The sequence below is a fragment of the Manihot esculenta genome, chromosome 15 (genome assembly GCF_001659605.2).
Source record: "Manihot esculenta cultivar AM560-2 chromosome 15, M.esculenta_v8, whole genome shotgun sequence".
Lineage (NCBI taxonomy): Eukaryota > Viridiplantae > Streptophyta > Magnoliopsida > Malpighiales > Euphorbiaceae > Manihot > Manihot esculenta.
In genome coordinates, this window is record NC_035175.2 from 17,495,529 (window position 1) to 17,639,707 (window position 144,179).

General features: G+C 40.5%; 4 protein-coding genes across 5 annotated transcripts; 3 read left to right on the top strand and 1 right to left on the bottom strand.

The window, feature by feature from the left end:
* Window positions 1-1,189: 1,189 nt before the first annotated feature.
* LOC122721862 lies at window positions 1,190-19,189 on the bottom strand. 2 transcript variants are annotated; one of them, XM_043950802.1, is made up of 3 exons: window positions 18,384-19,189; window positions 2,932-4,071; window positions 1,190-2,861 (listed from the first exon to the last, which is right to left on the bottom strand). In XM_043950802.1, the coding sequence occupies exons 2-3, from the start codon at window positions 3,808-3,810 to the stop codon at window positions 1,605-1,607; spliced, it is 2,136 nt and encodes a 711-aa protein (XP_043806737.1). In that variant the 5' UTR covers window positions 3,811-4,071; window positions 18,384-19,189; the 3' UTR covers window positions 1,190-1,604. The 2 variants fall into 2 exon arrangements, with proteins under 2 accessions (XP_043806737.1, XP_043806736.1); XM_043950801.1 differs by lacking the exon at window positions 18,384-19,189 and having other exon boundaries at window positions 2,932-4,877.
* Window positions 19,190-35,614: 16,425 nt separating this feature from the next.
* On the top strand, window positions 35,615-38,312 carry LOC122721860. The gene is made up of 2 exons (XM_043950800.1): window positions 35,615-36,567; window positions 36,638-38,312. The coding sequence occupies exons 1-2, from the start codon at window positions 35,689-35,691 to the stop codon at window positions 37,892-37,894; spliced, it is 2,136 nt and encodes a 711-aa protein (XP_043806735.1). The 5' UTR covers window positions 35,615-35,688; the 3' UTR covers window positions 37,895-38,312.
* Window positions 38,313-47,950: 9,638 nt separating this feature from the next.
* On the top strand, window positions 47,951-97,455 carry LOC122721960. Its single transcript, XM_043951379.1, has 5 exons — window positions 47,951-48,680; window positions 68,262-68,350; window positions 93,844-93,939; window positions 94,876-96,439; window positions 96,944-97,455. Exons 1-5 carry the CDS (start codon window positions 47,951-47,953, stop codon window positions 97,453-97,455), a joined length of 2,991 nt encoding a protein of 996 aa, XP_043807314.1.
* A 624-nt stretch (window positions 97,456-98,079) lies between these two features.
* On the top strand, window positions 98,080-114,197 carry LOC122721961 (putative uncharacterized protein DDB_G0290521). Its single transcript, XM_043951380.1, has 2 exons — window positions 98,080-98,794; window positions 114,154-114,197. The coding sequence occupies exons 1-2, from the start codon at window positions 98,080-98,082 to the stop codon at window positions 114,195-114,197; spliced, it is 759 nt and encodes a 252-aa protein (XP_043807315.1).
* The last annotated feature ends 29,982 nt before the right edge of the window (window positions 114,198-144,179 follow it).

The window sequence follows — 144,179 nt, forward strand, 5'->3', positions numbered from 1 at the left end:
AAAGAAACGGCTAGATGGAGCAAAGGAGAATTGGGCAGAAGAACTCAATAGCATCCTATGGGCACTTCGAACCACTCCCAGAGCACCCACCAAGGAAACTCCGTTTGCACTTGCCTACGGCACAGAGGCTGTAGTCCCAGTCGAATTGCAGGTGCCCACTCATCGGGTCCAATTCGTCAGTAAAGACACTAATGGAGACAAATTGAGAAGCAACCTGGATGCTCTGGAAGAAGTTAGAGAAGAAGCTCAAGTCCGGACTGCTGCTTATCAACAACGAGCAGCGAGATATTATAATCAAAAGGTCAGAGAAAGAAGCTTGAAGGTAGGCGACCTGACCTTAAGAAACCTAGAAGCTACGGGGAAAAGAGCAGCTGCAGGGAAATTAGCACCGACCTGGGAGGGACCTTTCAGAGTGACGAAAGTGGTCAAGCCAGGGGTATACCGAATAGAAGATATGCAAGGAAATCCTGAACCTCACGCTTGGAATATCCAGCATCTAAAGAGGTATTTTCCCTGAAATATTTTGTAAAGAAAAAACGTTGTATTCTTTAAATAGTACATTTGTTTACAACGTGTGACTGTCCTTGTGAATAATATTCCAAAAGAAGACCGGGATCCCCAAGATCTCCCGGGTAACCAAACAAAGACCGGGATCCCCAAGATCTCCCGGATAAAATAACAAAGACCGGGATCCCCTAGATCTCCCGGATAAAATAAAGAAGACCGGGATCCCCAAGATCTCCCGGGTAACCAAACAAAGACCGGGATCCCCAAGATCTCCCGGATAAAATAACAAAGACCGGGATCCCCTAGATCTCCCGGATAAAATAAAGAAGACCGGGATCCCCAAGATCTCCCGGGTAACCAAACAAAGACCGGGATCCCCAAGATCTCCCGGATAAAATAACAAAGACCGGGATCCCCAAGATCTCCCGGATAACAAAGACCGGGATCCCCAAGATCTCCCGGATAAAAAAGACCGGGATCCCCTAGAACTCCCGGAAAAAAGCGAGAGGCCGCCGGTGGGGCCCCAAGATCACCCCGGAGCAAAAAACAGACAGGATCTCGTAAGATCTCCTGCAAACAAAAATGGTCGGTGAAGGACTTAAGAGCCTCCCAAAAAAAAAAAAAAAAAAAAAAAAAAAAACTCAGGTTCCGACCTCGAGGAAAAGCTCGGGACACCTCAGCAAGTAAACGACGACCTCAAAATAGAGGCTAAGTAGAAATAAGGAACCAAGAGTTACCAGTAAAAAACATGTTCCGACCTCATAAAGAGGCAGGGGACACGACGGCAAAAGGGTGCCGAACTCAAAATGCATGCTAATGATTAAAGGTTTAGCCGAGGCAGAAGGACGGGCTTCCAGCTCGGATAAACATATATCCTTAAAACCCAAAGGCATGAAGGCCAACGAAAAAACCAATATTCTCTTCATATCGAGACTAAACTCGTCTAAGGCATAAATAAAGAAGAAAAAAGCTACATCCAAAGCCCAAGTCAGTTTACCAATGAACTTGATCACACTGTTAGCTAAAAGCTAAAAGTCAATACAGCACTTATAAAAATACATTACAAGGCATATGAAAAATTAACAAAACATTACAATTCACCTCTCAGGCGAAGTAGGAGGATAGATACTCCTTAAAGGACTTACATCAGTTAAAACTCCCTCGCCCACATTATCCCTATTTGCAGTGACATCTGCAGGAAGCTCAGTATCCCTTGGATCAGAGCTCTCAACATTAGCAGCAGGAGCAATCTCTGACCCAAGGTTGGGGTTCTCCTCCTCAGCAACAGGGTCATCATCCTCCGACCCAAGGACTTCCACGTCCTCTTCTTCCAGCTCGGCTTCATCCGAGGAAGACACAGTTGACCGGCCACCAACACGGCAATCTCCCCGGGGCATAGGGAAATCATCCTCTCCATACATTACCGGCTCGCCATCTGAATCTACCTCCCGCTTGCGAAGCTCTGACAACGGGATATCAGGAGCCTGCCTAGCTTCTCTTAAACCACGATTATAGCCGGATGAGTAAAAATGAAGGGCTTTATTAACAATAGCCCTCTTCATTTCAGCAGAAGCTAAATATTTATCAAGATGCGCTTCACAGGCCTCAGCTACAAACTCCTTAAACTCAGAAGAGTCCTTGTAGCTCTGAACAGCCAACTCACCGGCCTGAATGATCTTCTCCTTCAGCTCATCAGACTCCTGATACTCCGCTATGCATTGCTCACGTACCAGCTGAGCTTTGCATTCCAAAGCCCTGACTTCCTGGTTAAGTTGATCATGACGAAGTTTGAATTCTTCAGCCGAAGAAGCCAGATCTCTGATACGGTCAGAACTTGCACTCAACTCCTGCTCGAGGACCTGCACCCGAGCTAGGGCTGCCTCTTTCTGAGTTTTCTCCTCCTTCATATGAGCTTGAAGTCCATCAAAATCTGCCTTTAAGGCATCATACAGGCGCTGGACCTCCGCTTTTTGGCCCAAAGCCTCATTCCTCTCCTGAAGGGCATTCGCCATAGAGGACAATTGCTCCGAAACTCCTTTGCAGCGAGCCTCCAAGGCAGTTGCCCTCTCATCCGACTCTTGGAGAACTTTGCAAGTCCGAGACAGCTCATTTTCTAAAGACAAGGTATGCTTCGCTGTACCAGCTATTTCCTCCTCAGCCTTTTTAAGGGCCTCCAATGCAGAGTTCAACTCCGCCTGGAGGGTCTGGATTTGTTCTCGAGCAGCAGCCAGATTCCCTCTTGCATCATTAGTTGCAGATATGTTCTCCTCCTGACGCGCCTCCTCAATCCGGCGGACTACAGACTCCCGGAAGGAACGATCACGGATATCCACCTCCGTGACAAGACCCGTCATCTAGCACAGGAGAACAACAGTCAAGAAAACAAAACAGAACAAACTGAAAAGACAGGAAAAAATGACTTACCATCAGTAACATCTCCCTGATTGTGTTCCCGAGCTCTTCGCGAGACCGAGATCGGAAAGACACCTGTTCCTCAGTAGAACTGGCTAAGAGACCAGTCAGGGCGAGAAGACGGGGATCCGAAGCTTGTGTAACCCCGCCGAACATCTGCACTCTGAGAAGGTCAGCAACAGCACTGGCTGGAGACTCAGAGGTAATGTCCGACGCTTTCAAAGCGTTGCCAGAGGAAGGTAACGGAAGCTCGGCAGCAGCATTTTTTCCTTTCCCAATGGAAAGAAGAGCCGGGGCAGACCCTGTAGTAGCCCTGGATTTCTTCCTAGCTGGAGATGGGACAGACGTTCTATGAGAAGCTGGGCGCTTTTCCCCGGTCTTTGCTGAAACGCCCTCAGAACCCCCAGGTTCAGTCCTCACAGGGGCAGGGGCATCTTGGGTAAGATCCTCTGGAGTTCGGTCCTCTATAAGGACAATCTCCAACCCCGTCCCGGAGGCCTCCTTGTCTTTACCCCCAGATACCTTCTCAGGAGAGTGGGCAGTACCCTGCTCCACCTGCTCGACAGCAGAAGTCTGCTCCGTAATAACCAAGGAAGCCTCTCTCACGGCCTCTGAGGAGGCTGGAGCAGACCTAGACCCTTCAGCAGACTCCAAAGTTGAGCTCGGTCCGCCACGGCCAGATGGCCTGGATGACTTGGAGCTGCGAGAGCTCGGCTTTGCAACTTGAGAGGGCACTCTGGCTGGAGATCGGCTAACCTTCTTGGAGGAAGTCGCTTGAACCACTTCCATAGCAGCTTCCGATACCGAACGACCAGCTGAAAAGGCGTCATAGATTGCATGAATATTGTCCCGAGATAGGACAAAGTTCTTGGGAAACTTGATCTCGTCCATTTTTACTTCCGAAGCTGCAAAAATGCGAAATCATGAAAGTTAGCATACATCCCAATATTACAAGCAAAGTAGAAACCACATAACTAGACAAAGCGCTATACCCATAGACCGGACGTCCCTACGGTTGGACACGTACGAACACTTCTCGACATCATACTTCCTATCAACGGAAGTCAGTCGAAGCAACCCTACTTGTTCAACAATACTCAAGTTGGGCAGGTCGTTGGAGCCCGGATAAATCTCTCCCCAACGTAGGTCTACCTCCCACGACCGGTCAGTCCCTAATTTTAGCTCGGCTACGAGGAAATTCTCTACCCACCCCTTTATGGAATCCTTGTAGCCCGTAAGAAGAGATAATCCCCTACGAGGGGAAAAATAGTAGAAGTTCTGGACCGCCTTTACAAGGCGGAAAAAGGTCACGAACAGACAGGCCGTAGGTGCAAAACCCCAACCCAGGCAAACAGACTCGAAACAAGACATGAACAAAATGGAGTTTGGGGATAACATTCGAGGAGTTACCCCAAAATAATCAAAAACCTCAACAAAGAAAGGAGTAAAAGGCAAGGGTAGGCCAAACTCTTTCTGCTTCAAGAAAAATACTATGCTACGGTACTCTTGAGGATCCACCAAACCCGGAGGAGGAGGATAAGGCAGGACTATCCTCTCATTTGGGTAAGGTGCTCGAATCAGATACAGAGGAGTATCCAGAAACCTCCGAGAAAGGTATTTAGTTATGTTGGCAGGCGTAATGTGGGACTCAAGGTTAACAACATCAGGGAGTTCCGAAATCGCCATAAAAGAACAAGGAAGCGTACCTGAGAATGAAATAAGGTAAAAACGCAGAAGGAATGGCAGAAAGACAGAGAGCAGAAAGGAGTTGTTTTCCTCAGCAGCCAGAAGGAATTCGAAATGACAGCCAAATAATGAAACAGCACTTTAATCTGTATAGTTTTGTCTTGGAGCGGCGCGATCATTGATTACCCTCGAAATTTACCCTCCCGACGGTTGGCTAACCGGTGGGAAGGTAAAGGGGGCAAAAAGAGGGGCAAAAGGATGACCGCTGGGCTTCTCTGCACATAACAGGGGCCAAGCCCATCATAATGGCCCAGCGCTCAAGGGCCCACGCGCCGCATAAGAAGCCCAACTCGTCAGTCAAAGTAACTTAGCCCACAAAGATTTACCTCTTTATCAATAAAGGGGATAAAAGGGGCAAGTTGTGAAGAGACCCAACAGTACAAGCAAACAGGAGCACAATCCAGGTCAGACTTGCTTATTATTAGTTCTGACGCGATTGTTATAAATACTGAGAAACCGGGGCGTTAAGGACACCTCGGAGTCATACAGAGCTAAAGGCTCAGAGTTCAACTTAAAAGCAGAGCTCACAGCTCGGTATTCTAGCTCGAAAAAAGAAAAATCGAAAGCAGAAGCTCACGACCAAGTATTTTGGCTCGGAAAAATAGGGCTCGTAGACCGGATAATACAGCTCGGAGGAGCTAACCGACCTCCCAGTCAGTTATATCTTAAGGTCGAGCTCGTAGGTCGGACAGCATATCTCGGGGAGCAAGTCGACCTCCCAATAAGTTGGGTCGGTCCGGAGGACGGTTTGTCGACTAAAAGCGGGAGTTCCTAAGTATTATTTTAGCTCGGAAGAAATAAAGTTCAGTTAGTTAGAACTACAAAGAAGACAGTACCAGTACTTCATCCAAAACAAAGAAAGAAACAAGCTCAAGTATGAACGAAACATAGGAATTTCATTAAAAGAAAAGTACATTACAGAATGGAAGACTATCCTTTAAGAATTTACATATCCGAACCTACATTACAGAATGGAAGACTATTCTTAATGGATTTACATGTCCGGGTACTTCGTCATCTACGATTACATCATCTTAACCGATCTCAGCACTCAAGTCTTCAGTCCGGAGGATACTCCAGCTCGATATGTGAGTTCGGCAGAAAAGCCAGGATCTGTCTCGACACTATAGGGAAACTCCTGACGTTGATTCACGGAAAACATTTCATCCATAGGTCGGCATTCGGTTGCCCAAATGCGATGCAGAAGGCGCGGTGGACCTTGGTTCCGCATAATACTGGTACTTCCCACCAAGGCCACGCAGGATATAGGTATTGAACATTTTTCACTGTTCCATCATAGATAGACATTCTGAAGGACAATGGAACAAGTGGATGTTGCAAACCTACACCCGAATGTGAGGCTTGATACAACCATGCACATTCAGGGAAATCAGCGAAACATTCTGAAGAGCAATGGAACAAGTTAGAACCCTCAACGTCTTGAAACATATATGGAGCCAGCACCCTCTCAGGAGCCCAAACAAAAAGAGGAGGAGGCCGGCCAGACGACCTGGGTGAAACCGTTTCAGCAACTTGCCGAACAGCCTCACCCAGCGACTGTCCTAGCAGCAGAACCTCCAAAGCCTCGTTCAGACCCCCTGAAGGTAACCTTAAATCTTTAAAATTTTTGAGCTGACCCATTTTTTATCTCAGGCACTGCAAAAAGTTCAAAAACAGGTACAAGTCAGAACAAATCCTTATCAGAGAAAAACAAAATAACACGAAGACTCAGGATTACCTCCAGCCACTTAAAGAAAGCGTCAGATGGATCCTCAACAGATGAAACAGGATGATCTCGCCGAAAGAAGGGAGCAGACAGAAAATTGCAACGAGGGCAACCCTTATACCAACAAAGAGTTTGAAAACGAAGAAAAACTGGCGTTGATATATACTCGAAGTCTGAGGCCTAAGCACAAAATAGAGTTATACTAGACTCTAAGCTAGCCAGGCCAGACGTTCCTCGGAAAGGAAAGAAAGGACAAGCCCAGATAATGATGACAGAAAAGCAGAAACCACGAAGAACAGAAAGAGTAGAGAAAAGCCAGAAATGGAAAAGGCAGATGAGACGCAAAGACTGCGCAACGCTAGAAAGATGAAAGGATTTTATGGAGGCATCTGAACACGAACAGACACGGTATTAATGGTTTTTGATATTCACCCCCTCGACAGTCGGAGCAATAACTGCCGAGAAGGTGAAGGGGCAATTGATAACCGCTGGATTTCTTAACCCCGAACCAGGGCCTCGACCATAGCCAAAAGCCCATCAAGCAGAGGCCCACATACACACGTGAGACAAGCCTGACCCGTATGCCTTCAAAGGCCGGGCTCACCCATCTCCTTCATTCAAGCCGGCCCAACCCGCGCCAAGCAAGCCCTCTCCTCTTGGGCTCAGCATCTGGTCCGACTCTCAGCCCAGCCCAGTGTCAGACCCAACTCAGACAGCCTGGCAGATCCATACGGATGTACGCATGGGGAGAATCAGAAGCCGTTACGCATGGAGCAGGCGGCTGATACCCTCGTACACCCAAATCCGCATGCCAGAGACGCGTGTCCCAATCACAGAGAGGCCTTTACACGTCACCATGAGCCAAGCAGAAAAGATAAAAGGGGAGCACCGTCCCCAGGCAAAGGGGGGGTGGGAAGAGGAGTCTGAGAAAGTTGTATCAACCATTGTCTTGTAATACAAAACCCTTGTAAAACCCTATTCCATTTGTATTACAAGACAATGGTTGATACAACTTTCTCAGACTCCTCTTCCCACCCCCCTTTTGCCTGGGGACGGTGCTCTCCTTTTATCTTTTCTGCTTGGCTCATGGTGACGTGTAAAGGCCTCTCTGTGATTGGGACACGCGTCTCTGGCATGCGGATTTGGGTGTACGAGGGTATCAGCCGCCTGCTCCATGCGTAACGGCTTCTGATTCTCCCCATGCGTACATCCGTATGGATCTGCCAGGCTGTCTGAGTTGGGTCTGACACTGGGCTGGGCTGAGAGTCGGACCAGATGCTGAGCCCAAGAGGAGAGGGCTTGCTTGGCGCGGGTTGGGCCGGCTTGAATGAAGGAGATGGGTGAGCCCGGCCTTTGAAGGCATACGGGTCAGGCTTGTCTCACGTGTGTATGTGGGCCTCTGCTTGATGGGCTTTTGGCTATGGTCGAGGCCCTGGTTCGGGGTTAAGAAATCCAGCGGTTATCAATTGCCCCTTCACCTTCTCGGCAGTTATTGCTCCGACTGTCGAGGGGGTGAATATCAAAAACCATTAATACCGTGTCTGTTCGTGTTCAGATGCCTCCATAAAATCCTTTCATCTTTCTGGCGTTGCGCAGTCTTTGCGTCTCATCTGCCTTTTCCATTTCTGGCTTTTCTCTACTCTTTCTGTTCTTCGTGGTTTCTGCTTTTCTGTCATCATTATCTGGGCTTGTCCTTTCTTTCCTTTCCGAGGAACGTCTGGCCTGGCTAGCTTAGAGTCTAGTATAACTCTATTTTGTGCTTAGGCCTCAGACTTCGAGTATATATCAACGCCAGTTTTCTTCGTTTTCAAACTCTTTGTTGGTATAAGGGTTGCCCTCGTTGCAATTTTCTGTCTGCTCCCTTCTTTCGGCGAGATCATCCTGTTTCATCTGTTGAGGATCCATCTGACGCTTTCTTTAAGTGGCTGGAGGTAATCCTGAGTCTTCGTGTTATTTTGTTTTTCTCTGATAAGGATTTGTTCTGACTTGTACCTGTTTTTGAACTTTTTGCAGTGCCTGAGATAAAAAATGGGTCAGCTCAAAAATTTTAAAGATTTAAGGTTACCTTCAGGGGGTCTGAACGAGGCTTTGGAGGTTCTGCTGCTAGGACAGTCGCTGGGTGAGGCTGTTCGGCAAGTTGCTGAAACGGTTTCACCCAGGTCGTCTGGCCGGCCTCCTCCTCTTTTTGTTTGGGCTCCTGAGAGGGTACTGGCTCCATATATGTTTCAAGACGTTGAGGGTTCTAACTTGTTCCATTGCTCTTCAGAATGTTTCGCTGATTTCCCTGAATGTGCATGGTTGTATCAAGCCTCACATTCGGGTGTAGGTTTGCAACATCCACTTGTTCCATTGTCCTTCAGAATGTCTATCTATGATGGAACAGTGAAAAATGTTCAATACCTATATCCTGCGTGGCCTTGGTGGGAAGTACCAGTATTATGCGGAACCAAGGTCCACCGCGCCTTCTGCATCGCATTTGGGCAACCGAATGCCGACCTATGGATGAAATGTTTTCCGTGAATCAACGTCAGGAGTTTCCCTATAGTGTCGAGACAGATCCTGGCTTTTCTGCCGAACTCACATATCGAGCTGGAGTATCCTCCGGACTGAAGACTTGAGTGCTGAGATCGGTTAAGATGATGTAATCGTAGATGACGAAGTACCCGGACATGTAAATCCATTAAGAATAGTCTTCCATTCTGTAATGTAGGTTCGGATATGTAAATTCTTAAAGGATAGTCTTCCATTCTGTAATGTACTTTTCTTTTAATGAAATTCCTATGTTTCGTTCATACTTGAGCTTGTTTCTTTCTTTGTTTTGGATGAAGTACTGGTACTGTCTTCTTTGTAGTTCTAACTAACTGAACTTTATTTCTTCCGAGCTAAAATAATACTTAGGAACTCCCGCTTTTAGTCGACAAACCGTCCTCCGGACCGACCCAACTTATTGGGAGGTCGACTTGCTCCCCGAGATATGCTGTCCGACCTACGAGCTCGACCTTAAGATATAACTGACTGGGAGGTCGGTTAGCTCCTCCGAGCTGTATTATCCGGTCTACGAGCCCTATTTTTCCGAGCCAAAATACTTGGTCGTGAGCTTCTGCTTTCGATTTTTCTTTTTTCGAGCTAGAATACCGAGCTGTGAGCTCTGCTTTTAAGTTGAACTCTGAGCCTTTAGCTCTGTATGACTCCGAGGTGTCCTTAACGCCCCGGTTTCTCAGTATTTATAACAATCGCGTCAGAACTAATAATAAGCAAGTCTGACCTGGATTGTGCTCCTGTTTGCTTGTACTGTTGGGTCTCTTCACAACTTGCCCCTTTTATCCCCTTTATTGATAAAGAGGTAAATCTTTGTGGGCTAAGTTACTTTGACTGACGAGTTGGGCTTCTTATGCGGCGCGTGGGCCCTTGAGCGCTGGGCCATTATGATGGGCTTGGCCCCTGTTATGTGCAGAGAAGCCCAGCGGTCATCCTTTTGCCCCTCTTTTTGCCCCCTTTACCTTCCCACCGGTTAGCCAACCGTCGGGAGGGTAAATTTCGAGGGTAATCAATGATCGCGCCGCTCCAAGACAAAACTATACAGATTAAAGTGCTGTTTCATTATTTGGCTGTCATTTCGAATTCCTTCTGGCTGCTGAGGAAAACAACTCCTTTCTGCTCTCTATCTTTCTGCCATTCCTTCTGCGTTTTTACCTTATTTCATTCTCAGGTACGCTTCCTTGTTCTTTTATGGCGATTTCGGAACTCCCTGATGTTGTTAACCTTGAGTCCCACATTACGCCTGCCAACATAACTAAATACCTTTCTCGGAGGTTTCTGGATACTCCTCTGTATCTGATTCGAGCACCTTACCCAAATGAGAGGATAGTCCTGCCTTATCCTCCTCCTCCGGGTTTGGTGGATCCTCAAGAGTACCGTAGCATAGTATTTTTCTTGAAGCAGAAAGAGTTTGGCCTACCCTTGCCTTTTACTCCTTTCTTTGTTGAGGTTTTTGATTATTTTGGGGTAACTCCTCGAATGTTATCCCCAAACTCCATTTTGTTCATGTCTTGTTTCGAGTCTGTTTGCCTGGGTTGGGGTTTTGCACCTACGGCCTGTCTGTTCGTGACCTTTTTCCGCCTTGTAAAGGCGGTCCAGAACTTCTACTATTTTTCCCCTCGTAGGGGATTATCTCTTCTTACGGGCTACAAGGATTCCATAAAGGGGTGGGTAGAGAATTTCCTCGTAGCCGAGCTAAAATTAGGGACTGACCGGTCGTGGGAGGTAGATTCAGATGGCGAGCCGGTAATGTATGGAGAGGATGATTTCCCTATGCCCCGGGGAGATTGCCGTGTTGGTGGCCGGTCAACTGTGTCTTCCTCGGATGAAGCCGAGCTGGAAGAAGAGGACGTGGAAGTCCTTGGGTCGGAGGATGATGACCCTGTTGCTGAGGAGGAGAACCCCAACCTTGGGTCAGAGATTGCTCCTGCTGCTAATGTTGAGAGCTCTGATCCAAGGGATACTGAGCTTCCTGCAGATGTCACTGCAAATAGGGATAATGTGGGCGAGGGAGTTTTAACTGATGTAAGTCCTTTAAGGAGTATCTATCCTCCTACTTCGCCTGAGAGGTGAATTGTAATGTTTTGTTAATTTTTCATATGCCTTGTAATGTATTTTTATAAGTGCTGTATTGACTTTTAGCTTTTAGCTAACAGTGTGATCAAGTTCATTGGTAAACTGACTTGGGCTTTGGATGTAGCTTTTTTCTTCTTTATTTATGCCTTAGACGAGTTTAGTCTCGATATGAAGAGAATATTGGTTTTTTCGTTGGCCTTCATGCCTTTGGGTTTTAAGGATATATGTTTATCCGAGCTGGAAGCCCGTCCTTCTGCCTCGGCTAAACCTTTAATCATTAGCATGCATTTTGAGTTCGGCACCCTTTTGCCGTCGTGTCCCCTGCCTCTTTATGAGGTCGGAACATGTTTTTTACTGGTAACTCTTGGTTCCTTATTTCTACTTAGCCTCTATTTTGAGGTCGTCGTTTACTTGCTGAGGTGTCCCGAGCTTTTCCTCGAGGTCGGAACCTGAGTTTTTTTTTTTTTTTTTTTTTTTTTTTTTTTTGGGAGGCTCTTAAGTCCTTCACCGACCATTTTTGTTTGCAGGAGATCTTACGAGATCCTGTCTGTTTTTGCTCCGGGGTGATCTTGGGGCCCCATCGGCGGCCTCTCGCTTTTTTCCGGGAGTTCTAGGGGATCCCGGTCTTTTTTATCCGGGAGATCTTGGGGATCCCGGTCTTTGTTATTTTATCCGGGAGATCTTGGGGATCCCGGTCTTTGTTTGGTTACCCGGGAGATCTTGGGGATCCCGGTCTTCTTTATTTTATCCGGGAGATCTAGGGGATCCCGGTCTTTGTTATTTTATCCGGGAGATCTTGGGGATCCCGGTCTTTGTTTGGTTACCCGGGAGATCTTGGGGATCCCGGTCTTCTTTATTTTATCCGGGAGATCTAGGGGATCCCGGTCTTTGTTATTTTATCCGGGAGATCTTGGGGATCCCGGTCTTTGTTTGGTTACCCGGGAGATCTTGGGGATCCCGGTCTTCTTTATTTTATCCGGGAGATCTAGGGGATCCCGGTCTTTGTTATTTTATCCGGGAGATCTTGGGGATCCCGGTCTTTGTTTGGTTACCCGGGAGATCTTGGGGATCCCGGTCTTCTTTATTTTATCCGGGAGATCTAGGGGATCCCGGTCTTTGTTATTTTATCCGGGAGATCTTGGGGATCCCGGTCTTTGTTTGGTTACCCGGGAGATCTTGGGGATCCCGGTCTTCTTTATTTTATCCGGGAGATCTAGGGGATCCCGGTCTTTGTTATTTTATCCGGGAGATCTTGGGGATCCCGGTCTTTGTTTGGTTACCCGGGAGATCTTGGGGATCCCGGTCTTCTTTTGGAATATTATTCACAAGGACAGTCACACGTTGTAAACAAATGTACTATTTAAAGAATACAACGTTTTTTCTTTACAAAATATTTCAGGGAAAATACCTCTTTAGATGCTGGATATTCCAAGCGTGAGGTTCAGGATTTCCTTGCATATCTTCTATTCGGTATACCCCTGGCTTGACCACTTTCGTCACTCTGAAAGGTCCCTCCCAGGTCGGTGCTAATTTCCCTGCAGCTGCTCTTTTCCCCGTAGCTTCTAGGTTTCTTAAGGTCAGGTCGCCTACCTTCAAGCTTCTTTCTCTAACCTTTTGATTATAATATCTCGCTGCTCGTTGTTGATAAGCAGCAGTCCGGACTTGAGCTTCTTCTCTAACTTCTTCCAGAGCATCCAGGTTGCTTCTCAATTTGTCCCCATTAGTGTCTTTACTGACGAATTGGACCCGATGAGTGGGCACCTGCAATTCGACTGGGACTACAGCCTCTGTGCCGTAGGCAAGTGCAAACGGAGTTTCCTTGGTGGGTGCTCTGGGAGTGGTTCGAAGTGCCCATAGGATGCTATTGAGTTCTTCTGCCCAATTCTCCTTTGCTCCATCTAGCCGTTTCTTTAATCCTTGGAGGATAGCTCTGTTGGTAACTTCTGTCTGACCATTGGTCTGGGGATGAGCTACGGAGGAAAACTTATGCCATATTCCTATGTTCGTCGTGAAGGCTTTGAAAGTGCTGCAGTCAAATTGTCTACCGTTGTCTGAGATAAGCACTCTGGGTATGCCAAATCTGCAGATGATATGCCCCCACACGAAATCTATCATTTTGCGAGCAGTGATGGTGGCGATTGCTTCTGCCTCTGGCCATTTGGAGAAGTATTCCACAGCCACCACTACAAATTTTCTCTGCCCCGTAGTCTTGGGGAAGGGTCCCAGGATGTCGATCCCCCATTGTGAGAAAGGCCATGGGCTGGATATGCTTGCCTGAGGAGTGGCAGGGGTCCTAATGGCGTTAGCAAATCTTTGGCACACGTCACATCTCCGGACAAACTCTTCTGCTTCTTTTTTGACCGTGGGCCAGTAGTATCCCTGTCTGAATATCTTGCTGGCTAATGTCCCTGCTCCCTCGTGGGCTCCACACAGACCTTTGTGAATCTCTTCCATTACCTTTGTGGCTTCTTCCGGACTCACACATCGGAGCCACGGGCTGGATTTCCCTTTTCTATACAGGGTTCCCCTTATTACCTGATAGTTGGCGGCTCGAGCTACTGTTTTTCTGGCTTCGTCTTTATCCTCGGGGAGCTCGCCCTTCTCCAGGTACCTTAGATATGGGGTCATCCAGTTCGAGCTCAGTTCTACCTGCAGTACCGTGCTAGCCTTTTCGAAAGCAGGGGTATGAACGTGCTGTATGTACACGTCATCGGGGAGCTGCTCTAGCTCTACTTTGGACAACCGACTCAGCAGGTCTGCCTCCTCGTTTTCTTCTCGAGGTATTCTTTGAAACTTGATGTTGATTCCTCGACTTGTGAACTCGGCTTCTAAAGCTTTTACTTTATCAAGGTAGCTTTGCATGATGGGGTCCCTGGCCTGATACACTCCCATCACTTGATTGATCACTAGCTGAGAATCGCTATTTACCTCGAGATTGGTTACCCCTATCTCTGAAGCTACTAACATCCCATTCACCAGGGCTTCGTACTCAGCCACGTTATTAGAAGCTTTGAATTCTAGTCGCAAGGCATAACACACTTTGAAGTCCTCCGGCCCCTTAAGCATTATCCCAGCGCCGCTGCCCTCAGCGCCTGATGCTCCATCCACATATAACTTCCAGCTAAACTCTTGAGAAAGTTCTCTCTCTTCCCCTTTCTTCGGCATGCTTGAGGCTGATTCTCCTTTCTCCTTGTTAAATGTGCACTCCGCTATAAAGTCAGCCAGCGCTTGAGATTTTATCGTTGTCCGAGGTCGATACTCCAGACAATAAGGGCTGATTTCCACGGACCATGCCAACATCCGTCCTGAAGTTTCCGGTCTGTGTAGTATCTTCTTTAAGGGTTGATCTGTCATTACAACTCCTTGATGACCCTCCAGGTAAACTTTAAATTTCCGGACTGCTAGCAACAGGGCGTAGGCTATCTTTTCGACATTCGAGTATCTGATTTCAGCATCTCTGAGCACCTTGCTGACATAAAAAACAGGTTTCTGTTCCCCCTCTTCCACTCTTACCAAAACCGCGCTGATCGCTTGCTCTGAGGCCGCCAAGTATATCAGGAGTTCTTCTCCTTTTAAGGGACTACTGAGCACGTGGGGCGAGCTAAGATATTTCTTCAACTCTGTGAAGGCTCTTTGGCAGTCTTCTGTCCATTCAAAGTTCGGCACCTTTCTTAACTTCTTGAAGAATGGCAAGCACTTCTCTGCCGACCTCGACATGAATCGGTTGAGCGCCACTACTCTCCCGGTTAATCTTTGTACGTCCCTTACACAGGTCGGCTCCGACATACTTAGTATAGCTTCCACCTTCTCCGGATTAGGCTCAATGCCCTTTCCACTCACCATATACCCCAGGAACTTTCCTCCCCTGATAAAGAAAGCGCATTTCGCTGGATTCAACTTCATTCTATATTGATCCAGTACCCCAAATACCTCCCTTAAATCGGCAACGTGTTGCTGGAAAGTTGAACTCTTGACCACCCTGTCATCCACATACACCTCCACGTTTCTGCCAATCTGGTTTTTAAAGATCTTATTCATCAATCTTTGATAAGTTGCCCCGGCGTTTCTCAACCCGAAGGGCATAGCTCTGTAGCAGTAAGTCCCATCTTCGGTTATAAATGAGGTTTTTTCCTCATCCGAGCTTTCCATCGGGATTTGATGATAACCAGACATAGCATCCAAAGAAGACATGTAATCAAAGCCGGCCGTTGAGTCGACCATTTTATTAATATCGGGAAGGGGATAACAATCTTTAGGACAGGCCTTATTTAGGTCGGTAAAATCTATGCACATCCTGTATTTGCCATTGGCTTTTTTGACCAACACAGGATTTGCCAGCCATTGCGGATACATTACCTCCCTAACAAAACCTGCTTCCTCTAGTTTTTGTACTTCCTCCCGGGTAGCCTGTTGTTTTTCCCTTCCCACTACTCTCTTCTTTTGCTTCACTGGTTTAGCTTCAGGGAGGACATTCAGCCGGTGCGTCATTACCTTAGGGTCAATTCCTGGCATGTCTGAGGGCTTCCATGCGAAGGTCGGTGCGTGACTCCGGATTAAAGCCATTACTTCATTTTTCTGTCCTTGGGTGAGGTTGGCGTTGAGGCTGAAGATTTTGCTCGCTTCTGCTTCTGACAAGGAGAAAGTCTCCAGTTCTCCAACTGGCTCTGTCCGAGCTTCCTTGTTCTCATCCCTGACCTCCAGGACTTCCGAGTCAAGTTCTTCTTCAGTTGAGCTCGGCTCTGCCACTGTGGCCAAGTATACAGCCCTTGCTTCTTCTTGGCAGCCCTTAACTATTCCCACTCCTTTCTCTGTTGGGAATTTGAGTGCCAGATACCGGATGCTAGTGACAGCCTCGAAATCGAACAACGCCAGCCTCCCCAGAATCACGTTGTAGCACAATGGGAGTTTAACCACCACAAATATCTCGTAGTGAGTGCGAGTTCTAGGTGCTTCTCCCAAGGTGACAGCCAGTTTCACCTTGCCCTCAACGAGCACCGGCGCTCCTCCAATCCCTTTGATTGGGGATCGGTCTCGGACCAGCTGTTCTTCGGGAATTCCCATCTGCTGGAAAACCCGATATGGCAACAGGTTAACTTTACTCCCATCATCTATCAGGACTTTCTTCACCCGAAAGCTATTGATGACAGCCTCAATGACTAACGCATCATCATGGGGCATCTGAATACCCTGTGCATCCTCTGGAGAGAAAGTGATGGTCGTGGGAGAATGCTCCATGATCTGCATGACTTCGCCGCTGTTGGTCTCCCCTTCTCGGTTTCTTTTCTTTCCTCGACGGTTCATCCGCCCTCCTGTTCCTCCAACAATCATATTGATGGTCCCACTGGATCCATCATTCACTGGCCCGGCTCCTGTTCTCCTCGGCATCTGGGTTGCCGGTCCGGCCTGAGGCCTCTGCCCTTCCGGTTTTTTCACAAAGTTTTTGAGATGCCCCCTTTTTATCAGCCTCTCAATTTCCGCAATCAACTGAAAACAGTTATTTGTATCATGACCATGCGTCCGGTGATACTGGCAATACTTGTCAGGGTTTCTTTGATCCGCCTCCGACCTCATGGGCTTTGGCCACTGGAGGAATTCCTTATCCTGAACTGCCATGAGCACTTCGGCTCTGGAGGCGTTGAGAGGGGTCGGCTTTTCAGGGACCCAAGGCGGGAGCGTTCTTGGCTCAGGAACCCGCGGATGGGGAGGAGGCCTTTGGTCCCTTCTCTCCCAGGCCTGCTTATACGGCTCATGCCTCTTCCCATGCTTCTTCTCATGTCTCTCCGGCCTTTTCTCCTCCGGGGCTTTGTCTTTTGCTGCCGTCCCTTTGGCAAATCTGCTCGTCACTAAGGCATCATCATGCCTTATGTATTTCTCCGCTCTCTTCATTAACTCGGCCAGTGAGGTCGGAGGTTTCCTGCTTAAAGAGCCGAAGAACTCGGCAGAGATTGTCCCCTTCTGCATGGCCTCTACTGCCCTCCCTTCGTCTAGCTCGGGAATCTGTAGGGCCTCCGTGTTGAAACGGGCAACGTATTCTCTAAGTGATTCCCCTGCCTTCTGCCTCACGGTTTCCAGGTAGCTCGTCTTTCTATCTGCTGGTACCCCAGCTATAAACCGGCTAATGAAGCGAGTAGCGAGGTCTCCAAAACTTTTGATGCTTCCGGCCTCCAGACTATTGAACCATGCTCGTGCTGGTCCCGAGAGTGTTGTAGGGAATACCTTACACATTAAGGCATCTGATAAAGTCTGCAACTCCATGAACGTCTTATAGTTCATGACGTGCTCCCTCGGGTTGCCAGCTCCGTCATAGGCTGCTGTTGATGGCATCATGAACTTCTTGGGGACAGTCTCTTGCTGTACCATCTTGGAGAAAGGAGAAGAAGTAGGTAAGGAGGTTAGGCTTTGATCTTTCTTACCTAGCTCGGCTAAGAGCTGTTCTTTCAACTTTTCTAACTTTTTGTTCATCTTCTCGTCTTCCGAACTGCATTCCTCTTCCTCCTCCGCTTCCGTTCCGGTCTCGGCGGTTGTTTCAGCAACACAGTTATCCACCTCCTCGTTGTCTATCATTTCTTTGACTCTCCTCGCATAGGTTCGGGCCTGTGGTTCTTCGTCTTCCCCGGTATCATGACTGTTAGTTCGAAGATGGTCGGAGATGGGTCGGGGCTCATTGGTTCTGGGTTCCTCCACTACTGGGAGTGCATTCACTGGGGTGCTAAGACCCCTCTGTTGCATTATCTGCCCCAACCAGTGAGCAGTGGTTTGTAACTGGAGAGCCATGGTTTGAATGTCCTGGTTGGACAGGGTCATAGGGGGAGCATTCCCTGCCAAGCTTGGCGAGGGATTAGGGGGAACAAGTGTTTGGTTATTCATCGTTGTTGGGCCAGAAAAAGAGAACTGCTGCCCTTCTTGAGCAGAGCTCATGTCATTAGGAAGGTTAAGATTACTTTCTTGATAACCGCTGGATTTCTTAACCCCGAACCAGGGCCTCGACCATAGCCAAAAGCCCATCAAGCAGAGGCCCACATACACACGTGAGACAAGCCTCGACCGTAGGAGGATAGATACTCCTTAAAGGACTTACATCAGTTAAAACTCCCTCGCCCACATTATCCCTATTTGCAGTGACATCTGCAGGAAGCTCAGTATCCCTTGGATCAGAGCTCTCAACATTAGCAGCAGGAGCAATCTCTGACCCAAGGTTGGGGTTCTCCTCCTCAGCAACAGGGTCATCATCCTCCGACCCAAGGACTTCCACGTCCTCTTCTTCCAGCTCGGCTTCATCCGAGGAAGACACAGTTGACCGGCCACCAACACGGCAATCTCCCCGGGGCATAGGGAAATCATCCTCTCCATACATTACCGGCTCGCCATCTGAATCTACCTCCCACGACCGGTCAGTCCCTAATTTTAGCTCGGCTACGAGGAAATTCTCTACCCACCCCTTTATGGAATCCTTGTAGCCCGTAAGAAGAGATAATCCCCTACGAGGGGAAAAATAGTAGAAGTTCTGGACCGCCTTTACAAGGCGGAAAAAGGTCACGAACAGACAGGCCGTAGGTGCAAAACCCCAACCCAGGCAAACAGACTCGAAACAAGACATGAACAAAATGGAGTTTGGGGATAACATTCGAGGAGTTACCCCAAAATAATCAAAAACCTCAACAAAGAAAGGAGTAAAAGGCAAGGGTAGGCCAAACTCTTTCTGCTTCAAGAAAAATACTATGCTACGGTACTCTTGAGGATCCACCAAACCCGGAGGAGGAGGATAAGGCAGGACTATCCTCTCATTTGGGTAAGGTGCTCGAATCAGATACAGAGGAGTATCCAGAAACCTCCGAGAAAGGTATTTAGTTATGTTGGCAGGCGTAATGTGGGACTCAAGGTTAACAACATCAGGGAGTTCCGAAATCGCCATAAAAGAACAAGGAAGCGTACCTGAGAATGAAATAAGGTAAAAACGCAGAAGGAATGGCAGAAAGACAGAGAGCAGAAAGGAGTTGTTTTCCTCAGCAGCCAGAAGGAATTCGAAATGACAGCCAAATAATGAAACAGCACTTTAATCTGTATAGTTTTGTCTTGGAGCGGCGCGATCATTGATTACCCTCGAAATTTACCCTCCCGACGGTTGGCTAACCGGTGGGAAGGTAAAGGGGGCAAAAAGAGGGGCAAAAGGATGACCGCTGGGCTTCTCTGCACATAACAGGGGCCAAGCCCATCATAATGGCCCAGCGCTCAAGGGCCCACGCGCCGCATAAGAAGCCCAACTCGTCAGTCAAAGTAACTTAGCCCACAAAGATTTACCTCTTTATCAATAAAGGGGATAAAAGGGGCAAGTTGTGAAGAGACCCAACAGTACAAGCAAACAGGAGCACAATCCAGGTCATACTTGCTTATTATTAGTTCTGACGCGATTGTTATAAATACTGAGAAACCGGGGCGTTAAGGACACCTCGGAGTCATACAGAGCTAAAGGCTCAGAGTTCAACTTAAAAGCAGAGCTCACAGCTCGGTATTCTAGCTCGAAAAAAGAAAAATCGAAAGCAGAAGCTCACGACCAAGTATTTTGGCTCGGAAAAATAGGGCTCGTAGACCGGATAATACAGCTCGGAGGAGCTAACCGACCTCCCAGTCAGTTATATCTTAAGGTCGAGCTCGTAGGTCGGACAGCATATCTCGGGGAGCAAGTCGACCTCCCAATAAGTTGGGTCGGTCCGGAGGACGGTTTGTCGACTAAAAGCGGGAGTTCCTAAGTATTATTTTAGCTCGGAAGAAATAAAGTTCAGTTAGTTAGAACTACAAAGAAGACAGTACCAGTACTTCATCCAAAACAAAGAAAGAAACAAGCTCAAGTATGAACGAAACATAGGAATTTCATTAAAAGAAAAGTACATTACAGAATGGAAGACTATCCTTTAAGAATTTACATATCCGAACCTACATTACAGAATGGAAGACTATTCTTAATGGATTTACATGTCCGGGTACTTCGTCATCTACGATTACATCATCTTAACCGATCTCAGCACTCAAGTCTTCAGTCCGGAGGATACTCCAGTTCGATATGTGAGTTCGGCAGAAAAGCCAGGATCTGTCTCGACACTATAGGGAAACTCCTGACGTTGATTCACGGAAAACATTTCATCCATAGGTCGGCATTCGGTTGCCCAAATGCGATGCAGAAGGCGCGGTGGACCTTGGTTCCGCATAATACTGGTACTTCCCACCAAGGCCACGCAGGATATAGGTATTGAACATTTTTCACTGTTCCATCATAGATAGACATTCTGAAGGACAATGGAACAAGTGGATGTTGCAAACCTACACCCGAATGTGAGGCTTGATACAACCATGCACATTCAGGGAAATCAGCGAAACATTCTGAAGAGCAATGGAACAAGTTAGAACCCTCAACGTCTTGAAACATATATGGAGCTAGCACCCTCTCAGGAGCCCAAACAAAAAGAGGAGGAGGCCGGCCAGACGACCTGGGTGAAACCGTTTCAGCAACTTGCCGAACAGCCTCACCCAGCGACTGTCCTAGCAGCAGAACCTCCAAAGCCTCGTTCAGACCCCCTGAAGGTAACCTTAAATCTTTAAAATTTTTGAGCTGACCCATTTTTTATCTCAGGCACTGCAAAAAGTTCAAAAACAGGTACAAGTCAGAACAAATCCTTATCAGAGAAAAACAAAATAACACGAAGACTCAGGATTACCTCCAGCCACTTAAAGAAAGCGTCAGATGGATCCTCAACAGATGAAACAGGATGATCTCGCCGAAAGAAGGGAGCAGACAGAAAATTGCAACGAGGGCAACCCTTATACCAACAAAGAGTTTGAAAACGAAGAAAACTGGCGTTGATATATACTCGAAGTCTGAGGCCTAAGCACAAAATAGAGTTATACTAGACTCTAAGCTAGCCAGGCCAGACGTTCCTCGGAAAGGAAAGAAAGGACAAGCCCAGATAATGATGACAGAAAAGCAGAAACCACGAAGAACAGAAAGAGTAGAGAAAAGCCAGAAATGGAAAAGGCAGATGAGACGCAAAGACTGCGCAACGCCAAAAAGATGAAAGGATTTTATGGAGGCATCTGAACACGAACAGACACGGTATTAATGGTTTTTGATATTCACCCCCTCGACAGTCGGAGCAATAACTGCCGAGAAGGTGAAGGGGCAATTGATAACCGCTGGATTTCTTAACCCCGAACCAGGGCCTCGACCATAGCCAAAAGCCCATCAAGCAGAGGCCCACATACACACGTGAGACAAGCCTGACCCGTATGCCTTCAAAGGCCGGGCTCACCCATCTCCTTCATTCAAGCCGGCCCAACCCGCGCCAAGCAAGCCCTCTCCTCTTGGGCTCAGCATCTGGTCCGACTCTCAGCCCAGCCCAGTGTCAGACCCAACTCAGACAGCCTGGCAGATCCATACGGATGTACGCATGGGGAGAATGCTCCATGATCTGCATGACTTCGCCGCTGCTGGTCTCCCCTTCTCGGTTTCTTTTCTTTCCTCGACGGTTCATCCGCCCTCCTGTTCCTCCAACAATCATATTGATGGTCCCACTGGATCCATCATTCACTGGCCCGGCTCCTGTTCTCCTCGGCATCTGGGTTGCCGGTCCGGCCTGAGGCCTCTGCCCTTCCGGTTTTTTCACAAAGTTTTTGAGATGCCCCCTTTTTATCAGCCTCTCAATTTCCGCAATCAACTGAAAACAGTTATTTGTATCATGACCATGCGTCCGGTGATACTGGCAATACTTGTCAGGGTTTCTTTGATCCGCCTCCGACCTCATGGGCTTTGGCCACTGGAGGAATTCCTTATCCTGAACTGCCATGAGCACTTCGGCTCTGGAGGCGTTGAGAGGGGTCGGCTTTTTAGGGACCCAAGGCGGGAGCGTTCTTGGCTCAGGAACCCGCGGATGGGGAGGAGGCCTTTGGTCCCTTCTCTCCCAGGCCTGCTTATACGGCTCATGCCTCTTCCCATGCTTCTTCTCATGTCTCTCCGGCCTTTTCTCCTCCGCTTCCGTTCCGGTCTCGGCGGTTGTTTCAGCAACACAGTTATCCACCTCCTCGTTGTCTATCATTTCTTTGACTCTCCTCGCATAGGTTCGGGCCTGTGGTTCTTCGTCTTCCCCGGTATCATGACTGTTAGTTCGAAGATGGTCGGAGATGGGTCGGGGCTCATTGGTTCTGGGTTCCTCCACTACTGGGAGTGCATTCACTGGGGTGCTAAGACCCCTCTGTTGCATTATCTGCCCCAACCAGTGAGCAGTGGTTTGTAACTGGAGAGCCATGGTTTGAATGTCCTGGTTGGACAGGGTCATAGGGGGAGCATTCCCTGCCAAGCTTGGCGAGGGATTAGGGGGAACAAGTGTTTGGTTATTCATCGTTGTTGGGCCAGAAAAAGAGAACTGCTGCCCTTCTTGAGCAGAGCTCATGTCATTAGGAAGGTTAAGATTACTTTCTTGGTGGTTTGCCATCGTGGATCTCAGTGGGTTTTGAAAATGGAAACTCTGGTGATGAAAAGATCTCCTTCGTTTCCCACAGACGGCGCCAATTGATGATCTGAGATCCAATGGAATAGGGTTTTACAAGGGTTTTGTATTACAAGACAATGGTTGATACAACTTTCTCAGACTCCTCTTCCCACCCCCCTTTTGCCTGGGGACGGTGCTCCCCTTTTATCTTTTCTGCTTGGCTCATGGTGACGTGTAAAGGCCTCTCTGTGATTGGGACACGCGTCTCTGGCATGCGGATTTGGGTGTACGAGGGTATCAGCCGCCTGCTCCATGCGTAACGGCTTCTGATTCTCCCCATGCGTACATCCGTATGGATCTGCCAGGCTGTCTGAGTTGGGTCTGACACTGGGCTGGGCTGAGAGTCGGACCAGATGCTGAGCCCAAGAGGAGAGGGCTTGCTTGGCGCGGGTTGGGCCGGCTTGAATGAAGGAGATGGGTGAGCCCGGCCTTTGAAGGCATACGGGTCAGGCTTGTCTCACGTGTGTATGTGGGCCTCTGCTTGATGGGCTTTTGGCTATGGTCGAGGCCCTGGTTCGGGGTTAAGAAATCCAGCGGTTATCAATTGCCCCTTCACCTTCTCGGCAGTTATTGCTCCGACTGTCGAGGGGGTGAATATCAAAAACCATTAATACCGTGTCTGTTCGTGTTCAGATGCCTCCATAAAATCCTTTCATCTTTCTGGCGTTGCGCAGTCTTTGCGTCTCATCTGCCTTTTCCATTTCTGGCTTTTCTCTACTCTTTCTGTTCTTCGTGGTTTCTGCTTTTCTGTCATCATTATCTGGGCTTGTCCTTTCTTTCCTTTCCGAGGAACGTCTGGCCTGGCTAGCTTAGAGTCTAGTATAACTCTATTTTGTGCTTAGGCCTCAGACTTCGAGTATATATCAACGCCAGTTTTCTTCGTTTTCAAACTCTTTGTTGGTATAAGGGTTGCCCTCGTTGCAATTTTCTGTCTGCTCCCTTCTTTCGGCGAGATCATCCTGTTTCATCTGTTGAGGATCCATCTGACGCTTTCTTTAAGTGGCTGGAGGTAATCCTGAGTCTTCGTGTTATTTTGTTTTTCTCTGATAAGGATTTGTTCTGACTTGTACCTGTTTTTGAACTTTTTGCAGTGCCTGAGATAAAAAATGGGTCAGCTCAAAAATTTTAAAGATTTAAGGTTACCTTCAGGGGGTCTGAACGAGGCTTTGGAGGTTCTGCTGCTAGGACAGTCGCTGGGTGAGGCTGTTCGGCAAGTTGTTGAAACGGTTTCACCCAGGTCGTCTGGCCGGCCTCCTCCTCTTTTTGTTTGGGCTCCTGAGAGGGTGCTTGTAATACCCGGCTCGAGTCCGGCATCGGAATTCCTGTAGTCCAGTGGAATCTCGGGTGTCGGAACCCTCGAGAAGGGTAATGCATATGTTTTCTAAAGTCTTTTCATTTGTTTTCATGGTTTGAAGGGTTAAAAGACTTGAGTTTTGAAAGAAAAGCAACAAGGGAGAAATGCAAAGGTTCGGCCGCCGAAGGTAACTTTCGGCCGCCGAACATTGCATGGTTGCGGCTTCACGTTCGGCTGCCGAAGGTGGTCTGGCCAGCCACCTATAAAAGGGCCAAGGGTCGGTGGAAGGAGGTTATTTCTCCTCCACTTGCAGCCAGAGGTGAGTTCCAGCCTCTCCTACGTTGACTTTCCTGTTTTCCATGATTTTCATCAAATCTTTCAAGAGTTTTAAGAGTTTTGGTGATTTATGAAGGTTTTGAGCAAAAGAACCAAGTTTTGAAGCTTGGAGCTTTGGAAGAGCTTTTCTTCATATCTCCACGTTAGGATCCTTCATCCTCAAGTTGTGTAAGAGGTAAGTGAAGATCCTGAGCTTCTTTGATGATTTTGAAAGGTTTTATGAAGTTTGTATGGGTAGTATGCATGTTTAGGTTTAGGTGAGGTTTTTGGTGATTTGTGGTGTTCTAGCATGATTAAGTGTTATGTGCTATGTTTGTTTGGGGTTTTAGGATAGTTTTAGACCCCTTTGTGCATATATATGTGTATATGCTAGTTGGGAGTAGTTGCTATGCATGTTGGTAGGTTTTTGGGCAAAGTTTGCATGAAACAGAGCAGGGTTCTGCCCTTCGGGCAAAACCAGGTTCGGCCGCCGAAGGAAGGTTCGGCCGCCGAACCCTTTGTGGAGGCAGTTCGGCTGCCAAAGGTTGCCCCCGAAAGCTAGGCTTTCGGTTTAGAAAGGGACTTTCGGCCGCCGAAAGAGGGAGTTCGGCCGCCGAAAGTGTGTGAGTTTCGTCTCTGGACGAGACCTTCGGCCGCCGAAGGTGCCGCCGAACATGCATGAGTTTCGTCTCTGGAGTGGGGTTTCGGCCGCCGAACCTGCCGCCGAAAGTGCCCTGTCCAGCTTCCTTTTGCATGTTTTATGTGATGGTTTGAGGATTGTTTAGAGGGGTTTTGGGGAGTTTCTTAGAGATGTTCTTGAGTGAGTTTAGTCCCTCATTTGAGTCCACCTGTGTAGGTACGGACCAGAGGAATCAGGGACATCAGCAGTGAGTTCAGTGTCAGAACCTGCAGAGTCAGTTCAGAGAGAACTACAGGTGAGTGGAATTTAACTTAATGTTTTAATATGAAAACTGATATTTTATCATGCTTCATGCATCATGAATATGCTTTAGGGTGAGTGCATTAGTGTACACAAAGATGATGCATTGCATTGATCCTTGTACTTGGCATTGCTCCTTGTACATTGCTTATGTGAGACGGCACGGACTTCGTGAGGATTCATTAGCCCTCAGAGGAAAGACCTGGAACAGCCTTACGAGGACCAGGCATAAAGACCTGGAACAGCCCTACGGGGACCAGGCAAATGGTACTTAGGTACCCCAGATGAGATAGAGGGAGTTTTGATCCGTCCGGCCGAGGTTATGTGATTATGTGTTGCATTCCATGAGAGCATGTTTTATCACCTGTATTTGCCTATTCTACTCACTGGGCTATTGTAGCTCATCCCTCTCTCCTAACTTCAGTTGTGCAGGTTCAGAGATCAGAGAGAACTCAGCAGGGTACAGGAAGAGTACAGAGTTTTGTAATAGCTAGTGTGGACATGTATTTGGACAGAGATAATGTATATGTACAGTGTATAGAATGGTGCTTGATTTATAAGACTTGTAATCCCTTGGAGTCACATGATCAGTTTATGTATGTTTCTTTATTGTTGTATGTTTATGAGTAAAACCAGGCTTAACATTATGAGCTTGATCCGCCTAGAGCCATGAGGAGCTCTAGTAGGGATTAGTAGAGCACAGAGAGAGTGCATGCACAGGTTAAGCCTTGGACTAAAGAAAAGTTTTATGGTTTTACAGAAAATGTATGATCATGTATGGGAGTTCACAGGTCTACAGACAGGATAGCAGGCTTACTACGGGTCCCGGCGACCTTAAGTCGATCTGGATCCTAGTGCCGGTGGCAGTTCGGTTTCCGGGCTGTTACAGATTGGTATCAGAGCCCTAGGTTCACATGGTCGGACCTATAGAGAGAGTTGGGCTCATAGAGAAGTTTAGTAGGTCAAGCACCATAGGAAAACATGTCCACTAGGATAGGATGTCAGTCCTGTCTATATGCTGATGTGCAATGCCCTGAGTTATGCATGTGCATGTTTTTGATGTGTTGCTGATGTGTTATGTGATGTTGTGTTCCAGAGAGTGAAGATGCGAGGAACTCGTCGATCCGCGAGATTGACAGGAGTCCCACCCGTAAGTGAGGGTACAGCTGCTCGTCCACCTGCCTTGCCAAGGGCAAGATCTCACAGGTCAAGCAGGGAAGGAACGTCACGAGACCCTAGAAGGTCTTCTGACGAGAGCAGGAGAGGAGTAAGTAGAGGGGGAAGGTCAGTAGAAGAAAGAGGTGTGAGGGAAGAGGATCAGAGTAGAGATGCAAGCATGGGTATAGGAAGGTCAGAAGAAGGTATGGGGGAGTCCCAGGGAGGCATGCAGGCCTCGGGATTTGGCTATCCACCCTTTCCACAGGGCCCAGAGTATCCGATGGGAGGCACGTCGGATTACTCCAGTTTTGCCCCATATCCACCCTACATGCCATATATGCCCTATCCTTCCTTTTATCCACCCTATCACATGTATCCACCCCCACCTGTTCATCCAAGTCCAGTACAGCCTGAAGTGAGGGAATCAGTTCCTCCACCACCACCTCCTGAACCAGTAGCCCCTGTTGTGGAAGCACAGCAACCCAGTTCGTCAGGGGGAAGTAAGGTGAAGATGACCGAGTACTTAAAGTTGGATGCTCCGAAATTCAATACAGGAGATGATCCCTTTGAGTATCTCAGTGCAGTCAGAATGATAACAAGTGAGTTGGGAGCAGATGATGGTAGAGCCATTGAGATGGCAGGGTTCACGTTAAAGTGCAAGAAAGCTAGAGAATGGTTCAAGAACTATGTGGACCCGAGACTTGAGAGTATGACATGGGAAGAGTTCGCCAATGAATTTGCTGGATGGGCTTTTCCTGACAGTTCTAGGGAACTAAAGGTTGTGGAGTTTGAGCAGTTGAGACAGACGGAGGTGATGAGCGTTGATGAATATACAGATAAGTTCCTGGAATTGTTGCCATATGTCGGTCAAGCATATGATACAGATCAGAAGAAGGCAAAGAGATATGCCACAAGGCTTCATCCCAGGTATTTCTCTTTGATTCTTCATGCGGAGAAGGAAAGTTTCCACTCTATTGTGGATGCTGCTAGAAAGATGGAGGCCAGTGCCATAAGTCAAGGTGTAGTCAAGGCACAGTCTTCTGGTGGTAAACCAGGTTCCTCCTCACAGGGTACAGTAAGTGCAAGTAAGAGAAGATGGGAGAAATTCAGAGGAAAGAGAGGCAAGTTCTGGAACAGGCTTAAGTCGGGTCTAGGAATGAGTAGTGGCTCCAGTTCTGGCGCAGATTTTCCAGTGTGCAAGAGGTGTGGTAAACAGCATAGAGGAGCTTGTCAGTTGGGATCCACAGCCTGCTATAGATGTGGGCAGGAGGGACATTATGCACGGGAATGTCCTCAGGCGACTTTGGTTGCACTATCCCAGCAGATGAGTACGGGCAGTGTAGTTCAGCCCGTAGCTTCAGCCGTACCACCAAGCAGTGGCAGAGGAAGAGGAAGAGGGGCAGCCTCTTCATCAGGGATGGGTTCCCGAGGTGCAGGTCCGTCAGCCCCAGCACGGATTTTCACCCTGACTCAGCAGGAGGCAGACACGTCGAACACAGTGGTGTCAGGTAATCTCATCATTGGGTGTTCAGAGGTGTATGCTTTAATGGACCCCGGTGCTTCTCACTCTTTCATTTCTTCTAGAGCTGCAGAGAGGTTGGGTCTGATAGTGTCTGAGTTAGAGTGTCCTCTATGGGTCAGTGGACCCAAATGTGATCCATCTTTGGCAGAGTCAGTCTGTCGGTTCAGTCCAGTGTGCATAGAGAGTAGATACCTTCCAGCTGACCTGGTGGTTCTAGAGTTGACAGATTTTGATGTCATTCTAGGGATGGATTGGTTATCTACGTATGATGCTACCCTGAACTGTAGAGACAAGGTAGTCAGTGTCAGAGACCAGGATGGATCAGAGTGTGTCTTCAGAGGAGACAGGAGAGGGACACCTAGGGGTTTGATATCAGCCCTCCAGGCTCGTAGAATGTTAAGGAAGGGGTGTCAGGGGTTCCTAGCTTATGTGAGAGAGCTAGACAGTCAGGTTAGGGAACCATCCTCAGTACCAGTTGTTCGAGACTTTCCAGATTTGTTTCCTGAAGAGCTTCCAGGATTGCCACCAGATAGGGAAATAGAGTTCGAGATTGAGTTGATGCCCAATGCTAGACCGATCTCTATTCCTCCCTACAGGATGGCACCAGCAGAGTTGCGAGAGTTGAAAGAGCAGTTACAGGATTTGGTAGCTAAGGGTTTCATCCGCCCGAGTACCTCACCCTGGGGTGCTCCAGTATTATTTGTCAGAAAGAAGGATGGACCTCTGAGACTTTGTGTCGACTACAGACAGTTGAACAAAGTCACTATCAAAAACAAGTATCCTTTACCCAGGATCGATGATCTATTCGACCAGCTGGCAGGAGCAGGTTGTTTTTCTAAAATAGATCTGAGATCCGGATACCACCAGTTGAAGATCAGGGAAGGAGATGTATCCAAGACTGCTTTCCGAACCAGATATGGGCATTATGAGTTCCTTGTGATGCCGTTCGGGTTGACTAACGCCCCTGCAGCATTCATGGATCTCATGAACAGGGTTTTCAGGGAGTACTTGGATCGTTTTGTGATCGTCTTTATTGATGATATCTTGGTGTACTCCAGGAATGCAGAGGACCATGCCCAGCATCTGAGGATAGTGCTGCAAACCTTGAGAGAGCATGGCTTGTATGCCAAGTTCTCCAAGTGTGAGTTCTGGTTAAGGAGCATTTCCTTTTTGGGACATGTTGTATCAGAGGACGGTATATCCGTAGATCCCAAAAAGGTAGAGGCAGTAGCCAACTGGCCTACACCCACTACGGTGACCGAGATCAAGAGTTTTCTGGGTTTGGCAGGCTACTATCGGAGGTTCGTTCAGGACTTTTCGAAGATAGCTGCTCCTATGACCAGACTGACCAGAAAGAATCAGAAGTTTGTGTGGTCAGAGGAATGTGAGGAAAGTTTTGCAGAGGTGAAGAGACGGTTAACTTCAGCACCGGTGTTAGCGCTGCCGATCAGTGATGAAGATTTCACAGTGTTCTGTGATGCATCCCGAGTGGGATTAGGTTGTGTGTTGATGCAGAATGATAGAGTGATAGCTTATGCTTCTAGACAGCTGAAGAAGCACGAGCTGAATTACCCGACACACGATCTGGAGATGGCAGCTGTTATCTTTGCACTTAAGATGTGGAGGCATTACCTCTATGGGGTAAAGTGTGAGATCTATACGGATCATAAGAGCCTGCAGCACATCTTAAGTCAGAGAGAGTTAAACTTGAGGCAGAGACGGTGGGTAGAATTGCTCAGTGATTATGATTGTAAGATCCAGTATCATCCGGGTAAGGCTAATGTTGTCGCTGATGCCTTAAGCCGAAAGTCACTTGGCAGTTTATCCCACATTGCAGTAGAGAGAAGACCGGTGGTGAAGGATTTCTACAAGCTCGTAGAAGAAGGGTTACAATTGCAGTTATCTGGTACGGGTGCTTTGATCGCACAGATGAGAGTGACACCAGTGTTTCTAGAGCAAGTGGCTCTGAAACAGCACGAAGACCCCGAGTTAGTGAAGATTGCCAGGACTGTTCAGTCGGGCAACAGTACAGAGTTCAGATTTGATAGTGAGGGGATTCTTCGGCACGGTAAGAGGTTATGTGTACCAGATGATAGCAGTTTGAAGGCAGACATTATGAGGGAAGCTCATAATGCGCGGTATAGCATTCACCCGGGAGCCACCAAGATGTATCAAGATCTGAGAAAGGTGTATTGGTGGCCAGCAATGAAGAGAGAAGTGGCACAGTTCGTGTCAGCCTGCGAGACATGTCAAAGGGTGAAGCTAGAGCACCAGAAGCCGGCTGGAATGCTTAACCCACTGCCGATCCCAGAATGGAAATGGGAGAACATAGCTATGGATTTTGTAGTGGGGTTACCGGCGACGTCTAACAGACTAGACTCCATATGGGTGATTGTGGATAGACTCACTAAATCTGCTCACTTCATTCCAGTCAGGAGTAACTACTCTGTGGACAAGTTGGCGCAGGTGTATGTAGACGAGATAGTAAGGTTGCATGGAGTTCCAGTGTCGATAGTATCAGATCGAGGACCTCAGTTCACCTCCAAGTTTTGGCGGAGTCTGCAAAATGAAATGGGCACAAGGTTGGATTTCAGCACTGCTTTCCATCCACAGACAGACGGTCAGTCTGAGAGGACCATCCAGACCATTGAAGATATGTTGAGAATGTGTGTGTTAGACTTTGGCGGTTCTTGGAGGCAGCATCTACCTTTGGTGGAGTTTGCCTACAACAACAGCCATCATGCTAGCATAGGGATGGCCCCTTATGAAGCTTTGTATGGGAGGAAGTGCCGAACACCTGTTTGCTGGGAAGAAGTAGGAGAGAAAACTCTTGCAGGGCCAGAGTTAGTTGAGATAACCAGCAAGTTAGTGCCTATCATCAGAGAGCGGATCAGAACAGCTGTAAGCAGACAGAAAAGTTATGCAGACATCCGTAGGAAGCAGATAGAGTTCCAGGAGGGGGATATGGTATTGCTTAAGGTGTCTCCGATGAAGGGAGTGGTTCGGTTTGGAAAGAAGGGTAAACTAGCCCCACGGTACATTGGTCCCTTTGAGATCTTGCAGAAGATCGGGCCTGTATCGTATAAGCTAGATTTACCGGCTTCTATGGAACGAATTCACCCGGTATTCCATGTTTCTATGTTGAGAAAGTTTGTGTCAGATCCAGAGAAGGTTCTTAGTGAACCTGAGGTGGAAATCTTAAGTGATCTCACCTATGTAGAGCAGCCAGTGCGGATCCTTGACACCCAGATCAGAAAGCTGAGAAACAAGGAGATACCAATGGTGAAAGTTTTGTGGAACCACCACAACCTAGAAGAGTGCACTTGGGAGACTCGGGAGTCCATGCTCCAGCAATACCCATATCTGTTTTGAGGTTAGTTTTCCCTTTTTCTATGTGTTTATGTTGTGTTAGGGACATTCGGGGACGAATGTTCTTAAGGGGGGGAGAATGTAATACCCGGCTCGAGTCCGGCATCGGAATTCCTGTAGTCCAGTGGAATCTCGGGTGTCGGAACCCTCGAGAAGGGTAATGCATATGTTTTCTAAAGTCTTTTCATTTGTTTTCATGGTTTGAAGGGTTAAAAGACTTGAGTTTTGAAAGAAAAGCAACAAGGGAGAAATGCAAAGGTTCGGCCGCCGAAGGTAACTTTCGGCCGCCGAACATTGCATGGTTGCGGCTTCACGTTCGGCTGCCGAAGGTGGTCTGGCCAGCCACCTATAAAAGGGCCAAGGGTCGGTGGAAGGAGGTTATTTCTCCTCCACTTGCAGCCAGAGGTGAGTTCCAGCCTCTCCTACGTTGACTTTCCTGTTTTCCATGATTTTCATCAAATCTTTCAAGAGTTTTAAGAGTTTTGGTGATTTATGAAGGTTTTGAGCAAAAGAACCAAGTTTTGAAGCTTGGAGCTTTGGAAGAGCTTTTCTTCATATCTCCACGTTAGGATCCTTCATCCTCAAGTTGTGTAAGAGGTAAGTGAAGATCCTGAGCTTCTTTGATGATTTTGAAAGGTTTTATGAAGTTTGTATGGGTAGTATGCATGTTTAGGTTTAGGTGAGGTTTTTGGTGATTTGTGGTGTTCTAGCATGATTAAGTGTTATGTGCTATGTTTGTTTGGGGTTTTAGGATAGTTTTAGACCCCTTTGTGCATATATATGTGTATATGCTAGTTGGGAGTAGTTGCTATGCATGTTGGTAGGTTTTTGGGCAAAGTTTGCATGAAACAGAGCAGGGTTCTGCCCTTCGGGCAAAACCAGGTTCGGCCGCCGAAGGAAGGTTCGGCCGCCGAACCCTTTGTGGAGGCAGTTCGGCTGCCAAAGGTTGCCCCCGAAAGCTAGGCTTTCGGTTTAGAAAGGGACTTTCGGCCGCCGAAAGAGGGAGTTCGGCCGCCGAAAGTGTGTGAGTTTCGTCTCTGGACGAGACCTTCGGCCGCCGAAGGTGCCGCCGAACATGCATGAGTTTCGTCTCTGGAGTGGGGTTTCGGCCGCCGAACCTGCCGCCGAAAGTGCCCTGTCCAGCTTCCTTTTGCATGTTTTATGTGATGGTTTGAGGATTGTTTAGAGGGGTTTTGGGGAGTTTCTTAGAGATGTTCTTGAGTGAGTTTAGTCCCTCATTTGAGTCCACCTGTGTAGGTACGGACCAGAGGAATCAGGGACATCAGCAGTGAGTTCAGTGTCAGAACCTGCAGAGTCAGTTCAGAGAGAACTACAGGTGAGTGGAATTTAACTTAATGTTTTAATATGAAAACTGATATTTTATCATGCTTCATGCATCATGAATATGCTTTAGGGTGAGTGCATTAGTGTACACAAAGATGATGCATTGCATTGATCCTTGTACTTGGCATTGCTCCTTGTACATTGCTTATGTGAGACGGCACGGACTTCGTGAGGATTCATTAGCCCTCAGAGGAAAGACCTGGAACAGCCTTACGAGGACCAGGCATAAAGACCTGGAACAGCCCTACGGGGACCAGGCAAATGGTACTTAGGTACCCCAGATGAGATAGAGGGAGTTTTGATCCGTCCGGCCGAGGTTATGTGATTATGTGTTGCATTCCATGAGAGCATGTTTTATCACCTGTATTTGCCTATTCTACTCACTGGGCTATTGTAGCTCATCCCTCTCTCCTAACTTCAGTTGTGCAGGTTCAGAGATCAGAGAGAACTCAGCAGGGTACAGGAAGAGTACAGAGTTTTGTAATAGCTAGTGTGGACATGTATTTGGACAGAGATAATGTATATGTACAGTGTATAGAATGGTGCTTGATTTATAAGACTTGTAATCCCTTGGAGTCACATGATCAGTTTATGTATGTTTCTTTATTGTTGTATGTTTATGAGTAAAACCAGGCTTAACATTATGAGCTTGATCCGCCTAGAGCCATGAGGAGCTCTAGTAGGGATTAGTAGAGCACAGAGAGAGTGCATGCACAGGTTAAGCCTTGGACTAAAGAAAAGTTTTATGGTTTTACAGAAAATGTATGATCATGTATGGGAGTTCACAGGTCTACAGACAGGATAGCAGGCTTACTACGGGTCCCGGCGACCTTAAGTCGATCTGGATCCTAGTGCCGGTGGCAGTTCGGTTTCCGGGCTGTTACAGTGCTGGCTCCATATATGTTTCAAGACGTTGAGGGTTCTAACTTGTTCCATTGCTCTTCAGAATGTTTCGCTGATTTCCCTGAATGTGCATGGTTGTATCAAGCCTCACATTCGGGTGTAGGTTTGCAACATCCACTTGTTCCATTGTCCTTCAGAATGTCTATCTATGATGGAACAGTGAAAAATGTTCAATACCTATATCCTGCGTGGCCTTGGTGGGAAGTACCAGTATTATGCGGAACCAAGGTCCACCGCGCCTTCTGCATCGCATTTGGGCAACCGAATGCCGACCTATGGATGAAATGTTTTCCGTGAATCAACGTCAGGAGTTTCCCTATAGTGTCGAGACAGATCCTGGCTTTTCTGCCGAACTCACATATCGAGCTGGAGTATCCTCCGGACTGAAGACTTGAGTGCTGAGATCGGTTAAGATGATGTAATCGTAGATGACGAAGTACCCGGACATGTAAATCCATTAAGAATAGTCTTCCATTCTGTAATGTAGGTTCGGATATGTAAATTCTTAAAGGATAGTCTTCCATTCTGTAATGTACTTTTCTTTTAATGAAATTCCTATGTTTCGTTCATACTTGAGCTTGTTTCTTTCTTTGTTTTGGATGAAGTACTGGTACTGTCTTCTTTGTAGTTCTAACTAACTGAACTTTATTTCTTCCGAGCTAAAATAATACTTAGGAACTCCCGCTTTTAGTCGACAAACCGTCCTCCGGACCGACCCAACTTATTGGGAGGTCGACTTGCTCCCCGAGATATGCTGTCCGACCTACGAGCTCGACCTTAAGATATAACTGACTGGGAGGTCGGTTAGCTCCTCCGAGCTGTATTATCCGGTCTACGAGCCCTATTTTTCCGAGCCAAAATACTTGGTCGTGAGCTTCTGCTTTCGATTTTTCTTTTTTCGAGCTAGAATACCGAGCTGTGAGCTCTGCTTTTAAGTTGAACTCTAAGCCTTTAGCTCTGTATGACTCCGAGGTGTCCTTAACGCCCCGGTTTCTCAGTATTTATAACAATCGCGTCAGAACTAATAATAAGCAAGTCTGACCTGGATTGTGCTCCTGTTTGCTTGTACTGTTGGGTCTCTTCACAACTTGCCCCTTTTATCCCCTTTATTGATAAAGAGGTAAATCTTTGTGGGCTAAGTTACTTTGACTGACGAGTTGGGCTTCTTATGCGGCGCGTGGGCCCTTGAGCGCTGGGCCATTATGATGGGCTTGGCCCCTGTTATGTGCAGAGAAGCCCAGCGGTCATCCTTTTGCCCCTCTTTTTGCCCCCTTTACCTTCCCACCGGTTAGCCAACCGTCGGGAGGGTAAATTTCGAGGGTAATCAATGATCGCGCCGCTCCAAGACAAAACTATACAGATTAAAGTGCTGTTTCATTATTTGGCTGTCATTTCGAATTCCTTCTGGCTGCTGAGGAAAACAACTCCTTTCTGCTCTCTGTCTTTCTGCCATTCCTTCTGCGTTTTTACCTTATTTCATTCTCAGGTACGCTTCCTTGTTCTTTTATGGCGATTTCGGAACTCCCTGATGTTGTTAACCTTGAGTCCCACATTACGCCTGCCAACATAACTAAATACCTTTCTCGGAGGTTTCTGGATACTCCTCTGTATCTGATTCGAGCACCTTACCCAAATGAGAGGATAGTCCTGCCTTATCCTCCTCCTCCGGGTTTGGTGGATCCTCAAGAGTACCGTAGCATAGTATTTTTCTTGAAGCAGAAAGAGTTTGGCCTACCCTTGCCTTTTACTCCTTTCTTTGTTGAGGTTTTTGATTATTTTGGGGTAACTCCTCGAATGTTATCCCCAAACTCCATTTTGTTCATGTCTTGTTTCGAGTCTGTTTGCCTGGGTTGGGGTTTTGCACCTACGGCCTGTCTGTTCGTGACCTTTTTCCGCCTTGTAAAGGCGGTCCAGAACTTCTACTATTTTTCCCCTCGTAGGGGATTATCTCTTCTTACGGGCTACAAGGATTCCATAAAGGGGTGGGTAGAGAATTTCCTCGTAGCCGAGCTAAAATTAGGGACTGACCGGTCGTGGGAGGTAGACCTACGTTGGGGAGAGATTTATCCGGGCTCCAACGACCTGCCCAACTTGAGTATTGTTGAACAAGTAGGGTTGCTTCGACTGACTTCCGTTGATAGGAAGTATGATGTCGAGAAGTGTTCGTACGTGTCCAACCGTAGGGACGTCCGGTCTATGGGTATAGCGCTTTGTCTAGTTATGTGGTTTCTACTTTGCTTGTAATATTGGGATGTATGCTAACTTTCATGATTTCGCATTTTTGCAGCTTCGGAAGTAAAAATGGACGAGATCAAGTTTCCCAAGAACTTTGTCCTATCTCGGGACAATATTCATGCAATCTATGACGCCTTTTCAGCTGGTCGTTCGGTATCGGAAGCTGCTATGGAAGTGGTTCAAGCGACTTCCTCCAAGAAGGTTAGCCGATCTCCAGCCAGAGTGCCCTCTCAAGTTGCAAAGCCGAGCTCTCGCAGCTCCAAGTCATCCAGGCCATCTGGCCGTGGCGGACCGAGCTCAACTTTGGAGTCTGCTGAAGGGTCTAGGTCTGCTCCAGCCTCCTCAGAGGCCGTGAGAGAGGCTTCCTTGGTTATTACGGAGCAGACTTCTGCTGTCGAGCAGGTGGAGCAGGGTACTGCCCACTCTCCTGAGAAGGTATCTGGGGGTAAAGACAAGGAGGCCTCCGGGACGGGGTTGGAGATTGTCCTTATAGAGGACCGAACTCCAGAGGATCTTACCCAAGATGCCCCTGCCCCTGTGAGGACTGAACCTGGGGGTTCTGAGGGCGTTTCAGCAAAGACCGGGGAAAAGCGCCCAGCTTCTCATAGAACGTCTGTCCCATCTCCAGCTAGGAAGAAATCCAGGGCTACTACAGGGTCTGCCCCGGCTCTTCTTTCCATTGGGAAAGGAAAAAATGCTGCTGCCGAGCTTCCGTTACCTTCCTCTGGCAACGCTTTGAAAGCGTCGGACATTACCTCTGAGTCTCCAGCCAGTGCTGTTGCTGACCTTCTCAGAGTGCAGATGTTCGGCGGGGTTACACAAGCTTCGGATCCCCGTCTTCTCGCCCTGACTGGTCTCTTAGCCAGTTCTACTGAGGAACAGGTGTCTTTCCGATCTCGGTCTCGCGAAGAGCTCGGGAACACAATCAGGGAGATGTTACTGATGGTAAGTCATTTTTTCCTGTCTTTTCAGTTTGTTCTGTTTTGTTTTCTTGACTGTTGTTCTCCTGTGCTAGATGACGGGTCTTGTCACGGAGGTGGATATCCGTGATCGTTCCTTCCGGGAGTCTGTAGTCCGCCGGATTGAGGAGGCGCGTCAGGAGGAGAACATATCTGCAACTAATGATGCAAGAGGGAATCTGGCTGCTGCTCGAGAACAAATCCAGACCCTCCAGGCGGAGTTGAACTCTGCATTGGAGGCCCTTAAAAAGGCTGAGGAGGAAATAGCTGGTACAGCGAAGCATACCTTGTCTTTAGAAAATGAGCTGTCTCGGACTTGCAAAGTTCTCCAAGAGTCGGATGAGAGGGCAACTGCCTTGGAGGCTCGCTGCAAAGGAGTTTCGGAGCAATTGTCCTCTATGGCGAATGCCCTTCAGGAGAGGAATGAGGCTTTGGGCCAAAAAGCGGAGGTCCAGCGCCTGTATGATGCCTTAAAGGCAGATTTTGATGGACTTCAAGCTCATATGAAGGAGGAGAAAACTCAGAAAGAGGCAGCCCTAGCTCGGGTGCAGGTCCTCGAGCAGGAGTTGAGTGCAAGTTCTGACCGTATCAGAGATCTGGCTTCTTCGGCTGAAGAATTCAAACTTCGTCATGATCAACTTAACCAGGAAGTCAGGGCTTTGGAATGCAAAGCTCAGCTGGTACGTGAGCAATGCATAGCGGAGTATCAGGAGTCTGATGAGCTGAAGGAGAAGATCATTCAGGCCGGTGAGTTGGCTGTTCAGAGCTACAAGGACTCTTCTGAGTTTAAGGAGTTTGTAGCTGAGGCCTGTGAAGCGCATCTTGATAAATATTTAGCTTCTGCTGAAATGAAGAGGGCTATTGTTAATAAAGCCCTTCATTTTTACTCATCCGGCTATAATCGTGGTTTAAGAGAAGCTAGGCAGGCTCCTGATATCCCGTTGTCAGAGCTTCGCAAGCGGGAGGTAGATTCAGATGGCGAGCCGGTAATGTATGGAGAGGATGATTTCCCTATGCCCCGGGGAGATTGCCGTGTTGGTGGCCGGTCAACTGTGTCTTCCTCGGATGAAGCCGAGCTGGAAGAAGAGGACGTGGAAGTCCTTGGGTCGGAGGATGATGACCCTGTTGCTGAGGAGGAGAACCCCAACCTTGGGTCAGAGATTGCTCCTGCTGCTAATGTTGAGAGCTCTGATCCAAGGGATACTGAGCTTCCTGCAGATGTCACTGCAAATAGGGATAATGTGGGCGAGGGAGTTTTAACTGATGTAAGTCCTTTAAGGAGTATCTATCCTCCTACTTCGCCTGAGAGGTGAATTGTAATGTTTTGTTAATTTTTCATATGCCTTGTAATGTATTTTTATAAGTGCTGTATTGACTTTTAGCTTTTAGCTAACAGTGTGATCAAGTTCATTGGTAAACTGACTTGGGCTTTGGATGTAGCTTTTTTCTTCTTTATTTATGCCTTAGACGAGTTTAGTCTCGATATGAAGAGAATATTGGTTTTTTCGTTGGCCTTCATGCCTTTGGGTTTTAAGGATATATGTTTATCCGAGCTGGAAGCCCGTCCTTCTGCCTCGGCTAAACCTTTAATCATTAGCATGCATTTTGAGTTCGGCACCCTTTTGCCGTCGTGTCCCCTGCCTCTTTATGAGGTCGGAACATGTTTTTTACTGGTAACTCTTGGTTCCTTATTTCTACTTAGCCTCTATTTTGAGGTCGTCGTTTACTTGCTGAGGTGTCCCGAGCTTTTCCTCGAGGTCGGAACCTGAGTTTTTTTTTTTTTTTTTTTTTTTTTTTTTTTTTTTTTTTTTTTTTGGGAGGCTCTTAAGTCCTTCACCGACCATTTTTGTTTGCAGGAGATCTTACGAGATCCTGTCTGTTTTTTGCTCCGGGGTGATCTTGGGGCCCCACCGGCGGCCTCTCGCTTTTTTCCGGGAGTTCTAGGGGATCCCGGTCTTTTTTATCCGGGAGATCTTGGGGATCCCGGTCTTTGTTATCCGGGAGATCTTGGGGATCCCGGTCTTTGTTATTTTATCCGGGAGATCTTGGGGATCCCGGTCTTTGTTTGGTTACCCGGGAGATCTTGGGGATCCCGGTCTTCTTTATTTTATCCGGGAGATCTAGGGGATCCCGGTCTTTGTTATTTTATCCGGGAGATCTTGGGGATCCCGGTCTTTGTTTGGTTACCCGGGAGATCTTGGGGATCCCGGTCTTCTTTATTTTATCCGGGAGATCTAGGGGATCCCGGTCTTTGTTATTTTATCCGGGAGATCTTGGGGATCCCGGTCTTTGTTTGGTTACCCGGGAGATCTTGGGGATCCCGGTCTTCTTTTGGAATATTATTCACAAGGACAGTCACACGTTGTAAACAAATGTACTATTTAAAGAATACAACGTTTTTTCTTTACAAAATATTTCAGGGAAAATACCTCTTTAGATGCTGGATATTCCAAGCGTGAGGTTCAGGATTTCCTTGCATATCTTCTATTCGGTATACCCCTGGCTTGACCACTTTCGTCACTCTGAAAGGTCCCTCCCAGGTCGGTGCTAATTTCCCTGCAGCTGCTCTTTTCCCCGTAGCTTCTAGGTTTCTTAAGGTCAGGTCGCCTACCTTCAAGCTTCTTTCTCTGACCTTTTGATTATAATATCTCGCTGCTCGTTGTTGATAAGCAGCAGTCCGGACTTGAGCTTCTTCTCTAACTTCTTCCAGAGCATCCAGGTTGCTTCTCAATTTGTCTCCATTAGTGTCTTTACTGACGAATTGGACCCGATGAGTGGGCACCTGCAATTCGACTGGGACTACAGCCTCTGTGCCGTAGGCAAGTGCAAACGGAGTTTCCTTGGTGGGTGCTCTGGGAGTGGTTCGAAGTGCCCATAGGATGCTATTGAGTTCTTCTGCCCAATTCTCCTTTGCTCCATCTAGCCGTTTCTTTAATCCTTGGAGGATAGCTCTGTTGGTAACTTCTGTCTGACCATTGGTCTGGGGATGAGCTACGGAGGAAAACTTATGCCATATTCCTATGTTCGTCGTGAAGGCTTTGAAAGTGCTGCAGTCAAATTGTCTACCGTTGTCTGAGATAAGCACTCTGGGTATGCCAAATCTGCAGATGATATGCCCCCACACGAAATCTATCATTTTGCGAGCAGTGATGGTGGCGATTGCTTCTGCCTCTGGCCATTTGGAGAAGTATTCCACAGCCACCACTACAAATTTTCTCTGCCCCGTAGTCTTGGGGAAGGGTCCCAGGATGTCGATTCCCCATTGTGAGAAAGGCCATGGGCTGGATATGCTTGCCTGAGGAGTGGCAGGGGTCCTAATGGCGTTAGCAAATCTTTGGCACACGTCACATCTCCGGACAAACTCTTCTGCTTCTTTTTTGACCGTGGGCCAGTAGTATCCCTGTCTGAATATCTTGCTGGCTAATGTCCCTGCTCCCTCGTGGGCTCCACACAGACCTTTGTGAATCTCTTCCATTACCTTTGTGGCTTCTTCCGGACTCACACATCGGAGCCACGGGCTGGATTTCCCTTTTCTATACAGGGTTCCCCTTATTACCTGATAGTTGGCGGCTCGAGCTACTGTTTTTCTGGCTTCGTCTTTATCCTCGGGGAGCTCGCCCTTCTCCAGGTACCTTAGATATGGGGTCATCCAGTTCGAGCTCAGTTCTACCTGCAGTACCGTGCTAGCCTTTTCGAAAGCAGGGGTATGAACGTGCTGTATGTACACGTCATCGGGGAGCTGCTCTAGCTCTACTTTGGACAACCGACTCAGCAGGTCTGCCTCCTCGTTTTCTTCTCGAGGTATTCTTTGAAACTTGATGTTGATTCCTCGACTTGTGAACTCGGCTTCTAAAGCTTTTACTTTATCAAGGTAGCTTTGCATGATGGGGTCCCTGGCCTGATACACTCCCATCACTTGATTGATCACTAGCTGAGAATCGCTATTTACCTCGAGATCGGTTACCCCTATCTCTGAAGCTACTAACATCCCATTCACCAGGGCTTCGTACTCAGCCACGTTATTAGAAGCTTTGAATTCTAGTCGCAAGGCATAACACACTTTGAAGTCCTCCGGCCCCTTAAGCATTATCCCAGCGCCGCTGCCCTCAGCGCCTGATGCTCCATCCACATATAACTTCCAGCTAAACTCTTGAGAAAGTTCTCTCTCTTCCCCTTTCTTCGGCATGCTTGAGGCTGATTCTCCTTTCTCCTTGTTAAATGTGCACTCCGCTATAAAGTCAGCCAGCGCTTGAGATTTTATCGTTGTCCGAGGTCGATACTCCAGACAATAAGGGCTGATTTCCACGGACCATGCCAACATCCGTCCTGAAGTTTCCGGTCTGTGTAGTATCTTCTTTAAGGGTTGATCTGTCATTACAACTCCTTGATGACCCTCCAGGTAAACTTTAAATTTCCGGACTGCTAGCAACAGGGCGTAGGCTATCTTTTCGACATTCGAGTATCTGATTTCAGCATCTCTGAGCACCTTGCTGACATAAAAAACAGGTTTCTGTTCCCCCTCTTCCACTCTTACCAAAACCGCGCTGATCGCTTGCTCTGAGGCCGCCAAGTATATCAGGAGTTCTTCTCCTTTTAAGGGACTACTGAGCACGTGGGGCGAGCTAAGATATTTCTTCAACTCTGTGAAGGCTCTTTGGCAGTCTTCTGTCCATTCAAAGTTCGGCACCTTTCTTAACTTCTTGAAGAATGGCAAGCACTTCTCTGCCGACCTCGACATGAATCGGTTGAGCGCCACTACTCTCCCGGTTAATCTTTGTACGTCCCTTACACAGGTCGGCTCCGACATACTTAGTATAGCTTCCACCTTCTCCGGATTAGGCTCAATGCCCTTTCCACTCACCATATACCCCAGGAACTTTCCTCCCCTGATAAAGAAAGCGCATTTCGCTGGATTCAACTTCATTCTATATTGATCCAGTACCCCAAATACCTCCCTTAAATCGGCAACGTGTTGCTGGAAAGTTGAACTCTTGACCACCATGTCATCCACATACACCTCCACGTTTCTGCCAATCTGGTTTTTAAAGATCTTATTCATCAATCTTTGATAAGTTGCCCCGGCGTTTCTCAACCCGAAGGGCATAGCTCTGTAGCAGTAAGTCCCATCTTCGGTTATAAATGAGGTTTTTTCCTCATCCGAGCTTTCCATCGGGATTTGATGATAACCAGACATAGCATCCAAAGAAGACATGTAATCAAAGCCGGCCGTTGAGTCGACCATTTTATTAATATCGGGAAGGGGATAACAATCTTTAGGACAGGCCTTATTTAGGTCGGTAAAATCTATGCACATCCTGTATTTGCCATTGGCTTTTTTGACCAACACAGGATTTGCCAGCCATTGCGGATACATTACCTCCCTAACAAAACCTGCTTCCTCTAGTTTTTGTACTTCCTCCCGGGTAGCCTGTTGTTTTTCCCTTCCCACTACTCTCTTCTTTTGCTTCACTGGTTTAGCTTCAGGGAGGACATTCAGCCGGTGCGTCATTACCTTAGGGTCAATTCCTGGCATGTCTGAGGGCTTCCATGCGAAGGTCGGTGCGTGACTCCGGATTAAAGCCATTACTTCATTTTTCTGTCCTTGGGTGAGGTTGGCGTTGAGGCTGAAGATTTTGCTCGCTTCTGCTTCTGACAAGGAGAAAGTCTCCAGTTCTCCAACTGGCTCTGTCCGAGCTTCCTTGTTCTCATCCCTGACCTCCAGGACTTCCGAGTCAAGTTCTTCTTCAGTTGAGCTCGGCTCTGCCACTGTGGCCAAGTATACAGCCCTTGCTTCTTCTTGGCAGCCCTTAACTATTCCCACTCCTTTCTCTGTTGGGAATTTGAGTGCCAGATACCGGATGCTAGTGACAGCCTCGAAATCGAACAACGCCGGCCTCCCCAGAATCACGTTGTAGCACAATGGGAGTTTAACCACCACAAATATCTCGTAGTGAGTGCGAGTTCTAGGTGCTTCTCCCAAGGTGACAGCCAGTTTCACCTTGCCCTCAACGAGCACCGGCGCTCCTCCAATCCCTTTGATTGGGGATCGGTCTTGGACCAGCTGTTCTTCGGGAATTCCCATCTGCTGGAAAACCCGATATGGCAACAGGTTAACTTTACTCCCATCATCTATCAGGACTTTCTTCACCCGAAAGTTATTGATGACAGCCTCAATGACTAACGCATCATCATGGGGCATCTGAATACCCTGTGCATCCTCTGGAGAGAAAGTGATGGTCGTGGGAGAATGCTCCATGATCTGCATGACTTCGCCGCTGCTGGTCTCCCCTTCTCGGTTTCTTTTCTTTCCTCGACGGTTCATCCGCCCTCCTGTTCCTCCAACAATCATATTGATGGTCCCACTGGATCCATCATTCACTGGCCCGGCTCCTGTTCTCCTCGGCATCTGGGTTGCCGGTCCGGCCTGAGGCCTCTGCCCTTCCGGTTTTTTCACAAAGTTTTTGAGATGCCCCCTTTTTATCAGCCTCTCAATTTCCGCAATCAACTGAAAACAGTTATTTGTATCATGACCATGCGTCCGGTGATACTGGCAATACTTGTCAGGGTTTCTTTGATCCGCCTCCGACCTCATGGGCTTTGGCCACTGGAGGAATTCCTTATCCTGAACTGCCATGAGCACTTCGGCTCTGGAGGCGTTGAGAGGGGTCGGCTTTTCAGGGACCCAAGGCGGGAGCGTTCTTGGCTCAGGAACCCGCGGATGGGGAGGAGGCCTTTGGTCCCTTCTCTCCCAGGCCTGCTTATACGGCTCATGCCTCTTCCCATGCTTCTTCTCATGTCTCTCCGGCCTTTTCTCCTCCGGGGCTTTGTCTTTTGCTGCCGTCCCTTTGGCAAATCTGCTCGTCACTAAGGCATCATCCTGCCTTATGTATTTCTCCGCTCTCTTCATTAACTCGGCCAGTGAGGTCGGAGGTTTCCTGCTTAAAGAGCCGAAGAACTCGGCAGAGATTGTCCCCTTCTGCATGGCCTCTACTGCCCTCCCTTCGTCTAGCTCGGGAATCTGTAGGGCCTCCGTGTTGAAACGGGCAACGTATTCTCTAAGTGATTCCCCTGCCTTCTGCCTCACGGTTTCCAGGTAGCTCGTCTTTCTATCTGCTGGTACCCCAGCTATAAACCGGCTAATGAAGCGAGTAGCGAGGTCTCCAAAACTTTTGATGCTTCCGGCCTCCAGACTATTGAACCATGCTCGTGCTGGTCCCGAGAGTGTTGTAGGGAATACCTTACACATTAAGGCATCTGATAAAGTCTGCAACTCCATGAACGTCTTATAGTTCATGACGTGCTCCCTCGGGTTGCCAGCTCCGTCATAGGCTGCTGTTGATGGCATCATGAACTTCTTGGGGACAGTCTCTTGCTGTACCATCTTGGAGAAAGGAGAAGAAGTAGGTAAGGAGGTTAGGCTTTGATCTTTCTTACCTAGCTCGGCTAAGAGCTGTTCTTTCAACTTTTCTAACTTTTTGTTCATCTTCTCGTCTTCCGAACTGCATTCCTCTTCCTCCTCCGCTTCCGTTCCGGTCTCGGCGGTTGTTTCAGCAACACAGTTATCCACCTCCTCGTTGTCTATCATTTCTTTGACTCTCCTCGCATAGGTTCGGGCCTGTGGTTCTTCGTCTTCCCCGGTATCATGACTGTTAGTTCGAAGATGGTCGGAGATGGGTCGGGGCTCATTGGTTCTGGGTTCCTCCACTACTGGGAGTGCATTCACTGGGGTGCTAAGACCCCTCTGTTGCATTATCTGCCCCAACCAGTGAGCAGTGGTTTGTAACTGGAGAGCCATGGTTTGAATGTCCTGGTTGGACAGGGTCATAGGGGGAGCATTCCCTGCCAAGCTTGGCGAGGGATTAGGGGGAACAAGTGTTTGGTTATTCATCGTTGTTGGGCCAGAAAAAGAGAACTGCTGCCCTTCTTGAGCAGAGCTCATGTCATTAGGAAGGTTAAGATTACTTTCTTGGTGGTTTGCCATCGTGGATCTCAGTGGGTTTTGAAAATGGAAACTCTGGTGATGAAAAGATCTCCTTCGTTTCCCACAGACGGCGCCAATTGATGATCTGAGATCCAATGGAATAGGGTTTTACAAGGGTTTTGTATTACAAGACAATGGTTGATACAACTTTCTCAGACTCCTCTTCCCACCCCCCTTTTGCCTGGGGACGGTGCTCCCCTTTTATCTTTTCTGCTTGGCTCATGGTGACGTGTAAAGGCCTCTCTGTGATTGGGACACGCGTCTCTGGCATGCGGATTTGGGTGTACGAGGGTATCAGCCGCCTGCTCCATGCGTAACGGCTTCTGATTCTCCCCATGCGTACATCCGTATGGATCTGCCAGGCTGTCTGAGTTGGGTCTGACACTGGGCTGGGCTGAGAGTCGGACCAGATGCTGAGCCCAAGAGGAGAGGGCTTGCTTGGCGCGGGTTGGGCCGGCTTGAATGAAGGAGATGGGTGAGCCCGGCCTTTGAAGGCATACGGGTCAGGCTTGTCTCACGTGTGTATGTGGGCCTCTGCTTGATGGGCTTTTGGCTATGGTCGAGGCCCTGGTTCGGGGTTAAGAAATCCAGCGGTTATCAATTGCCCCTTCACCTTCTCGGCAGTTATTGCTCCGACTGTCGAGGGGGTGAATATCAAAAACCATTAATACCGTGTCTGTTCGTGTTCAGATGCCTCCATAAAATCCTTTCATCTTTCTGGCGTTGCGCAGTCTTTGCGTCTCATCTGCCTTTTCCATTTCTGGCTTTTCTCTACTCTTTCTGTTCTTCGTGGTTTCTGCTTTTCTGTCATCATTATCTGGGCTTGTCCTTTCTTTCCTTTCCGAGGAACGTCTGGCCTGGCTAGCTTAGAGTCTAGTATAACTCTATTTTGTGCTTAGGCCTCAGACTTCGAGTATATATCAACGCCAGTTTTCTTCGTTTTCAAACTCTTTGTTGGTATAAGGGTTGCCCTCGTTGCAATTTTCTGTCTGCTCCCTTCTTTCGGCGAGATCATCCTGTTTCATCTGTTGAGGATCCATCTGACGCTTTCTTTAAGTGGCTGGAGGTAATCCTGAGTCTTCGTGTTATTTTGTTTTTCTCTGATAAGGATTTGTTCTGACTTGTACCTGTTTTTGAACTTTTTGCAGTGCCTGAGATAAAAAATGGGTCAGCTCAAAAATTTTAAAGATTTAAGGTTACCTTCAGGGGGTCTGAACGAGGCTTTGGAGGTTCTGCTGCTAGGACAGTCGCTGGGTGAGGCTATTCGGCAAGTTGCTGAAACGGTTTCACCCAGGTCGTCTGGCCGGCCTCCTCCTCTTTTTGTTTGGGCTCCTGAGAGGGTGCTGGCTCCATATATGTTTCAAGACGTTGAGGGTTCTAACTTGTTCCATTGCTCTTCAGAATGTTTCGCTGATTTCCCTGAATGTGCATGGTTGTATCAAGCCTCACATTCGGGTGTAGGTTTGCAACATCCACTTGTTCCATTGTCCTTCAGAATGTCTATCTATGATGGAACAGTGAAAAATGTTCAATACCTATATCCTGCGTGGCCTTGGTGGGAAGTACCAGTATTATGCGGAACCAAGGTCCACCGCGCCTTCTGCATCGCATTTGGGCAACCGAATGCCGACCTATGGATGAAATGTTTTCCGTGAATCAACGTCAGGAGTTTCCCTATAGTGTCGAGACAGATCCTGGCTTTTCTGCCGAACTCACATATCGAGCTGGAGTATCCTCCGGACTGAAGACTTGAGTGCTGAGATCGGTTAAGATGATGTAATCGTAGATGACGAAGTACCCGGACATGTAAATCCATTAAGAATAGTCTTCCATTCTGTAATGTAGGTTCGGATATGTAAATTCTTAAAGGATAGTCTTCCATTCTGTAATGTACTTTTCTTTTAATGAAATTCCTATGTTTCGTTCATACTTGAGCTTGTTTCTTTCTTTGTTTTGGATGAAGTACTGGTACTGTCTTCTTTGTAGTTCTAACTAACTGAACTTTATTTCTTCCGAGCTAAAATAATACTTAGGAACTCCCGCTTTTAGTCGACAAACCGTCCTCCGGACCGACCCAACTTATTGGGAGGTCGACTTGCTTCCCGAGATATGCTGTCCGACCTACGAGCTCGACCTTAAGATATAACTGACTGGGAGGTCGGTTAGCTCCTCCGAGCTGTATTATCCGGTCTACGAGCCCTATTTTTCCGAGCCAAAATACTTGGTCGTGAGCTTTTGCTTTCGATTTTTCTTTTTTCGAGCTAGAATACCGAGCTGTGAGCTCTGCTTTTAAGTTGAACTCTGAGCCTTTAGCTCTGTATGACTCCGAGGTGTCCTTAACGCCCCGGTTTCTCAGTATTTATAACAATCGCGTCAGAACTAATAATAAGCAAGTCTGACCTGGATTGTGCTCCTGTTTGCTTGTACTGTTGGGTCTCTTCACAACTTGCCCCTTTTATCCCCTTTATTGATAAAGAGGTAAATCTTTGTGGGCTAAGTTACTTTGACTGACGAGTTGGGCTTCTTATGCGGCGCGTGGGCCCTTGAGCGCTGGGCCATTATGATGGGCTTGGCCCCTGTTATGTGCAGAGAAGCCCAGCGGTCATCCTTTTGCCCCTCTTTTTGCCCCCTTTACCTTCCCACCGGTTAGCCAACCGTCGGGAGGGTAAATTTCGAGGGTAATCAATGATCGCGCCGCTCCAAGACAAAACTATACAGATTAAAGGGCATTGAGCCTAATCCGGAGAAGGTGGAAGCTATACTAAGTATGTCGGAGCCGACCTGTGTAAGGGACGTACAAAGATTAACCGGGAGAGTAGTGGCGCTCAACCGATTCATGTCGAGGTCGGCAGAGAAGTGCTTGCCATTCTTCAAGAAGTTAAGAAAGGTGCCGAACTTTGAATGGACAGAAGACTGCCAAAGAGCCTTCACAGAGTTGAAGAAATATCTTAGCTCGCCCCACGTGCTCAGTAGTCCCTTAAAAGGAGAAGAACTCCTGATATACTTGGCGGCCTCAGAGCAAGCAATCAGCGCGGTTTTGGTAAGAGTGGAAGAGGGGGAACAGAAACCTGTTTTTTATGTCAGCAAGGTGCTCAGAGATGCTGAAATCAGATACTCGAATGTCGAAAAGATAGCCTACGCCCTGTTGCTAGCAGTCCGGAAATTTAAAGTTTACCTGGAGGGTCATCAAGGAGTTGTAATGACAGATCAACCCTTAAAGAAGATACTACACAGACCGGAAACTTCAGGACGGATGTTGGCATGGTCCGTGGAAATCAGCCCTTATTGTCTGGAGTATCGACCTCGGACAACGATAAAATCTCAAGCGCTGGCTGACTTTATAGCGGAGTGCACATTTAACAAGGAGAAAGGAGAATCAGCCTCAAGCATGCCGAAGAAAGGGGAAGAGAGAGAACTTTCTCAAGAGTTTAGCTGGAAGTTATATGTGGATGGAGCATCAGGCGCTGAGGGCAGCGGCGCTGGGATAATGCTTAAGGGGCCGGAGGACTTCAAAGTGTGTTATGCCTTGCGACTAGAATTCAAAGCTTCTAATAACGTGGCTGAGTACGAAGCCCTGGTGAATGGGATGTTAGTAGCTTCAGAGATAGGGGTAACCAATCTCGAGGTAAATAGCGATTCTCAGCTAGTGATCAATCAAGTGATGGGAGTGTATCAGGCCAGGGACCCCATCATGCAAAGCTACCTTGATAAAGTAAAAGCTTTAGAAGCCGAGTTCACAAGTCGAGGAATCAACATCAAGTTTCAAAGAATACCTCGAGAAGAAAACGAGGAGGCAGACCTGCTGAGTCGGTTGTCCAAAGTAGAGCTAGAGCAGCTCCCCGATGACGTGTACATACAGCACGTTCATACCCCTGCTTTCGAAAAGGCTAGCACGGTACTGCAGGTAGAACTGAGCTCGAACTGGATGACCCCATATCTAATGTACCTGGAGAAGGGCGAGCTCCCCGAGGATAAAGACGAAGCCAGAAAAACAGTAGCTCGAGCCGCCAACTATCAGGTAATAAGGGGAACCCTGTATAGAAAAGGGAAATCCAGCCCGTGGCTCCGATGTGTGAGTCCGGAAGAAGCCACAAAGGTAATGGAAGAGATTCACAAAGGTCTGTGTGGAGCCCACGAGGGAGCAGGGACATTAGCCAGCAAGATATTCAGACAGGGATACTACTGGCCCACGGTCAAAAAAGAAGCAGAAGAGTTTGTCCGGAGATGTGACGTGTGCCAAAGATTTGCTAACGCCATTAGGACCCCTGCCACTCCTCAGGCAAGCATATCCAGCCCATGGCCTTTCTCACAATGGGGAATCGACATCCTGGGACCCTTCCCCAAGACTACGGGGCAGAGAAAATTTGTAGTGGTGGCTGTGGAATACTTCTCCAAATGGCCAGAGGCAGAAGCAATCGCCACCATCACTGCTCGCAAAATGATAGATTTCGTGTGGGGGCATATCATCTGCAGATTTGGCATACCCAGAGTGCTTATCTCAGACAACGGTAGACAATTTGACTGCAGCACTTTCAAAGCCTTCACGACGAACATAGGAATATGGCATAAGTTTTCCTCCGTAGCTCATCCCCAGACCAATGGTCAGACAGAAGTTACCAACAGAGCTATCCTCCAAGGATTAAAGAAACGGCTAGATGGAGCAAAGGAGAATTGGGCAGAAGAACTCAATAGCATCCTATGGGCACTTCGAACCACTCCCAGAGCACCCACCAAGGAAACTCCGTTTGCACTTGCCTACGGCACAGAGGCTGTAGTCCCAGTCGAATTGCAGGTGCCCACTCATCGGGTCCAATTCGTCAGTAAAGACACTAATGGAGACAAATTGAGAAGCAACCTGGATGCTCTGGAAGAAGTTAGAGAAGAAGCTCAAGTCCGGACTGCTGCTTATCAACAACGAGCAGCGAGATATTATAATCAAAAGGTCAGAGAAAGAAGCTTGAAGGTAGGCGACCTGACCTTAAGAAACCTAGAAGCTACGGGGAAAAGAGCAGCTGCAGGGAAATTAGCACCGACCTGGGAGGGACCTTTCAGAGTGACGAAAGTGGTCAAGCCAGGGGTATACCGAATAGAAGATATGCAAGGAAATCCTGAACCTCACGCTTGGAATATCCAGCATCTAAAGAGGTATTTTCCCTGAAATATTTTGTAAAGAAAAAACGTTGTATTCTTTAAATAGTACATTTGTTTACAACGTGTGACTGTCCTTGTGAATAATATTCCAAAAGAAGACTGGGATCCCCAAGATCTCCCGGGTAACCAAACAAAGACCGGGATCCCCAAGATCTCCCGGATAAAATAACAAAGACCGGGATCCCCTAGATCTCCCGGATAAAATAAAGAAGACCGGGATCCCCAAGATCTCCCGGGTAACCAAACAAAGACCGGGATCCCCAAGATCTCCCGGATAAAATAACAAAGACCGGGATCCCCTAGATCTCCCGGATAAAATAAAGAAGACCGGGATCCCCAAGATCTCCCGGGTAACCAAACAAAGACCGGGATCCCCAAGATCTCCCGGATAAAATAACAAAGACCGGGATCCCCTAGATCTCCCGGATAAAATAAAGAAGACCGGGATCCCCAAGATCTCCCGGGTAACCAAACAAAGACCGGGATCCCCAAGATCTCCCGGATAAAATAACAAAGACCGGGATCCCCTAGATCTCCCGGATAAAATAAAGAAGACCGGGATCCCCAAGATCTCCCGGGTAACCAAACAAAGACCGGGATCCCCAAGATCTCCCGGATAAAATAACAAAGACCGGGATCCCCAAGATCTCCCGGATAAAAAAGACCGGGATCCCCTAGAACTCCCGGAAAAAAGCGAGAGGCCGCCGGTGGGGCCCCAAGATCACCCCGGAAAAAAGCGAGAGGCCGCTGGTGGGGCCCCAAGATCACCCCGGAGCAAAAACAGACAGGATCTCGTAAGATCTCCTGCAAACAAAAATGGTCGGTGAAGGACTTAAGAGCCTCCCAAAAAAAAAAAAAAAAAAAAAAAAAAAAAAAAAAAAAAAAAAACTCAGGTTCCGACCTCGAGGAAAAGCTCGGGACACCTCAGCAAGTAAACGACGACCTCAAAATAGAGGCTAAGTAGAAATAAGGAACCAAGAGTTACCAGTAAAAAACATGTTCCGACCTCATAAAGAGGCAGGGGACACGACGGCAAAAGGGTGCCGAACTCAAAATGCATGCTAATGATTAAAGGTTTAGCCGAGGCAGAAGGACGGGCTTCCAGCTCGGATAAACATATATCCTTAAAACCCAAAGGCATGAAGGCCAACGAAAAAACCAATATTCTCTTCATATCGAGACTAAACTCGTCTAAGGCATAAATAAAGAAGAAAAAAGCTACATCCAAAGCCCAAGTCAGTTTACCAATGAACTTGATCACACTGTTAGCTAAAAGCTAAAAGTCAATACAGCACTTATAAAAATACATCGTTCATTGCATCTCTAAAATCGCATGAGTTAATACTTGCATGCATCTGAAAAATGAAACCAAGTGACATGTGTGACATATTATTTATTGATGGATATTATTGAATTAACAATGAGCATCCTCGTTATATGTGCTCTGTGCAAGTTATTATTTTGCAGAAAAATCCTGAATCTTTCAGAAGACCCTGAGACATAGAGAACTCAGAGGTACAAGGCTGGCGGATCTCAAAAGATCTCCCAGAACAAAAAAACAGCCAGCGGGGCCCCGAGGTCACCCCGGAACGGCCGGCGAGGATCTTAAAGATGCCTCCCGGAGCATGAAGACCGGGATCCCCTAGAACTCCCGGGAAAACAAAGAAGACCGGGATCCCCTAGAACTCCCGGAAAACAAAACAAAAAACAGCCGGCGGGGCCCCGAGGTCACCCCGGAACGGCCGGCGAGGATCTTAAAGATGCCTCCCGGAGCATGAAGACCGGAATCCCTTAGAACTCCCGGGAAAACAAAGAAGACCGGGATCCCCTAGAACTCCCGGGAAAACAAAACAAAAAACAGCCGGCGGGGCCCCGAGGTCACCCCGGAACGGCCGGCGAGGATCTTAAAGATGCCTCCCGGAGCATGAAGACCGGGATCCCCTAGAACTCCCGGGAAAACAAAGAAGACCGGGATCCCCCAGAACTCCCGGGAAAACAAAACAAAAAACAGCCGGCGGGGCCCCGAGGTCACCCCGGAACGGCCGGCGAGGATCTTAAAGATGCCTCCCGGAGCATGAAGACCGGGATCCCCTAGAACTCCCGGGAAAACAAAGAAGACCGGGATCCCCTAGAACTCCCGGGAAAACAAAACAAAAAACAGTCGGCGGGGCCCCGAGGTCACCCCGGAACAGCCGGCAAGGATCTTAAAGATGCCTCCCGAAGCATGAAGACCGGGATCCCCTAGAACTCCCGGGAAAACAAAACAAAAACGGCCGGTGAGGATCTTAAAGATGCCTCCCGGAGCATGAAGACCGGGATCCCCTAGAACTCCCGGGAAAACAAAGAAGACCGGGATCCCCAAAATCTCTCGGAAGTATAAGTCCAGGATCCCTAAAATCTCCTGACAAAAGAAGACCTCACTAAGGTCCCACCAAGAGAAGACCTCAATGAGGTCTTGACAAGAGAAGACCTCAATAAAGGTCTTGACAAAAGAAGACCTCACTGAGGTCCCACCAAGAGAAGACCTCAATGAGGTCTTGACAAGAGAAGACCTCAATGAGGTCTTGACAAGAGAAGACCTCAATAAGGTCTTGACAAGAGAAGATCTCAATGAGGCAGAAGACCTCAATGAGGCAGCAGACCTCACTAAGGGAGAAGACCTCAATGAGGCAGAAGACCTCACTAAGGGAGCAGACCTCACTGAGGGAGAAGACCTCAATGAGGCAGAAGACCTCAATGAGGCAGAAGACCTCAATGAGGCAGAAGACCTCAATGAGGCAGAAGACCTCACTAAGGTAAAAGACCTCACTGGGGCAGAAGACCGACGAAGATCTCAAAGATCTCCCGGAGCAAAAAGGGCCGGAATCCCCAAGATCATCCGGTGCTACGAGCAAAAACAACTCATAAGAACATAGTTCTGATCTCACATAAAAGATTGGGGCACGAGACCATAATTGAAAAGCTAAACTCTGACCTCCCGAAGGAGCTCGAGTCATCAGATAGAGAGATTTTGATCTCATACAACAGCCAAAAGTGCCAAAAGCACCATGCCGATCTCAAGAAAATGAGCTCAGTACTGATAAACCCAATAGGCAGACTGAATTAAGGCAAGGCGAATCTTAAGCAAACTGCATAACAAAATACAAAGCCAAACAGAGAATCAGGGGCAATCATAAGAGGCACCGACCTCGAGAATTGACCGCTCACACTAAACCGACTCAGCTGGCCTAGAGAAAGGTCCAGGCAACAAAGAGCTCGCAAAACGCTCGAGAGAAGATAGCCCATAAATACTCAGGGGCAAAGAACATACACGAGAGTCCAACGCTCAGACAAAAATAATAAAAAGGCAAGAAAGGGATACTTTCGACAAGAGCAGTTCTCAGACCACACGGTCATGAACAGAATTTAAAGATTTATCCCCTCACCAGTCATGGAATAACTGCTGAGGAGATAAAGGGGCAATTGATGATCGCTGGATTTCTTCACCCCGGTCTAAAGGCCAGGCCCATGAAAACAGTCCATGACCCGAAGGCTTCAATATTCCCCTCGAGAGTCAGGTCCAGCCCGCTCAGTCACAGGGCCGGACTCCGCCTAGACTCCTCAACCAAGCCGGCCCAAACCTCTCGGCCCAGTAATCAGGCCCTCACCAGGCTCAACTTCAGCCCTACCATTCAACCCAGCCCAGAAAGGGGAAAATGACCAAGATGCCCCGCTGGTAGGTCCTTCCGCATGCGTATCAGAGGAGAATCAATTGCCGTTACGCATGGAGTAGGCGCCTGACACATCCGTACATACGGAGCTAGCTAGACGGCAGAAGACAGCTAGCATTGTGGCAGAGAGACATATATATATCACGGTAGAGGCCACGCAGAAAAGGGGTTCTCTCTTCTTCTTCCTTCTCCTTCCTGGACACCATTTTTATTCTTTCTGCACTTGCCTGAATATACTACCCTGAGCCATAAAATCTGACTTGAGCGTCGGAGGGCCTCTGCCGGGGCACCCCCGGTAGGCCCCTGACCATTCTTTCTTATTTTACAGATCCTTTCACCAGGTAGAACATGGAGAGACCCATCAGGGAGTCCAGCAAGAAGGGACCCAGAAGAAAACCAGATCTATCATGGACCAGGAAGAGGAAAAGATTTATCAAGTTTACCGTCAAAAACATTAAAAAAGAAACGATGCGGCGCAAAATAAACGACAGCGCCTTACTTACCCCAAAATATTATACTCAAACATTATAAGCAAAATTGTTATTCATTACTACTCATTTATTCAAATATTCAATTAAAATAAAACATAAATTTTTTACTTTAATTAGTTTAAAGTCAAGAACATTAAAAAAGAAACGATAGGCCGCAAAATAAATGACAGTGCTTGAACATTAAAAAAGAAATGATGGGCGCAAAATAAATAATAGTGCTTTTCTTAGCCCAAAATATTATACTCATACATTATAAGCAAAATTGTTATTCATTAGTAATCATTTATTCTAATATTCAATTAAAACAAAATATTAATTGTTCACTTTAATTAGTTTAAAGTCAAGAACATTAAAAAAAAAGAGGGGCGCAAAATAAACGACAAAGTCTGAACAATAAAAAAGAAATGATGGATGCAAAATAAATAACAATGCCTTTGTTATAAAAAATATTATACTTATACATTATAAACAAACTTGTTATCTATTAGAAATCATTTATTCAAATGTTCAATCAAAATAAAACTTTAATTTTTTACTTTAAGTAGATTAAAGTCATGAATATTAAGAAAGAAACGATGGGGCACAAAATAAACAACAGTGCCTGAACATTAAAAAAGAAATGATGGTCGCAAAATAAAGAACCGTGCTTTTCTTATCCCAAATTATTATACTCATACATTTTAAACAAAATATAATAATTATTAGTAATTATTTATTCAAATATTCAATTAAAATAGAACTTGTTTAATTAGTTTAAAGTAAAGAACATTAAAAAAGAAACGATAGGGCGCGAAATAAACGACAGTGCCTTTCTTACCCCAAAATATTATACTCATACACTATAAATAAAAATTTTATTTATTAGTTATCATTTATTCAAATATTCAATTAAAATAAAACTTTAATTGTTCACTTTAATAGGTTTGAAGTCAGGAACATTAAAAAAGAAACAATAGGCCCAAAATAAATGACAGTGCACTGGTTACCATAAAATATTATACTTATACATTATAAATAAAATTGTTATATATTAGTAATCATTTATTCAAATATTAAATTAAATTAAAACCTTAATTGTTCACTTTAATTGGTTTAATGTCAAGAATATTAAAAAAGAAATAATGTGGTGCAAAATAAAGACAGTGTGTTTCTTACCCAAAATATTATACTCATACATTATAAATAAAATTGTTATTTATTTATAATTATTTATTCAAATATTCAATTAAAAGAAAACTTTAATTGTTCATTTTATTTAGTTTAAAGTCAAGAACATTAAAAAAGAAATAATGTGGTGCAAAATAAACAACAATGTCTTTATTATCCCAAAATATTATACATATATATTATAAACAAACTTGTTATATATCAGTAATCATTTATCCAAATGTTCAATTAAAATAAAACTTTAATTGTTCACTTTAAATAGTTTAAAGTAAAAAACATTTAAAAAAACAATGGGGCGCAAAATAAACGACAAAGTCTGAACATTAAAAAAGAAATGATAGGTGCAAAATAAATAACAATGCCTTTGTTACCCAAAATATTATACTTATACATTATAAACAAACTTGTTATCTATTAGAAATCCTTTATTCAAATGTTCAATTAAAATAAAACTTTAATTTTTTACTTTAATTAGATTAAAGTCATGAATATTAAAAAAGAAACGATGGGGCGCAAAATAAACGACAGTGCCTAAACATTAAAAAAGAAATGATGGTCGCCAAATAAAGAACCGTGCTTTTCTTAGCCCAAAATATTGTACTCATACATTTTAACAAAATATAATAATTTTTAGTAATTATTTATTCAAATATTCAATTAAAATAAAACTTGTTTAATTAGTTTACAGTCAAAAACATTAAAAAAAAAAATGATGCGGCGCAAAATAAACGACAGTGCCTTACTTACCCCAAAATATTATACTTATACATTATAAGCAAAATTGTTATTCATTAGTACTCATTTATTCAAATATTCAATTAAAATAAAACATAAATTGTTTACTTTAATTAGTTTAAAGTCAAGAACATTAAAAAAGAAACGATAGGCCGCAAAATAAGTGACAGTGCTTGAACATTAAAAAAGAAATGACGGGCACAAAATAAATAACAGTGCTTTTCTTAGCCCAAAATATTACACTCATACATTATAAGCAAAATTATTATTCATTACTCATCATTTATTCTAATATTCAATTAAAACAAAACTTTAATTATTCACTTTAATTAGTTTAAAGTCAAGAACATTAAAAAAAAAATGGGGCGCAAAATAAACGGTAAAGTCTGAACATTAAAATAGAAATGATGGATGCAAAATAAATAACAGTGCCTTTGTTATAAAAAATATTATACTTATACATTATAAACAAAATTGTTATCTATTAGAAATCATTTATTCAAATGTTCAATTAAAATAAAACCTTAATTTTTTACTTTAATTAGATTAAAGTCATGAATATTAAAAAAGAAACGATGGGGCGCAAAATAAACGACAGTGCCTGAACATTTAAAGAGAAATGATCGTCGCAAAATAAAGAACCCTGCTTTTCTTATCCCAAATTATTATACTCATACATTTTAAACAAAATATAATAATTATTAGTAATTATTTATTCAAATATTCAATTAAAATAGAACTTGTTTAATTAGTTTAAAGTAAAGAACATTAAAAAAGAAACGATAGGGCGCGAAATAAACGACAGTGTCTTTCTTACCCCAAAATATTATACTCATACACTATAAATACAAATTTTATTTATTAGTTATCATTTATTCAAATATTCAATTAAAACAAAACTTTAATTGTTCACTTTAATAAGTTTGAAGTCAGGAACATTAAAAAAGAAACAATAGGCCCAAAATAAATGACCGTGCTCTGGTTACCATAAAATATTATACTTATACATTATAAATAAAATTGTTATATATTAGTAATCATTTATTCAAATATTAGATTAAATTAAAACCTTAATTGTTCACTTTAATTAGTTTAATATCAAGAACATTAAAAAAGAAATAATCTGGCGCGAAATAAAGACAGTGCCTTTCTTACCCAAAATATTATACTCATACATTATGAACAAAATTGTTATTTATTTGTAATCATTTATTCAAATATTCAATTAACATAAAACTTTAATTGTTCATTTTATTTAGTTTGAAGTCAAGAACATTAAAAAAGAAATAATGTGGTGCAAATTAAACGACAGTGTCTTTATTATCCCAAAATATTATACGTATACGTTATAAACAAACTTGTTATATATTAGTAATAATTTATTCAAATATTCAATTAAAATAAAACTTTAATTGTTCACTTTAATTAGTTTAAAGTCAAAATATTGAAAAAAAACAATGGGGCGCAAAATAAACGACAAAGTCTGAACATTAAAAAAGAAATGATGGGTGCAAAATAAATAACAATGTCTTTGCTACCCAAAATATTATACATATACATTATAAACAAACTTGTTATCAATTAAAAATCCTTTATTCAAATGTTCAATTAAAATAAAAATTTAATTATTCACTTTAATTAGTTTAAAGTAAAAAACATTTAAAAAAACAATGGGGCACAAAATAAATAACAAAGTCTGAACATTAAAAAAGAAATGATGGGTGCAAAATAAATAACAATTTGTTACCCAAAATATTAAACTTATAAATTATAAACAAACTTGTTATCTATTACAAATCCTTTATTCAAATGTTGAATTAAAATAAAACTTTAATTTTTTACTTTAATTACATTAAAGTCATGAATATTAAAAAAGAAACGATGGGGCGCAAAATAAACGACAGTGCCTGAACATTAAAAAAGAAATGATGGTCGCAAAATAAAGAACCGTGCTTTTCTTATCCCAAATTATTATACTCATACATTTTAAACAAAATATAATAATTATTAGTAATTATTTATTCAAATATTCAATTAAAATAGAACTTGTTTAATTAGTTTAAAGTAAAGAACATTAAAAAAGAAACGATAGGGCGCGAAATAAACGACAGTGTCTTTCTTACCCCAAAATATTATACTCATACACTATAAATAAAAATTTTATTTATTAGTTATCATTTATTCAAATATTCAATTAAAATAAAACTTTAATTGTTCACTTTAATAGGTTTGAAGTCAGAAACATTAAAAAAGAAACAATAGGCCCAAAATAAATGACAGTGCTCTGGTTACCATAAAATATTATACTTATACATTATAAATAAAATTGTTATATATTAGTAATCATTTATTCAAATATTAAATTAAATTAAAACCTTAATTGTTCACTTTAATTGGTTTAATGTCAAGAATATTAAAAAAGAAATAATGTGGTGCAAAATAAAGACAGTGTGTTTCTTACCCAAAATATTATACTCATACATTATAAATAAAATTGTTATTTATTTATAATTATTTATTCAAATATTCAATTAAAAGAAAACTTTAATTGTTCATTTTATTTAGTTTAAAGTCAAGAACATTAAAAAAGAAATAATGTGGTGCAAAATAAACAACAATGTCTTTATTATCCCAAAATATTATACATATATATTATAAACAAACTTGTTATATATCAGTAATCATTTATCCAAATGTTCAATTAAAATAAAACTTTAATTGTTCACTTTAAATAGTTTAAAGTCAAAAACATTTAAAAAAACAATGGGGCGCAAAATAAACGACAAAGTCTGAACATTAAAAAAGAAATGATGGGTGCAAAATAAATAACAATGCCTTTGTTACCCAAAATATTATACTTATACATTATAAACAAACTTGTTATCTATTAGAAATCCTTTATTCAAATGTTCAATTAAAATAAAACTTTAATTTTTTACTTTAATTAGATTAAAGTCATGAATATTAAAAAAGAAACGATGGGGCGCAAAATAAACGACAGTGCCTAAACATTAAAAAAAAAATGATGGTCGCCAAATAAAGAACCGTGCTTTTCTTAGCCCAAAATATTGTACTCATACATTTTAACAAAATATAATAATTATTAGTAATTATTTATTCAAATATTCAATTAAAATAAAACTTGTTTAATTAGTTTACAGTCAAAAACATTAAAAAAAAAATGATGCGGCGCAAAATAAACGACAGTGCCTTACTTACCCCAAAATATTATACTCATACATTATAAGCAAAATTGTTATTCATTAGTACTCATTTATTCAAATATTCAATTAAAATAAAACATAAATTGTTTACTTTAATTAGTTTAAAGTCAAGAACATTAAAAAAGAAACGATAGGCCGCAAAATAAGTGACAGTGCTTGAACATTAAAAAAGAAATGACGGGCACAAAATAAATAACAGTGCTTTTCTTAGCCCAAAATATTATACTCATACATTATAAGCAAAATTATTATTCATTACTCATCATTTATTCTAATATTCAATTAAAACAAAACTTTAATTATTCACTTTAATTAGTTTAAAGTCAAGAACATTAAAAAAAAAATGGGGCGCAAAATAAACGGTAAAGTCTGAACATTAAAATAGAAATGATGGATGCAAAATAAATAACAGTGCCTTTGTTATAAAAAATATTATACTTATACATTATAAACAAAATTGTTATCTATTAGAAATCATTTATTCAAATGTTCAATTAAAATAAAACCTTAATTTTTTACTTTAATTAGATTAAAGTCATGAATATTAAAAAAGAAACGATGGGGCGCAAAATAAACGACAGTGCCTGAACATTTAAAGAGAAATGATCGTCGCAAAATAAAGAACCCTGCTTTTCTTATCCCAAATTATTATACTCATACATTTTAAACAAAATATAATAATTATTAGTAATTATTTATTCAAATATTCAATTAAAATAGAACTTGTTTAATTAGTTTAAAGTAAAAGAACATTAAAAAAAATTGTTATTTATTAGTAATCATTTATTCAAATATTAAATTAACAGAAAACATAAATTTTTTACTTTATTTAGTTTAACGTAAAGAACATTAAAAAAAAACGATAGGACGCAAAATAAACGATCGTGCCTTTCTTATCGAAAATATTATACTCATACACTACAAATAATATAGTTATTTATTACTAATCATTTATTCAAATATTCTATTAATATAAAACTTTAATTGTTCACTTTAATAGGTTTTAAGTCAGGAACATTAAAAAAGAAATAATAGGCCTAAAATAAACGATAGTGCCTTACTTACCTTAAAATATTATACTCATACATTATAAGCAAAATTGTTTTCATTAGTAATCATTTATTCAAATATTCAATTAAAATAAAACATTAATTGCTTACTTTAATTAGTTTAAAGTCACGAACATTAAAAAAAAAATGATAGGGCGCGAAATAAACGACAACGCCTTTCTTACCCCAAAATATTATACTCATACACTATAAATAAAATTGTTATTTATTAGTTATCATTTATTCAAATATTCAATTAAAACAAAACTTTAATTGTTCACTTTAATAAGTTTGAAGTCAGGAACATTAAAAAAGAAACAATAGGCCCAAAATAAATGACCGTGCTCTGGTTACCATAAAATATTATACTTATACATTATAAATAAAATTGTTATATATTAGTAATCATTTATTCAAATATTAGATTCAATTAAAACCTTAATTGTTCACTTTAATTAGTTTAATATCAAGAACATTAAAAAAGAAATAATCTGGCGCGAAATAAAGACAGTGTCTTTCTTACCCAAAATATTATACTCATACATTATGAACAAAATTGTTATTTATTTGTAATCATTTATTCAAATATTCAATTAACATAAAACTTTAATTGTTCATTTTATTTAGTTTGAAGTCAAGAACATTAAAAAAGAAATAATGTGGTGCAAATTAAACGACAATGTCTTTATTATCCCAAAATATTATACGTATACGTTATAAACAAACTTGTTATATATTAGTAATAATTTATTCAAATGTTCAATTAAAATAAAATTTTAATTGTTCACTTTAATTAGTTTAAAGTCAAAATATTTAAAAAAAACAATGGGGCGCAAAATAAACGACAAAGTCTGAACATTAAAAAAGAAATGATGGGTGCAAAATAAATAACAATGTCTTTGCTACCCAAAATATTATACATATACATTATAAACAAACTTGTTATCAATTAGAAATCCTTTATTCAAATGTTCAATTAAAATAAAAATTTAATTATTCACTTTAATTAGTTTAAAGTAAAAAACATTTAAAAAAACAATGGGGCACAAAATAAATAACAAACTCTGAACATTAAAAAAGAAATGATGGGTGCAAAATAAATAACAATTTGTTACCCAAAATATTAAACTTATAAATTATAAACAAACTTGTTATCTATTACAAATCCTTTATTCAAATGTTGAATTAAAATAAAACTTTAATTTTTTACTTTAATTACATTAAAGTCATGAATATTAAAAAAGAAACGATGGGGAGCAAAATAAATGACTGTGCCTGGACATTAAAATAAAACTTGTTTAATTAGTTTACAGTCAAAAACATTAAAAAAGAAACGATGCGGCGCAAAATAAACGACAGTGCCTTACTTACCCCAAAATATTATACTCAAACATTATAAGCAAAATTGTTATTCATTAGTACTCATTTATTCAAATATTCAATTAAAATAAAACATAAATTGTTTACTTTAATTAGTTTAAAGTCAAGAACATTAAAAAAGAAATGATAGGCCGCAAAATAAATGACAGTGCTTGAACATTAAAAAAGAAATGATGGTCGCAAAATAAATAATAGTGCTTTTCTTAGCCCAAAATATTATACTCATACATTATAAGCAAAATTGTTATTCATTAGTAATCATTTATTCTAATATTCAATTAAAACAAAACTTTAATTGTTAACTTTAATTAGTTTAAAGTCAAGAACATTAAAAAAAGGGGGCGCAAAATAAACGACAAAGTCTGAACAATAAAAAAGAAATGATGGATGCAAAATAAATAACAGTGCCTTTGTTATAAAAAATATTATACTTATACATTATAAACAAACTTGTTATCTATTAGAAATCATTTATTCAAATGTTCAATCAAAATAAAACTTTAATTTTTTACTTTAATTAGATTAAAGTAATGAATATTAGAAAAGAAACGATGGGGCGCAAAATAAACGACAGTGCCTGAACATTAAAAAAGAAATGATGGTCGCAAAATAAAGAACCATGCTTTTCTTATCCCAAATTATTATACTCATACATTTTAAACAAAATATAATAATTATTAGTAATTATTTATTCAAATATTCAATTAAAATAGAACTTGTTTAATTAGTTTAAAGTACAGAACATTAAAAAAGAAATGATAGGGCGCGAAATAAACAACAGTGCCTTTCTTACCCCAAAATATTATACTCATACACTATAAATAAAAATTTTATTTATTAGTTATCATTTATTCAAATATTCAATTAAAATAAAACTTTAATTGTTCACTTTAATAGGTTTGAAGTCAGGAACATTAAAAAAGAAACAATAGGCCGAAAATAAATGATAGTGCTCTGGTTACCATAAAATATTATACTTATACATTATAAATAAAATTGTTATATGTTAGTAATCATTTATTCAAATATTAAATTAAATTAAAACCTTAATTGTTCACTTTAATTGGTTTAATGTCAAGAATACTAAAAAAGAAATAATGTAGTGCAAAATAAAGACAGTGTGTTTCTTATCCAAAATATTATATTCATACATTATAAATAAAATTGTTATTTATTTGTAATTATTTATTCAAATATTCAATTAATATAAAACTTTAATTGTTTATTTTATTTAGTTTAAAGTCAAGAACATTAAAAAAGAAATAATGTGGTGCAAAATAAACAACAATGTCTTTATTATCCCAAAATATTATACATATATATTATAAACAAACTTGTTATATATCAGTAATCATTTATCCAAATGTTCAATTAAAATAAAACTTTAATTATTCACTTTAATTAGTTTAAAGTAAAAAACATTTTAAAAAAACAATGGGGCGCAAAATAAAGGACAAAGTCTGAACATTAAAAAAGAAATGATGGGTGCAAAATAAATAACAATGCCTTTGTTACCCAAAATATTATACTTATACATTATAAACAAACTTGTTATCTATTAGAAATCCTTTATTCAAATGTTCAATTAAAATAAAACTTTAATTTTTTACTTTAATTAGATTAAAGTCATGAATATTAAAAAAGAAACGATGGGGCGCAAAATAAACGACAGTGCCTAAACATTAAAAAAGAAATGATGGTCGCCAAATAAAGAACCGTGCTTTTCTTAGCCCAAAATATTATACTTATATATTTTAAACAAAATATAATAATTATTAGTAATTATTTATTCAAATATTCAATTAAAATAAAACTTGTTTAATTAGTTTACAGTAAAAAACATTAAAAAAAAACGATGCGGCGCAAAATAAGCGACACTGCCTTACTTACCCCAAAATATTATACTCATACATTATAAGCAAAATTGTTATTCATTAGTACTCATTTATTCAAATATTCAATTAAAATAAAACACAAATTGTTTACTTTAATTAGTTTAAAGTCAAGAACATTAAAAAAGAAACGATTAGCCGCAAAATAAGTGATAGTGCTTGAATATTAAAAAAGAAATGACGGGCACAAAATAAATAACAGTGCTTTTCTTAGCCCAAAATATTATACTCATACATTATAAGCCAAATTGTTATTCATTACTCATCATTTATTCTAATATTCAATTAAAACAAAATATTAATTGTTCACTTTAATTAGTTTAAAGTCAAGAACATTAAAAAAAAAATAGGGCGCAAAATAAACGATAAAGTTTGAACATTAAAAAAGAAATGATACTCATACATTATAAGCAAAATATTATACTCATACATTATAAGCAAATTTGTTATTCATTACTCATCATTTATTCTAATATTCAATTAAAACAAAATATTAATTGTTCACTTTAATTAGTTTAAAGTCAAGAACATTAAAAAAAAATAGGGCGCAAAATAAACGATAAAGTTTGAACATTAAAAAAGAAATAATGTGGTGCAAAATAAAGACAGTGTGTTTCTTACCCAAAATATTATACTTATACATTATAAATAAAATTGTTATTTATTTGTAATTATTTATTCAAATATTCAATTAATATAAAACTTTAATTATTCATTTTATTTAGTTTAAAGTCAAGAACATTAAAAAAGAAATAATGTGGTGCAAAATAAACAACAATGTCTTTATTATACCAAAATATTATACATATATACTATAAACAAACTTGTTATATATTAGTAATCATTTATTCAAATGTTCAATTAAAATAAAACTTTAATTATTCACTTTAATTAGTTTAAAGTCAAGAACATTAAAAAAAAATGGGGCGCAAAATAAACGATAAAATTTGAACATTAAAAAAGAAATGATGGATGCAAAATAAATACGAGTACCTTTGTTATAAAAAATATTATACTTATACATTATAACCAAACTTGTTATCTATTAGAAATCATTTATTCAAATGTTCAATTAAAATAAAACTTTAATTTTTTACTTTAATTAGATTAAAGTCATGAATATTAAAAAAGAAACGGTGGGGTGCAAAATAAACGACAGTGCCTTACTTACCCCAAAATATTATACTCATACATTATAAGCAAAATTGTTTTCATTAGTAATCATTTATTCAAATATTCAATTAAAATAAAACATTAATTGTTTACTTTAATTAGTTTAAAGTCACGAACATTAAAAAAAAAATGATAGGGCGCGAAATAAACGACAGTGCCTTTCTTACCCCAAAATATTATACTCATACACTATAAATAAAATTGTTATTTATTAGTTATCATTTATTCAAATATTCGATTAAAATAAAAATTTAATAGTTCACTTTAATAGGTTTGAAGTCAGGATCATTAAAAAAGAAACAATAGGCCCAAAATAAATGACAGTGCTCTGGTTACCATAAAATATTATAGTTATACATTATAAATAAAATTGTTATATATTAGTCATCAGTTATTCAAATATTAAATTAAATTAAAACCTTAATTGTTCACTTTAATTAGTTTAATGTCAAGAACATTAAAAAAAGAAATAATGTGGCGCAAAATAAAGACAGTGCCTTTCTTACCCAAAATATTATACTCATACATTAAAAACAAAATTGTTATTTATTTTTAATCATTTATTCAAATACTCAATTAACATAAAACTTTAATTGTTCATTTGATTTAGTTTAAAGTCAAAAACATTAAAAAAGAAATAATGTGGTGCAAAATAAACGACAGTGTCTTTATTATCCCAAAATATTATACGTATACATTATAAACAAACTTGTTATATATTAGTAATTATTTATTCAAATGTTCAATTAAAATAAAACTTTAATTGTTCACTTTAATTAGTTTAAAGTCAAAATATTTAAAAAAACAATGGGGCGCAAAATAAACGACAAAGTCTGAACATTAAAAAAGAAATGATGGGTGCAAAATAAATAACAATGTCTTTGCTGCCCAAAATATTATACATATACATTATAAACAAACTTGTTATCAATTAGAAATCCTTTATTCAAATGTTCAATTAAAATAAAACTTTAATTTTTTACTTTAATTACATTAAAGTCATGAATATTAAAAAAGAAACAATGGGGCGCAAAATAAACGACAGTGCCTAAACATTAAAAAAGAAATGATGGTCGCCAAATAAAGAACCGTGCTTTTCTTAGCCCAAAATATTGTACTAATACATTTTAAACAAAATATAATAATTATTAGTAATTATTTATTCAAATATTCAATTAAAATAAAACTTGTTTAATTAGTTTACAGTAAAAAACATTAAAAAAGAAACGATGCGGGGCAAAATAAACGACAGTGCCTTATTGACCCCAAAATATTATACTCATACATTATAAGCAAAATTGTTATTCATTAGTACTCATTTATTCAAATATTCAATTAAAATAAAATATAAATTGTTTACTTTAATTAGTTTAAAGTCAAGAACATTAAAAAAGAAACGATAGGCCGCAAAATAAATGACAGTGCTTGAACATTAACAAAGAAATGACGGGCTCAAAATAAATAACAGTGCTTTTCTTAGCCCAAAATATTATACTCATATATTATAAGCAAAATTGTTATTCATTAGTAATCATTTATTCTAATATTCAATTAAAACAAAACTTTAATTGTTCACTTTATTTAGTTTAAAGTAAAAAACATTTAAAAAAATAATGGGGCACAAAATAAACGACAAAGTCTGAACATTAAAAAAGAAATGATGGGTGCAAAATAAATAACAATGCCTTTGTTACCCAAAATATTATACTTATACATTATAAAAAAACTTTTATCTATTAGAAATCCTTTATTCAAAAGTTCAATTAAAATAAAACTTTAATTTTTTACTTTAATTAGATTAAAGTCATGAATATTAAAAAAGAAACGATGGGGGGCAAAATAAACGACAGTGCCTGAACATTAAAAAAGAAATGATGGTCGCAAAATAAAGAACCATGCTTTTCTTACCCCAAATCATTATACTCATACAATTTAAACAAAATATAATAATTATTAGTAATTATTTATTCAAATATTCAATTAAAATAAAACTTGTTTAATTAGTTTACAGTAAAAAACATTAAAAAAGAAACGATGCGGGGCAAAATAAACGACAGTGCCTTATTGACCCCAAAATATTATACTCATACATTATAAGCAAAATTGTTATTCATTAGTACTCATTTATTCAAATATTCAATTAAAATAAAACATAAATTGTTTACTTTAATTAGTTTAAAGTCAAGAATATTAAAAAAGAAACGATAGGCCGCAAAATAAATGACAGTGCTTGAACATTAACAAAGAAATGACGGGCTCAAAATAAATAACAGTGCTTTTCTTAGCCCAAAATACTATACTCATGCATTATAAGCAAAATTGTTATTCATTAGTAATCATTTATTCTAATATTCAATTAAAACAAAACTTTAATTGTTCACTTTAATTAGTTTAAAGTAAAAAACATTTAAAAAAACAATGGGGCACAAAATAAACGACAAAGTCTGAACATTAAAAAAGAAATGATGGGTGCAAAATAAATAACAATGCCTTTGTTACCCAAAATATTATACTTATACATTATAAAAAACTTTTTATCTATTAGAAATCCTTTATTCAAAAGTTCAATTAAAATAAAACTTTAATTTTTTACTTTAATTAGATTAAAGTCATGAATATTAAAAAAGAAACGATGGGGGGCAAAATAAACAACAGTGCCTGAACATTAAAAAAGAAATGATGGTCGCAAAATAAAGAACCATGCTTTTTGATGATCTGAGATCCAATAGAATAGGGTTTTACAAGGGTTTTGTATTACTGAAATAGGCTTAAGCTTTCTGAGGAGGGGACTCCTCTTTTATACATTGTCTTGCTTGCTGGTGACGTGTAAAGGTCTCTCCAGGATTGGGCCACGCGTCTCTGCCATGCGGATTCGGAGGTACTGGGGTATCAGCCGCCTGCTCCATGCGTAACGGCCTCTGATTCTCCTCGTGCGTACGTTCGAGCGGATCTGCCAGGTTTTCTGGTGAATATTTTTCTAGATCCTGGGTTGGGCCGGAGTTGGTCCGGACGCTAAGCCTGAGTGGAGAGGGCCTGCTTCGTGTGGGCCGGGCCAGCTTGAGTGAAGAAGATGGGTCGAGCCCGGCCTTGAGGGTTGGATGAGCCAGGCTTGTTATGTATATCAGGTGTGTGGGCCTCTACGTCATGGGCCTTGGGCTGTGGTCAAGCCCCTGGCCCGGGGTGAAGGAATCCAGCGGTCATCAATTGCCCCTTCACCTTCTCGGCAGTTATTGCTCCAACTGCCGAGGGGGTGAATACCAAGAACTAGTATGATCGCGTCTGTTCGGGTTCAGGTGCCTTAATAACATCCTTTCATCTTTCAGTCGTTGCGCAGCTTCTGAATTCTATCTGCTCTTTTCTCTTTCTGTCTTTTTTCTATTCTTCTTGTCCTCTGCCGCCTTTGCTTTTTTTTGTCATCATTATCTGGACATCTCCTTTCTTTCCTTTCCCGTGAATATCTTTTAAGAATCTGACATCACTGGCTTAGAGTCTAGTGTAGCTCTGCCCCGTGCTAAGTCCTCAGGCTCCGAGTATATATCAGCGCCAGCTTTTCTTCATTCTTGAGCCTTCTGTTGAAATGAGCAATTCTTGTTTTATCTGTGGCAGGTCTATTTGACGCCTTCTTCAAACAGATTGCCTTGTGCCTCAGAGGTTTGTTTTGATTTTGCTCTTATCATCTTAAGGGAGAACTATTTCTGACTTGTCTCTGTTTTGAAACTTTTTGCAGTTCCTGAAATGAAAATGGGTCAGCTCAAAATTCTTGAAAATGTGATGTTACCTCTAAGGCGTCTAGATGGTGCGTTGAAGATCCTTCTGGTATGGCAGTCGGAGGGTGGGACCATTCGGGAAGCTGCTGAAACTGCTTTACCCAGGTCGTCGGGCCGGCCTCCTCCTCTGCTTATTGCCCGGGCTCCAAAGAAGTTCTGGGCTATTGAGGGGTTCGCTCTAACTTCACCTTTTTCCGCAGAGAAAAAGGGAATTTCCTCGATGCCCCTGTTGTCCTCTTTTGATATAAATGGGAGTGGCGTCGGCGCTCAGCTTGTTGTTCTTTTTGATGTGAAGTACCAGTATTATTATTCCCTTTGGTGTGAAGTACCAGTATTACGTGAGACTGGGATCTGCTACACTCAGTCAGGTCTCCAGCGATTTCTTCGAATGTGTACTTCGCGATCTCTTCGGGGCCATAGCCTGAAGACTTATGTTTTTCATGTGTGGTGCACGACCGGCATACAATATCTGAGCTTGTTCGAATGTACCGTGCATCACATTCGGGTAACCGAACGTTTGCCCAGGGGGATAGTGAGAAATGCTTATGGGAATCAACTTGTTCAGTTCCCCTATAATAGCGGGACAGATCTTGGCCTTTTCTGAAAAACTCACATTCCGAGCTACGAGAAGTCCTCCGAGCTGAAGACTAGAATAGTAGGGTAGGTGATAATCGTAGATGATGAAGTATCTGGATATGTAAATCCTTTAAGGATAGTCTTTCATCCCGTAGTGTAGGCCTTTGTAACGTGCTGTAATGTACTTTTCTTTTAATGAAGTTCTTGTTCTGCTCTCATGCTTAAACTGTTCTTCCTTTATCATGTGTGAAATACCTTAGATTGCTCGCCTTATAATTTTAACCAACTGAGCTCTGTCCTGCTTTTTCCCGAGCTGATCTAACCATATCTGCGAGCTCTGATGAGTTGAACTCCGGATCCACTTAGCCAACTGGGCTTTCAAGTTTCCGAACTGGACTGTCTGACTGACCTGCGAGCTCGGTCTTACTTCGATGAATTGAGCTTTGAGTCTCCTTCATCCGACCGGGCTCTCAGGTCATGTTGTCCAAGCTGGACTGACTGACCCGAGAGTTCTGTCTTTGCTTAGTGAAATGAGCTCTGAGTTTCCTTTAGCTAGCCGAGCTCTCAAGTCATGCTGTCCGAGCTGGACTAATCCGACCTCTGAGCTCGGCTTCTGATGAGTTGAACTCTAAGCTCTCAGCTCTGTATGATTCCGAGGTGCTCTTGGTGCCTCTTTTCGATCTCACATCCTTTGTTTAATAACGATAAATCAAATCTTATAACTTTTTAAGTGATGAGCAAGTCTGACCTTTATCATGCTCCCATTTGCTTGCCCCTCTGTTTCCTCGGCATTTACCATAGGGATGGTAAAGTAGTAGGCTAAGTTGCTCTGACTGATGAGTTGGGCTTGTATTATGTGGATGGCGAATGGGCTTTTAAATGATGGGCTGTCATCGTGTACTTGGCCCTTGATAGATGTGGATAAGCCCAGCGATCATCCTTTTGCCCCTTTACCGTCTCGCCGGTTATTACCTAACCGTTGAGAGGGTAAACTTCGAGAACAATTAATGATCGCGCCGCTCCAAGACAAAACTGTTCAGATCAATGCCCTGCCTCATAATTGCCTTTCTTTTCGAATTCCTTCTGTCTTTTGAAGAACTAGCTTTTGTCTGCTCTCTGTCTTCCTGCAACTCTTTGTAAGGTTTTTCATCCCATCGTGTTCTCAGGTACGCTTCCTTGTTCTTCCATGGCAAGTTCAAAGCTTCCTGATGTTTTTGACCTTGAGTCGCATATTACACCTTCCCACATAACTAATCACATTTCCCGGAGGCTTTTAGATACTCCGTTGTATCTTATTCGAGCACCTCTTCCAAATGAGAGGATAGTTCTTCCTTACCCTCCCCCTCCTGGTTTGGTGGATCCCCAAGAGGTTCGTAGCATAGTGTTTTTCCTGAAGCAGAGAGAATTTGGTCTACCGTTTCCTTTTACCCCTTTCTTTGTTGAGGTCTTTGAATACTTTGGGGTAACTCCTCGAATGTTATCCCCAAATTCCATTTTATTCATGTCCTGTTTCGAGTCTATCTGTCTGGGTTGGGGTTTCGCACCTACGGCCTGTCTGTTTGTCACTTTTTTCCGCCTGGTTAGGGCGAAGCAAAACTTCTATTACTTTTCCCCCCGTAATGGGCTGTCTCTTCTTACGGGCTACAAGGATTCTATAAAGGGATGGGTAGAGAATTTCCTTGTGGCGGAGTTAAAACTAGGGTCCTGTCGATCGTGGGATGTGGACCTAAGGTGGGGGGAGATCTTTCCGGGCTGCAACGATCTGCCCGAATTGAGTCTTATTGAGCAGGTCGGGCTGCTTCGACTGACTTCCGTTGAGAGGAAGTATGATGTCGAGAAGTGTATGTTTGCGTCCAACCTTAGGGATATCCGGGACACAGGTATAGTGCTTTGTCCGGCTATTCTGTTTCTTCTTTGCTCATAATATCAGGAAGTATGCTGACTCTTTATAACTTCTTATTTCTTGCAGCTTCTGAGGTTAGAATGGATGGCATCAAATTCCCCAAGAATTTTGACCTGTCTCGGGAGAACATGCATGCAATTTTTGACGCCTTTGGGGATGGGCGTTCTGTAACTGAGATTGCTGCAGAGCTGGCTCAGGCCGCTTCCTCTAAGAAGGTCAACCGACCTCCCGTCAAAGCTTCTTCTCGAACTTCCAAGTCGAGCTCTCGCAGCATCAAATCAGCTCGGCCATCTAGCCAAGGTGGGTCGAGCTCCACCTCGACGCCTGCTAAGGGTCTAGATCCGTTCCAGCCTCTTCAGAGGTCGTGAGGGAAACTTCCCTAGCTATTGTGGAGCAGACCCAAGCTACTGAACAAGTGGGGCAGGGTGCCGCCCATTCTACTGAGGGGGTGTTAGGGGGGAAATTTAAGTCCCCTGTTGAAGACAAGGAGACCTCTGGGACAGGGATGGAGATCATCCTCCTAGAGGATCAAAGCCCAGAGGTTTCTGGTGAAGGTGCCCCTACCCCTGTGAGGACTGAGCCTAAGGGATCTGAGGGTGTCCCCTCAAAGACTGGGGGTAAGCGTCCGACCCCTTCTGGAACGCCTGTCCCATCTCCATCTCGGAAGAAATCCAGGACTGCTGCGGGTTCTTCCCCACCTCTTTCTCCCATTGGGAAAGGGAAGGGTGTTTCTGTTGTTCCTTCGTCGTCCCCTACTGACAACATTCTGGACCTGTCAAGCATTTCCTCTGAGTCTCCGGCCTCTGCTGTTGCCGCACTTCTCCGGGAGCGGATGTTCGGCGGGATAACAGAGGCTTCGGATCCTCGTCTTCTGGCCCTGACTGGTCACTTGGCCAGTTCTACCAAGGAGCAGGTGTCCTTCCAATCTCGCTCTCGTGAGGAGCTCGGATCTACGATTGGAGAAATGCTTTTGATGGTAAGTTATTTTTTCACTTCTCTTTGAGTTTGCTTTGTTTCTTTTCTTGACAATTGTTCTTCCGTACTAGGTGTTAGGCCTGGTTATGGAGGTGGATGCCCGTGACCTCTCTCTCCGGGAGTCCGTGGACTGCCGGATCGAGGAAGCGCGTCGCGATGAAAACCTGACTGCCACCAGCGATGCGAGGGGCCACCTGGCAGCCGCCCGGGAGCAGATCCAGTCTCTCCGAGTGGAGTTGCATTCTGCGCTGGAGGCCTCTAAAAGAGCTGAGGACAGAGCGGCTGAGGCGGCAGAACATAGCAAATCCCTGGAATCAGAGCTGTCCCGTACTCGCATGGTTCTCCAGGAGTCCGATGGGAGGGCAGCTGAGGTGGAAGCACGTTGTGTAGAGGTTGTAAAGCAGCTGTCCTCTATGACAACGGCCCTTAAGGAGAGGGATGAGGCTGTAAGCCAAAAAGCTGAGGTCCAGCGCCAATATGAGGCCTTAAAGGCTGATTTTGAAGGGCTTCAAGCTCACCTGAATAAGGTGAGGGCTCAGAGGGAAAGTGCCCTAGCCCGGGTGGAGGTCCTTGAGCAGGAATTGGGCACAAGTTCTGAACGTATCAAAGATCTGTCTTCATCGGCTGAAGAATTCAACCTTCGCCAACAACAGCTAAAAAATGAAGTCAGGGCTTTGGAACGTAAATGTTTAGCCCTGCTCGAGGTGGTAAAGTGTGCCGAAGGGAAGGCTCAGCTAAAGTGTGAACAGTGTATAGCGGAGTATCAGGAGTCTGATGAGCTGAAGGTTAAAATTGAACAGGCCTGTGAAGCCCATCTTCAGGACTACAAAGACTCTTCTGAATTTAAGGAATTTGTGGTTGAGGCTTGTGAAGAACATCTTGATGAGTATAAAGCTTCTGGTGAAATGAAACAGGCTATCATTGATAAGGCCTACCGCATGTATGTAACTGGCTACAATCGCGGTTTAAGAGAAGCTAGACAGGCTCCTGATATTCCTTTGGCCAAGCTTCGTAGGCGCGAAGTGGACTCAGATGGCGAGTCAGTGCTATACGGGGAGGATGATTTCCCTTTGCCCCGAGGAGATTCTCGGAGGAACATAGACCGGCCAGCTGAGTCTTCTTCAGGGGAATCCGAGCTAGGGTCGGAGGAAAATGATCCTGATTCTGAGAAAGAAGGCCTCCACCCTGGGTCAGAAGTGGCCCCTACCATTAATGTTGAGAGCTCTGGCCCAAGGGACACCGGGCTTCCTTCGGAGGTGACTGTAAATAGAGATAATGCAGGCGAGGGTGTTCTTACTGATGTAAGTCCTTTAAGGACTATTTATCCTCCCACCTCGCCGGAAAGATAAATTGTAACAATCATTAATGAAATATCAGTTTCCTCTTTTTTTCATATTTCTTGAAATTTATCTTTTGTATTTGCGATGTAAACTACATATTTTCATTCATAAGCTCTGAATTAATCTGATAGTCTGAGAGATCAAATCTCGTACCTTTTTAATGGCAACTATCATGTCAGTTTTTGGCTTTTAGTCCTTCTTTCTTGGTTGTGACTTCGTATATTTGTTTCAGATAAACTGATTTAGGCTTTGATTATAGCCTTTTTATCCTCCTAAGGATTTCTTCATTTATGAGTCCTTCTATGGAGGGAGCTCGGCCTTTCTCTTTGGCCTTCGTATCTTGATCCTTTAAGGATATGAGTCTATCCGAGCTGAGAGTTCGGTCTTAGGCCTTTGTGAATATCAGTCCGAGCTGGGAGCTCGACCTTGAGTTTTGTAAGAATATAAGTCTATCCGAGCTGGGAGCTCGGCCTTTTTTTTTTTTTTTTTTTAACAGCTCTGGGCTCTTCTCTTTCCGAGGTCGGAATTGGATTTTATAAGTTGTCCCTGTGGTGTGGGAAAATTTTTCATTTCGGGAGGCTCTTAAGTCCTTCACCGACCTATTTTTGATTCTAGGAGATCTTACGGGATCCTGGTTTTCTTTGAATTTCCGGGACGACCTCGGGGCCTCGCCGGTTGTTTTTTTGACTCCAGGAGATCTTACGGGATCCTGGTTTTCTTTGAATTTCCGGGACGACCTCGGGGCCTCGCTGGTTGTTTTTTTGACTCCAGGAGATCTTACGGGATCCTGGTTTTCTTTGAATTTTCGGGACGACCTCGGGGCCTCGCCGGTTGTTTTTTTGTTTCCAGGAGATCTTACGGGATCCTGTTTTTCTTTGAATTTTCCGGGACGACCTCGGGGCCTCGCCGGTTGTCTTTGGTACTTGCTTTGGGGTTTTGTACAAGATTCAGGCTCATTGGCCTTACTGTCGCTTCGTCATCTCAGCTGGTTTTTGTGCCTAACTGAGGTCTTGTTTTCAAGGGATCTTTCTGAGCCCTGTTCTTTCTTTTTCATGGAAAAATGTTTTTCACAAAGATAATCACATTGTATAAACAATTTTCATTTATTCATATTTGTCAAAATACAATGTTTTTTTTTTCTTTACAAATATTTCAAGGGAAATACCTTTTTAAGTGCTGGATGTTCCAAGTGTGGGGCTCGGGGTTTCCTTGCATATCTTCAATTCGGTATACCCCGGGCTTAACCACTTTTGTCACCTTGAATGGACCTTCCCAGGTCGGTGCTAGCTTGCCTGCGGCTGCTCTTTTTCCTGTAGCTTCCAGGTTTCTTAAAGTCAGGTCTCCCACCTTCAAGCTTCTTTCTCTGACCTTTTGATTGTAATATCTTGCCGCTCGTTGTTGATAAGCAGCAGTTCGGACTTGGGCTTCTTCCCTAACTTCTTCAAGAGCATCTAGGTTGCTCCTTAATTTGTCCCCGTTAGCGTTCTCACTAACGAATTGGACTCGATGAGTGGGGATCTGCAACTCAACTGGGACTACAGCCTCTGTGCCATAAGCAAGTGCAAACGGGGTTTCTTGAGTGGGCGCTCTGGGAGTAGTTCGGAGTGCCCATAGAGTGCTATTGAGTTCTTCTGCCCAATTCTCCTTTGCGCCATCCAGCCGTTTCTTTAATCCTTGAAGGATAGCTCTATTAGTGACTTCCGTTTGGCCATTAGTCTGAGGATGAGCCACGGAGGAGAACTTATGCCATATGCCCATGTTCGTCGTGAAGGCTCTGAAAGTGCTGCAGCCAAATTGTCTGCCATTGTCTGAGATAAGTACTCTTGGTATGCCAAATCTGCAGATGATATGTCCCCATACGAAATCTATCATCTTGCGAGCTGTGATTGTGGCTATTGCTTCTGCCTCTGGCCATTTCGAGAAATATTCCACAGCCACCACTACGAATTTCCTTTGCCCCGTAGTCTTGGGGAAAGGTCCCAGGATGTCAATTCCCCATTGTGAGAAAGGCCATGGACTGGATATGCTTGCTTGAGGAGTGGCAGGGGTCCTGATGGCATTAGCAAATCTCTGACATACGTCACACCTCCGGACAAACTCTTCTGCTTCTTTTTTAGCAGTGGGCCAATAGTATCCTTGCCTGAATATTTTGTTAGCTAATGTCCCTGCTCCCTCGTGAGCCCCACATAGGCCTCTATGTATTTCCTCCATTACCTTTGCAGCTTCTTCCGGACTCACACACCGGAGCCATGGGCTGGACTTCCCTTTTCTGTATAAAGTTCCCCTTATTACTTGGTAATTGGCGGCTCGAGCTGCTATCTTTTTGGCTTCAACTTTATCTTCGGGGAGTTCGCCCTTTTCCAAGTATCTCAGGTATGGAGTCATCCAAGTTGGGCTCTGCTCTACCTGCAGTACTGTGTTTGTCTTCTTGAAAGCAGGTGTGCTGACATGCTGTATGTATACTTCATCAGGGAGCTGCTCTAACTCTTCTTTGGTCAGTCGACTAAGCAGGTCTGCCTCCTCATTTTCATCTCGAGGTATCCTCTGAAATCTGGTAATAACTCCTCGGCTCGTGAGGTCGGCTTCCACAGTTTTTACTTTATCAAGATAACTCTGCATGATGGGATCTCTGGCCTGATATACTCCCGTCACCTGGTTGATCACCAGCTGAGAGTCACTATTTACTTCGAGGTCGGTTACCCCTATTTCCAAAGCTACCAACATTCCGTTCACCAAGGCTTCATATTCGGCCACATTATTAGAAGCTTTGAATTCTAGCCGTAAGGCATAACATACTTTAAAGCCCTCCGGCCCCTTAAGTATTATCCCAGCGCCACTGCCCTCAGAGCCTAATGCTCCATCTACATATAGCTTCCAGCTGGACTCTTGGGAAAGCTCTCCCTCTCCTTCTTTTCTTGGTATCTCCGAGGATGATCCTTCCTTCTCCTCGTTGAATGAGCATTCTGCTATGAAGTCAGCCAGCACTTGAGATTTTATAGCTGTCCGAGGTCGGTACTCCAGACAGTAAGGGCTGATTTCCACGGACCATGCTAACATCCGTCCTGAAGTTTCCGGCCTACGTAGGATCTTCTTTAAGGGTTGGTCCGTCATCACAACTCCTTGGTGGCCTTCCAGATAAACTTTGAATTTCCGGACTGCTAACAACAAGGCATACGCCAATTTTTCAATGTTCGAGTATCTAACCTCAGTGTCTCTGAGTACCTTGCTGACGTAGAAAACGGGTTTCTGCTCCCCTTCTTCCACTCTTACTAATACTGTGCTGACTGCTTGCTCTGAGGCTGCCAAGTATATCAGGAGTTCTTCCCCTTTTATGAGGCTGCTGAGCACGTGAGGCGAGCTGAGGTATTCCTTAAGCTCTGTGAAGGCTTTTTGGCAGTCTTCTGTCCATTCAAAATTCGGGACCTTCCTCAATTTTTTGAAGAATGGCAAACACTTTTCTGCCGACCTTGACATAAATCGGTGAAGCGCCACTACTCTCTCGGTTAATCTCTGGACATCCCTTACACAGGTCGGCTCTGGCATATTCAATATGGCTTCCACCTTCTCCGGATTGGGCTCAATGCCTTTTCCACTCACCATGTATCCCAAGAACTTTCCTCCCCTGATGAAGAAAGCACACTTTGCTGGATTCAACTTCATCCTGTATTGATCTAACACCCCAAATATCTCCCTTAAATCCGTTATGTGTTGTTGAAAAGTTGAACTTTTAACCACCATGTCATCCACATACACTTCTACATTCCTGCCGATCTGGTTCTTAAAGATTTTATTCATTAATCGTTGGTAAGTTGCCCCGGCGTTTCTTAATCCGAAGGGCATAGCTCTGTAGCAGTAAGTCCCGTCTTCAGTTATAAATGAGGTCTTCTCCTCATCTGTCTTTTCCATTGGGATTTGGTGGTAACCAGACATAGCATCCAAAGAAGACATATAATCAAAACCGGCCGTTGAGTCGACCATCTTATTAATATCGGGGAGGGGGTAACAATCTTTAGGGCAGGCCTTATTCAGGTCGGTAAAATCTATACACATCCTGTATTTGCCATTGGCTTTTTTGACTAACACAGGATTTGCCAACCACTGTGGGTACATAACCTCCCTAATAAAGCCTGCCTCTTCTAGCTTCTGCACTTCTTCCTGGGTAGCCTGCTGCTTCTCTCTTCCCACTACTCTCTTCTTTTGCTTTACTGGTCTGGCCTCGGGGAGGACATTCAATCGGTGTGTCATCACTTTGGGGTCAATTTCCGGCATGTCTGAGGGCTTCCATGCGAAGGTCGGCGAGTGACTTCGGATCAGGGCCATGGCTTCACCCTTTTGTTCTTTGGTGAGGCCGGCATTGAGACTGAAGACCTTACTCGCTTCTTCTTCTGATAGGGAGAAGGTCTCCAGCTCTCCAACGGGCTCTGTCCGGGCTTCCTTTGTCTCATCCCTGACCTCCAAAACTTCCGAGTCAAGCGCTTCTCCGGTTGAGTTCGGTTCCGTCACTGTGGCCAAGTATACTGCCCTTGCTTCTTCCTGGCTGCCCCGGACCATTCCCACTCCTTCTTCCATTGGGAACTTGAGTGTCAGATACCTAATGCTAGTGACAGCTTCAAAGTTGAACAACGCCGGCCTCCCCAAAATCGCATTGTAGCTCAGTGGGAGTTTGACCACCAAAAACACCTCATGATGGGTGCGAGCTCTGGGTGCTTCTCCCAAGGTAAGGGCCAGCTTCACCTTCCCTTCTACAAATACCGGTGCTCCTCCGATCCCTTTGATGGGTGACTGGTCCCGAACCAGCTGTTCCTCTGGGATTCCCATCTGCTGGAAAACCCGATATGGCAATAAATTGACCTTACTCCCATCATCCACCAGAACCTTCTTCACCCGAAAATTATGAATGACTGCTTCAATGACAAGCGCGTCATCATGGGGCATCTGAATGCCCTGTGCATCCTCCGAAGAGAAAGCGATGGTCATGGGAGAGTGTTCAACGATCTGCATAACCTCGCCATTGTTGGTCTCCCCTTCCCGGTTTCTCTTCTTTCCTCGACGGTTCATCCGTCCTCCAGTTCCTCCAACAATCATATTAATAGTCCCACTGGACCCATCATTCACTGGTCCAGCTCTAGTTCTCCTGGGCATCTGGGTTGCCGGACCGGGTTGAGGCCTCTGCCCCTCCGGTTTCTTCACAAAATTTTTGAGATGCCCCTTTTTTATCAATCTTTCAATCTCCGCGATTAACTGAAAACAGTTATTTGTATCGTGGCCATGCGTCCGGTGGTACTGACAATACTTGTCAGGATTCCTCTGATCTGCTTCCGACTTCAAAGGTTTGGGCCACTGGAGAAACTCCTTATCCTGGACAGCCATGAGCACCTCGGCTCTGGACGCATTTAATGGAGTCAGTTTCTCCGGGACCCAAGGAGGGAGCACTCTTGGTTCGAGAACCCGAGGAGGAGGAGGCCTTTGATCCCTTCTTTCCCAGGCCTGCTTGTATGGCTCAGGCCTCTTTCCACGCTTCTTCTCGTGTTTCTTCGACCTCCCCTCCTCCGGGGCTTTCTCTTTTCCTTCCACCCCTTTGGCAAATCTACTCGTTACTAAGGCGTCATCCTGCCTTATATACTTTTTCGCCCTCTTTATCAACTCGGCCAGTGAGGTCGGAGGTTTCCTGCTCAGAGAACCAAAGAACTCAGCAGAGGTTGTTCCCTTTTGCATGGCCTCTACCGCCCTTCCTTCGTCAAGCTCGGGAATCTGCAGGGCCTCTGTATTGAAACGGGCGACATACTCTCTGAGGGATTCACCAGCTTTTTGTCTCACTGTTTCCAGATAGCTCGTCTTCCTATCTGCTGGCACCCCGGCTACGAATCGGCTAATGAAGCGGGTGGCCAGATCTCCGAAACTTTTAATGCTTCCGGCCTCCAGGCTGTTGAACCACGCCCTCGCTGGTCCCGAGAGCGTTGTTGGGAACACCTTGCACATTAGAGCATCTGACAGAGTTTGCAACTCCATGAAGGTCTTATAGTTCATGACATGCTCTCTCGGGTTACCAGCCCCATTATAGGCCGCCATCGGCGGCATCATAAACTTTTTGGGAACGGTCTCCTGCTGCATTAACTTTGAGAAGGGAGAAGAAGTAGGCAAGGAGGTTTGACTCTGATCTTTCTTACCTAGCTCGGCTAGGAGCTGCTCCTTCAACCTTTTCAGCTTTTGGTTCATTTTCTCGTCTTCCGGGCTGGATCTTTTGCCCAGACTACATTCTTCCTCCTCTATTTCAGTTCCCGTTTCCCTGGTTGTTTCAGCAGAATAGTCGTTCACCTCTTCATTTTCTATCAACTCTCTTGCCCTTCTCCCATGGATTCGGGCCTCCGGTTCTTCCTCTTCTCCGGCATCGTGGTTGTTAGTTTGGAGGCGAGCAGAGGTAGGTCGGGGTTCATCGGTTCTGGGTTCCTCCACTACTGGGAGTGCGTTTATTGGGGTGCTAAGTCCCCTTTGTTGCATTATCTGCCCCAACCAGTGAGCAGTGGTTTGTAGCTGGAGAGCCATGGTTTGAATGTCTTGGTTAGACAGGGTCATGGTGGGAGTATTCCCTACCAGGCTTGGCGAGGGATTAAGAGAAATAGGTGTTTGGTTATTCAACGTTGTAGGGCTAGAAAAGGAGAACTGCTGCCCATCTTGGGCAGAGCTCAGGTCATTTGGAATATTAAGGTTACTTTCTTGGTGGTTTGCCATCGTGGATCTCAGTGGGTTTTGAAAGTGAAAACTCCGGTGATAAAAAGATCTCCTTCGTTTCCCACAGACGGCGCCAATTGATGATCTGAGATCCAATAGAATAGGATTTTACAAGGGTTTTGTATTACTGAAATAGGCTTAAGCTTTCTGAGGAGGGGACTCCTCTTTTATACATTGTCTTGCTTGCTGGTGACGTGTAAAGGTCTCTCCAGGATTGGGCCACGCGTCTCTGCCTTGCGGATTCGGAGGTACTGGGGTATCAGCCGCCTGCTCCATGCGTAACGGCCTCTGATTCTCCTCGTGCGTACGTTCGAGCGGATCTGCCAGGTTGTCTGGTGAATATTTTTCTGGACCCTGGGCTGGGCCGAGAGTTGGTCCGGACGCTAAGCCTGAGTGGAGAGGGCCTGCTTCGTGTGGGCCGGGCCAGCTTGAGTGAAGAAGATGGGTCGAGCCCGGCCTTGAGGGTTGGATGAGCTAGGCTTGTTATGTATATCAGGTGTGTGGGCCTCTACGTCATGGGCCTTGGGCTGTGGTCAAGCCCCTGGCCCGGGGTGAAGGAATCCAGCGGTCATCACTTTTCTTACCCCAAATCATTATACTCATACAATTTAAACAAAATATAATAATTATTAGTAATTATTTATTCAAATATTCAATTAAAATAGAACTTGTTTAATTAGTTTAAAGTAAAGAACAGTAAAAAAGAAACGGTGGGGTGCAAAATAAACGACAGTGCCTTACTTACCCCAAAATATTATACTCATACATTATAAGCAAAATTGTTTTCATTAGTAATCATTTATTCAAATATTCAATTAAAATAAAACATTAATTATTTACTTTAATTAGTTTAAAGTCACGAACATTAAAAAAAAAATGATAGGGCGCGAAATAAACGACAGTGCCTTTCTTACCCCAAAATATTATACTCATACACTATAAATAAAATTGTTATTTATTAGTTATCATTTATTCAAATATTCGATTAAAATAAAAATTTAATTGTTCACTTTAATAGGTTTGAAGTCAGGATCATTAAAAAAGAAACAATAGGCCCAAAATAAATGACAGTGCTCTGGTTACCATAAAATATTATACATATACATTATAAATAAAATTGTTATATATTAGTAATCAGTTATTCAAATATTAAATTAAATTAAAACCTTAATTGTTCACTTTAATTAGTTTAATGTCAAGAACATTAAAAAAAGAAATAATGTGGCGCAAAATAAAGACAGTGTCTTTCTTACCTAAAATATTATACTCATACATTAAAAACAAAATTGTTATTTATTTTTAATCATTTATTCAAATACTCAATTAACATAAAACTTCAATTGTTCATTTTATTTAGTTTAAAGTCAAGAACATTAAAAAAGAAATAATGTGGTGCAAAATAAACGACAGTGTCTTTATTATCCCAAAATATTATACGTATACATTATAAACAAACTTGTTATATATTAGTAATCATTTATTCAAATGTTCAATTAAAATAAAACTTTAATTGTTCACTTTAATTAGTTTAAAGTCAAAATATTTAAAAAAACAATGGGGCGCAAAATAAACAACAAAGTCTAAACATTAAAAAAGAAATGATGGGTGCAAAATAAATAACAATGTCTTTGCTACCCAAAATATTATACATATACATTATAAACAAACTTGATATCAATTAGAAATCCTTTATTCAAATGTTCAATTAAAATAAAACTTTAATTTTTTACTTTAATTACATTAAAGTCATGAATATTAAAAAAGAAAGAATGGGGCGCAAAATAAACGACAGTGCCTGAACATTAAAAAAGAAATGATGGTCGCCAAATAAAGAACCGTGCTTTTCTTAGCCCAAAATATTGTACTAATACATTTTAAACAAAATATAATAATTATTAGTAATTATTTATTCAAATATTCAATTAAAATAAAACTTGTTTAATTAGTTTACAGTAAAAAACATTAAAAAAGAAACGATGCGGGGCAAAATAAACGACAGTAACTTATTGACCCCAAAATATTATACTCATACATTATAAGCCAAATTGTTATTCATTAGTACTCATTTATTCAAATATTCAATTAAAATAAAACATAAATTGTTTACTTTAATTAGTTTAAAGTCAAGAACATTAAAAAAGAAACGATAGGCCGCAAAATAAATGACAGTGCTTGAACATTAACAAAGAAATGACGGGCTCAAAATAAATAACAGTGCTTTTCTTAGCCCAAAATATTATACTCATACATTATAAGCAAAATTGTTATTCATTAGTAATCATTTATTCTAATATTCAATTAAAACAAAACTTTAATTGTTCACTTTAATTAGTTTAAAGTAAAAAACATTTAAAAAAACAATGGGGCACAAAATAAACGATAAAGTCTGAACATTAAAAAAGAAAGGATGGGTGCAAAATAAATAACAATGCCTTTGTTACCCAAAATATTATACTTATACATTATGAAAAAACTTTTTATCTATTAGAAATTCTTTATTCAAATGTTCAATTAAAATAAAATTTTAATTTTTTACTTTAATTAGATTAAAGTCATGAATATTAAAAAAGAAACGATAAGGAGCAAAATAAACGACAGTGCCTGAACATTAAAAAAGAAATGATGGTCGCAAAATAAAGAACCATGCTTTTCTTACCCCAAATTGTTATACTCATACAATTTAAACAAAATATAATAATTATTAGTAATTATTTATTCAAATATTCAATTAAAATAGAACTTGTTTAATTAGTTTAAAGTAAAGAACAGTAAAAAAGAAACGGTGGGGTGCAAAATAAACGACAGTGCCTTACTTACCCCAAAATATTATACTCATACATTATAAGCAAAATTGTTTTCATTAGTAATCATTTATTCAAATATTCAATTAAAATAAAATATTAATTGTTTACTTTAATTAGTTTAAAGTCACGAACATTAAAAAAAAATGATAGGGCGCGAAATAAACGACAGTGCCTTTCTTACCCCAAAATATTATACTCATACACTATAAATAAAATTGTTATTTATTAGTTATCATTTATTCAAATATTCGATTAAAATAAAAATTTAATTGTTCACATTAATAGGTTTGAAGTCAGGATCATTAAAAAAGAAACAATAGGCCCAAAATAAATGACAGTGCTCTGGTTACCATAAAATATTCTACTTATACATTATAAATAAAATTGTTATATATTAGTAATCAGTTATTCAAATATTAAATTAAATTAAAACCTTAATTGTTCACTTTAATTAGTTTAATGTCAAGAACATTAAAAAAAGAAATAATGTGGCGCAAAATAAAGACAGTGTCTTTCTTACCTAAAATATTATACTCATACATTAAAAACAAAATTGTTATTTATTTTTAATCATTTATTCAAATACTCAATTAACATAAAACTTCAATTGTTCATTTTATTTAGTTTAAAGTCAAGAACATTAAAAAAGAAATAATGTGGTGCAAAATAAACGACAGTGTCTTTATTATCCCAAAATATTATACGTATACATTATAAACAAACTTGTTATATATTAGTAATCATTTATTCAAATGTTCAATTAAAATAAAACTTTAATTGTTCACTTTAATTAGTTTAAAGTCAAAATATTTAAAAAAACAATGGGGCGCAAAATAAACAACAAAGTCTGAACATTAAAAAAGAAATGATGGGTGCAAAATAAATAACAATGTCTTTGCTACCCAAAATATTATACATATACATTATAAACAAACTTGTTATCAATTAGAAATCCTTTATTCAAATGTTCAATTAAAATAAAACTTTAATTTTTTACTTTAATTACATTAAAGTCATGAATATTAAAAAAGAAACAATGGGGCGCAAAATAAACGACAGTGCCTGAACATTAAAAAAGAAATGATGGTCGCCAAATAAAGAACCATGCTTTTCTTAGCCCAAAATATTGTACTAATACATTTTAAACAAAATATAATAATTATTAGTAATTATTTATTCAAATATTCAATTAAAATAAAACTTGTTTAATTAGTTTACAGTAAAAAACATTAAAAAAGAAACGATACGGGGCAAAATAAACGACAGTGCCTTACTGACCCCAAAATATTATACTCATACATTATAAGCAAAATTGTTATTCATTAGTACTCAATTATTCAAATATTCAATTAAAATAAAACATAAATTGTTTACTTTAATTAGTTTAAAGTCAAGAACATTAAAAAAGAAACGATAGGCCGCAAAATAAATGACAGTGCTTGAACATTAACAAAGAAATGACGGGCTCAAAATAAATAACAGTGCTTTTCTTAGCCCAAAATATTATACTCATACATTATAAGCAAAATTGTTATTCATTAGTAATCATTTATTCTAATATTCAATTAAAACAAAACTTTAATTGTTCACTTTAATTAGTTTAAAGTAAAAAACATTTAAAAAAACAATGGGGCACAAAATAAACGACAAAGTCTGAACATTAAAAAAGAAAGGATGGGTGCAAAATAAATACCAATGCCTTTGTTACCCAAAATATTATACTTATACATTATGAAAAAACTTTTTATCTATTAGAAATTCTTTATTCAAATGTTCAATTAAAATAAAATTTTAATTTTTTACTTTAATTAGATTAAAGTCATGAATATTAAAAAAGAAACGATGAGGAGCAAAATAAACGACAGTGCCTGAACATTAAAAAAGAAATGATGGTCGCAAAATAAAGAACCATGCTTTTCTTACCCCAAATTGTTATACTCATACAACTTAAACAAAATATAATAATTATTAGTAATTATTTATTCAAATATTCAATTAAAATAGAACTTGTTTAATTAGTTTAAAGTAAAGAACAGTAAAAAAGAAACGGTGGGGTGCAAAATAAACGACAGTGCCTTACTTACCCCAAAATATTATACTCATACATTATAAGCAAAATTGTTTTCATTAGTAATCATTTATTCAAATATTCAATTAAAATAAAATATTAATTGTTTACTTTAATTAGTTTAAAGTCACGAACATTAAAAAAAAATGATAGGGCGCGAAATAAACGACAGTGCCTTTCTTACCCCAAAATATTATTCTCATACACTATAAATAAAATTGTTATTTATTAGTTATCATTTATTCAAATATTCGATTAAAATAAAAATTTAATTGTTCACTTTAATAGGTTTGAAGTCAGGATCATTAAAAAAGAAACAATAGGCCCAAAATAAATGACAGTGCTCTGGTTACCATAAAATATTATACTTATACATTATAAATAAAATTGTTATATATTAGTAATCAGTTATTCAAATATTAAATTAAATTAAAACCTTAATTGTTCACTTTAATTAGTTTAATGTCAAAAACATTAAAAAAAGAAATAATGTGGCGCAAAATAAACACAGTGCCTTTCTTACCTAAAATATTATACTCATACATTAAAAACAAAATTGTTATTTATTTTTAATCATTTATTCAAATACTCAATTAACATAAAACTTCAATTGTTCATTTTATTTAGTTTAAAGTCAAGAACATTAAAAAAGAAATAATGTGGTGCAAAATAAACGACAGTGTTTTTATTATCCCAAAATATTATACGTATACATTATAAACAAACTTGTTATATATTAGTAATCATTTATTCAAATGTTCAATTAAAATAAAACTTTAATTGTTCACTTTAATTAGTTTAAAGTCAAAATATTTAAAAAAATAATGGAGCGCAAAATAAACGACAAAGTCTGAACATTAAAAAAGAAATGATGGGTGCAAAATAAATAACAATGTCTTTGCTACCCAAAATATTATACATATACATTATAAACAAACTTGTTATCAATTAGAAATCCTTTATTCAAATGTTCAATTAAAATAAAACTTTAATTTTTTACTTTAATTACATTAAAGTCATGAATATTAAAAAAGAAACAATGGGACGCAAAATAAACGACAATGCCTGAACATTAAAAAAGAAATGATGGTCGCCAAATAAAGAACCGTGCTTTTCTTAGCCCAAAATATTGTACTCATACATTTTAAACAAAATATAATAATTATTAGTAATTATTTATTCAAATATTCAATTAAAATAAAACTTGTTTAATTAGTTTATAGTCAAAAACATTAAAAAAGAAACGATTCGGGCAAAATACACGACAGTGCCTTACTGACCCCAAAATATTATACTCATACATTATAAACAAAATTGTCATTCATTAGTACTCATTTATTCAAATATTCAATTAAAATAAAACATAAATTGTTTACTTTAATTAGTTTAAAGTCAAGAACATTAAAAAGGAAACGATAGGCTGCAAAATAAATGACAGTGCTTGAACATTAACAAAGAAATGACATGCTCAAAATAAATAACAGTGCTTTTCTTAGCCCAAAATATTATACTTATACATTATAAGCAAAATTGTTATTCATTAGTAATCATTTATTCTAATATTCAATTAAAACAAAACTTTAATTATTCACTTTAATTAGTTTAAAGTCAAAAACATTTAAAAAAACAATGGGGCACAAAATAAACGACAAAGTCTGAACATTAAAAAAGAAATGATGGGTGCAAAGTAAATAACAATGCCTTTGTTACCCAAAATATTATACTTATACATTATAAAAAAACTTTTTATCTATTAGAAATCCTTTATTCAAATGTTCAATTAAAATAAAACTTTAATTTTTTACTTTAATTAGATTAACGTCATGAATATTAAAAAAGAAACGATGGGGCGCAAAATAAACGACAGTGCCTAAACATTAAAAAAGAAATGATGGTCGCAAAATAAAGAACCATGCTTTTCTTACCCCAAATTATTATACTCATACATTTTAAACAAAATATAATAATTATTAGTAATTATTTATTCAACTATTCAATTAAAATAGAAATTGTTTAATTAGTTTAAAGTAAATAACAGTAAAAAAGAAGCGATGGGGTGCAAAATAAACGATAGTGCCTTACTTACCCAAAATATTATACTCATACATTATAAGCAAAATTGTTATTTATTAGTAATCATTTATTCAAATATTAAATTAACAGAAAACATAAATTTTTTACTTTATTTAGTTTAAAGTAAAGAACATTAAAAAAAAATGATAGGGCGCAAAATAAACGACAGCGCCTTTCTTACCCCAAAATATTATACTCTTACACTATAACTAAAATTGTTATTTATTAGTAATCATTTATTCAAGTATTCTATTAATATAAAACTTTAATTGTTCGCTTCAATAGGTTTAAAGTGAGGAACATTAAAAAGGAAATAATAGGCCCAAAATAAACAACAGTGCCTTACTTACCCCAAAATATTATACTCATACATTATAAGCAAAATTGTTTTCATTAGTAATCATTTATTCAGATATTCAATTAAAATAAAACATTAATTGTTTACTTTAATTAGTTTAAAGTCACGAACATTTAAAAAAAAACGATAGGGTGCGAAATAAACGACAGTGCCTTTTTTACCCCAAAAAATTATACTCATACACTATAAATAAAATTGTTATTTATTAGTTATCATTTATTTAAATATTCAATTAAAATAAAAGTTTAATTATTCACTTTAATAGGTTTGAAGTCAAGAACATTAAAAAAGAAACAATAGGCCCAAAATAAATGACAGTGCTCTGGTTACCATAAAATATTATACTTATACATTATAAATAAAATTGTTATATAATAGTAATCATTTATTTAAATATTAAATTAAATTAAAACCTTAATTGTTCACTTTAATTAGTTTAATGTCAAGAACATTAAAAAAGAAATAATGTGGCGCAAAATAAAGACAGTGTCTTTCTTACCCAAAATATTATACTCATACATTATAAACAAAATTGTTATTTATTTGTAATCATTTATTCAAATATTCAATTAATATAAAACTTTAATTGTTCATTTTATTTAGTTTAAAGTCAATAACATTAAAAAAGAAATAATGTGGTGCAAAATAAACGACAGTGTCTTTATTACCCAAAATATTATACGTATACATTATAAACAAACTTGTTATATATTAGTAATCATTTATTTAAATGTTCAATTAAAATAAAACTTTAATTGTTCACTTTAATTAGTTTAAAGTCAAAAACATTTAAAAAAACAATGGGGCGCAAAATAAAGGACAAAGTCTAAACATTAAAAAAGAAATGATGGGTGCAAAATAAATAACAATGCCTTTGTTACCCAAAATATTATACTTATACATTATAAACAAACTTGTTATCTATTAGAAATCCTTTATTCAAATGTTCAATTAAAATAAAACTTTAATTATTCACTTTAATTAGTTTAAAGTAAAAAACATTTAAAAAAACAATGGGGCGCAAAATAAATAACAAAGTCTGAACATTAAAAAAGAAATGATGGGTGCAAAATAAATAACAATGCCTTTGTTACCCAAAATATTATACTTATACATTATAAACAAACTTGTTATATATTAGTAATCATTTATTTAAATGTTCAATTAAAATAAAACTTTAATTGTTCACTTTAATTAGTTTAAAGTTAAAATATTTAAAAAAAAATTGGGGCGGAAAATAAACGACAAAGTCTGAACATTAAAAAAGAAATGATGGGTGCAAAATAAATAACAATGCCTTTGTTACCCAAAATATTATACATATACATTATAAACAAACTTGTTATCTATTAGAAATCCTTTATTCAATTGTTCAATTAAAATAAAACTTTAACTTTTTACTTTAATTACATTAAAGTCATGAATATTAAAAAAGAAACGATGGGGCGCAAAATAAACGACAGTACCTGAACATTAAAAAAGAAATGATGGTCGCCAAATAAAGAACCGTGCTTTTCTTAGCCCAAAATATTGTACTCATACATTTTAAACAAAATATAATAATTATTAGTAATTATTTATTCAAATATTCAATTAAAATAAAACTTGTTTCATTAGTTTACAGTCAAAAACATTAAAAAAGAAACGATGCGGGGCAAAATAAACGACAGTGCCTTACTTACCCCAAAATATTATACTCATACATTATAAGCGAAATTGTTATTCATTAGTACTCATTTATTCAAATATTCAATTAAAATAAAACATAAATTGTTTACTTTAATTAGTTTAAAGTCAAGAACATTAAAAAAGAAACGATAGGCCGCAAAATAAATGACAGTGCTTGAACATTAAAAAAGAAACGATAGGCCGCAAAATAAATGACAGTGCTTGAACATTAAAAAAGAAATGACGGGCTCAAAATAAATAACAGTGCTTTTCTTAGCCCAAAATATTATACTCATACATTATAAGCAAAATTGTTATTCATTAGTAATCATTTATTCTAATATTCAATTAAAACAAAACTTTAATTGTTCACTTTAATTAGTTTAAAGTCAAGAACATTAAAAAAAAGGGGCGCAAAATAAAAGACAAAGTCTGAACAATAAAAAAGAAATGATGGATGCAAAATAAATTACAGTGTCTTTGTTATAAAAAATATTATACTTATACATTATAAACAAACTTGTTATCTATTAGAAATCATTTATTCAAATGTTCAATTAAAATAAAACTTTAAATTTTTACTTTAATCAGATTAAAGTCAGGAATATTAAAAAAGGAACGATGGGGCGCAAAATAAACGGCAGTGCCTGAACATTAAAAAAGAAATGATGGTCGCAAAATAAAAAACCGTGCTTTTCTTACCCCAAATTATTATTATACTCATACATTTTAAACAAAATATAATAATTATTAGTAATTATTTATTCAAATATTAAATTAAAATAGAACTTGTTTAATTAGTTTAAAGTAAAGAACAGTAAAAAAGAAACGGTGGGGTGCAAAATAAACGACAGTGCCTTACTTACCCCAAAATATTATACTCATACATTATAAGCAAAATTGTTATTTATTAGTACTCATATATTCAAATATTAAATTAACAGAAAACATAAATTTTTTACTTTATTTAGTTTAAAGTAAAGAACATTAAAAAAAAACGATAGGGCGCGAAATAAACGACAACGCCTTTCTTACCCCAAAATATTATACTCTTACACTATAAATAAAATTGTTATTTATTAGTAATCATTTATTCAAATATTCTATTAATATAAAACTTTAATTGTTCGCTTTAATAGGTTTAAAGTCAGGAACATTAAAAAGGAAATAATAGGCCCATTATAAACCACAGTGCCTTTCTTACCCCAAAATATTATACTCATACATTATAAGCAAAATTATTTTCATTAGTAATCATTTATTCAGATATTCAATTAAAATAAAACATTAATTGTTTACTTTAATTAGTTTAAAGTCACGAACATTTAAAAAAAAACGATAGGGTGCGAAATAAACGACAGTGCCTTTTTTACCCCAAAAAATTATACTCATACACTATAAATAAAATTGTTATTTATTAGTTATCATTTATTTAAATATTCAATTAAAATAAAAGTTTAATTATTCACTTTAATAGTTTTGAAGTCAAGAACATTAAAAAAGAAACAATAGGCCCAAAATAAATGACAGTGCTCTGGTGATCAAGCATAGTTTAGCCACATTTTTATCATAATTATTATTGCTTATTTACACATTTTTTAGTTTATCTTATGGTTTTTATCTTGTTTTTACAGAAAAGGAAGAAATTGGAAAATGGGAGAAAAAGTGCAGAAAATTTACAAAAGGATGATTTGCCCAGTGATTTGCCCAAGATCACCAGATAATCTGCTCCAATCACTGCCCAGATCAAGCTGAAGCAGGAACCCGAAGGCAACAGGCAGTAGTGATATGGCAAGTGATTTGCCCAAGACACTCGAAGACACTGGCCAAATCACTCGCAGAAGACAGAGAGCAGAAAACTGGACTGACTCACAGAAAAGTGATTGGGTCAGTGATTTGCCCAATCACTTGAAGAAACTGGTCAAATCACCGGGCAAATCACTTTGACAGCAGAAACTGACAGTAGAGCGGGAAATTGGGCAGAAAACAGAAATCCGAATTTTCAGATGTCCAAATCCAACCCAATCACTACCAACATAAAACCAAGAGCCACGAAAGAGCTTCTCATCCAAGGAATTCCAATTGCAATTAAATTCAACATCAAAAGAGGAGTCAAACACCAAATCAAAAAGGGATTTCAAAACCCTAGATAGATAGAATTCTTCAGCTATAAAAGGAGAGCCTCCAAACCAGCAAAGGCATCATCTGGTCAGCAACTCAGCATCATCTCTCAGCACCAGAAACTCTGCAGAAATTCTCTTTTCTTCTTTTCATCTTTTCTTTGTGTATTTTGTCCACCATGAGTGGCTAATTTCCTTCCTTTTCTAGTTGAAGTTGAGAATATTCAGATTTGTGATGAATTGGGAGGTTTAATACTCCATTGTTGAACTCTTGTTTGTTTCAATATTTATGCAAACTGATATTTTCCATAATTATTACTTTGCTTTTAGAATCAATAAGGGCCCATTGCTTTTAAATTGCTTAAGTAATATTGTTTGAATGATTTAGGTCCGTAATTGCTTAGGTTGTTCAAATACACATTTAATCAAGTTGCATAATCTAAACTTGACCACGCGGTTGGCAAGGATAGAATTGGGTTTTTCTAAGTCTTAATGCAGTCAACAGTTGTTCGATGCTATAATGCCCCAAGGACGTTCCTTGGCAACTTGTTGATTAGTGTTTGATTAGCGAACGTTTCCTAATCAAACTAGAACTAAGGAAGAATTTGGATTGTGAGAAGCGTCTTCCACAACCAAAACTGATTTATTGAAATCAAATAGGAGTCTTTAATAATCAATGATCAATTCTGAACAAACTGAATTAGACTCACACTTCAGCTAGAATCTCTTTCTCATTGAAATTCTCATCTATTTAAATTATTGCTTTCTTTTGCTATTTAATTTTAATCATCAAATCAAAACCCCCCTCTTTTAATTACTTGTTATTTACTTGACCTAGTCATTATTAGGAAAATCATTGGTGTCAATTCCCTGTGGTTCAACCCTATTGCCACTATCTACAAGTTTATTGTTGATTGTTTAATAGGTTTATTTTTGACGGCTTCGACAACCGCTTATCAAAAATTGGCGCCGTTGCCGGGGAATTGATTTAAACTAACGTATTTTCCCTTTATGACCAGGTCTGGCCGTAAAGACACTCTTCTTTATGACCCTGAGATTGAGAAAACTGCCAAGCACTTAAGGAAGCAAGCAAATTTGAAGAACCAAGCCTCAAAAGCATCTTCATCAGCAACACCATCTCACAGAGCTGTTGTTATACCTGCTGATTTCTCTGCACCAGCAAATTCACCTATCTCTGCACCAGCTGAAGCACTTGCTGTCACATCTGCCCCTGCTACAGAAATTTTTGCACCAGCAAACTCTCCTACAGCCACTACTGCATTTGAACCTGATACCCGATTCCAGGTTATGGCAGAAAATCCAGCAATGGCAGCACCACCTGCTGCACATGTAGAAGCTGAAAATCAAGCTGGAAACGCGCCCATCCAAGCACCTCAGCCACGGGAAAGAACTCTCGGAGAGTTAGCTGAACCAGCAGGAGATCAAGCACCCTTATGCATTGAATATCCCCTATTGACAGCAGCATTCGAGCTAAGGACAGGTCTGATTCATCTCCTTCCTAAATTCAGAGGCCTAGAGAATGAAGATCCTCACAAGCATTTGAAGGCATTCCACGTTGTGTGCTCAACCATGAGACCCCAAGGCATTCCAGAAGATGATATCAAGCTTAGAGCCTTCCCTTTTTCCCTTGAAGACTATGCCAAAGAATGGCTATTCTACTTGCCACCCGGATCCATCACATCATGGGCTGATATGGTAAGAGCATTCTTGAGAAAATTCTTTCCAACCTCAAAAGCCATAGGCATCCGTCGAGAAATAAGTGGCATAAAGCAAAAGCACTCTGAAGGCTTGTATGAGTACTGGGAGAGGTTCAAAAAGTTGTGCACAAGCTGCCCTCGGCATGATATTTCTGACCAATCTCTCATTGAGTACTTCTATGGAGGTTTGCTACCCTCAGAGAGAAAATTTATTGACACAGCATGTGGAGGAACAATTGAAAAAAAATCACCTCGAGAGATGAGGGACTTAATTTCCTCCATGGCTGCAGCTTCTCAACAATTTGGAGACCAAGAGCTGCCAACAAGGAATGTAAATGAGGTGAGTAATTCCATTTTATCATCCCAACTTTCTGAACTCACCAATGCTGTCCGAAGCCTTGTTGTGAGTCAAACCCAACAAGTCCAGCAGATTCAGCAGCCCAAGACATGTGGAATATGTGCCAACAACCACCCAACTGATCTATGTCCTTCCCTTCAAGAGGAGGACCAGCAAGTCAATTGTGTTGGAGGCTTCAATGGGCAAAGAAGGTATGATCCCTATTCTAATACTTATAATCCAGGTTGGAGGGACCATCCAAATTTCAGTTATGCAAGGGGAAATCAATATCCAAGCTACCAGCAAAGGAATCAAGCTCAAGCTGCACCTCAGAATCCCAATGCATCTCTTGAAGAGATTGTGAAAAATTTGGCAAATACTGTGCAAAATCTTGAGAAACAAATGGGGCAAATGGCTTCATCCTTGAACAAAATTGAATCTCAAGGAAAGCTACCTTCCCAAATTGAGATAAATCCAAGGCAAAATGCTAGTGCCATCACATTGAGGAGTGGAAAGGAGTTGCAAGACAATAGGGCTGAAAAATTGCAAAAACAGACCATGGAAGAAATTCTGCCAGAAAGTGATCAGGGCAGTGATTTGCCCAGTTCACTGATAGGAACTGACCCGATCGCTGGGCAAACTAAGCTGTCCAGCAGTGATTTGACCAATTCTCCAGAGAAGGCAGGAAGTGATTTGCCCAAATCAACAGACCAGGCATAATCAAGTCAAAGGCAGAAACAGCAACCTATGGAGAAATTCAAGGTACCACCTCCCTTCCCAAAGAGATTTGCAAGGTCCCAAAAGGAGAAAGAGGAAAAAGAGATATTGGAGACACTTCGCAAAGTGGAAATTAACATTCCCCTACTTGATGCTGTGAAACAAATACCAAGGTATGCTAAATTTCTCAAAGAGCTATGCACCAATAGGAGGAAACTTGCTGAACGTGAAAAGGTAAGTGTGGGGGAGTGTGTTTCAGCTGTCATCCAAAGAAAACTACCAGTCAAATGCAAGGATAGAGGAATGTTTGCAGTTTCATGCAAAATAGGCAATGTGGGAATAAAGAAGGCCATGTGTGACCTTAGAGCTTCAATAAATGTCATGCCTCTGTCTATTTTTAACTTGTTGAATGCAGGTACACTCAAGGGCACCAGCATTGTGATCCAATTAGCTGACCGATCCATTGTCTACCCCAAGGGAGTGCTAGAAGATGTGTTGGTGCAAGTGGACCAATTAGTCTTTCCAGCAGATTTTTATGTTATTGACATGGAGGAAGACAAGAGCAACACCACCTCTGATATCTTACTTGGGAGACCATTTTTGAGCACAGCAAGAACAAAAATTGATGTGCATGATGGCACATTGACTATGGAGTTTGAAGGGGAAGTTATCAAATTTAATGTTTATGATGTCATGAAATTCCCCAATGATGTTTCTCCTGTTTATGGCCTTGATGTTATTGATAATTTAAGTCAAGAAGTTTTTGATTTTGATCAAGAAAACTTACTTTATGAAAGTCTTTGCAGGAGAGGAGAAGTGGACAGCAACATCTCTGAAGCAGACAAAATAGCAGACTGTTGTAACTTGCTGGATGTGGGTGATTTGCCCAGTGATGTGCCCAGAACACCAGAAAATCTGCTCAAATCACAGCTCAAATCAGACAGCAGGCAGACAGAAAACCAGCAGACAGAAAATGCACCAGAATTGAAACCCTTGCCTAACCACCTCAAATATGCCTACTTGGGAGCTGGAAATACACTTCCAGTAATCATCTCCAACTAGCTCAGCCAAGAAGAAGAGGAAAAGCTCCTGGATGTGTTGAGGAAACACAAGAAGGCAATTGGGTGGACATTGGAGGACATAAAGGGTATCTCACCCTCAACGTGCATGCATCGGATACTTATGGAGGATGAGTGCAAACCTGTTCGTGAGGCACAAAGAAGGCTGAATCCACCTATGATGGAGGTTGTAAAGAAGGAGATTGTGAAGCTCCTAGACAGTGGGGTAATCTACCCCATTTCTGACAGTAAATGGGTGAGTCCCATCCATGTGGTACCAAAGAAGACCGGGATTACCATTGTCCCTAATTCTGAAGGAGAGCTAGTACCCACTCGTGTACAAAATGGGTGGAGAGTTTGCATGGACTACAGGAAGCTCAACACAGCCACAAGGAAGGACCACTTTCCCTTGCCCTTCATGGACCAAATGCTTGAGAGACTTGCTGGAAAAAGCCATTACTGCCTCCTAGATGGATATTCGGGGTTTTATCAAATCCCCGTTGCACCAGAAGACCAAGAGAAGACCACTTTCACATGCCCATTTGGCACATTCGCATTTAGGAAGATGCCCTTCGGTCTTTGTAATGCACCAGCCACTTTCCAAAGGTGCATGATGAGCATTTTTTCTGACTATGTGGAGAGGATCATTGAAGTCTTCATGGATGACTTTACGGTGTATGGCAACTCATTCCATGAATGCCTAGCCAACTTGGAGAAGATACTTCAAAGGTGTTTGGAGACAAACTTGGTTCTCAACTATGAGAAGTGCCACTTCATGGTCAGCCATGGCTTAATCTTAGGCCATATTGTTTCAGCAAAAGGGATTGAGGTGGACAAAGCCAAAATTGACACCATCAAAAATCTGCCCTACCCAACCAGCATTAGAGAGATTCGATCATTCCTTGGACATGCTGGTTTTTACAGGAGGTTTATCAAGGATTTTTCTAAAATAACTCAGCCTCTTTGCAGATTGTTACAGCAGGATGTACCCTTCAACTTTGATGACAGCTGCAAATCAGCCTTTGATTTGATCAAATCACTCCTAATTTCTGCCCCAGTCATCCAGCCACCTGATTGGACCCTTCCATTTGAGATCATGTGTGATGCCAGCAACTTTGCTATAGGTGCAGTATTGGGACAGCGCATAGGTAACTCTCCTCATGTCATTCACTATGCCTCACGCACCCTAGATGCTGCACAATGCAATTATTCCACCACGGAAAAAGAGTTGCTGGCTGTTGTGTTTGCATTGGAGAAGTTTAGACCCTACCTACTTGGTACAAAGGTGATTATATACTCAGATCATACTGCACTAAGGTATTTAATCAAGAAAAAGGAGTCCAAACCTAGGCTGGTGAGATGGATATTGCTGTTACAAGAGTTTGACTTGGAGATCCGTGACAAGAAAGGCAAGGAGAACCTTGTGGCTGATCACCTCAGCAGAATTCTGACCGAGATAGAGACATGCCCCATCAATGAGAACTTCCCTGATGAGCACCTCTTTTCTGTCCAAGAAGAGGAACCATGGTATGCTGATATTGTTAATTTCCTTGCCATAGGTGATTTGCCCACTGATTTGCCCAAACACATAAGAGACAAGATCAAGAAAGAGGCAAGGTATTATGTGTGGGATGAGCCTTACCTATGGAAGCATTGTGCAGACCAAGTCATAAGGAGATGCATCCCAAACCATGAGATCACATCTGTCCTAACTTTCTGCCACTCTTACAGCTGTGGAGGTCACTTTGGGCCACGCAAGACAGCCTTAAAAGTCCTTGAAAGTGGATTATTTTGGCCTAACATATTTAGAGATGCTTATTTATTTTGTAGGTCATGTGCAAGATGCCAACAAACAGGAAACCTTGGCAAAAGAAGTGAAATGCCACAAGCACCCATCATGGTGTGTGAAATCTTTGACATATGGGGCATTGACTTCATGGGACCATTCCCACCTTCCTTTGGCAACACCTACATACTTCTTGCTGTGGATTATGTGTCCAAGTGGATTGAGGCCAAGGCAACAAGGGCTGATGATGCAAAAACAGTATGTGATTTTGTAAAGTCCCACATTTTCTCAAGATTTGGACTGCCCAAGGCCATAATCAGTGACCGAGGCACCCATTTTTGCAACAAGGTAGTAGAAACTCTCCTCAAGAAGCACCATGTCATCCATAGAACCTCTACTGCCTATCACCCTCAAACAAATGGGCTGGCTGAAGTGTCAAATAGGGAGATCAAGTCCATCTTGGAGAAAACGGTCTGCCCAAATCGCAAGGACTGGAGTACACGCCTCAATGATGCCTTATGGGCATATAGAACAGCATATAAAACTCCAATTAGGATGTCTCCATATAGGCTGATTTATGGGAAAGCATGCCATCTACCTGTAGAACTTGAACATAAAGCCTATTGGGCTGTGAAGAGCTGCAATCTTGATGAAAAAGAGACTGGAGTTCATAGAAAATTGCAAATACAAGAGCTTGAGGAGATTCGGCGTGATGCATATGAAGCTTCGTGGGATTACAAAGCAAAGACCAAAGCCTTCCATGACAAAAATATCTCCAGAAAACACTTCCAGGTTGGTGATAAGGTCTTACTTTTTGATTCCAGGTTCAAATTATTCCCTGGAAAGCTTCGGTCTAGGTGGATTGGGCCATTCTTGGTTGAGCATGTTTATCCACATGGAGCTGTTGACATACGGAGTCCATAAACAAGCAAAGTTTTCAAAGTTAATGGGCATCGTTTGAAGAGATTCTATGAAGGTTTTACTGTCCATGTTGTGGAGGAGGTTCCCTTGGATCCCCCTTCCCAAGACTGCTGAGCAAGACACTGAAGTCCAGCCCAAGACAGAAAACAGGGCGCTACTGGGAGGCAGCCCAGATGTAGTGATTTGCCCAGTGATTTGCCCACTGCTTGCCCAAATCGCCGGGCAAATCGACTGAATACACCATAGTCACAAGTGATCGGGGCAGTGATTTGCCCAATTGCCTAGATAATTCGACCAAGATCACCGGTCAAATCGCAAAATCAAGCACATCATCAGAAAAGGGCGTGAACAGTACCAGCCCAGCAACTGCAAAGGAGCAGCGATCTGGCCAAGTGATTTGCCCACTGCTTACCCAAATCACTGGTCAAATCACCCTGTCAAGAATCTAGAGGGCCAGCATTAAATGATCAGGGCAGTTCACATACCCAAATCACTTTAAGTAGTCTTTTCTTTTATTTTTACTTTTTACGCAATTTACTGTTTTTATCTCTTCTTCTTCAAGATCTCTCCTCTCCGACCCACCACTCACCCACCGGCAAACTCAAGACCACCATGGTCCGAATTAAGATGAAGGCCACCGGCGGACCGTTCATGTGGAGGAAACTAGGGCTGCCGAGATCCATCCCCTCCGACAGTGACGATGAAGCGTGGGACACCACTCCACCGGCCACCACCAACACCGAGACACCACAGGCCACAAGTACAGCAACAGGACGCACCGACTCACCGGCCGTCCAGACATATTACCGGCAAACGAAACGGCCAAGAACGCCGCCACCACCATCCACAATAGCCCCGAAGGCAAACCCTGCGGGCGAAATGCTACCTGAAGCCACCACTTCCTCCAGCCATGGCCAGAAACGGCCGAGAATACAGTCGCCACCTCCGCCACCAAGATCAGAACCAGAACCTACCATTGCCATACATCCCGCAGGACACAAAGAAAGTGGTACGCCCACTGCCTTCACCAGCGATATGCCCGCGGATATGCCCACTGATGCGCCCAGCAATTCGCTAAGCGCTATGCCAAGTGATATGCCCACTGATGCGCCCAGCAATTTGCTAAGCGCTATGCCAAGTGATATGCCCACTGATGCGCCCAGCAATGTGCCAAACGCTATGCCTAGCGATGTGCCCACTGATGTGCCCACTGATGCGCCCACTGATGTGCCCACTGATGCGCCCACAGACTTACCAAGCGACACACTCAGTGATATGCCCAGCAATTTGCCCAGCGATTTGCCCAAGCCAGTATACCCAGATCACATCGTTAAAGCCCTGTGTAATACCCGGCTAGACTCCGGTATCGGAATCCCTACCGTCCGGTGGGACCTCGGATGTCGGAAACCTCTAGAAGGGTAAAACTATGATTTTATGAAATGTTTTCATGTATTTCATGTTTTTAAGTAAGAAATTAAATGAGTTTTTACATGAAAAGTCTTTGGAGGAAAACCCAGGTTCGGCCGCCGAAAGTCAAGTTCGGCCGCCGAACATGCATGCGTTTTGGAGGCACGTTAGGCCCCCGAAAGCATGAGTGAGGGAAGTCAAGGTTCGGCCGCCGAACCTCATGTTCGGCCGCCGAACATTTGCATGGATGCGGAGGCACATTCGGCCCCCGAACGTGGCCTGGCCAGCCACCTATAAAAGGGTCCCTTAGCCGAAAATGGGCGAGCTTTTTCTCCCCATTTCGGCCAAGGTGAGCATTCCGCCATCCTTCCCCAATCTTGAGTTTTTCCTTCCTTTTTCCATGATCTTTACAAGTTTATAACTTTGGTTTTGAAGATCTTTGAGCTTAGAACGAGTTTTGGAGCTTGGAGACCAAAAGTTGGAACTTCTCCCATCTCCAAGTTTAGATCTCCTCAACCCTCGATCTTCAAGAGGTAAGAGCCGATCTTAAGCTCAATGTATGATTTAAACAAGTTTTATGAAGTTTTAAGGGGTAGAATGCATGTTAGGGTATATGTTAAACCTATGGGTTTTTGATGACTTTTTGATCAATGTAGCTTGATTGTGTGTGATTGAAGTGTTGTAGATGGGGTATATGCATGTTTGAGGCCCCTAGGAACTTGTATGCATGCTTTGGTTGAACAATATGCATGTTTGGAAGGTTTGGAGGCGAAATGTGCTAAGGGAGCCAAGTTTCTGCCCTTTGGCAGAAACCAGGTTCGGCAGCCGAAGGTACTTTCGGCCGCCGAACATGGCTGGGTAGGCAGGCCTTTCGGCTGCCGAAGTTGCCCCCGAAAAGAGACTTTCGTCTCTGTCTGGCACTTTCGGCCGCCGAAGGTGCCGCTGAACCTACCTGAGTTTCGTCTCTGTCCAGGACTTTCGGCCGCCGAAGGTGCCGCCGAAAGTGCCCTGTTCAGCCATTTCTTGCATGTTCTCATGTGATGTTTTCAGGTTGTTTTAGGGGGTTTTTGGGGAGTATTTTAGAGTCATGTTCACGTATGTTGGTACCTCATTTGAGTCCACCTGTGTAGGTTCGGACCCGAGGAACCGAGACCCCCGGTTGTGAGATAGTCGTTCAGAGTTCGTTGTTAAAGCTTCAGTTGCCAGGTGAGTGGAACAACCATTAAACTTTAAAGTAAATGAATAAATGAATGAATCATAAAGCATTGCCCATGCATCACTATGCCATTGCAATATTAGGTTGTTTGCATTAGAATTCACGAATATGTTGCATTGCATACTTTGTTGTTGATGTGGATGAATGTTGAATGATCCATTAGCCCTTGTATGTCATGATAGCCTATGTGAGTCCAGGTGTGCCTGCTACGGCTCTACGCCCCTGGCACTATGACTGATTATGGAAGTCCGGGTGTGCCTGCTACGGCTCTACGCCCCCGGCATGTATAAGTAAGAAAGATAGGGGCTAAATGGTGACAAGTTCATCCTTGTTGTGAAATGTTTGTGTTATGACGCATACATGAAAGCATGAATAAGCAAAAGTTATATGATAATAATAATAATAAAATGAATAATAATATACCTAAAAATGGAGGAATTAAAACATATGTTTTTTTGTTTCTGCTCACTGGGCTCTAGTAGCTCACCCCACTCCCTTTATCCCCAGAGTTGCAGGTACAGGATAGATCAAGAAGTCGGCTAGAGTGAAGTCAAGTTATGTATGTTGTAATAGATAGTAGTGGACATGAACATGATGTAATGAGTATTTATGACCATGTAATGTAATGAACGATTTGATGATGTATTGAGGATTATAGTAGTGCTTGACCTAGAGGTGTGTGAATCCCCATTATGTACAGAATGTTTAATGAGTAATGATGTTAATGACCATGATTATCCAAGCTGATATGTATGATGATGATACCCCATTGGAGTATTTGATGAGGACTCCAGTGTGGGGTTTATGTATGATTTTGTGCATGCACAGGTTTTGCTTGGATAAGAGAAAAGAAAATTTTTTTTTACAGATCATGTATATGATGTTATGTATGGGATTCCACAGGTTTACAGGAGGTATGTAGGCTTGCTACGGGTCCCGGCGGCCTTAAGCCGATCTGGATCCTAGCGCCGGTAACGGGTCGGATTTCCGGGTCGTTACAGAGTGGTATCAGAGCCCTAGGTTCATATGATCGGACCTAGAGTGTCGGGCTCATAGATGTTCTAGAAGGTCAAGCACACTAGGAAAATCATGTCCACTAGGATAGGATGTAGAGTCCTGTCTATATGATGATATGATATGCCATGATGATATGCATGTGCATAAATGCTATGATGTGATGCTATGTATGTGATGAGGGTTCATGTGTTTCCACATGAACCATATGATGCTAATGATTGTTTATGCTATGTGCTGTTTTTCAGAAGATAGAATGAGAGGAACTCGTCGATCTGCACGATTGACTGGAGTGCCACCTCAGGACGAGGGCACTGATGCCCGTCCTTCAGCTTTGCCTAGGGCAATGTCCAGTAGGTCCAACAGAGACAGAGTAGCTAGAGACCCTAGAAGGTCTTTGGATCTGGGTAGAAGCAGATCAGTAAGGGGAACAGTGCAGGGAGGAATGTCTGAGGATATGGAGGTAGATCAGAGGAGGGATGGCAGTCTCGGTGTGAGCATGCCGGAAGAGGGCATGGGAGAATCAGAAGGAGGCACTCAGGCCTCGAGTTATGTCCAGCCACATCACTACCCACCCTATTCACACCATCCAGGGTATTCGATGGGAGGTACATCGGATTACCCCAGTTTTAGCCCTTATCCTCCACATATGCCATACCCACCTTACTACCCACCATACTCTCAGTACCCCATGTACCCACCTCCACCTCCCTATACCAGTACAGCAAACCCTACCCCAGGGGATGTTGTACCTCCACCGCCACCAGTATCTACTGTCCCGGAAACACAAGTACCCAAACCTACCTCATCTGGAGGGAGCAAGGTCAAAATGACCGATTATATGAAGCTGGGTGCTCCCCAGTTTGAAACCGGTGATGATCCGTTCGTGTATTTGGAGCGGGTCAAGGCAATTACAGATGAGATAGGGGCTGATGACAGTAGAGCCATTCAGATGGCCGGGTTCACGCTTAAGTGCAAGAAGGCACGGGAGTGGTTCAAGAATTATGTGAACCCGAGAGTGGATAGCATGAATTGGGAAGAGTTTTCAAATGAGTTTGCAGGATGGGCTTTCCCTGATAGTTCAAGGGAATTGAAGATGATAGAATTCGAGCAGTTGAGGCAAACTGATGACATGAGTATAGACGAGTACACAGACAGGTTCCTGGAGTTGTTGCCATATGCTGGGCTGAATTTGGACACAGATCAAAAGAAGTCAAGGAGATATATTATGAGACTGCACTCCAGGTATTCCTCTTTGGTACAGTCAGCAGAGAGAGAGAGTTTCCATGCCATAGTGGATATGGTTAGGAGAATGGAGGCTAGTGCTATCGTTGAGGGGAAGGTAAAACAGTCAGTGGCACAGTCTTCTGGGTCCAAGACCCCAGGTGGGGAAAGGGTAGACTCTTCTTCTCTAAGTGCAGCAGTTGCAGGCAGTAAGAAGTGGGACAGAGGTCACAGAAAATCTAAGAAGAATAAGTTCTGGAACAAGATCAAGTCAGGTCTGGGTTTAGGCAGTGGCTCAAGCTCTGGCGCAGAGGTTACAGCATGTATGAGATGTGGGAGACCACACAAGGGAGTATGTCTGGCAGGGACAAACACATGTTTCAGATGCGGACAGGCGGGTCATTTGGCTCGAGACTGTCCTAGAGGAGCCTTTACAGCACCGTCTCAGCAGACAACCTCCGGCAGTGTGGTGCAGCCAGTAGCTCCAGCCGCAACACAGGCCAGTGGCAGGGGCAGAGAGAGAGGGTCAACCTCTTCATCAGCAGGATACAGAGGTGAAGGTCCATCAGCTCCAGCACGGATCTTCACTATGACTCAGCAGGAGGCCAACACATCCAACACCGTGGTGGCAGGTAATCTCATCATTGGTTGTTCTGATGTGTATGCCTTAATGGACCCGGGTGCATCTCATTCTTTTATTGCTCCGAGAGTCGTGGAGAGGGTAGGATTGATGGTCTCTGGGTTAGAGTGTCCCCTATGGGTCAGTGGACCCAAGTGTGACCCGTCAGTGGCAGAGGCAGTCTGCCAATATAGTCCAGTTTTCATAGAGGGAAGATGCCTTTCCGCCGACCTCGTGGTTCTAGATTTGACAGATTTTGACGTCATTCTAGGGATGGATTGGTTATCGACCCATGGTGCTACCTTGGACTGTAGAGACAAGGTAGTCAGATTCAGAGATCAGGATGGGTCAGAGGTCGTCTTCAGAGGAGACAAGAGGGGTACACCTAGAGGTCTGATCTCAGCTCTTCAGGCTCGTAGGTTGCTTAGGAGGGGATGTCAGGGGTTTCTAGCTCATGTGAGGGAGTTAGATAGTCATGTCAGAGAGCCCGCCTCAGTGCCTGTGGTGAGTGAGTTCTTAGATGTTTTCCCAGTAGCTGCCAGGGTTACCACCTGCTAGGGAGATAGAGTTCGAGATTGAGTTAATGCCTGGTACCAGACCGATCTCTATCCCTCCCTACAGGATGGCACCAGCTGAATTGAAGGAACTGAAGGAACAGTTGCAAGAGCTGGTAGATAAGGGTTTCATCCGACCGAGTACTTCACCTTGGGGTGCTCCGGTTTTGTTTGTGAGGAAGAAGGATGGATCCCTTAGACTTTGTATCGACTACAGGCAGTTGAACAAGGTCACTACCAAGAACAAGTACCCTTTGCCGAGGATCGACGATCTATTCGACCAGCTAGCAGGAGCAGGTTGTTTCTCCAAAATAGATCTGAGATCAGGGTACCATCAGTTGAGGAAAAGGGATGAAGATGTACCGAAGACAGCTTTCAGGACCAGGTATGGGCACTATGAGTTCCTTGTGATGCCGTTTGGGTTGACCAACGCCCCTGCAGCATTCATGGACCTCATGAACAGAGTATTCAGTCAGTATCTGGATCACTTCGTTATTGTCTTCATAGATGATATCTTAGTGTACTCCAGAAATGCAGAGGAGCATGCCCATCACCTGAGGACAGTTTTGCAGACCTTGAGAGAGCATGGCTTGTATGCCAAGTTCTCCAAGTGTGAGTTTTGGCTTAGGAGCATTTCATTCTTGGGGCACATTGTGTCAGAACAGGGTATTGAAGTAGACCCCAAGAAGGTAGAGGCTGTAGCTAACTGGCCTAGACCCACCACCGTGACAGAGATCAAGAGTTTTCTGGGTTTAGCAGGTTACTACAGGAGGTTCGTTTAGGACTTCTCCAAGATTGCTGCTCCTATGACCAAATTGACAAAGAAGAATCAGAAATTCATATGGACCGATCAGTGTGAGGGAAGCTTTGAGGAGCTTAAAAGGAGGTTGACTTCAGCACCGGTGTTGGCTCTGCCAAAAAGTGATGATGACTTCTCAGTATATTGTGATGCGTCCCGTGTGGGACTGGGTTGTGTACTAATGCAAAATGAGAGGGTGATCGCTTATGCTTCTAGGCAGCTGAAGAAGCATGAGCTGAATTACCCCACACATGACCTAGAGATGGCAGCAGTGATCTTTGCACTCAAGATGTGGAGGCATTACCTTTATGGGGTAAAGTGTGAGATCTTCACAGATCATAAGAGCCTGCAACACATCTTGAGTCAGAGAGATTTGAATTTGAGGCAGAGGAGATGGGTAGAGCTGTTGAGTGACTATGATTGTAAGATTCAGTACCATCCGGGTAAGGCGAATGTCGTGGCAGACGCCCTAAGCCGGAAATCACTCGGCAGTCTATCCCACATTTCAGCAGAGAGGAGGCCGGTGGTGAAGGAGTTCCACAGACTTATGAGTGAGGGATTACAGTTGGAGTTGTCTGGCACAGGTGCCTTAGTGGCTCAGATGAGAGTGACACCCGTGTTTCTGGAGCAGGTAGCTCAGAAACAGCATGAGGACCCAGAGTTGGTCAGGATAGCCAGAACGGTTCAGTCAGGCCAGAGTAATGAGTTCAAGTTTGATGATAAGGGGATCCTCCGCTACGGGAACAGATTATGTGTGCCAGATGACATTGGTCTGAAGGGAGATATTATGGGGGAAGCCCATAATACCAGGTATAGTGTTCACCCTGGAGCCACCAAGATGTATCAGGATCTGAAGAGAGTGTATTGGTGGCCAGCTATGAAGAAGGACGTGGCACTGTTCGTGTCAGCCTGCGATGTGTGTCAGAGGGTGAAACTAGAACATCAGAAGCCGGCTGGAATGCTTAACCCGCTACCTATTCCGGAGTGGAAATGGGAGAATATAGCTATGGACTTCGTAGTGGGGTTACCGGCGACGTCCAACAGATTGGACTCCATATGGGTGATTGTGGACAAACTCACCAAATCTGCTCACTTCATCCCTGTCAGGAGTGGTTACTCTGTGGACAAGTTGGCGCAGGTGTACGTAGATGAGATTGTCAGACTGCATGGGGTCCCGGTATCTATAGTGTCAGATAGAGGGCCCCAGTTCACCTCCAGGTTTTGGCGGAGTCTGCAGAACGCTATGGGTACCAGATTAGACTTCAGTACTGCCTTCCACCCACAGACAGACGGACAGTCAGAGAGGACCATCCAGACAATAGAGGATATGCTCAGAATGTGTGTGCTAGATTTTGGCGGTTCTTGGAGGCAGCATCTACCTTTGGTGGAGTTTGCCTACAATAACAGCTATCATGCTAGCATAGGGATGGCTCCATATGAAGCTTTGTATGGGAGGAAGTGCAGATCACCTATCTGCTGGGAGGAAGTAGGAGAGAGGACTCTTGCGGGTCCGGAGTTAGTAGAGCTTACCAGCAGGGTGGTGCCCATAATCAGAGAGAGGATCAAGACTGCTGCTAGTCGGCAGAAGAGTTATGCAGATATCCGCAGAAGACAGCTAGAGTTTCAGGAGGGGGATTTGGTTTTGCTCAAGGTGTCTCCTATGAAAGGAGTGGTTCGGTTCGGGAAGAAGGGTAAGTTAGCTCCACGGTACATCGGTCCTTTCGAGGTGCTTCAGAGGGTCGGTAATGTGTCGTACAAGCTAGACTTGCCTGCTTCGATGGAGAGAATCCATCCGGTTTTCCATGTTTCTCTGTTACGGAAGTACGTGTCAGATCCGAGCAAGGTTCTTAGTGAGCCTGATGTGGAGATCCATGAGGATCTCACCTATGTAGAACAGCCAGTGCGGATCCTAGACACTCAGATCAGAAAGCTGAGGAACAAGGAAATCCCGATGGTGAAAGTCCTTTGGAACCACCACAATATTGAAGAATGCACCTGGGAGACACGGGAGTCAATGCTCCAGCAATATCCCCATCTGTTTTGAGGTGAGCGTTTATTGTTTTGAGTGTCTGTATGTATGCTATGCTGTATGTTGTGTTTATGCCATGTTGATGCCATGCTTTGTATGTTAGTTGAGGAACATTCGGGGACGAATGTTCTTAAGGGGGGGAGAATGTAATACCCGGCTAGACTCCGGTATCGGAATCCCTACCGTCCGGTGGGACCTCGGATGTCGGAAACCTCTAGAAGGGTAAAACTATGATTTTATGAAATGTTTTCATGTATTTCATGTTTTTAAGTAAGAAATTAAATGAGTTTTTACATGAAAAGTCTTTGGAGGAAAACCCAGGTTCGGCCGCCGAAAGTCAAGTTCGGCCGCCAAACATGCATGCGTTTTGGAGGCACGTTAGGCCCCCGAAAGCATGAGTGAGGGAAGTCAAGGTTCGGCCGCTGAACCTCATGTTCGGCCGCCGAACATTTGCATGGATGCGGAGGCACATTCGGCCCCCGAACGTGGCCTGGCCAGCCACCTATAAAAGGGTCCCTTAGCCGAAAATGGGCGAGCTTTTTCTCCCCATTTCGGCCAAGGTGAGCATTCCGCCATCCTTCCCCAATCTTGAGTTTTTCCTTCCTTTTTCCATGATCTTTACAAGTTTATAACTTTGGTTTTGAAGATCTTTGAGCTTAGAACGAGTTTTGGAGCTTGGAGACCAAAAGTTGGAACTTCTCCCATCTCCAAGTTTAGATCTCCTCAACCCTCGATCTTCAAGAGGTAAGAGCCGATCTTAAGCTCAATGTATGATTTAAACAAGTTTTATGAAGTTTTAAGGGGTAGAATGCATGTTAGGGTATATGTTAAACCTATGGGTTTTTGATGACTTTTTGATCAATGTAGCTTGATTGTGTGTGATTGAAGTGTTGTAGATGGGGTATATGCATGTTTGAGGCCCCTAGGAACTTGTATGCATGCTTTGGTTGAACAATATGCATGTTTGGAAGGTTTGGAGGCGAAATGTGCTAAGGGAGCCAAGTTTCTGCCCTTTGGCAGAAACCAGGTTCGGCAGCCGAAGGTACTTTCGGCCGCCGAACATGGCTGGGGAGGCAGGCCTTTCGGCTGCCGAAGTTGCCCCCGAAAAGAGACTTTCGTCTCTGTCTGGCACTTTCGGCCGCCGAAGGTGCCGCCGAACCTACCTGAGTTTCGTCTCTGTCCAGGACTTTCGGCCGCCGAAGGTGCCGCCGAAAGTGCCCTGTTCAGCCATTTCTTGCATGTTCTCATGTGATGTTTTCAGGTTGTTTTAGGGGGTTTTTGGGGAGTATTTTAGAGTCATGTTCACGTATGTTGGTACCTCATTTGAGTCCACCTGTGTAGGTTCGGACCCGAGGAACCGAGACCCCCGGTTGTGAGATAGTCGTTCAGAGTTCGTTGTTAAAGCTTCAGTTGCCAGGTGAGTGGAACAACCATTAAACTTTAAAGTAAATGAATAAATGAATGAATCATAAAGCATTGCCCATGCATCACTATGCCATTGCAATATTAGGTTGTTTGCATTAGAATTCACGAATATGTTGCATTGCATACTTTGTTGTTGATGTGGATGAATGTTGAATGATCCATTAGCCCTTGTATGTCATGATAGCCTATGTGAGTCCAGGTGTGCCTGCTACGGCTCTACGCCCCTGGCACTATGACTGATTATGGAAGTCCGGGTGTGCCTGCTACGGCTCTACGCCCCCGGCATGTATAAGTAAGAAAGATAGGGGCTAAATGGTGACAAGTTCATCCTTGTTGTGAAATGTTTGTGTTATGACGCATACATGAAAGCATGAATAAGCAAAAGTTATATGATAATAATAATAATAAAATGAATAATAATATACCTAAAAATGGAGGAATTAAAACATATGTTTTTTTGTTTCTGCTCACTGGGCTCTAGTAGCTCACCCCACTCCCTTTATCCCCAGAGTTGCAGGTACAGGATAGATCAAGAAGTCGGCTAGAGTGAAGTCAAGTTATGTATGTTGTAATAGATAGTAGTGGACATGAACATGATGTAATGAGTATTTATGACCATGTAATGTAATGAACGATTTGATGATGTATTGAGGATTATAGTAGTGCTTGACCTAGAGGTGTGTGAATCCCCATTATGTACAGAATGTTTAATGAGTAATGATGTTAATGACCATGATTATCCAAGCTGATATGTATGATGATGATACCCCATTGGAGTATTTGATGAGGACTCCAGTGTGGGGTTTATGTATGATTTTGTGCATGCACAGGTTTTGCTTGGATAAGAGAAAAGAAAATTTTTTTTTACAGATCATGTATATGATGTTATGTATGGGATTCCACAGGTTTACAGGAGGTATGTAGGCTTGCTACGGGTCCCGGCGGCCTTAAGCCGATCTGGATCCTAGCGCCGGTAACGGGTCGGATTTCCGGGTCGTTACACCCTGACATTCAACAAAATTTCTGAGCGCACCAGGCTGGTTAAAGTTTCATCTCTACCATATCACCCAGGTAAGTATATCCACCATGGCACCCTAGGAGCACTGAGACTCCATTCCCAGGTACGTTCCCTCATCTCTGCTGTTGGCTGGGACACTTTTTTCTTCCTGCGCATGCCCTCCTTCCTTGAACTCACACATGAGTTCTTCACCACGTTCTATTTTGATAAACCTGCCATGCATAACATACACACACCAGGCACTATTGGATTTAGGTTATTGAGGAAGCGATTTCGCTTATCCCTGCAGGAATTCGGCATAGCCATGGGCTGTGAATGCCCTCAGTCCACCTGGGACTTCCCTGCTGAGTTTGATCCAAGCTCTGCGTACTTGGAATTAAGTGATAATCCCCTAGATTCATACTCACCCACTAGGTCCAAGGACCTATACCTCAGCAACCCCAGTTTGAAATACCTCCACAGATTCCTGGCCTATACATTCTCTGGGAGGAAGGATGCTTCCAACATCCTAACCAGAACTGAGTTGTATATCCTTTGGTGCATGCACAGGGGCAGGAAGATTCATCTTGGATATTGGGTTGCCACCCAACTATCCAGCATCATACAATATAACAGGCCCTTGATTTTTGGTCCTTTGATCACTGCCATTGCAGTGAATCTCAAATTATTGCACCCAGCACATACTGACCTCTCCCCCACCCCCAAAACAACCCCCTTGGACCTACGCACATTAGATGATATGGGGTTGCTTTGCAAGGTGGGGGATGTTTTTTCCATTGCACCTGCAGGTCCAGTAACGCCACGCCATGAGCGTGTTTTCAGAAGGAAGAAGGCCACCACAAACACCACCACTCAGCAGCCAGCCTCCATAGCAGCTCCTACAGATAAGACAGCACAGGAAACAGGGCAAGAACCAGCAAATACTCCTCCAGCAGCCCCCCAGCAAGATGCTCCTCAGCCACCTGAAGACGAAGCACCCAACCAGACAGTAGAGGCTCGTCTCAGTAGGATTGAGGATCGAATGCAAAGGATGGAGCACTTGTTGGACCTGCTGGTGGACCATTTTCTGCCCCAGCACCGTGACAGATAGCGATCTGCCCAGTGATTTGCCCAGTGCTTGCCCAAGTCACTGGTCAAATCACTCACATGCCAGGAAGTCACTTTCCCTTTTCTCCTTCATTTTTCTATACATTTATTCAAACATTGAGGATAATATTTGGGTTAGGTGTGGGGGTACTGGAGAGTATTTATTCATTGATTACACCATCTTTTTGTTTCTTGTTGTTTCTTTTTGTTTCTTTTTGTATTGTTCCTACCTTTTTTTTTTTGCACACACCAGAATTTTTTTTCACACATTTTTTCTTGCACACACACACAGAATTTTGTCTTAGCTTTTGCTCTACTCAACATAGATAACAAGGTTAAAAGAGTTTCCTTATCTCATGACCCCATTGATTTGCTACCCCTTTAAGCTTAAATTGAATCATTCACAGTATGTTACCTTCACTTAGGGAGTTTTTCTCTTGAATTGAATCTTCAAATTTGCTAAGGTCAAGGGAAATAAAAATACAAATACATGCAAACACAAAGATAGTGTAACTCCCTAAGAGCTGATTTGCCCAAACTATCATGAAAGACCAGCATAAAGCACAAATCGTAAACCTGTTCCAATGGTCTAAGACTATGAACTGAGCCTAATAGCCACTTGGAGAAGTGACTGACTGAGTAACCGGGGGTGTATCACCCATGTACACAATCGCGTAAAAAGGTCAGTAACTTTTTCAAGCAAATAAGTTTCGATGGTCTAGACTATGAACAAAGCTAGTGGCCACTTGAACAAGTGACTAACTGAGTAACCGGGGGTGTATCACCCATGTACATAATCGCGTAAAAAGGTTAGTGACTTTTTCAGGCAAGGATAAGAATAAGTGCTGCTGAAAATAAAAATAAAAAATAAAAAGGAAGAAAGAAGAAAAGGGGCAAGTCACTCCTAGGGGCTGCACTAAACCTAACATAAAAGAATAAGCATGATTGAGTCAAAAACCTTTCTCTTGACCATGGTAGGTGAAAGGAAACAAGGAAAGGAGAGGACGACCTTGGTGCATGTACTCTATACTGTGATACTTCAGCTTAGGAGTCTAGGGGGGGCTGATTAAGTGGTACTTAGGCTCAAAGGAAAAAGGAACTTGATTAACTAAGTTATTTGTTGCTTGAGGACAAGCAAAAAGCTAGGTGTGGGGGTATTTGATCAAGCATAATTTAGCCACATTTTTATCATAATTATTATTGCTTATTTACACATTTTTCAGTTTAATTTATGGTTTTTATCTTGTTTTTACAGAAAAGGAAGAAATTGGAAAATGGGAGAAAAAGTGCAGAAAATTTACAAAAGGATGATTTGCCCAGTGATTTGCCCAAGATCTCCAGATAATCTGCTCCAATCACTGCCCAGATCAAGTTGAAGCAGAAACCCGGAGGCAACAGGCAGTAGTGATATGGCAAGTGATTTGCCCAAGACACTCGAAGACACTGGCCAAATCACTCGCAGAAGACAGAGAGCAAAAAACTGGACTGACTCACAGAAAAGTGATTGGGTCAGTGATTTGCCCAATCACTTGAAGAAACTGGTCAAATCACCGGGCAAATCACTTTGACAGCAGAAACTGACAGCAGAGCGGGAAATTGGGCAGAAAACAGAAATCCGAATTTTCAGATGTCCAAATCCAACCCAATCACTACCAACATAAAACCAAGAGCCACGAAAGAGCTTCTCATCCAAGGAATTCCAATTGCAATTAAATTCAACATCAAAAGAGGAGTCAAACACCAAATCAAAAAGGGATTTCAAAACCCTAGATAGATAGAATTCTTCAGCTATAAAAGGAGAGCCTCCAAACCAGCAAAGGCATCATCTGGTCAGCAACTCAGCATCATCTCTCAGCACCAGAAACTCTGCAGAAATTCTCTTTTCTTCTTTTCATCTTTTCTTTGTGTATTTTGTCCACCATGAGTGGCTAATTTCCTTCCTTTTCTAGTTGAAGTTGAGAATATTCAGATTTGTGATGAATTGGGAGGTTTAATACTCCATTGTTGAACTCTTGTTTGTTTTAATATTTATGCAAACTGATATTTTCCATAATTATTACTTTGCTTTTAGAATCAATAAGGGCCCATTGCTTTTAAATTGCTTAAGTAATATTGTTTGAATGATTTAGGTCCGTAATTGCTTAGGTTGTTCAAATACACATTTAATCAAGTTGCATAATCTAAACTTGACCACGCGGTTGGCAAGGATAGAATTGGGTTTTTCTAAGTCTTAATGCAGTCAACAGTTGTTCGATGCTACAATGCCCCAAGGACGTTCCTTGGCAACTTGTTGATTAGTGTTTGATTAGCGAACGTTTCCTAATCAAACTAGAACTAAGGAAGAATTTGGATTGTGAGAAGCGTCTTCCACAACCAAAACTGATTTATTGAAATCAAATAGGAGTCTTTAATAATCAATGATCAATTCTGAACAAACTGAATTAGACTCACACTTCAGCTAGAATCTCTTTCTCATTGAAATTCTCATCTATTTAAATTATTGCTTTCTTTTGCTATTTAATTTTAATCATCAAATCAAAACCCCCCTCTTTTAATTACTTGTTATTTACTTGACCTAGTCATTATTAGGAAAATCATTGGTGTCAATTCCCTGTGGTTCGACCCTATTGCCACTATCTACAAGTTTATTGTTGATTGTTTAATAGGTTTATTTTTGACGGCTTCGACAACCGCCTATCATCTGGTTACCATAAAATATTATACTTATACATTATAAATAAAATTGTTATATATTAGTAATCAGTTATTCAAATATTAAATTAAATTAAAACCTTAATTGTTCACTTTAATTAGTTTAATGTCAAGAACATTAAAAAAAGAAATAATGTGGCGCAAAATAAAGACAGTGCCTTTCTTACCTAAAATATTATACTCATACATTAAAAACAAAATTGTTATTTATTTTTAATCATTTATTCAAATACTCAATTAACATAAAACTTCAATTGTTCATTTTATTTAGTTTAAAGTCAAGAACATTAAAAAAGAAATAATGTGGTGCAAAATAAACGACAGTGTCTTTATTATCCCAAAATATTATACGTATACATTATAAACAAACTTGTTATATATTAGTAATCATTTATTCAAATGTTCAATTAAAATAAAACTTTAATTGTTCACTTTAATTAATTTAAAGTCAAAATATTTAAAAAAACAATGTGGCGCAAAATAAACGACAAAGTCTAAACATTAAAAAAGAAATGATGGGTGCAAAATAAATAACAATGTCTTTGCTACCCAAAATATTATACATATACATTATAAACTGATGATCTGAGATCCAATAGAATAGGGTTTTACAAGGGTTTTGTATTACTGAATAAGGCTTAAGCTTTCTGAGGAGGGGACTCCTCTTTTATACATTGTCTTGCTTGCTGGTGACGTGTAAAGGTCTCTCCAGGATTGGACCACGCGTCTCTGCCATGCGGATTCGGAGGTACTAGGGTATCAGCCGCCTGCTCCATGCGTAACGGCCTCTGATTCTCCTCGTGCGTACGTTCGAGCGGATCTGCCAGGCTGTCTGGTGAATATTTCTCTGGATCCTGGGCTGGGCCGAGAGTTGGTCCGGACGCTAAGCCTGAGTGGAGAGGGCCTGCTTCGTGTGGGCCGGGCCAGCTTGAGTGAAGAAGATGGGTCGAGCCCGGCCTTGAGGGTTGGATGAGCCAGGCTTGTTATGTATATCAGGTGTGTGGGCCTCTACGTCATGGGCCTTGGGCTGTGGTCAAGCCCCTGGCCTGGGGTGAAGGAATCCAGCGGTCATCAATTGCCCCTTCACCTTCTCGGCAGTTATTGCTCCAACTGCCGAGGGGGTGAATACCAAGAACTAGTATGATCGCGTCTGTTCGGGTTCAGGTGCCTTAATAACATCCTTTCATCTTTCAGTCGTTGCGCAGCTTCTGAATTCTATCTGCTCTTTTCTCTTTCTGTCTTTTTTCTATTCTTCTTGTCCTCTGCCGCCTTTGCTTTTTTTTGTCATCATTATCTGGACATCTCCTTTCTTTCCTTTCCCGTGAATATCTTTTAAGAAGCTGACATCACTGGCTTAGAGTCTAGTGTAGCTCTGCCCCGTGCTAAGTCCTCAGGCTCCGAGTATATATCAGCGCCAGCTTTTCTTCATTCTTGAGCCTTCTGTTGAAATGAGAAATTCTTGTTTTATCTGTGGCAGGTCTATTCGACGCCTTCTTCAAACAGATTGCCTTGTGCCTCAGAGGTTTGTTTTGATTTTGCTCTTATCATCTTAAGGGAGAACTGTTTCTGACTTGTCTCTGTTTTGAAACTTTTTGCAGTTCCTGAAATAAAATGGGTCAGCTCAAAATTCTTGAAAATTTGATGTTACCTCTAAGGCGTCTGGATGGTGCATTGAAGATCCTTCTGGTATGGCAGTCGAAGGGTGGGACCATTCGGGAAGCTGCTGAAACTGCTTTACCCAGGTAGTCTGGCCGGCCTCCTCCTCTGCTTGTTGCCCGGGCTCCAAAGAAGTTCTGGGCTATTGAGGGGTTCGCTCTAACTTCACCTTTTTCCGCAGAGAAAAAGGGAATTTCCTCGATGCCCCCGTTGTCCTCTTTTGATATAAATGGGAGTGGCGCCGGCGCTCAGCTTGTTGTTCTTTTTGATGTGAAGTACCAGTATTATTATTCCCTTTGGTGTGAAGTACCAGTATTACGTGAGACTGGGATCTGCTGCACTCAGTCAGGTCTCCAGCGATTTCTTCGAATGTGTACTTCGCGATCTCTTCGGGGCCATAGCCCGAAGACTTATGTTTTTCATGTGTGGTGCACGGCCGGCATACAATATCTGAGCTTGTTCGAATGTACCGTGCATCACATTCGGGTAACCGAACGTTTGCCCAGGGGTACAGTGAGAAATGCTTATGGGAATCAACTTGTTCAGTTCCCCTATAATAGCGGGACAGATCTTGGCCTTTTCTGAAAAACTCAAATTCCGAGCTACGAGAAGTCCTCCGAGCTGAAGACTAGAATAGTAGGGTAGGTGATAATCGTAGATGATGAAGTATCTGGATATGTAAATCCTTTAAGGATAGTCTTTCATCCCGTAGTGTAGGCCTTTGTAACGTGCTGTAATGTACTTTTCTTTTAATGAAGTTCTTGTTCTGCTCTCATGCTCAAGCTGTTCTTCCTTTATCATGTGTGAAATACTTTAGATTGCTCGCCTTATAATTTTAACCAACTGAGCTCTGTCCTGCTTTTTTCCGAGCTGATCTAACCATATCTGCGAGCTCTGATGACTTGAACTCCGGATCCACTTAGCCAACTGGGCTTTCAAGTTTCCGAACTGGACTGTCTGACCGACCTGTGAGCTCGGTCTTTACTTCGATGAATTGAGCTTTGAGTCTCCTTCATCCGGCCGGGCTCTCACGTCATGTTGTCCGAGCTAGGCTAACCGACCCGAGAGTTCTGTCTTTGCTTAGTGAAATGAGCTCTGAGTTTCCTTTAGCTGGCCGAGCTCTCAAGTCATGCTGTCCGAGCTGGACTAATCTGACCTCTGAGCTCGGCTTCTGATGAGTTGAACTCTAAGCTCTCAGCTTTGTATGATCCCGAGGTGCTCTTGGCGCCTCTTTCCGATCTCACATCCTTTGTTTAATAACGATAAATCAAATCTTATAACTTTTTAAGTGATGAGCAAGTCTGACCTTTATCATGCTCCCATTTGCTTGCCCCTCTGTTTCCTCGGCATTTACCATAGGGATGGTAAAGTAGTAGGCTAAGTTGCTCTGACTGATGAGTTGGGCTTGTATTATGTGGATGGCGAATGGGCTTTTAAATGATGGGCTGTCATCGTGTACTTGGCCCTTGATAGATGTAGATAAGCCCAGCGATCATCCTTTTGCCCCTTTACCGTCTCGCCGGTTATTACCTAACCGTTGAGAGGGTAAACTTCGAGAACAATTAATGATCGCGCCGCTCCAAGACAAAACTGTTCAGATCAATGCCCTGCCTCATAATTGCCTTTCTTTTCGAATTCCTTCTGTCTTTTGAAGAACTAGCTTTTGTCTGCTCTCTGTCTTCCTGCAACTCCTTGTACGGTTTTTCATCCCATCGTGTTCTCAGGTACGCTTCCTTTTTCTTCCATGGCAAGTTCAAAGCTTCCTGATGTTTTTGACCTTGAGTCGCATATTACACCTTCCAACATAACTAATCACATTTCCCGGAGGCTTTTAGATACTCCGTTGTATCTTATTCGAGCACCTCTTCCAAATGAGAGGATAGTTCTTCCTTACCCTCCCCCTCCTGGTTTGGTGGATCCCCAAGAGGTTCGTAGCATAGTGTTTTTCCTGAAGCAGAGAGAATTTGGTCTACCGTTTCCTTTTACCCCTTTCTTTGTTGAGGTCTTTGAATACTTTGGGGTAACTCCTCGAATGTTATCCCCAAATTCCATTTTATTCATGTCCTGTTTCGAGTCTATCTGTCTGGGTTGGGGTTTCGCACCTACGGCCTGTCTGTTTGTCACTTTTTTCTGCCTGGTTAGGGCGAAGCAAAACTTCTATTACTTTTCCCCCCGTAATGGGCTATCTCTTCTTACGGGCTACAAGGATTCTATAAAGGGATGGGTAGAGAATTTCCTTGTGGCGGAGCTAAAACTAGGGTCCTGCCGATCGTGGGATGTGGACCTAAGGTGGGGGGAGATCTTTCCGGGCTGTAACGATCTGCTCGAATTGAGTCTTATTGAGCAGGTCGGGCTGCTTCGACTGACTTCCGTTGAGAGGAAGTATGATGTCGAGAAGTGTATGTTTGCATCCAACCTTAGGGATATCCGGGACACGGGTATAGTGCTTTGTCTGGCTATTCTGTTTCTTCTTTGCTCATAATATCAGGAAGTATGCTGACTCTTTATAACTTCTTGTTTCTTGCAGCTTCTAAGGTTAGAATGGATGTCATCAAATTCCCCAAGAATTTTGACCTGTCTCGGGAGAACATGCATGCAATTTTTGACGCCTTTGGGGATGGGCGTTCTGTAACTGAGATTGCTGCAGAGCTGGCTCAGGCCGCTTCCTCCAAGAAGGTCAGCCAACCTCCCGTCAAAGCTTCTTCTCGAACTTCCAAGCCGAGCTCTCACAGCATCAAATCAGCTCGGCCATCTAGCCATGGTGGGTCGAGCTCAACCTCGACGCCTGCTGAAGGGTCTAGATCCGTTCCAGCCTCCTCAGAGGTCGTGAGGGAAACTTCCCTAGCTATTGTGGAGCAGACCCAAGCTACTGAACAAGTGGGGCAGGGTGCCGCCCATTCTACTGAGGGGGTGTTAGGGGGGAAATTTAAGTCCCATGTTGAAGACAAGGAGACCTCTGGGACAGGGATGGAGATCATCCTCCTAGAGGATCAAAGCCCAGAGGTTTCTGGTGAAGGTGCCCCTGCCCCTGTGAGGACTGAGCCTGAGGGATCTGAGGGTGTCCCCTCAAAGACTGGGGGCAAGCGTCCGACCCCTTTTGGAACGCCTGTCCCATCTCCTGCTCGGAAGAAATCCAGGACTGCTGCGGGTCCTTCCCCACCTCTTTCTCCCATTGGGAAGGGGAAGGGTGTTTCTGCTGTTCCTTCGTCGTCCCCTACTGACAACATTCTGGACCTGTCAAGCATTTCCTCTGAGTCTCCGGCCTCTGCTGTTGCCGCACTTCTCCGGGAGCGGATGTTCGGCGGGATGACAGAGGCTTCGGATCCTCGTCTTCTGGCCCTGACTGGTCACTTGGCCAGTTCTACCAAGGAGCAGGTGTCCTTCCAATCTCGCTCTCGTGAGGAGCTCGGATCTATGATTGGAGAAATGCTTCTGATGGTAAGTTATTTTTTCACTTCTCTTTGAGTTTGCTTTGTTTCTTTTCTTGACAATTGTTCTTCCGTACTAGGTGTTAGGTCTGGTTATGGAGGTGGATGCCCGTGACCTCTCTCTCCGGGAGTCCGTGGACCGCCGGATCGAGGAAGCGCGTCGCGATGAAAACCTGACTGCCACCAGCGACGCGAGGGGCCACCTGGCAGCCGCCCGGGAGCAGATCCAGTCTCTCCGAGTGGAGTTGCATTCTGCGCTGGAGGCCTCTAAAAGAGCTAAGGACAGAGCGGCTGAGGCGGCAGAACATAGCAAATCCCTGGAATCAGAGCTGTCTCGTACTCGCAGGGTTCTCCAGGAGTCCGATGGGAGGGCAGCTGAGGTGGAAGCTCGTTGTGTAGAGGTTGTAAAGCAGCTGTCCTCTATGACAGCGGCCCTTCAGGAGAGGGATGAGGCTGTAAGCCAAAAAGCTGAGGTCCAGCGCCAATATGAGGCCTTAAAGGCCGATTTTGAAGGGCTTCAAGCTCACCTGAATGAGGTGAGGGCTCAGAGGGAAAGTGCCCTAGCCCGGGTGGAGGTCCTTGAGCAGGAATTGGGCACAAGTTCTGAACGTATCAAAGATCTGTCTTCATCGGCTGAAGAGTTCAACCTTCGCCAACAACAGCTAAAAAATGAAGTCAGGGCTTTGGAACGTAAATGTTTAGCCCTGCTCGAGGTGGTAAAGTATGCCGAAAGGAAGGCTCAGCTAAAGCGTGAATAGTGTATAGCGGAGTATCAGGAGTCTAATGAGCTGAAGGTTAAAATTGAACAGGCCTGTGAAGCTCATCTTCAGGACTACAAAGACTCTTCTGAATTTAAGGAATTTGTGGCTGAGGCTTGTGAAGAACATCTTGATGAGTATAAAGCTTCTGGTGAAATGAAACAGGCTATCATTGATAAGGCCTACCGCATGTATGTAACTGGCTACAATCGCGGTTTAAGAGAAGCTAGACAGGCTCCTGATATTCCTTTGGCCAAGCTTCGTAGGCACGAAGTGGACTCAGATGGCGAGTCAGTGCTATACGGGGAGGATGATTTCCCTTTGCCCCGAGGAGATTCCCGGAGGAACATAGACCGGCCAGCTGAGTCTTCTTTAGGGGAATCCGAGCTAGGGTCGGAGGAAGATGATCCTGATTCTGAGAAAGAAGGCCTCCACCCTGGGTCAGAAGTGGCCCCTACTATTAATGTTGAGAGCTCTGGCCCAAGGGACACCGGGCTTCCTTCGGAGGTGACTGTAAATAGAGATAATGCAGGCGAGGGTGTTCTTACTGATGTAAGTCCTTTAAGGACTATTTATCCTCCCACCTCGCCGGAAAGATAAATTGTAACAGTCATTAATGAAATATCAGTTTCCTCTTTTGTTCATATTTCTTGAAATTTATCTTTTGTATTTGCGATGTAAACTACATATTTTCATTCATAAGCTCTGAATTAATCTTAAGTTGCGAGCTCAGCTCTTAGCTGATAGTCTGAGAGATCAAATCTCGTACCTTTTTAATGGCAACTATCATGTCAGTTTTTGGCTTTTAGTCCTTCTTTCTTGGTTGTGACTTCGTATATTTGTTTCAGATAAACTGATTTAGGCTTTGATTATAGCCTTTTTATCCTCCTAAGGATTTCTTCATTTATGAGTCCTTCTATGGAGGGAGCTCGGCCTTTCTCTTTGGCCTTCGTATCTTGATCCTTTAAGGATATGAGTTTATCCGAGCTGAGAGCTCGGTCTTGGGCCTTTGTGAATATCGGTCCGAGCTGGGAGCTCGACCTTGAGTTTTGTAAGAATATAAGTCTATCCGAGCTGGGAGCTCGGCCTCTTTTTTTTTTTTTTTTTTTTTTTAACAGCTCTGAGCTCTTCTCTTTCCGAGGTCGGAATTGGATTTTATAAGTTGTCCCTGTGGTGTGGGGAAATTTTTCATTTCGGGAGGCTCTTAAGTCCTTCACCGACCTATTTTTGATTCTAGGAGATCTTACGGGATCCTGGTTTTCTTTGAATTTCCGGGACGACCTCGGGGCCTCGCCGGTTGTTTTTTGTTTCCAGGAGATCTTACGGGATCCTGTTTTTCTTTGAATTTCCAGGACGACCTCGAGGCCTCGCCGGTTGTTTTTGACTTCAGGAGATCTTACGGGATCCTGTTTTTCTTTGAATTTTCGGGACGACCTCGGGGCCTCGACGGTTGTTTTTTGACTCCAGGAGATCTTACGGGATCCTGTTTTTCTTTGAATTTCCGGGACGACCTCGGGGCCTCGCCGGTTGTTTTTTGTTTCCAGGAGATCTTACGGGATCCTGGTTTTCTTTGAATTTCCGGGACGACCTCGGGGCCTCGCCGGTTGTTTTTTGTTTCCAGGAGATCTTACGGGATCCTGGTTTTCTTTGAATTTCCGGGACGACCTCGGGGCCTCGCCGGTTGTTTTTGACTCCAGGAGATCTTACGGGATCCTGGTTTTCTTTGAATTTCCGGGACGACCTCGGGGCCTCGCCGGTTGTCTTTGGTACTTACTTTGGGGTTTTGTACAAGATTCAGGCTCATTGGCCTTACTGTCGCTTCGTCATCTCAGCTGGTTTTTGTGCCTAACTGAGGTCTTGTTTTCAAGGGATCTTTCTGAGCCCCGTTCTTTCTTTTTCATGGAAAAATGTTTTTCACAAAGATAATCACATTGTATAAACAATTTTCATTTATTCATATTTGTCAAAATACAATGTTTTTCTTTACAAATATTTCAAGGGAAATACCTTTTTAAGTGCTGGATGTTCCAAGCGTGGGGCTCGGGGTTTCCTTGCATATCTTCAATTCGGTATACCCCGGGCTTAACCACTTTTGTCACCTTGAATGGACCTTCCCAGGTCGGTGCTAGCTTGCCTGCGGCTGCTCTTTTTCCTGTAGCTTCTAGGTTTCTTAAAGTCAGGTCTCCCACCTTCAAGCTTCTTTCTCTGACCTTTTGATTGTAATATCTTGCCGCTCGTTGTTGATAAGCAACAGTTCAGACTTGGGCTTCTTCCCTAACTTCTTCAAGAGCATCTAGGTTGCTCCTTAATTTGTCCCCATTAGCGTTCTCACTAACGAATTGAACTCGATGAGTGGGGATCTGCAACTCAACTGGGACTACAGCCTCTGTGCCATAAGCAAGTGCAAACGGGGTTTCTTGAGTGGGCGCTCTGGGAGTAGTTCGGAGTGCCCATAGAGTGCTATTGAGTTCTTCTGCCCAATTCTCCTTTGCGCCATCCAGCCGTTTCTTTAATCCTTGAAGGATAGCTCTATTAGTGACTTCCATTTGGCCATTAGTCTGAGGATGAGCCACGGAGGAGAACTTATGCCATATGCCCATGTTCGTCGTGAAGGCTCTGAAAGTGCTGCAGTCAAATTGTCTGCCGTTGTCTGAGATAAGTACTCTTGGTATGCCAAATCTGCAGATGATATGTCCCCATACGAAATCTATCATCTTGCGAGCTGTGATTGTGGCTATTGCTTCTGCCTCTGGCCATTTCGAGAAATATTCCACAGCCACCACTACGAATTTCCTTTGCCCCGTAGTCTTGGGGAAAGGTCCCAGGATGTCAATTCCCCATTGTGAGAAAGGCCATGGACTGGATATGCTTGCTTGAGGAGTGGCAGGGGTCCTGATGGCATTAGCAAATCTCTGACATACGTCACACCTCCGGACAAACTCTTCTGCTTCTTTTTTAACAGTGGGCCAGTAGTATCCTTGCCTGAATATTTTGTTAGCTAATGTCCCTGCTCCTTCGTGAGCCCCACATAGGCCTCTATGTATTTCCTCCATTACCTTTGCAGCTTCTTCCGGACTCACACACCGGAGCCATGGGCTGGACTTCCCTTTTCTATATAAAGTTCCCCTTATTACTTGGTAATTGGCGGCTCGAGCTGCTATCTTTTTGGCTTCAACTTTATCTTCGGGGAGTTCGCCCTTTTCCAAGTATCTCAGGTATGGAGTCATCCAAGTTGGGCTCTGCTCTACCTGCAGTACTGTGTTTGTCTTCTTGAAAGCAGGTGTGCTGACATGCTGTATGTATACTTCATCAGGGAGCTGCTCTAACTCTTCTTTGGTCAGTCGACTAAGCAGGTCTGCCTCCTCATTTTCATCTCGAGGTATCCTCTGAAATCTGGTAATAACTCCTCGGCTCGTGAGGTCGGCTTCCACAGTTTTTACTTTATCAAGATAACTCTGCATGATGGGATCTCTGGCCTAATATACTCCCGTCACCTGGTTGATCACCAGCTGAGAGTCACTATTTACTTCGAGGTCGGTTACCCCTATTTCCAAAGCTACCAACATTCCGTTCACCAAGGCTTCATATTCGGCCACATTATTAGAAGCTTTGAATTCTAGCCGTAAGGCATAACATACTTTAAAGCCCTCCGGCCCCTTAAGTATTATCCCAGTGCCACTGCCCTCAGAGCCTGATGCTCCGTCTACATATAGCTTCCAGCTGGACTCTTGGGAAAGCTCTCCCTCTCCTTCTTTTCTTGGTATCTCCGAGGATGATCCTTCCTTCTCCTCGTTGAATGAGCATTCTGCTATGAAGTCAGCCAACGCTTGAGATTTTATAGCTGTCCGAGGTCGGTACTCCAGACAGTAAGGGCTGATTTCCACGGACCATGCTAACATCCGTCCTGAAGTTTCCGGCCTACGTAGGATCTTCTTTAAAGGTTGGTCCGTCATCACAACTCCTTGGTGGCCTTCCAGATAAACTTTGAATTTCCGGACTGCTAACAACAAGGCATACGCCAATTTTTCAATGTTCGAGTATCTGACCTCAGTGTCTCTGAGTACCTTGCTGACGTAGAAAACAGGTTTCTGCACCCCTTCTTCCACTCTTACTAGTACTGCGCTGACTGCTTGCTCTGAGGCTGCCAAGTATATCAGGAGTTCTTCCCCTTTTATGGGGCTGCTGAGCACGTGAGGCGAGCTGAGGTATTCCTTAAGCTCTGTGAAGGCTTTTTGGCAGTCTTCTGTCCATTCGAAATTCGGGACCTTCCTCAATTTTTTGAAGAATGGCAAACACTTTTCTGCCAACCTTGACATAAATCGGTGAAGCGCCACTACTCTCCCGGTTAATCTCTGGACGTCCCTTACACAGGTCGGCTCTGGCATATTCAATATGGCTTCCACCTTCTTCGGATTGGGCTCAATGCCTTTTCCACTCACCATGTATCCCAAGAACTTTCCTCCCCTGATGAAGAAAGCACACTTTGCTGGATTCAACTTCATCCTGTATTGATCTAACACCCCAAATATCTCCCTTAAATCCGTTATGTGTTGTTGAAAAGTTGAACTTTTAACCACCATGTCATCCACATACACTTCTACATTCCTGCCGATCTGGTTCTTAAAGATTTTATTCATTAATCGTTGGTAAGTTGCCCCGGCGTTTCTTAATCCGAAGGGCATAGCTCTGTAGCAGTAAGTCCCGTCTTCAGTTATAAATGAGGTCTTCTCCTCATCCGTCTTTTCCATTGGGATTTGGTGGTAACCAGACATAGCATCCAAAGAAGACATATAATCAAAACTGGCCGTTGAGTCGACCATCTTATTAATATCGGGGAGGGGGTAACAATCTTTAGGGCAGGCCTTATTCAGGTCGGTAAAATCTATACACATCCTGTATTTGCCATTGGCTTTTTTGACTAACACAGGATTTGCCAACCACTGTGGGTACATAACCTCCCTAATAAAGCCTGCCTCTTCTAGCTTCTGCACTTCTTCCTGGGTAGCCTGCTGCTTCTCTCTTCCCACTACTCTCTTCTTTTGCTTTACTGGTCTGGCCTCGGGGAGGACATTCAATCGGTATGTCATCACTTTGGGGTCAATTCCCGGCATGTCTGAGGGCTTCCATGCGAAGGTCGGCGAGTGACTTCGGATCAGGGCCATGGCTTCACCTTTTTGTTCTTTGGTGAGGCCGGCATTGAGACTGAAGACCTTACTCGCTTCTTCTTCTGATAGGGAGAAGGTCTCCAGCTCTCCAACGGGCTCTGTCCGGGCTTCCTTTGTCTCATCCCTGACCTCCAAAACTTTCGAGTCAAGCGCTTCTCCGGTTGAGTTCGGTTCCGTCACTGTGGCCAAGTATACTGCCCTTGCTTCTTCCTGGCTGCCTCGGACCATTCCCACTCCTTCTTCCGTTGGGAACTTGAGTGCCAGATACCTGATGCTAGTGACAGCTTCAAAGTTGAACAACGCCGGCCTCCCTAAAATCGCATTGTAGCTCAGTGGGAGTTTGACCACCAAAAACACCTCATGATGGGTGCGAGCTCTGGGTGCTTCTCCCAAGGTAAGGGCCAGCTTCACCTTCCCTTCTACAAGTACCGGTGCTCCTCCGATCCCTTTGATGGGTGACTGGTCCCGAACCAGCTGTTCCTCTGGGATTCCCATCTGCTGGAAAACCCGATATGGCAATAAATTGACCTTACTCCCATCATCCACCAGAACCTTCTTCACCCGAAAATTATGAATGACTGCTTCAATGACAAGCGCGTCATCATGGGGCATCTGAATGCCCTGTGCATCCTCCGAAGAGAAAGCGATGGTCATGGGAGAGTGTTCAACGATCTGCATAACCTCGCCATTGCTGGTCTCCCCTTCCCGGTTTCTCTTCTTTCCTCGACGGTTCATCCGTCCTCCAATTCCTCCAACAATCATATTAATAGTCCCACTGGACCCATCATTCACTGGTTCAGCTCCAATTCTCCTGGGCATCTGGGCTGCCGGACCGGGTTGAGGCCTCTGCCCCTCCGGTTTCTTCACAAAATTTTTGAGATGCCCCCTTTTTATCAATCTTTCAATCTCCGCGATTAACTGAAAACAGTTATTTGTATCGTGGCCATGCGTCCGGTGGTACTGATAATACTTGTCAGGATTCCTCTGATCTGCTTCCGACTTCAAAGGTTTGGGCCACTGGAGAAACTCCTTATCCTGGACAGCCATGAGCACCTCGGCTCTGGACGCATTTAATGGAGTCGGTTTCTCCGGGACCCAAGGAGGGAGCACTCTTGGTTCATGAGCCCTGGGAGGAGGGGGAGGCCTTTAATCCCTTCTTTCCCAGGCCTGCTTGTACGGCTCAGGCCTCTTTCCACGCTTCTTCTCGTGTTTCTCCGGCCTCCCCTCCTCTGGGGCTTTCTCTTTTCCTGCCACCCCTTTGGCAAATCTACTCGTTACTAAGGCGTCATCCTGCCTTATATACTTTTCCGCCCTCTTCATCAACTCGGCCAGTGAGGTCGGAGGTTTCCTGCTCAGAGAACCAAAGAACTCGGCAGAGGTTGTTCCCTTTTGCATGGCCTCTACCGCCCTTCCTTCGTCAAGCTCGGGAATCTGCAGGGCCTCCGTATTGAAACGGGCGACATACTCTCTGAGGGATTCACCAGCTTTTTGTCTCACTGTTTCCAGATAGCTCGTCTTCCTATCTGCTGGCACCCTGGCTACGAACCTGCTAATGAAGCGGGTGGCAAGATCTCCGAAACTTTTAATGCTTCCGGCCTCCAGGCTGTTGAACCATGCCCTCGCTGGTCCCGAGAGCGTTGTTGGGAACACCTTGCACATCAGAGCATCTGACAGAGTTTGCAACTCCATGAAGGTCTTATAGTTCATGACATGCTCTCTCGGGTTACCAGCCCCATTATAGGCCGCCATCGGCGGCATCATAAACTTTTTGGGAACGGTCTCCTACTGCATTAACTTTGAGAAAGGAGAAGAAGTAGGCAAGGAGGTTTGACTCTGATCTTTCTTACCTAGCTCGGCTAGGAGCTGCTCCTTCAACCTTTTCAGCTTTTGGTTCATTTTCTCGTCTTCCGGGCTGGATCTTTTGCCCAAACTACATTCTTCCTCCTCTGTTTCAGTTCCCGTTTCCCTGGTTGTTTCAGCAGAATAGTCGTCCACCTCTTCATTTTCTATCAACTCTCTTGCCCTTCTCCCATGGATTCGGGCCTCCGGTTCTTCCTCTTCTCCGGCATCGTGGTTGTTAGTTTGGAGGCGGGCAGAGGTAGGTTGGGGTTCATCGGTTCTGGGTTCCTCCACTACTGGGAGTGCGTTTACTGGGGTGCTAAGTCCCCTTTGTTGCATTATCTGCCCCAACCAGTGAGCAGTGGTTTGTAGCTGGAGAGCCATGGTTTGAATGTCTTGGTTAGACAGGGTCATGGTGGGAGTATTCCCTGCCAAGCTTGGCGAGGGATTCAGAGAAATAGGTGTTTGGTTATTCAACGTTGTAGGGCTAGAAAAGGAGAACTGCTGCCCCTCTTGGGCAGAGCTCAGGTCATTTGGAATATTAAGGTTACTTTCTTGGTGGTTTGCCATCGTGGATCTCAGTGGGTTTTGAAAGTGAAAACTCCGGTGATGAAAAGATCTCCTTCGTTTCCCACAGACGACGCCAATTGATGATCTGAGATCCAATAGAATAGGGTTTTACAAGGGTTTTGTATTACTGAATAAGGCTTAAGCTTTCTGAGGAGGGGACTCCTCTTTTATACATTGTCTTGCTTGCTGGTGACGTGTAAAGGTCTCTCCAGGATTGGGCCACGCGTCTCTGCCATGCGGATTCGGAGGTACTAGGGTATCAGTCGCCTGCTCCATGCGTAACGGCCTCTGATTCTCCTCGTGCGTACGTTCGAGCGGATCTGCCAGGCTGTCTGGTGAATATTTCTCTGGATCCTGGGCTGGGCCGAGAGTTGGTCTGGACGCTAAGCCTGAGTGGAGAGGGCCTGCTTCGTGTGGGCCGGGCCAGCTTGAGTGAAGAAGATGAGTCGAGCCCGGCCTTGAGGGTTGGATGAGCCAGGCTTGTTATGTATATCAGGTGTGTGGGCCTCTACGTCATGGGCCTTGGGCTGTGGTCAAGCCCCTGGCCCGGGGTGAAGGAATCCAGCGGTCATCATAAACAAACTTGTTATCAATTAGAAATCCTTTATTCAAATGTTCAATTAAAATAAAACTTTAATTTTTTACTTTAATTACATTAAAGTCATGAATATTAAAAAAGAAATAATGGGGCGCAAAATAAACGACAGTGCCTGAACATTAAAAAAGAAATGATGGTCTCCAAATAAAGAACCGTGCTTTTCTTAGCCCAAAATATTGTACTCATACATTTTAAACAAAATATAATAATTATTAGTAATTATTTATTCAAATATTCAATTAAAATAAAACTTGTTTAATTAGTTTACAGTCAAAAACATTAAAAAAGAAACGATGCGGGCAAAATAAACGACAGTGCCTTACTGACCCCAAAATATTATACTCATACATTATAAACAAAATTGTTATTCATTAGTACTCATTTATTCAAATATTCAATTAAAATAAAACATAAATTGTTTACTTTAATTAGTTTAAAGTCAAGAACATTAAAAAAGAAACGATAGGCTGCAAAATAAATGACAGTGCTTGAACATTAACAAAGAAATGACGGGATCAAAATAAATAACGGTGCTTTTCTTAGCCCAAAATATTATACTTATACATTATAAGCAAAATTGTTATTCATTAGTGATCATTTATTCTACTATTCAATTAAAACAAAACATTAATTATTCACTTTAATTAGTTTAAAGTCAAAAACATTTAAAAAAACAATGGGACACAAAATAAACGACAAAGTCTGAATATTAAAAAAGAAATGATGGGTGCAAAGTAAATAACAATGCCTTTGTTACCCAAAATATTATACTTATACTTTATAAAAAAACTTTTTATCTATTAGAAATCCTTTATTCAAATGTTCAATTAAAATAAAACTTTAATTTTTTACTTTAATTAGATTAAAGTCATGAATATTAAAAAAGAAACGATGGGGCGCAAAATAAACGACAGTGCCTGAACATTAAAAAAGAAATGATGGTCGCAAAATAAAGAACCATGCTTTTCTTACCCCAAATTATTATACTCATACATTTTAAACAAAATATAATAATTATTAGTAATTATTTATTCAACTATTCAATTAAAATAGAAATTGTTTAATTAGTTTAAAGTAAATAACAGTAAAAAAGAAACGATGGGTGCAAAATAAACGACAGTGCCTTACTTACCCCAAAATATTATACTCATACATTATAAGCAAAATTGTTATTTATTAGTAATCATTTATTCAAATATTAAATTAACAAAAAACATAAATTTTTTACTTTATTTAGTTTAAAGTAAAGAACATTAAAAAAAAACGATAGGGCGCAAAATAAACGACAGCGCTTTTCTTACCCCAAAATATTATACTCTTACACTATAAATAAAATTGTTATTTATTAGTAATCATTTATTCAAGTATTCTATTAATATAAAACTTTAATTGTTCGCTTCAATAGGTTTAAAGTCAAGAACATTAAAAAGGAAATAATAGGCCCAAAATAAACTACAGTGCCTTACTTACCCCAAAATATTATACTCATACATTATAAGCAAAATTGTTTTCATTAGTAATCATTTATTCAGATATTCAATTAAAATAAAACATTAATTGTTTACTTTAATTAGTTTAAAGTCACGAACATTTAAAAAAAAACGATAGGGTGCGAAATAAACGACAGTGCCTTTTTTACCCCAAAATATTATACTCATACACTATAAATAAAATTGTTATTTATTAGTTATCATTTATTTAAATATTCAATTAAAATAAAAGTTTAATTGTTCACTTTAATAGGTTTGAAGTCAAGAACATTAAAAAAGAAACAATAGGCCCAAAATAAATGACAGTGCTCTGGTTACCATAAAATATTATACTTATACATTATAAATAAAATTGTTATATATTAGTAATCATTTATTTAAATATTAAATTAAATTAAAACCTTAATTGTTTACTTTAATTAGTTTAATGTCAAGAACATTAAAAAAGAAATAATGTGGCGCAAAATAAAGACAGTGTCTTTCTTACCTAAAATATTATACTCATACATTATAAACAAAATTGTTATTTATTTGTAATCATTTATTCAAATATTCAATTAATATAAAATTTTAATTGTTCATTTTATTTAGTTTAAAGTCAATAACATTAAAAAAGAAATAATGTGGTGCAAAATAAACGACAGTGTCTTTATTACCCAAAATATTATACGTATACATTATAAACAAACTTGTTATATATTAGTAATCATTTATTTAAATGTTCAATTAAAAGAAAACTTTAATTGTTCACTTTAATTAGTTTAAAGTTAAAATATTTAAAAAAAAATTGGGGCGCAAAATAAACGACAAAGTCTGAACATTAAAAAAGAAATGATGGGTGCAAAATAAATAACAATGCCTTTGTTACCCAAAATATTATACATATACATTATAAACAAACTTGTTATCTATTAGAAATCCTTTATTCAATTGTTCAATTAAAATAAAACTTTAATTTTTTACTTTAATTACATTAAAGTCATGAATATTAAAAAAGAAACGATGGGGCACAAAATAAACGACAGTGCCTGAACATTAAAAAAGAAATGATGGTCGCCAAATAAAGAACGGTGCTTTTCTTAGCCCAAAATATTGTACTCATACATTTTAAACAAAATATAATAATTATTAGTAATTATTTATTCAAATATTCAATTAAAATAAAACTTGTTTCATTAGTTTACAGTCAAAAACATTAAAAAAGAAACGATGCGGGGCAAAATAAACGACAGTGCCTTACTTACCCCAAAATATTATACTCATACATTATAAGCGAAATTGTTATTCATTAGTACTCATTTATTCAAATATTCAATTAAAATAAAACATAAATTGTTTACTTTAATTAGTTTAAAGTCAAGAACATTAAAAAAGAAACGATAGGCCGCAAAATAAATGACAGTGCTTGAACATTAAAAAAGAAATGACGGGCTCAAAATAAATAACAGTGCTTTTCTTAGCCCAAAATATTATACTCATACATTATAAGCAAAATTGTTATTCATTAGTAATCATTTATTCTATAATTCAATTAAAACAAAACTTTAATTGTTCACTTTAATTAGTTTAAAGTCAAGAACATTAAAAAAAAGGGGTGCAAAATAAACGACAAAGTCTGAACAATAAAAAAGAAATGATGGATGCAAAATAAATTACAGTGCCTTTGTTATAAAAAATATTATACTTATACATTATAAACTAACTTGTTATCTATTAGAAATCATTTATTCAAATGTTCAATTAAAATAAAACTTTAATTTTTTACTTTAATCAGATTAAAGTCATGAATATTAAAAAAGAAACGATGGGGCGCAAAATAAACGGCAGTGCCTAAACATTAAAAAAGAAATGATGGTCGCAAAATAAAAAACCGTGCTTTTCTTACCCCAAATTATTATACTCATACATTTTAAACAAAATATAATAATTATTAGTAATTATTTATTCAAATATTAAATTAAAATAGAACTTGTTTAATTAGTTTAAAGTAAAGAACAGTAAAAAAGAAACGGTGGGGTGCAAAATAAACGACAGTGCCTTACTTACCCCAAAATATTATACTCATACATTATAAGCAAAATTGTTATTTATTAGTAATCATTTATTCAAATATTAAATTAACAGAAAACATAAATTTTTTACTTTATTTAGTTTATAGTAAAGAAAATTAAAAAAAAACGATAGGGCGCGAAATAAACGACATCGCCTTTCTTACCCCAAAATATTATACTCTTACACTATAAATAAAATTGTTATTTATTAGTAATCATTTATTCAAATATTCTATTAATATAAAACTTTAATTGTTCGCTTTAATAGGTTTAAAGTCAGGAACATTAAAAAGGAAATAATAGGCCCATAATAAACCACAGTACCTTACTTACCCCAAAATATTATACTCATACATTATAAGCAAAATTATTTTCATTAGTAATCATTTATTCAGATATTCAATTAAAATAAAACATTAATTGTTTACTTTAATTAGTTTAAAGTCACGAACATTTAAAAAAAAACGATAGGGTGCGAAATAAACGACAGTGCCTTTTTTACCCCAAAATATTATACTCATACACTATAAATAAAATTGTTATTTATTAGTTATCATTTATTTAAATATTCAATTAAAATAAAAGTTTAATTGTTCACTTTAATAGGTTTGAAGTCAGGATCATTAAAAAAGAAACAATAGGACCAAAATAAATGACAGTGCTCTGGTTACCATAAAATATTATACTTATACATTATAAATAAAATTGTTATATATTAGTAATCAGTTATTCAAATATTAAATTAAATTAAAACCTTAATTGTTCACTTTAATTAGTTTAATGTCAAGAACATTAAAAAAAGAAATAATGTGGCGCAAAATAAAGACAGTGCCTTTCTTACCTAAAATATTATACTCATACATTAAAAACAAAATTGTTATTTATTTTTAATCATTTATTCAAATACTCAATTAACATAAAACTTCAATTGTTCATTTTATTTAGTTTAAAGTCAAGAACATTAAAAAAGAAATAATGTGGTGCAAAATAAACGACAGTGTCTTTATTACCCAAAATATTATATGTATACATTATAAACAAACTTGTTATATATTAGTAATCATTTATTCAAATGTTCATGTAATACCCGGCTAGAGTCCGGCACCGGAATTCCTGTTGTCTGGTGGAATCCGGGGTGTTGGGATTCTATATAAGGGTAGGAATAATGTTTTCTACGTGTTATGATGTGTTTTCTGGGTTTACAGTGTGATAGTTTTGAGTTGAAATGAACCAAGGCAGAGGAGTCAAGTTCGGCCGCCGAAGATAAGTTCGGCCGCCGAAAGTGCTCCATGTTCGGCTTTCAAGTTTGGCCCCCGAACGTTGCATGGTCTTGCATGTGATTGGGCAGCCGACGATGAGTTGGCCAGCCAGCTGAGTCATGGCTTTTGACAGATGTTAGCCTCAGATTCTTGCCATGAATTAGCCACGTCTTCTATGACTCATCTGCAAGTGTTTTGAGCAGCTCATGCAGGAGTTTGCTCATTTACCAAGTTTTGAAGGGTTTGAAGCAAAAAGTGAGCTTTGAAGAGTTTGTGAGGGTAAAGAAGAGTTGATCCGTTTCCCTTGTTCAGTACGTGCATCTTCCTGTTTATAGAGGTGAGGGAAGATCTAAAAACCTGTTTATGTGTTTTCTGAAGGTTTTATGGAAGTTAAGGGAGAGAGATGCATGTTTAAGTGAGAAGTAGTGTTTTTGATGAGTTATGCATGTATATATGTTTATGTGTTATGTTTGTTTTGTTGTTTGGGGTTATTAGCTAGTCTTGGACCCCTGTGATCATATACATGAGTATATGTATGTTGAGGAGGTGATGTTTGCATGGTTTGAGAAGTTGAAGGAAAGAAGGAGATGGTTTGCCGTTGAAACTGAGTTCTGGATGAACTCAGGTTCGGCAGCCGAAAGTTCATTCGGCCGCCGAACCTCTTGCATGGTGACTTGGTTGCCACAGCTTGCCCCGAGTGTTTTTGCATGTTCGGCTCTGTTTGGGGGATTCGGCCGCCGAAGGTGCCGCCGAAGGTGCTTGAGTTTCGTCTCTGGAGAGGACATTCGGCCGCCGAACCTGCCGCCGAAAGTGTTCTGTCCAGCTTTTCTTTTGCATGCTTTGCATGGCTAGTTAAGTGAGTTTCAGGGGATTCTTGGGGAGTTTAATAGAGGTATTGATAAGTTAGTTTGGTCCCTCATTTGAGTCCATCTGTATAGGTACAGACCAGAGGAACCAGAGAGAGCAGCAGTGAGTACTGCTCCAGAGTTTCAGAGCCTGCAGAGTCAGTCAGTCCAGATAGCCAGAGGTGAGTGGAACTAAACTTATGACTTTTAATTGAACCACAAACTGTTTTTAGCATATCTCATGCATCATGTTTATGCCATAGGTTGATTGCATTAGTAGTCACGAATATGTTGCATTGCATTGTTATTTGGTGATGTGAGTGAATGCTGAATGATCCAATAGTCTCAGACAGGAAGTCCAGGAGCCTTTGACTACGCCCTGGCAAGTATAGCAAAGACCAGGAGCCTTTGACTACGCCCTGGCAGGTATATAGCAAAGTCCAGGAGCCTTTGACTACGCCCTGGCAATGGTAAGTTCACAGGTGTTATATACACATATACATATATATGACAGGAAGACCAGGTGCTCGATTCTACGCCCTGGCACAGAGTTACTGGGACTATGTGGTGACAGGTTTACTCTTGATGTGGCTTGTCTGTGATATGGTGCATTCCATGAGATCATATTTTACTGAGATGTTTTACTGTTCTACTCACTGGGCTATAGAGCTCATCCCACTCCCTTAACCCCAGTTTTGCAGGTTCAGTGTACAGTGTACAGGGACAGTCCAGCAGAGTACAGGAAAAGTAAAGAGATCTGTAATAGCTTAGAGTGGACATGTAATATTAAAGAGATGTAATAGTTGTTGCTTGACCTAGTGATATATGTTTTGTACATGATCTGTATGTGTATATATGTTTTCCTGTATGTGAAAACCAGGCTTAACAGGTATGAGTGAACCCATCTAGAGCAAGCTCTAGTCAGGGATACAGAGTACAGAGTACATGAGTACAGAGTACAGAGATAGTGCATGCACAGGTTAAGCCTTGGTTCAGAAAAGAGTTTTATTTTCACTGAAAATGTATGATCATGTATGAGGTTTACAGGTACACAGAGAGTATAGCAGGCTTGCTACGGGTTCTGGCGGCCTTAAGCCGACCTGAATCCTAGCGCCGGTGACGGTCCATTTTGGGGTCGTTACAGTTCAATTAAAATAAAAATTTAATTGTTTACTTTAAATAGTTTAAAGTCAAAAACATTTAAAAAAAACAATGGGTCGCAAAATAAACGACAAAGTCTGAACATTAAAAAAGAAATAATGGTGCAAAATAAATAACAATGCCTTTGTTACCCAAACTATTATACTTATACATTATAAACAAACTTGTTATCTATTAGAAATCCTTTATTCAAATGTTCAATTAAAATAAAACTCTAATTTTTTACTTTAATTAGGTTAAAGTCATGAATATTAAAAAAGAAACGATGGGGCGCAAAATGAACGACAGCGCCTGAACATTAAAAAAGAAATGATGGTCGCAAAATAAAGAACCGTGCTTTTCTTAGCCCAAAATATTAAACTTATACATTTTAAACAAAATATAATAATTATTAGTAATTATTTATTCAAATATTCAATTAAAATAAAACTTGTTTAATTAGTTTATAGTCAAAAACATTAAAAAAGAAACGATGGGTGCAAAATAAATGACAGTGTCTTACTTACCCCAAAATATTATATTCATACATTATAAGCAAAATTGTTATTCATTAGCACTCATTTATTCAAATATTCAATTAAAATAAAACATAAATTGTTTACTTTAATTACTTTAAAGTCAAGAACATTAAAAAAGAAACGATAGGGCGCAAAATAAACAACCGTGCCTTTCTTACCCCAAAATATTATACTCATACATTTTAAACAAAATATAATAATTTTTAGTAATTATTTATTCCAAAATTCAATTAAAATAAAAGTTGTTTAATTAGTTTAAAGTCAAGAACATTAAAAAAGAAACGATGGGCGCAAAATAAACGACAGTGCCTTTCTTACCCCAAAACATTATACTCATACATTATAAGCAAAATTATTTTTTATTATTAATCATTTATTCAAATATTCAATTAAAATAAAACATTAATTGTTTACTTTATTTAGTTTAAAGTCACGAACATTAAAAAAAAAGATAGGGCGCGAAATAAACGACAGTGCCTTTCTTACCCTAAAAGATTATACTCATACACTATAAATAAAATTGTTATTTATTTGTAATCATTTATTCAAATATTCAATAAAAATAAAACTTTAATTGTTCACTTTAATAGGTTTGAAGTCAGGAACATTAAAAAAGAAACAATAGGCCCAAAATAAATGACAGTGCCCTACTTACCATAAAATATTATACTTATACATTATAAATAAAATTGTTATTTATTAATAATCATTTATTCAAATATTCAATTAAATTAAAACCTTAATTGTTCACTTTAATTAGTTTAATGTCAAGAACATTAAAAAAGAAATAGTGTAGTGCAAAATAAAGACGGTGCCTTTCTTACCCAAAATAATATACTCATACATTATAAACAAAATTATTATTCATTTGTAATCATTTATTCAAATATTGAATTAAAATAAAACTTTAATTGTTCATTTTATTTAGTTTAAAGTCAAGAACATTCAAAAAGAAATAATGTGGCGCAAAATAAATGACAGTGTCTTTCTTACCCCAAAACATTATACGTATTCATTATAAACAAACTTGTTATATATTAGAAATCATTTATTCAAATATTCAATTAAAATAAAACATTAATTGTTTACTTTATATAGTTTAAAGTCAAGAACATTAAAAAAGAAACGATATCGCGCGAAATAAACGACAGTACTTTTCTTATCCCAAAATATTGTACTTATACACTATAAATAAAATTGTTAGTTATTAGTAATCATTTATTCAAATATTCAATTAAAATAAATTTTTAATTATTCACTTTAATAGGTTTGAAGTTTGGAACATTAAAAAAGAAACAATGGGGCCAAAATAAATGACAGTGCTTTACTTATCCCAAAATATTATACTCATATATTATATAAACAAAATTGTTATATATTAGTAATCATTCATTCAAATATTCAATTAAAATAATACTTTAATTGTTCACTTTAATTAGTTTAAAGTTAAAAAACATTAAAAAAGAAACGATGCGGTGCAAAATAAACGACACCGCCTGAACATTAAAAAGGAAATGATAGTCGCAAAATAAACAACCGTGCATTTCTTACCCCAAAATATTATACTCATACATTTTAAATAAAATATAATAATTATTAGTAATTATTTATTCAAATATTCAATTAAAATAAAAGTTGTTTAATTACTTTAAAGTCAAGAATATTAAAAAAGAAACGATGGGCGCAAAATAAACGAGATTGACTTCCTTACCCCAAAATATTATACTCATACATTATAAGCAAAATTGTTATTCATTAGTACTCATTTATTCAAATATTCAATTAAAATAAATCATAAATTGTTTACTTTAATTAGTTTAAAGTCAAGAACATTAAAAAAGAAACGATAGGCCGCAAAATTTAATAGGTTTGAAGTCAGGAACATTAAAAAAGAAATAATAGGCTCAAAATAAACGACAGTGCCTTACTTATCCCAAAATATTATACTCATACATTATAAGCAAAATTGTTTTCATTAGTAATTATTGATTCAAATATTCAATTAAAATAAAACATTAATTGTTTACTTTAATTAGTTTAAAGTCATGAACATTAAAAAAAACGATAGGGCGCGAAATAAACGACAGTGCCTTTCTTACCCCAAAATATTATACTCATACACTATAAATAAAATTGTTATTTATTAGTTATCATTTATTCAAATATTCAATTAAAATAAAACTTTAATTGTTCACTTTATTAGGTTTGAAGTTAGGAACAGTAAAAAAGAAACCATAGGCCCAAAATAAATGACAGTGCTCTGGTTACCATAAAATATTATACTTATACATTATAAATAAAATTGTTATATATTAGTAATCATTTATTCAAATATTAAATTAAATTAAAACCTTAATTGTTCACTTTAATTTGTTTAATGTCAAGAATATTAAAAAAAAAATAATGTGGCGCAAAATAAAGACAGTGCCTTTTTTACCCAAAATATTATACTTATACATTATAAACAAAATTGTTATTTATTTGTAATCATTTATTCAAATATTCAATTAACATAAAACTTTAATTGTTCATTTTATTTAGTTTAAATTCAGGAACATTAAAAAGGAAATAATGTGGTGCAAAATAAACGACAGTGTCTTTATTACCCAAAATATTATATGTATACATTATAAACAAACTTGTTATATATTAGTAATCATTTATTCAAATGTTTAATTAAAATAAAACTTTAATTGTTCACTTTAAATAGTTTAAAGTCAAAAACATTTAAAAAAAAGCAACGGGTCGCAAAATAAACGACAAAGTCTGAACGTTAAAAAAGAAATAAAGGTGCAAAATAAATAACAATGCCTTTGTTACCCAAACTATTATACTTGTACCTTATAAACAAACTTGTTATCCATTAGAAAACCTTTATTCAAATGTTCCATTAAAATAAAACTTTAATTTTTTACTTTAATTAGGGTAAAGTCATGAATATTAAAAAAGAAACGATCGGGCGCAAAATAAACGACAGCGCCTGAACATTAAAAAAGAAATGATGGTCGCAAAATAAAGAACCGTGCTTTTCTTAGCCCAAAATATTAAACCCATACATTTTAAACAAAATGTAATAATTATTAGTAATTATTTATTCAAATATTCAATTAAAATAAAACTTGTTTAATTAGTTTATAGTCAAAAACATTAAAAAAGAAACGATGGGGTGCAAAATAAACGACAGTGTCTTACTTACCCCAAAATATTATATTCATACATTATAAGCAAAATTGTTATTCATTAGCACTCATTTATTCAAATATTCAATAAAAATAAAACATAAATTGTTTACTTTAATTACTTTAAAGTCAAGAACATTAAAAAAGAAACGATAGGCGCAAAATAAACAACCGTGCCTTTCTTACCCCAAAATATTATACTCATACATTTTAAACAAAATATAATAATTTTTATTAATTATTTATTCCAATATTCAATTAAAATAAAAGTTGTTTAATTAGTTTAAAGTCAAGAACATTAAAAAAGAAACGATGGGCGCAAAATAAATGACAGTGCATTTCTTACCCCAAAACATTATACTCATACATTATAAGCAAAATTATTTTTTATTAGTAATCATTTATTCAAATATTCAATTAGAATAAAACATTAATTGTTTACTTTAATTAGTTTAAAGTCACGAACATTAAAAAAAACGATAGGGCGCGAAATAAACGACAGTGCCTTTCTTACCTCAAAATATTATACTCATACACTATAAATAAAATTATTATTTATTAGTTATCATTTATTCAAATATTCAATTAAAAAAAAATTTTAATTGTTCACTTTAATAGGTTTGAAGTCAGGAACATTAAAAAAGAAACAATAGGCCCAAAATAAATGACAGTGCTCTGGTTACCATAAAATATTATACTTATACATTATAAATAAAATTGTTATATATTAGTAATCATTTATTCAAATATTAAATTAAATTAAAACCTTAATTGTTCACTTTAATTAGTTTAATGTCAAGAATATTAAAAAAGAAATAATGTTGCGCAAAATAAAGACAGTGCCTTTCTTACCCAAAATATTATACCTATACATTATAAACAGAATTGTTATTTATTTGTAATCATTTATTTAAATATTCAATTAACATAAAACTTTAATTGTTCATTTTATTTAGTTTAAAGTCAGGAACATTAAAAAAGAAATAATGTGGTGCAAAATAAACGACAGTGTCTGTATTATCCAAAATATTATATGTATACATTATAAACAAACTTGTTATATATTAGTAATCATTTATTCAAGTGTTCAATTAAAATAAAACTTTAATTGTTCACTTTAAATAGTTTAAAGTCAAAAACAATTAAAAAAAACAATAGGTCGCAAAATAAACAACAAAGTCTCAACATTAAAAAAGAAATAATGGTGCAAAATAAATAACAATGCCTTTGTTACCCAAACTATTATACTTATACATTATAAACAAACTTGTTATCTATTAGATATCGTTTATTCAAATGTTCAATTAAAATAAAACTTTAATTTTTTACTTTAATTAGGTTGAAGTCATAAATATTAAAAAAGAAATGATGGGGCGCAAAATGAACGACAGCGCCTGAACATTAAAAAAGAAATGATGGTCGCAAAATAAAGAACCGTGCTTTTCTTAGCCCAAAATATTAAATTCATACATTTTAAACAAAATATAATAATTATTAGTAATTATTTATTCAAATATTCAATTAAAATAAAACTTGTTTAATTAGTGAGTAGTCAAAAACATTAAAAAAGAAACGATGAGGTGCAAAATAAACGACAGTGTCTTACTTACCCCAAAATATTATATTCATACATTATAAGCAAAATTGTTATTCATTAGTACTCATTTATTCAAATATTCAATTAAAATAAAACATAAATTGTTTACTTTAATTACTTTAAAGTCAAGAACATTAAAAAAGAAACGATAGGGCGCAAAATAAACAACGGTGCCTTTCTTACCCCAAAATATTATACTCATACATTTTAAACAAAATATAATAATTTTTAGTAATTATTTATTCCAATATTCAATTAAAATAAAAGTTGTTTAATTAGTTTAAAGTCAAGAACATTAAAAAAGAAACGATTGCGCAAAATAAACGACAGTGCCTTTCTTACCCCAAAACATTATACTCATACATTATATGCAAAATTATTTTTTATTAGTAATCATTTATTCAAATATTCAATTAGAATAAAACATTAATTGTTCACTTTAATTAGTTTAATGTCAAGAACATTAAAAAAGAAATAGTGTAGTGCAAAATAAAGACAGTGCCTTTCTTACCCAAAATAATATACTCATACATTATAAACAAAATTATTATTCATTTGTAATCATTTATTCAAATATTGAATTAAAATAAAACTTTAATTGTTCATTTTATTTAGTTTAAAGTCAAGAACATTCAAAAAGAAATAATGTGGCGCAAAATAAACGACAGTGTCTTTCTTAACTCAAAACATTATACGTATTCATTATAAACAAACTTGTTATATATTACAAATCATTTATTCAAATATTCAATTAAAATAAAACATTAATTGTTTACTTTATTTAGTTTAAAGTCAAGAACATTAAAAAAGAAACGATATGGCGCGAAATAAACAATAGTACTTTTCTTACCCCAAAATATTGTACTTATACACTATAAATAAAATTGTTAGTTATTAGTAATCATTTATTCAAATATTCAATTAAAATAAAACTTTAATTGTTCACTTTAATAGGTTTGAAGTCTGAAACATTAAAAAAGAAACAATGGGCCCAAAATAAATGACAGTGCTTTACTTATCCCAAAATATTATACTCATATATTATAAACAAAATTGTTATATATTAGTAATCATTCATTCAAATATTCAATTAAAATAATACTTTAATTGTTCACTTTAATTAGTTTAAAGTTAAAAAATATTAAAAAAGAAACGATGGGATGCAAAATAAACGACACCGCCTGAACATTAAAAAGGAAATGATAGTCGCAAAATAAACAACCGTGCCTTTCTTACCCCAAAATATTATACTCATACATTTTAAACAAAATATAATAATTATTAGTAATTATTTATTCAAATATTCAATTAAAATAAAAGTTGTTTAATTACTTTAAAGTCAAGAATATTAAAAAAGAAACGATGGGCGCAAAATAAACGAGAGTGCCTTCCTTACCCCAAAATATTATACTCATACATTATAAGCAAAATTATTATTCATTAGTAATCATTTATTCAAATATTCAATTAAAATAAAACATTATATTTTATTTTAATTAGTTTAAAGTCAAGAACATTAAAAAAGAAACGACAGGCCGCAAAATTTAATAGGTTTGAAGTCAGGAACGTTAAAAAAGAAATAATAGGCTCAAAATAAACGACAGTGCCTTACTTACCCCAAAATATTATACTCATACATTATAAGCAAAATTATTTTCATTAGTAATCATTTATTCAAATATTCAATTAAAATAAAACATTAATTGTTTACTTTAATTAGTTTAAAGTCATGAACATTAAAAAAAAACGATAGGGCGCAAAATAAACGACAATGCCTTTCTTACCTAAAATATTATACTCATACACTATAAATAACATTGTTATTTATTAGTAACCATTTATTCAAATATTCAATTAAAATAAAACTTTAGTTGTTCACTTTAAAAGGTTTGAAGTCAGGAACATTAAAAAAGAAACAATAGGCCTAAAATAAATAACAGTGCCCTGCTTACCATAAAATATTATACTTATACATTATAAACAAAATTGTTATATATTAGTAATCATTCATTCAAATATTCAATTAAAATAAAATTTTAATTGTTCACTTTAATTAGTTTAAAGTCAAGAACATTAAAAAAGACATGATGGGGCACAAAATAAACGACAGTAACTTTCTTGGCCCAAAATATTATACTCATACATTATAAGCAAAATTGTTATTTATTAGTAATAACTTATTCTAATATTCAATTAAAACAAAACTTTAATTTTTCACTTTAATTAGTTTAAAGTCAAGAACATTTAAAAAAACAATGGGGCGCAAAATAAACGAAAGTGCTTGAATATTAAAAAAGAAATGATGAGCGCAAAATAAATAACAGTGCTTTTGTTACCCAAAATATTATACTTACACAGTATGAACAAACTTGTTATCTATTAAAATAAAACTTTAATTTTTTACTTTAATTAGATTAACGTCAAGAACATTAAAAAAGAAACAATGGGACCCAAAATAAATGAAAGTGCCTTACTTACCCTAAAACATTATACTTATACATTATAAACAAAATTATTATCTATTAGTAATCATTTATTCAAATATTCAATTAAAATAAAACTTTATTTGTTCACTTTAATTAGTTTAAAGTCAAGAACATTAAAAAAGAACAACGGGGCGCAAAATAAACGACAGTGTCTTTCTTACCCTAAAATATTATACTCATACATTATAAACAAAATTGTTATCTATTAGTAATCATTTATTCAAATATTTAAATAAAATAAAACTTTAATTGATCACTTTAATTTGTTTTAAGTAAAAAACATTAAAAAAGAAACGACGGGGCGCAAAATAAATGACAGTGCATTTCTTACCTCTAAATATTATACTCATACATTATAAAGAAAATTTTTATTCATTAGTAATCCTTTATTCAAATATTCAATTAAAATAAAACTTTAATTCTTCACTTTAATTAGTTTAATGTCAAGAACATTAAAAAAAGACACGATAGGCGTAAAATATACGACAGTGCCTGAACATTAAAAAAGAAATGATGGGCGCAAAATAAATAACATGCCTTTCTTACCCTAAAATATTATACTTATACATTTTAAACAAATTTTTTATCTATTACTAATCATTTATTTAAATGTTTAATTAAAACAAAACTTTAAATGTTCACTTTAATTAGTTTAATGTCAAGAACATTAAAAAAGAAACGATAAGGTGCAAAATAAACGACAGTGCCTTTCTTACAACAAAATATTGTACTCATACATTACAAACAAAATTGTTATTCATTAGTAATCATTTATTCAAGTATTCGATTAAAATAAAACTTTAATTGTTCACTTTAATTAGTTTAAAGTCAGGAACATTAAAAAAAGGACCGATGGGGCGCAAAATAAACGACAGTGTCTTTCTCACAACAAAATATTGTACTCATACATTATAAACAAAATTGTTATTCATTAGTAATCATTTATTTAAGTATTCGATTAAAATAAAACTTGAATTGTTCTCTATAATTAGTTTAAAGTCAGGAACATTAAAAAAAGAAACGATGGGGCACAAAATAAACGACAGTGCCTTTCTTATAACAAAATATTATACTCATACAATATAAACAAAATTGTTATTAATTACTAATCATTTAATCAAGTATTCGGTAAAAACAAAACTTTAATTGGTCACTTTAATTAGTTTAAAGTCAAAAACATTAAAAAAGAAAAGATGGGGCGCAAAATAAACGATAGTGCCTTTCTTACCCCTAAATATTATACTCATACATTATAAATAAAATTGTTATCCATTAGTAATCATTTATTCAAATATTCAATTAAAATAAAACTTTAATTTTTCACTTTAATTAGTTTAATGTCAAGAACATTAAAAAAAAAACGATAGGTGCAAAATAAACGATAGTGCCTGAACATTAAAAAAGAAATGATGGGCACAAAATAAATAACAGTGCTTTCCTTACCCAAAATATTATACTCATACATTATAAGCAAAATTGTTATTCATTAGTAATTATTTATTCTAATATTCAGTTAAAACAAAACTTTAATTATTCACTTTAATTAGTTTAAAGTAAAAAACATTTAAAAAAAAACAATTGGCGCAAAATAAATGACAAAGTCTGAACATTAAAAAAGAAATGATGGGTGCAAAATAAATAACAATGCCTTTGTTATAAAAAATATTATACTTATACATTATAAACAAACTTGTTATCTATTAGAAATCATTTATTCAAATGTTCAATTAAAATAAAACTTTAATTTTTTACTTTAATTAGATTAATGTCATGAATATTAAAAAAGAAACGATGGGGCGCAAAATAAACGACAGTGCCTGAACATTAAAAAAGAAATGATGGTCGCAAAATAAAGAAACATGCTTTTCTTACCTCAAAATATTATATTCATACATTTTAAACAAAATATAATAATTATTAGTAATTCTTTATTCAAATATTCAATTAAAATAAAACTTATTTAATTAGTTTAAAGTCAAGAACATTAAAAAAGAAACGATGGGGCGCAAAATAAATGACAGTGCCTTACTTACCCCAAAATATTATAGTCATACATTATAAGCAAAATTGTTATTCATTAGTAATCATTTATTCAAATGATCAATTAAAATAAAACATAAATTGTTTACTTTAATTAGTTTAAAGTCAAAAACATTAAAAAAAAATGACAGGGCGCAAAATAAACGATAGTGCCTTTCTTACCCCAAAACATTATACTCCTACACTATAAATAAAATTGTTATTTATTAGTAATCATTTATTCAAATATTCATATAATATAAAACTTTAATTGTTCACTTTAATAGGTTTGAAGTCAGGAACATTAAAAAAGAATCAATGGGCCCAAAATAAACGACATGGCCTTACTTATCTCAAAATATTATACTCATACACAATAAATAAATTTGTTAGTTATTAGTAAACATTTATTCAATTATTTAATTAAAATAAAACTTTTATTGTTCTCTTTAATTCATTTGATGTCAAGAACATTAAAAAAAATCGATTTAGCGCAAAATAAACGACAGTGCCTTTCTTACCCCAAAATATTATACTCATACATTATAATCAAAATTGTTATTTATTAGTAATGATTTATTTAAATATTCAATTAAAATAAACCTTTAATGATTCTCTCTAAATAGTTTAAAATCAAGAACACTAAAAACGAAACGATAGAGCGCAAAATAAACGACAGTGCCTGAACATTAAAAAAGAAATGATGGTCGCAAAATAAACAACCATGCCTTTCTAACCCCAAAATATTATACTTATACATTTTTAAAAAATATATAATAATTATTAGTAATTATTTATTCAAATATTCAATTAAAACAAAACTTGTTTAATTAGTTTAAAGTCAAGAACATTAAAAAAGAAACGATAGGGCGCAAAATAAACAACAGTGCCTTACTTACCCCAAAATGTTATACTCATGCATTATAAGCAAAATTTTTATTCATTAGTAATCATTTATTCAAATATTCAATTAAAATAAAACATAAATTGTTTACTTTAATTAGT

What these genes read in the sequence shown, in the direction of transcription:
- LOC122721862 (XM_043950802.1), bottom strand. Translation starts at nt 3,810, where the DNA reads ATGGACGAGATCAAGTTTCCCAAGAACTTTGTCCTATCTCGGGACAAT. An exon ending in TCAGGGAGATGTTACTGATG is followed by an intron (nt 2,862 to 2,931) that starts GTAAGTCATTTT and finishes CTCCTGTGCTAG; the next exon opens with ATGACGGGTCTTGTCACGGA.
- LOC122721860 (XM_043950800.1), top strand. Translation starts at nt 35,689, where the DNA reads ATGGACGAGATCAAGTTTCCCAAGAACTTTGTCCTATCTCGGGACAAT. An exon ending in TCAGGGAGATGTTACTGATG is followed by an intron (nt 36,568 to 36,637) that starts GTAAGTCATTTT and finishes CTCCTGTGCTAG; the next exon opens with ATGACGGGTCTTGTCACGGA.
- LOC122721960 (XM_043951379.1), top strand. Translation starts at nt 47,951, where the DNA reads ATGCCGAAGAAAGGGGAAGAGAGAGAACTTTCTCAAGAGTTTAGCTGG. An exon ending in GTGCGTTGAAGATCCTTCTG is followed by an intron (nt 68,351 to 93,843) that starts GTATGGCAGTCG and finishes CTACTTGATGCT; the next exon opens with GTGAAACAAATACCAAGGTA. An exon ending in AGGTAAGTGTGGGGGAGTGT is followed by an intron (nt 93,940 to 94,875) that starts GTTTCAGCTGTC and finishes ATACTTATGGAG; the next exon opens with GATGAGTGCAAACCTGTTCG.
- LOC122721961 (XM_043951380.1), top strand. Translation starts at nt 98,080, where the DNA reads ATGAAGGCCACCGGCGGACCGTTCATGTGGAGGAAACTAGGGCTGCCG. An exon ending in TCACATCGTTAAAGCCCTGT is followed by an intron (nt 98,795 to 114,153) that starts GTAATACCCGGC and finishes AACTTTTTGCAG; the next exon opens with TTCCTGAAATAAAATGGGTC.